Source organism: Eleutherodactylus coqui, chromosome 13 (genome assembly GCF_035609145.1).
Source record: "Eleutherodactylus coqui strain aEleCoq1 chromosome 13, aEleCoq1.hap1, whole genome shotgun sequence".
Lineage (NCBI taxonomy): Eukaryota > Metazoa > Chordata > Amphibia > Anura > Eleutherodactylidae > Eleutherodactylus > Eleutherodactylus coqui.
In genome coordinates, this window is record NC_089849.1 from 91959556 (window position 1) to 92103734 (window position 144179).

The 144179-nt window shown below is 45.2% G+C and overlaps 2 protein-coding genes across 2 annotated transcripts; both read left to right on the plus strand.

Annotated features, from left to right (window-relative positions):
- The first annotated feature begins 30803 nt into the window (after positions 1-30803).
- On the plus strand, positions 30804-88528 carry TEKT3 (tektin 3). The gene is made up of 8 exons (XM_066587751.1): positions 30804-30884; positions 36925-37532; positions 56980-57063; positions 58232-58302; positions 59872-60015; positions 61254-61476; positions 65353-65507; positions 84970-88528. The coding sequence occupies exons 2-8, from the start codon at positions 36954-36956 to the stop codon at positions 85184-85186; spliced, it is 1473 nt and encodes a 490-aa protein (XP_066443848.1). The 5' UTR covers positions 30804-30884; positions 36925-36953; the 3' UTR covers positions 85187-88528.
- A 19615-nt stretch (positions 88529-108143) lies between these two features.
- PMP22 (peripheral myelin protein 22) lies at positions 108144-127512 on the plus strand. Its single transcript, XM_066587671.1, has 5 exons — positions 108144-108296; positions 110285-110384; positions 112218-112314; positions 118719-118859; positions 125867-127512. Exons 2-5 carry the CDS (start codon positions 110307-110309, stop codon positions 126025-126027), a joined length of 477 nt encoding a protein of 158 aa, XP_066443768.1. The 5' UTR covers positions 108144-108296; positions 110285-110306; the 3' UTR covers positions 126028-127512.
- The last annotated feature ends 16667 nt before the right edge of the window (positions 127513-144179 follow it).

The window sequence follows — 144179 nt, forward strand, 5'->3', positions numbered from 1 at the left end:
CCAGTTCTTAACTGTAGAATACTGGTGTAAGGAAATTTAGGGCTTACTGTGGCTTGGCATTACTTCAATCACTCACAGCTACAGCAGCTTCTTCACTCCCGGAGCATCACTCATCCGGCAGAACTCGGGCACATCTCGGGAACAAGCCTCAGCATTCTTCAAGACTATAACCCCAATACTGGCCATGTCTGCTCAACTTGCGCCATTGCTTACAGGGAGGACAGGTTTAGCTCTTCCGCGACATCTACCACAATGCATACATTATCATCAATACTTCCCTGATTGGGACCCCATGCTCTTAGAGCGGCTTCACAAGAGCGTAAGCGCAATACACATGCTGTAATGCAACGTTTTTTGCGTTGTGAATGTTGCACCACCATGAGCAGACCGCGACCGTTCACATCGATGCGGGACACAGCAGCTCCCCGAGTTAAAAGGCTATGAAGACTAAATAATCCCGAATTTTGTGGTTCTCCCCATGAAATTACAGTGTATTGCACAATTACATGCGTATTGGGTAGACTCCTATGGGGCCTGGTGCGCAAATGTGCACTAAAATAGCGCATGCTGTGAAAGTGAGAATTAACCGATTCTTGGGGCACTGCGTGCGCAGATTTGTCGCACATGGATGCATGTGCAAATATGTCCGTGGGAAGCCGCCCTTAAAGCACATCCGGCATGCAAGCTATGCCTCCACTCTCCAATGCGCTATTACTGCTATTACAAAGTAGAAGTCATAAAAGTTATTAAAGAGACAGTAACACAATATCTTTGGCCTAAAACTTCTAATAAATTCCTACAGTATTAAACGGCTTTAATAACACTGGCAATCATCGAGGGGATTAACACTTTCATCTCTGCATGACATGCCCGTGCAAACCCTTTCAAGTCTACTGGGGAATCCGACCTGCTTGTACACCTGGACGTAGGTCATTGCATATGATATTGGGGATCTGCAAAGTTCTAATGCAGAATTAATGCAAACAGGAAGCTGAGACATAAGCTGCTGTTGGCTGAGGTCCTCCCACTGTAAGGGCTCAGTCGCATGGGCGTTTGTACGTGCGTATCAGCGGCGATCCGTACGGATAAACAGACGCACCGCAGATATCCGCACCTGTCAAAAAAAGAACATATGGGTGGCAATGGAGCTGGTCATACGGATTTTCGTCCGCACGCGATGAGGGCGTTTGTGTCTGTTTGCTACATGAAGGCAAAATTATAGCCCATAAACCCCACAAACTATAAGCAGGTCTACAGTGTAAGGACCTCAGCAAACAGCTATTCATATTTCAGCTTCCGGGACGTCTATGATATGGGCAGTAAGATATTGGGGTTTGAAAAAAAAAATTTCAAAAGGAAAATGTAAAAAGATGTAAAATCCCCAATAAGTAGCGGCCCCCCCGGACGCCCTCTTCTGCGCAGTTTATCAAACAAACTCTTTCTTTATCCATAGATACTTCTGGGAGAGCTGGGTGAGTAAACCTCTGCAAGGTCTGGAGAGGCATCTGTTGCGTTGCTATAGAGCATACATGTGGTGCAGGTTATTCAGTATTGCATCGGTCAGTGCCCTGTGGCAGTGAAGGGGTTACCCGGGACAGCGCCTCCGGCAGGCATTATACGTCACGGCCCCCTGCTGCCATGGAGATATCCATCAACAAGTGAAGATTTTTAATGTTTAATTGATGAATGCGGCTGAAACCAAGACAGGTTGCTATTGTCCTGCGCAATGTAACCCGGGACACATAACATCACACACCGAGGTGGCCGCCTGTGGCTTAATGGGTGACCACGGCCAAAGCAATCCAGCCTGAATGTTGATTGAGGGTTTAATGCTGCAATCTGCTCCAGACTCAACCCATCTGCTATTACTAAAGCTCATTCAATGCAGAATGAAAAGTTCTGCAGCTTCCTAATATACACTCAGAGTCAGCACCAATCCCTCTGCTATAAGGAGTAGATATATATATATATATACACACACACACACTCAGTGTCAGCACCAATCCCTCTGCTATAAGGAGTATATATATATATATATATATATATATATATATACATACACACACACTCATTGTCAGCACCAATCCCTCTGCTATAAGGAGTATGTATGTATATATACATATACACTCATTGTCAGTAACATCCCTCCCTTAGAAGTAGTCGAAGAGAATGACACTTTCTCTGTGTGATTGTAACATTAATATAAGTATATGATCACAAGATCAGAGCAAAAAGTGAATTTATTGTGGAGAACTGACCCCTTGAAGGAAGGCTCTGGTACCCTGTTGTACTGCCTCCAGCTTGGATACTAGATGTGATACGGGTGGGCATGGAGGCTCTAGTACCCTGTTGTACTGCCTCCAGCTTGGATACTAGATGTGATACAGGCAGGTATGGAGGCTCTAGTACCCTGTTGTACCACCTCTAGCTTGGATACAAGATGTGATACAGGTGGGCATGGAGGCTCTAGTACCCTGTTGTACCGCCTCCAGCTTGGATACTAGATGTGATACAGGTGGGCATGGAGGCTCTAGTACCCTGTTGTACTGCCTCCAGCTTGGATACTAGATGTGATACAGGCAGGTATGGAGGCTCTAGTACCCTGTTGTACCACCTCTAGCTTGGATACAAGATGTGATACAGGTGGGCATGGAGGCTCTAGTACCCTGTTGTACCATCTCTAGCTTGGATACAAGATGTGATACAGGTGGGCATGGAGGCTCTGGTACCCTGTTGTACTGCCTCCAGCTTGGATACTAGATGTGATACTGGCAGGCATGGAGGCTCTAGTACCCTGTTGTACAGCCTCCAGCTTGGATACAAGATGTGATACGGGCAGGCATGGAGGCTCTAGTACCCTGTTGTACTGCCTCTATCTTGGATATAAGATGTGATACGGGTGGGCATGGAGGCTCTAGTACCCTGTTGTACCTCTTCTAGCTTGGATATAAGATGTTGAATTTGGCATCCCATATGGTCCTATACATGTGCTATTTTCAATAACTCTGGTGACCTGGCAGCCACGGAAGTGTGACAATGTTGTGGGGGCTTCCTGTGACCCCCTTTGTGTTTGTGGCCGAGAATTATCCTGCTGCCTCTTGGAAGCCGCCATGAGAGGAACACATGTGGCTGCAGGATGTCCTGAACATATCGCTGAGCTGTCATTGTCCCTCGTACCACTACTAGGGGGGACCAACTGTCGTATTTGATGGCCCCCCAAACCATCACACCAGCAGTGGGGGCAAAATGCTGCTTCACAGCAAAGGTAGGATTGAAGCGTCAAAACTTAGTGCCAAAACCTAACTCTTGATTCATCATTGAAGACAACCCGGTTCTACTCCGTAGCAGTTCATTTTCATTGTTTCCGACACTGCAAACTGAGGTTACAATGGGTGTCAAAGCCAGTACAAGTAATGGGTATCATAAAACCAGGCGCCCTTCAGCCAATTACTAAGAAATGGTTCTAATAGACACAGGGGTGTACCGATTGTGCCACCTGTCTCTAGTTGACAGATAATGAAACAGTTAGAGCTGCTTGTGCCGTGTTTGTCGGACGATCAAACGATCCTCTCTACTGGTAGTCTGTGGAGGGCATCCTGACCCCACGCACCTTGGGTGTCCTCATGCATCCACTGGTCCCAACACCCCATATCAGTCTCCTCAGAACGGGCCGGTGGGGACAATTCATCGGTTCGACCATCCAGCTTCTCTCATCAAATAATCCGCCCAGAGGTGTAACTTGAAGCTTCTGGGCCCCAATGCAAAATCTGTAACAGGGCCCCCAACTATAATGCTTTATTCATAGTACTGGGCTCCCTATATGGAAGGAGAGAGGCCTTATGGGCCCCCTAAGGCTCCTGGGCCCGGGTGCAACCTCATCCCCTGCATCCCCTATAGTTACGCCCCTGAATCCGCCCCTCTCAGACTCTGGTAACGGGGTGACATCTCTTCTCTGCGTCGTAGAGGCGTCTAGTGGTCAACAAGCTCTACACAAGCGGAAGAAGAGGTCACTACAGACAAGGGGCCTCCGGGAGCCTTTTATAGGCCAAGGAGGAACCAGTTTTAGGGCCTCAGATGACAAGACCGTTGATCTAATCGCACCAAAACTCTATTTATTTGTATATTGACGAGCCTCGTGTGGCGCAGAATGTTAAGGCAGCAGAATAATAATCTTTATTTGTATAGCGCCAACTTATTCCGCAGCGCTTTCAGGCATGGATAAATGCAAAACAATACAACAATTACAATATGAGGTACATTGGGTTAGACACAAATGGGTTGGGGTGGTACAGGAGGTGCAGGGGGTGGGGAACACAGGCAATAGGAAATTTCATGTACAGATCATTTATTAGAAGGCAAATAGGGTGGGACACCATAGGGAGGGCAAGGGGCTAGGTCAGGAGATTTGGTATGCTTCCCTGAAGAGGTGCGTTTTTAAGGCACGTCTGAAATTTCGTGCATTGGGAATTGTCCGGATGCCTTGGGGTAGAGCATTCCAGAGGATGGGTGCTGCTCTGGTGAAGTCCTGTAGGCGAGCATGAGAGGTTCGTATTACAGGGGTGTTTAGTCTGAGTGTGTTAGCCGATCGGAGTGAGCGGGCTGGGTGGTGTACTGACAGGATGGAGGCGATGTATGGTGGCGCAGCGCCATGCAGAGCTTTGTGAGTGAGGTAGAGGAGTTTAAATTTAGTTCTGCAGTGGATGGGCAGCCAATGCAGCGACTGGCATAATGCAGAGGCGTCTGAATAACGACTGGATAGAAAAATGAGCCTAGCTGCTGCATTTAGTATGGATTGGAGCGGAGCGAGTCTAGTGCGGGGGAGGCCAATGAGTAGCGAGTTGCAGTAGTCAAGCCGGGAGTGGATGAGCGCAACCACGAGCGTCTTTAGCGTGTCCGTGGTTAGGAACGGACGTATTTTAGCAATATTTCTGAGGTGAATGTGGCATGTTTGGGCCAGAGATTGGATATGGGGGGCAAAAGAGAGATCAGAGTCCAGTGTGACCCCAAGGCATCGGGCATGCCGTCGGGGGGTTATGATGGTGCCAGACACTGGAATGGAGATGTTGAGGGGAGGTCGGTTAGAAGGCGGAAAGACAAGGCAGAAATGCAGTCCTAAACTCTTGCTCACGACCTGAAGGTTGCCGGTTCAAATGCTGCATGGTTCAGGTAGCCAGCTCAAGGTAATAAATAAATTACTTGAAAGCGCTGTGGAATAAGTTGGCGCTATACAAATAACAAGATTTATTTATTTTTATTAATATCTGCCTGAGATGGAACTGCATGCTGAGATTTACAGCAAAATGACAACTTCTTCTAGGGGAGCGATTGATTTCACTTTGTACTTTGTGGAACATGTAAAGATCTCTGCTTGCTGTGAGCTAGTGTAAACATTCCTACCTACAATCTCATCACAAGTCCTGCATATCAAAGGTGCAGGATTGATGAGAAGAAGGCGCTCTGATACTTTGTAACATTTCCAAGCCTGTGCAGAAAAAGAGCGTGTTGTTTGTTAGAAGTTCCATAATAAGTTACTTGTTCTGTTCGCCGCTACGCTGCTCCCAGATTAAATTTACAAATCACCACAAATTTTCATGGCAATTTGTTTATTCAGCGTGATAATCCGTAGTATTTGCAGAAGGATTATCATACACTCATATGTCCTGGCAGTATGAAACAATGTCATGAGACAATGAGCTGTTGTGTCTATGGGGTGACAGTATCTACAGAGCTGGTGTGTTAATGTCTGCCGAGCCTCTGCATCTAAGGCTGGGTACCCACTGGGCGGATTTCGGGCGAAAATCTCGCAGTTTGGCCGCAGCGAAAAACCACAAGATTTCCGCCGGGAAAGCGCTGCTTCAAAACCTGCGGCACTTAGCCACGGGTTTTGAAGCGGCCTGGCCGCACGCTTTTCCGTTACAGTTGGTGCTCCCATAGAGGAGAGCGCAGCCGCGGCGGAAAAAAATGAACATGCTGCGGCTGTCAAATCCGCGCCACAACGTTGGCTTCTGCCAGCTTTGCCGCGGCAGATTTGCCGTCCCGTGTGGACCAGATTTCTGAGAAATCTCGTCCACATGGCTGGCTAATCCCGACATAAAAATTGTTGGCTCGTTCACTTCTCTATCTACAATGGGGCCTTTGCAACGCAAAACGCAGGAAAATAGAGGAGTCCTACTTTTTTCCGCACACGTAAAATGCGCATATAAATGTACCCAAGAGAATTAACCCATTTAAATCAATTGGCTCTATTCTTATGTTTAGCGTGCAAATATTTCCCGCGCACAAAAACACGTGCATATCCGCCCTTGTGAACAAGCCCTAAGCTTATCACTATGATATTGTCTGTTGAGCTTTCCCACAGGATGAAACTGTTCGTATGACGCTGCGCAAATGTGGATTTTGTTGCTTTTTTTTTTTTCCTACTGTGGAATGCATTCTGCAAAACGTCTTTTGGAATTTCTAGTGTTTTTTTTCCGCCGACTTTAATTACAGAATTACATCTCCTGTCGGTTAGAAATCTGCAGCAACAATTCCACAAAACTCCTTAATTCCGCAGCAGAAAACATTTCCGCTGCGGAGTTTAATCCTAAAGACGCGCAGATTATAACAAGTGTGGAGTTCAAGCCCCATAAGGATAACATTGAGATACAGAAACGTCCTCGTAGACTAATTCCGTCCCGTGTGACAGGTCTCTAAGACTATAATGCGTGATGCTGCTTGCTGATCTGTGTATCTAAGCCGATCATGTGTGATACTGCGCTGAGCTGATATAGTTAATCCCAGGATGTGTGATAACATTTTGCTGAGCTGCTGTATGTAAATGTAAAATGTGTTATACAGTTTGCTGAGCTGGTATATCAGATCTGTCACATGTGATACTTTCTGCTGATCTGGTGTATCTAAACCTGTCATGTGCTCTGTGGCTCATCGGTTCACTATCATGCAATGTTATCATGAAACACTAAGGGCTCATGTCCACGGGCAAAAGAAGAATTAAAATCCGCTGCGGATTTTAACTCTTCTCCTGCCCGCGGATCCGCACCCCATAGGGATGCATTGACCACCCGCGGGGTAGATAAATACCCGCGGATGGTCAATAAAAGTGATTTAAAAAAAAATGGAGCATGAAAAAATCTGGACCATGCTCCATTTTCGTGCGGGTCTCCCGCGGGGACGGCTCCCGCGGGCTTCTATTGAAGCCTATGGAAGCCGTCCGGATCCGCAGGAGACCAAAATCGGAATTTACTCACCGGCTCTGGTTCTTCCCTTCGTCGCGTCTCCATCTTCTCTCCGCCGCGGCCGGATCTTTTTTCTTCGGGCTGGCGCATGCGCATCCGCCGGCCCGAAGAAAGAAGATCCGGCCACGACGCAGAGAAGATGACGCCGCTGCGAAGGGAAGATCCGGAGCGGGCGAGAGGTAAGTTTATTCTTATTTTTATGCCTCATGTCCGCGGGGCAGGAGGGACCCGCTACGGATTCTCCATGGAGAATCCGGAGCGGGCCTGATTTTCCCCGTGGACATGAGGCCTAAAGGTCAGCGTGCTGATGGTATATAAACCCATATACCATTTATTTTTGATTTTTCTTGATATAGTGGCTCATTACTACACTACTAAAGCAAACACCATGGGATTACATTGGGAGGGGTGAAAGTTTTACTGTACGATTTTTCGGAAAAGTAAGATATTTTGCCTAAGCCATCAGACCTTCAACCAAATGTTGATCCATTACTGTATATTACTCTTCTTTCACACTATTTTGGCCATCCAGCGCTGGCTCACCCTTATGGTTCCGTCCAGGTTTGTTTTCTTATTAGGTTTTCTTCATAAAAGACAGAACCAGCGCTGGAGTCACAACACACTATTTGATACCAGACTTATTTAAGACATCGTTAGTATAATACAGTAATAATTACGTACCAGAAGATGTCCAGGTTATACCAGCATGGTCCATATCACTATAACCTAGATGTACAACTTATACCAGCAGAACACATATAATATTATACATGTGATGCCCGGGTTATTCAAACATGCTCCATCACTATATACAAGATGTATAACTTATATAATCTGTGCATATATAATTATATACAGGAGATACCCAGGTTATACCAGCATGGTTCATATCACTATATACAGGGAGATGTATAACTTATACCAGCTGTACTTATATAATTATATACAGGAGATACCCAGGTTATACCAGCACGCTCCATATCACTACATACAGGAGATGTATAACTTATACCATCTGTACATATATAATTATATACGGGAGATACCCAGGTTATACCAGCATGGTGCATATCACTATATACAGGGAGATGCATAACTTATACCAGCTGTACATATATAATTATATACAGGAGATACCGCGGTTATATCAGCATGCTCCATATTACTGCACACAGGGGATGTATAACTTATACCAGCTGTACATATATAATTATATACAGGAGATACCGCGGTTATATCAGCATGCTCCATATTACTGCACACAGGGGATGTATAACTTATACCAGCTGTACATATATAATTATATACAGACAATTTCCAGGTTATACCAGCATGCTCCATATCACTGTATACAGGGAGATGCATAACTGATACCAGCTGTACATATATAATTATATACAAGAGATACCCAGGTTATACCAGCATGCTCCATATCACTATATACAGGATGTATAACTTATACAATCTGTACATATATAATTATATACAGGAGATACCCAGGTTATACCAGCATTCTCCATATCACTATATACAAGACTATATATATATATAGATATAAAACTTATCCCAACTGGTCAGTATCACTATATACAAGAAGATGGCCAACTTATACCAGCTGTACATATAAAATTATATACAGAAGATACCCAGGTTATACCAGCATGGTCCATATCACTATATACAGGAGATGTATAACTTATACCAGCTGTACACATAGTATTATGTATAGATGATACCCAGGTTATACCAGCATGGTCCATATCACTATATACAGGAGATGTATGACTTATACCAACTGTACATATAAAATTATATACAGAAGATACCCAGGTTATACCAACATGATCCATATCACTACATACAGAATGTGTCCAGGTTAAAGCAGCATGGTCCATATCACAATATACAAGATTATATATAACTTATACCAGCTCCATGAAAGCAGGAAGAGAAACTCCACATTCTGCAGGAGAAAGAAGAAGATACAGCAGCCACAGCAGCGCAATGTTACTGTCTGCCATAGACTGAGAGGAGCATAATATACCATTCATGTCTATACCTCCTACATGATATACCATGGACCACTATACCCTACACCCCAGAATCGCCCCTACCCCCTAAATCATTAGCCCCAATCTGCCACCTGTATTGCCCAATCACTATTTTATAATCGGTTTGGCCATACTGATATCTATTTCGCCCTGCCAATAACACTTCTTGAATCCTGAATATATAATTTTATATCAGACATTGCCCACGTTATACCAGCATGCTCTGTATCACCACAAGGAAATATTTATACCTACTGTACATATATAATTACATCTGGGCCGGCTTTAGGGCTGCCACCCACTTGCCTTTTTTTTCATGCGTTATAGTTTGGTTTTTTTTCACGCGTTATAGCTTGCCTTTTTTTCAAGCGATTGTCAATGGGACTTTCTAATGTTAAAAACGCTTTGCAGGTTAGTGTGTTTTTAACATTAGAAAGTCCCATTGACAATCGCTTGAAAAAAAGGCAAGCTATAACGCGTGAAAAAAAACCAAACTATAACGTGTGAAAAAAAAGCAGCAATATAGCATGAAAAAAAGGCAAGCTATAACGCGTGAAAAAAGGCAAGTGTGCAGGAGCCCATATGGCATGAAAAAAAAGTAAGCTATAACGCGTGAAAAAAGGCAAGTGTGCAGGAGCCCATATGGCATGAAAAAAAAGTAAGCTATAACGCGTGAAAAAAAGGCAAGTGGGTGGGAGCCCTTAGGCTTACATGGACGACAGATTCACAGTGGGCCCTCTATTATCTCTGATGTGCTCCCTTAGTAATTTAGAGGTGCCCTGTGCCCCTTGAGTCATTTCTAAGCTCGACTATGACTCAAGTCAATTATAGGCCCTACTGTGCCCCTTAGTAATTATTAAGACCCCATTGTGCCCTCTGAATAATATATGTGCCCCACTGTGCCCTGAGTTACTTATAGCCCCACTGTGCCCCTTAAGTAATTTATAGTCCCCACCAGATAATGTATAACAAACCAGTTGTATGTTAAACATAATCTGTTGTATAACTGTCAAGGATCAAACCTTGGACCTCCTGTGCTCCAGACAGTCTTTCTACTGATCCTATCATTGTCCTGGCTCCTGATCTAGTTCCTGCCTCTCTATCCTGGATGCTAATTAGCACTTTCTATATAAACCTGGCCCTTGATACCGACGTCTGGCTTCCTGCATCATCTTTCTATACTGCATACCGAGACCACCCATTGCTGACTTCGGGGTTTCCATCTGACTACGTTACCCGCCTCATCCTTCTGTACCGAGATGACCCGCTACTGACTCCTGGCTTGTCCCTAATTACCTCTCCAGACCTGTGCAGGTACTACGCCTGTAGCTCCTACTCAGCGCCGGTAAGATGCTACAATAGCTATATACCACAATGACCCCTAGATCACTAGAGGTGTATTAAAATTATTATGAAGAAGGTATAACCCATAATACTTTGATATTTGTAATCTCTTTAAGGCCTCATTCACATGACCGTATGTGTCTTCATGCTGGCCGCAGCGCGGGCGCAAATCGCATCAATGAAGAATAACCGTGATCGACTCCTGAGCTTTATTAGCGTTTTCTCATCTATTCACATGGGTATAATGCGGGACCCAGGCTAGACCCAGGCTAGATGGTACATTTTTAATATCTCCTCCAAGTTGTCCCTAAATAGACCTGAATAATAATTGTTTAGGCCCATGCTAAACAGGCGGTGCAACACAATATTTCCTTTGTTGGGATGTGCTTCAACTTACTGTGTTCTTTAGAGATTCTTGGAGTTGACCTGGAAGGACTTTCTAACATAGTAATAGAATGGATCATCTCTAGCATTCCTAAAGCAAACACATTACCACCCCCTTGGCCTGTATACACTGATACCATGTGGGATTGAGAGAACACAAGCTGAAAACAATTTTCAAAGGTGGTCTGGCATCTAGCAAACAGATGAGGAGGGCCCATTAGCAATGTACCTCCTGCAACAATGACAATACAATCCTACACAAAGCTCTAGATACTCAGTGGTCTGGGCAACACATTGAAGTCCTCTGTAGAACTGCTTACCTCCAGGAAGTGAGAGAAGTAGAGACTATAAGAACTGTTTTTCCTGCCTAAAAAACAAAAGTTTGTCATTCTGGTTTATTTCTATCTGTTATATTAAAAGTTCAATTGCATCAATGTCCGAGTCTGAAAAATATTGGAGCTTTCCATGGTATCTCCAACCCATCACGACCCTTCAGGCTCACTTTGAAACACGCCACTCCATGGAACTGGTTTGGCCGGAGCCAGGCTATAAAACTTGGTTGGTGCTGGCACCCAACTATGTGGACCAGAAGACTATGGTTACTCTGCAAAAGTTGGGCCTTTCACACCCGGAGGAGCCGGTGGTCCATCAGCCAGCATACTAACCTCCTCCAGAGAATAGGTGAGACCCCAGCTCTGTCCTTAGTGTCACTCAACAATTCTATACCTTTTTTGTGGTATACTGATGTATGCCAACCAGATGGAGGCCACGTATGGGCAAAGTTTCATGTACATGCATTAAAGATGGATGAATGTGGATGAGGAAGACAATGACAGGCTGCTGATTTCGGTAACCAGAGACATTGTTGCCTTCTATATTAATCGTCAATCCAGCTATTATATTTGGTTCTGGGAAAAGTGGGAGACAACCAACATGGCTACCATCACAGTCGCCCTCCACCCACTTTCATATCACTAAGCAGATTTGCCCTTCAGGAATCTGTAAAGGTTAGAAGTCTGTCCTTGTAAAAGCGGTAATCGTGTCTATATTAGTTGTCAAACTTTTCTAAAAACTTTTTGTTTTTAGGAAGAGGTGATTAAACCTTTAAGCATACATCGATCAACAAATATTAAGTGCAGACGTTGACTGTCATATGAGACACGTCAGACCGTTTCTTCACAGAAGAGAATATAAATAAGAGCAATAATCATCTTCTGGCATGATACAGTAGTCATTAATGTACAAAGAGAAGCAGGAGGGGGGTACTCTCTGTTCCAAAACAATACTCCCCTTTGAATAATGACACAGTGTTTCATGTCAGAGGGTGGCTTTCAATGAGATGACTTATCCTGTCATTAGATGGATTCAGCCCTTGATAGTGTAGACCAGAATTTCAAAGCTTTTAGATGCTGCTACAAACAGAGACGTAAGACATGACGAATGGGCAGCCAAGAGATAAACTGCAGCAGGAATGGGTGGGGGTGGCGGATGCCTATTACAGAATCTGACTCACAGTGTTCACCAAGGCACCTGGGAAATACTGGCCATAATATAATACATTTCCACATATCTGTCAGTACAGAGTTTTATAGGATAGCTACAAAAATATTAAACTTTGGGTAGGCAAAGTTCGATCAGAGATCAGAGATGCCCTTAACCTCACCGACTGGGACAATGTCCTCAGACATACGATTACAGACAATTAATCGGAAATGTTTAAAAAGATTCTACTTACTTACTGTGAGAGGTTCATACCCTACAGGAATAAAAGGGTAAGGAATAGGAGAAAACCAATGGGGCTCAATAAAAATGGCAATAAACAGCAAAAATAAAGCAATTAAAGGGGTTGTCTCGCGCCAAAACGTGTTTTTTTTTTTTTTTCAATAGGCCCCCCGTTCGGCGCGAGACAAACCCAAAGGATGGGTTAAAAAAAAAAATATATATATTACTTACCCGAATCCCCGCTCTGCGACGACTTCTTTCTTCCTTCTCCAAGATGGCCGCCGGGATCTTCACCCACGATGCACCGCGGGTCTTCTCCCATGGTGCACCGTGGGCTCTGTGCGGTCCATTGCCGATTCCAGCCTCCTGATTGGCTGGAATCGGCACACGTGACGGGGCGGAGCTACGATGACGACGCGGGACCAGCTCTCCGGCACGAGCGGCCCCATTCACAAGGCAGAAGACCGGACTGTGCAAGCGCGTCTAAAAACGCCAGAAGACAGCGAATTTAGACGGATCCATGGCGACGGGGACGCTAGCAACGGAGCAGGTAAGTGAATAACTTCTGTATGGCTCATATTTAATGCACGATGTATATTACAAAGTGCATTAATATGACCATACAGAAGTGTATAACCCCACTTGCTGCCGCGAGACAACCCCTTTAAACCACTAAAACAAAAAGGCAGCGAAGAAGCACTGAAAACCTATAAGGAAAAAAATAAATTACGTAAAAAGAAGAGAAAATCAGCAAAGGTGGAGACAAAAAGACTCATAAGCACGCACAAAACACGCTTCTCTTAGAACCATTGCATTCCCTATGGTGTGCTCACATGTCCGTGTTTTACAGGTGCGTGCCTGTAAACATAGGACATGCGTGCACCATAGGGAATGCACGCATTGTTTTGAGTGGAGCTGCGGCTGCCGCCAGCGGCTTCATTGAAGACAATGGTCTGCCGGCACCCCTAAATTGTTTTTCAGAGAAGAGCTTTAGGCTGCCTGCAGAATTCTCACAGCGGATGCTGTCCCGTGCCCCTGCAGAGGCCTGCGGCTCACCTGCTCCCGGCATCTTCTCTCCGCAAATGCGCAGAGAGGAGCCGGCCCGTCACCGCTGACATTTCTGTGCGGGCCTCTGTGAGACCCGCACAGAAATAGAACATGCCGAGATTTGTTTTACGTGCGTGTTTTCTCATGGACAAATCGTGTCCGTCTGCCTAGGATTGCGTTTTGTAATGCAATCCTATGGTGGCAGCCACGGGCGGAAATTCTGCGGGAAACTTCCCGATGTTGAACAAACATGAAATTTGGCACAAGCATTCTTTAGGTCCTAAATCGGATACGTAAAGGGGTTACAACTAGAGATGAGCGAACGTGTTCTTCCGAGCTTGATATTCGTGCGAATATTAGGGTGTTCGGGATGTTCGTTATTCGTAACGAACACCATGCGTTGTTCCGGTTACTTTCACTTCCTTCCCTGAGACGTTAGCGCGCTTTTTTTGGCCAATTGAAAGACAGGGAAGGCATTACAACTTCCCCCTGTGACGTTCAAGCCCTATACCACCCCCCTGCTGTGAGTGGCTGGGAAGATCAGGTGTCACCCGAACATAAAAGTCGGCCCCTCCCGCGGCTCGCCTCAGATGCCTTGTGAGTTAGATGAGGGACAGTGCTGTTTGTACCGGAGCTGCTGTAGGGAAAGAATTGGTAGTTAGTGTAGGCTTCAAGACCCCCCAAAGGTCCTTATTAGGGCCACTGATAGCTGTGTGTTGGCTGCTGTTAGCAGTGGCAATTTTTTTCTTCTCAAAATCGGCTCTGCAGAGCGTTGCACCCGGCATTAGGGACAGAAGTGCTGCATAGGCAGGGAGAGTGTTAGGAGTGAGTGTAGCCTTCAAGAACCTCAACGGTCCTTTCTAGGGCCATATTTATCCGTGTGCAGTACTGTCCAGGCTGCTGTTAGCTGTGCTGCATTTTTTTTTGCTTCTCAAAATCGCCTCTGCAGAGCATTCCACCCTCCATTGATACTGCAGGGAAAGAATTGTATAGGCAGGGCCACAACACAGTTATTATTCATTGAATATACGCAGTGCTGCCTTTTGCTTGTAAAACAAGTGAAAATAATTCTATTTGTCCTGCCTCTGTCCGTCCTAACGCCGGTGGACACGTGTCGGCTGCGTGTGCAACCTGTAAAAATCATACGCACCCAGCTACGTTTTACTCCTGGCTTCGCCATTTGCTTTCCTTAATTGGGAAAAAAAATACCTGCTCTGCCACAGTTAATAACTCTGCTACCCTCACGTTCTGTGACACATTAGCAGGAAAACAGCACAGTTATTAAACTTCTCATGTTCATAGAATATACGCAGTGCTGCCTTTTGGTGCAAAAAACCGGAAAATAATTCTATTTGTCCTGCCTCTGTCCGTCCTAACGCCGGTGGACACGTGTCGGCTGCGTGTGCAACCTGTAAAAATCATACGTACCCAGCTACGTTTTACTCCTGGCTTCGCCATTTGCTTTCCTTAATTGGGAAAAAAAATACCTGCTCTGCCACAGTTAATAACTCTGCTACCCTCACGTTCTGTGACACATTAGCAGGAAAACAGCACAGTTATTAAACTTCTCATGTTCATAGAATATACGCAGTGCTGCCTTTTGGTGCAAAAAAACGGAAAATAATTCTATTTGTCCTGCCTCTGTCCGTCCTAACGCCGGTGGACACGTGTCGGCTGCGTGTGCAACCTGTAAAAATCATACGCAACCAGCTACGTTTTACTCCTGGCTTCGCCATTTGCTTTCCTTAATTGGGAAAAAAAATACCTGCTCTGCCACAGTTAATAACTCTGCTACCCTCACGTTCTGTGACACATTAGCAGCAAAACAGCACAGTTATTAAACTTAGATTATTCATTCACTAGAGGCAGTGGGGCCTTTCGTTTTCAAAAAAGGGAAAAAATTATATTTGGCCTGCAGTCTTGCGCCAATTTATTAGCTGCCTGTGAAATCAAATCACTGGTAATACAGCATGCTGAGGGGTAGGGGTAGGCCTAGAGGACGTGGACGCGGCCGAGGACGCGGAGGGCCAAGTCAGGGTGTGGGCACAGGCCAAGCTCCTGATCCAGGTGTGTCGCAGCCGACTGCTGCGCGATTAGGAGAGAGGCACGTTTCTGGTGTCCCCACATTCATCGCCCAATTAATGGGTCCACGCGGGAGACGGTTATTAGAAAATGAGCAGTGTGAGCAGGTCCTGTCCTGGATGGCAGAAAGTGCTTCGAGCAACCTATCGTCTACCCGCAGTTCTGCGCCGTCCACTGCTGCCAATCCGAATCCTCTGTCTGCTGCTCCTCCTTCCTCCCAGCCTCCTCACTCCATCACAATAACACCTGCTCAGGAGCGGGAACACTCCCAGGAACTGTTCTCGGGCCCTTGCTTAGATTGGGCAGCAGCGGTTCCTCTCCCACCAGAGGAGTTTATCGTCACTGATGCCCAACCATTCGAAAGTTCCCGGGGTCCGGGGGAAGAGGCTGGGGACTTCCGCCAACTGTCTCAACAACTTTCTGTGGGTGAGGAGGACGATGACGATCAGACACAGTTGTCTTGCAGTGAGGTAGTAGTAAGGGCAGTAAGTCCGAGGGAGCAGCGCACAGAGGATTCGGAGGAAGAGCAGCAGGACGATGAGGTGACTGACCCCACCTGGTGTGCAACGCTTACTCAGGAGGACAGGTCTTCAGAGGGGGAGTCAAGGGCATCAGCAGGGCAGGTTGCAAGAGGCAGTGCGGTGGCCAGGGGTAGAGGCAGGGCCAGACCGAATAATCCACCAAGTGTTTCCCAAAGCGCCCCCTCGTGCCATGCCACCCTGCAGAGGCCGAGGTGCTCTAAGGTCTGGCAGTTTTTCACAGAGACGCCTGACGACCGACGAACAGTGGTGTGCAACCTTTGTCGCGCAAAGCTCAGCCGGGGAGCCAACACCAACAGCCTCACCACCACCACCATGCGCAGACATATGATGGCCAAGCACCCCGCAAGGTGGGACGAAGGCCGTTCAGCGCCTCCGGTTTGCACCCCTGCCTCTCCCCCTGTGCCCCAACCTGCCACTGAGATGCAACCCCCCTCTCAGGACACAGGCACTACCGTCTCCTGGCCTGCACCCACACCCTCACCTCCGCTGTCCTCGGCCCCATCCAGCAGTGTAGTTCAGCGCACCGTCCAGCCGTCGCTTGCGCAACTGTTGGAGCGCAAGCGCAAGTACGCCGCCACGCACCCGCACGCTCAAACGTTAACCGTCCGCATAGCAAAATTCATCAGCCTTGAGATGCTGCCGTATAGGGTTGTGGAAACGGAGTCCTTCAAAAGTATCATGGAGGCGGCGGCCCCGCGCTACTCAGTTCCCAGTCGCCACTACTTTTCCCGATGTGCCGTCCCAGCCCTGCACGACCACGTCTCCCGCAACATTGTACGCGCCCTCACCAACGCGGTTACTGCCACGGTCCACTTAACTACGGACACGTGGACAAGCACAGGCGGCCAGGGCCACTACATCTCCCTGACGGCACATTGGGTGAATTTAGTGGAGGCTGGGACAGAGTCAGAGCCTGGGACCGCTCACGTCCTACCCACCCCCAGAATTGCGGGCCCCAGCTCGGTGGTGGTATCTGCGGAGGTGTATGCTTCCTCCACTAAAGCACCCTCCTCCTCCTCCTCCTCCTCTGTCTCGCAATCAAGATGTGTTAGCAGCAGCATGTCGCCAGCAGTCGGTGTCGCGCGGTGTGGCAGCACAGCGGTGGGCAAGCGTCAGCAGGCCGTGCTGAAACTACTCAGCTTAGGCGATAAGAGGCACACGGCCCACGAACTGCTGCAGGGTCTGACAGAGCAGACCGACCGCTGGCTTGCACCGCTGAGCCTCCAACCGGGCATGGTCGTGTGTGACAACGGCCGTAACCTGGTGGCGGCTCTGCAGCTCGGCAGCCTCACGCACGTGCCATGCCTGGCCCACGTCTTTAATTTGGTGGTTCAGCGGTTTCTGAAAAGCTACCCACGCTTGTCAGACCTGCTCGTAAAAGGCGCGCCGGCTCTGCGCACATTTTCGCAAGTCCCACACGGACGCTGCCACCCTGCGCACCCTGCAACATCACTTTAAGCTGCCAGTGCACCGACTGCTGTGCGACGTGCCCACACGGTGGAACTCTACGCTCCACATGTTGGCCAGGCTCTATGAACAACGTAGAGCTATAGTCGAATACCAACTCCAACATGGGCGGCGCAGTGGGAGTCAGCCTCCTCAATTCCTTTCAGAAGAGTGGGCCTGGTTGGCAGACATCTGCCATGTCCTTGGTAATTTTGAGGAGTCTACCCAGGTGGTGAGCGGCGATGCTACAATCATTAGCGTCACCATTCCTCTGCTATGCATCTTGAGAAATTCCCTGCAAACCATAAAGGCAGCTGCTTTGCGCTCGGAAACGGGGGCGGGGGAAGACAGTATGCCGCTGGATAGTCAGGGCACCCTCCTGTCTATTTCTCAGCGCGTACAGGAGGAGGAGGAGGAGCATGAGGAGGATGAGGAGGAGGGGGAAGAGACAGCTTGGGCCGCTGCTGACGGTACACCGGCTGATTGCCTGTCATCCTTTCAGCGTGTATGGCCTGAGGAGGAGGAGGAGGAGGATCCTGAAAGTGATCTTCCTAGTGAAGACAGCCATGTGTTGCGTACAGGTACCCTGGCACACATGGCTGACTTCATGTTAGGATGCCTTTCTCGTGACCCTCGCGTTGCACGCATTCTGGCCACGACGGATTACTGGGTGTACACACTGCTCGATCCACGGTATAAGGAGAACCTGCCCACTCTGATTCCCGAAGAGGAAAGGGGTTCGAGAGTGTTGCTATACCACAGGACCCTTGCGGACAAGCTGATGGTAAAATTCCCAGCCGACAGCGCTAGTGGCAGAAGGCGCAGTACCGAGGGCAAGGTAGCAGGGGATGTGCGTAGATCGAGCAGCATGTACATCCCAGGCAGTGCAACAGTCTTTAAGGGCCTGGCTAGCTTTATGGCTCCCCACCAAGACTGTGTCACCGCTCCCCAGTCACGGCTGAGTCGGCGGGAGCACTGCAAAAGGATGGTGAGGGAGTACGTAGCGGATCGCACGACCATCCTTGGTGACGCCTCTGCCCCCTACAACTACTGGGTGTCGAAGCTGGACACGTGGCCTGAACTAGCGCTGTATGCCCTGGAGGTGCTTGCTTGTCCTGCGGCTAGCGTCTTGTCGGAGAGGGTGTTTAGTGCGGCTGGGGGAATCATCACAGATAAGCGTAGCCGCTTGTCAACCGACAGTGCCGACAGGCTAACACTCATCAAGATGAACAAAGGCTGGATTTCCCCAGACTTCTGTTCTCCACCAGCGGACAGCAGCGATACGTAAGCAATACGTAGGCTGCACCCGCGGATGGAAGCTACGTTCTCTCTCACCATCCAAAACGGGGACATTTCTGCTTCATGAATCTGTGTCTAATATTCCTCCTCCTCCTCCTGCTCCTCCTCCTGAAACCTCACGTAATCACGCTGAACGGGCAATTTTTCTTAGGGCCACAAGGCTCACTCAAATAATTTTTCTGAACAATTTTTATAAGTTTCAATGCGCTTAAAAGCGTTGGAACTGTAACTTGAACCAATTTTTCGTTACACTGGGCTGCCTCCAGGCCTAGTTACCACTTAAGCCACATTAACCAAAGCGATTAATGGGTTTCACCTGCCCTCTTGGCTGGCCATGGCCAATTTTTGGGATGTACATTAGTACTGTTGATACAGCAATTTTTGTGGGCCCTCGCCTACAGTGTAATCAAATTAATTTTTAGCCCACCTGCATTCCAGCTGACATTACCTCAGCTGTGTTGGGCAATGCAATGGGATATTTTTGTGTACCGCCGGTTGGTTCCAGGGAGCCAGCCATGCTGTAGGTGCACACGGAGTTTTTAACACATCTGTACACTTGTAAAGAACCCCAGTCTGACTGGGGCATGCAGTGTGGGCCGAAGCCCACCTGTATTACGCACGACATTACTACCTCAGCTGTGTTGGGCAATGCAATGGGATATTTCTATGTACCGCCGGTGGCTTCCTGGCACCCACCCAGGCAGTGGGTCCACAGGGAGTTTAACCTACATGTGTCCACTTCTAAAGAACCCCAGTCTGACTGGGGCATGCAGTGTGGGCCGAAGCCCACCTGCATTATGCACGACATTACTACCTCAGCTGTGTTGGGCAATGCAATGGGATATTTTTGTGTACCGCCGGTGGGTTCCAGGGAGCCACCCATGCTGTAGGTGCACACGGAGTTTTTAACACATCTGTACACTTGTAAAGAACCCCAGTCTGACTGGGGCATGCAGTGTGGGCCGAAGCCCACCTGTATTACGCACGACATTACTACCTCAGCTGTGTTGGGCAATGCAATGGGATATTTCTATGTACCGCCGGTGGCTTCCTGGCACCCACCCAGGCAGTGGGTCCACAGGGAGTTTAACCTACATGTGTCCACTTCTAAAGAACCCCAGTCTGACTGGGGCATGCAGTGTGGGCCGAAGCCCACCTGTATTACACACAACATTACTACCTCAGCTGTGTTGGGCAATGCAATGGGATATTTCTATGTACCGCCGGTGGCTTCCTGGCACCCACCCAGGCAGTGGGTCCACAGGGAGTTTAACCTACATGTGTCCACTTCTAAAGAACCCCAGTCTGACTGGGGCATGCAGTGTGGGCCGAAGCCCACCTGTATTACGCACGACATTACTACCTCAGCTGTGTTGGGCAATGCAATGGGATATTTCTATGTACCGCCGGTGGCTTCCTGGCACCCACCCATGCTGTCGGTCCACAGGGACTTCACAATAGGGAGTTGTACCTGCCTGTGTCTATGAATTAAAAAGCCCGGTCTAACTGGGGCATGCAGACACCTTGACAGAATGAATAGTGTGTGGCACATAGGTTCCCCATTGCTATGCCTACGTGTGCAGCTCCTGATGGCGGTGGCACAGGATTCTATTTCTCATTGCTTCTGTACAGCATTGTGGGCTATCGACCCGCCACTTTTAAAGAGGGTCGCTGCCTAGCCGTGCCAACCCTCTGCAGTGTGTGCCTGCGGTTCCTCCTCATGGCAGATGCACTTCTAAATAGACATGAGGGTGGTGTGGCATGAGGGCAGCTGAAGGCTGCGCAGGGACACTTTGGTGTGCGCTGTGGGGGGGAGGGGGGGCGGTTGGTCAGCATGTAACCCAGGAGAAGTGGCAGCGGAGTGTCATCCAGGCAGTGATTGTGCTTTGTTGTAGCTAGTGTGGTGCTTAGCAAAGGTATGCCATGCTAATGAGGGCTTTTCAGAAGTAAAAGTTGTTGGGAGGGGGGGGGGGCGCCACTCTTGCCGGTATTGTGGCTTAATAGTGGGACCTGTGAACTTGAGATGCAGCCCAACATGTAGCCCCTCGCCTGCCCTATCCGTTTCTGTGTCATTCCCATCACTTTCTTGAATTGCCCAGATTTTCACAAATGAAAACCTTAGCGAGCATCGGCGATATACAAAAATACTCTGGTCGCCCATTGACTTCAATGGGGTTCGTTGTTCGAAACGAACCCTCGAGCATCGCGGGAAGTTCGTTCCGAATAACGAGCACCCGAACATTTTGGTGTTCGCTCATCTCTAGTTACAACTCAATTATTCAATGCTAAGTGCAGAAGTAAGTGCACCCCTATGTAATGTAACTTCCCGGAGTTGTACAAGCATGAAATGTGGCACAACAATCTAACTGACCACTAGGTGCATATACTGAAAGGCTGTAAAGTACATAAGGAAGCAGCCATGGACTGCAGAGATTGAGCATGCCTTTAAGGCTAAGAAGGGGCTGCAACCTCCAGTCTGGGGGTAAATGTGAATGAAATGGGTGTTACCTTTAAGGGTAAAACGTCAGGAGAATGGGAGGAATGGCACATTCTGCAGAGGGACATCGGTACATGCAGTCTGAGGAGAATCTAACGCTCCTCTATGTATATACATAGTTTATTCCTCAGCTCCTCTAAAGTAACCACGACGTCATAAAAATTTCAGTGCGAACAACACGTAAACATATGTACCAAATTAACTTAGGTGAAGCTGGGTATATTAGCTAATACACTATATGGACAAAAGTATTTGGACACTGCAGAAAATCATCAAATCTGCATATACTGAGTTTGGCGAATGGTATGCTGGGAAGGGAATGGGTAAAATAAAAAACTGCTCATTTTGTAATAACTATTCATTCATCCGATCGAGCCCTTGTGGGACAAACTGGAGAGATGGGTACGACACCGCCACCCTCACCCATCTTCACAACAATCTCTTCTCACAGCCTGGCACAAGGAATGGCGAGCTTATCCTGCCCAGACTTACAGAGAACTTGTGGAAAGTGTGCCTCGACGTGTTGTCGCTGTAATGCAAGCAAAAGGAGGGCCAACACGTTACTAAATAGAAGAATAAAGCACTTTTTCTGAAAAACATGCAGCGTCCAAATACTTTTGTCCATATAATGTATATCGTGGACAATAGAGATATCTCTCCCATCATCTATTTATACCCAGGACTGTAACAAGGGGCGCTCTAATAACTATGTATAATATATCAGGGGACAATACAGAGATCTCTCCCATCATCTATTTATACCCAGGACTGTAACAAGGGGGCGACCTGATAACTATGTATAGATATATCAGGGGTCAGTACAGAGATCTCTCCCATCATCTATTTATACCCAGGACTGTAACAAGGGGGCGCTCTAATAACTATGTATAGATATATCAGGGGTCAGTACAGAGATCTCTCCCATCATCTATTAGACCCAGGACTGTAACAAGGGCGCGCACTAATAACTATGTATAGATATATCAGGTGACAATACAGAGATCTCTCCCATCATCTATTTATACCCAGGACTGTAACAAGGGGGCGCTCTAATAACTATGTATAATATATCAGGGGACAATACAGAGATCTCTCCCATCATCTATTTATACCCAGGACTGTAACAAGGGGTGCTCTAATAACTATGTATATATATATCAGGGGTCAGTACAGAGATCTCTCCCATCATCTATTTATACCCAGGACTTTAACAAGGGGGCGCTCTAATAACTATCTATAATATATCAGTGGACAATACAGAGATCTTTCCCATCATCTATTATACCCAGGACTGTAACAAGGGGCGCTCTAATAACTATGTATAATATATCAGGGGACAATACAGAGATCTCTCCCATCATCTATTTATACCCAGGACTGTAACAAGGGGGCGCTCTAATAACTATGTATAGATATATCAGGGATCAGTACAGAGATCTTTCCCATCATCTATTATACCCAGGACTGTAACAAGGGGGCGCTCTAATAACTATGTATAGATATATCAGGGGTCAGTACAGAGATCTCTCCCATCATCTATTTATACCCAGGACTGTAACAAGGGGGCGCTCTAATAACTATGTATGGATATATCAGGGGTCAGTACAGAGATCTCTCCCATCACCTATTAGACCCAGGACTGTAACAAGGGCGCGCACTAATAACTATCTATAATATATCAGGGGACAATACAGAGATCTCTCCCATCATCTATTTATACCCAGGACTGTAACAAGGGGGCGCTCTAATAACTATGTATAGATATATCAGGGGACAATGCAGAGATCTCTCCCATCATCTATTATACCCAGGACTGTAATAGATATATCAGGGACAATAGAGATATCTCTCCCATCATCTATTAGACCCAGGAAAGAAGGTTTCTTCACCGACATAGAAGGGTGTTCTTTGCTGTAAGAGCAGTGAGACTGTGGGATTCTCTACCTGAGGACGTGGTGATGGCGAACTTCCTAACAGATTGTAAGAGGGGCCTGGATGCCTTTCTTGAGTGTTACAATCTTACAGGGTATATTACTGATTACTTCAGGCGGGTCGGTGATCCGGGGATTATTCCGATTGCCAGACTGGAGTCGGGAAGGATTATTTTTTCCTAAAATGAGGAGAATTGTCTTCTACCTCATTGTTTGCTTGCTTTTTTGCCTTCCTCTGGATCATCATTGGGGGGTAATAGGCTGAACTAGCTAGACACACTTTTTATCAGCCTTACAAACTATGTTACTATGTATGTTATTAATCCCCTCCTTTATTTACTATTGAAAAACATAACTTTTATTATACTAATTATTAAAACACATAAACTGGGACAAAGTATTAAACCACCAAGCAGTTATCTGCACTGTGTATAGAGCTATGGTAAATCATTGCTATTCCATGTACAGCGGACTGTAAGGCGTCAACATACAGGAGATTCATGTAACTTGGCATTCCACTGACGGAGCACTGTAAATGACTGGCGATACACGGTTCGGAGAGGCGCTTTACTTTATCCCACTTCATGTGTTCTTGTACTCAGTACAACAATGTTATGTTACAATCATGAACAATAGGGTAGATTAATAAGGTATTACTTGTCTTAGAGTAAACAGTGATTCAAACAGTGCTGGTTGTTCTAACCTTAACCAATCCATAGGGTCAAAGTATATGTATATTAAAGGGATCCTGTCACCAGGTTGCTGTCGCCTGACGAGCGGGCAGCGCGAACCCAGGACAGGTACGTACACGGCCCCCATCTATGTCTTATCTTCAAGTGCTGCGGCTTATGCTTCAGAATAAACACACTTTAAAGATTCATGTAGCTTGGAGTCCCGGGGGCAGAGTAGGCTTCTTCCTGCCCGGATTGCCTACAGTGACCGCTCTCTACTTTTTGTCTATTTAGACAGAGCTTTCCCTCCAGGACAGTGTCTCCCAACCTTTACAGCCTTGGGCCATCCCTGGGAAAAACTTTTTACCATGGGCAAGCCCTACCTAAAATAATTAGAAGGCGTGGCTTACACAAGGTATGATTTTACTTTCAATATTCTGGGCACCTGGCGGATTCTAGTGAGCGCAGCGCCGCTGCCGCATCACGTGACCAGCGGAGCTTCGTTCACTAAAGGCCACCAGGTGCCCTGTAAGGAGGTGCAGCTGATGTTGAGTCAAAATCCACGCTGATGGTGCATATTTTGAGTCTGTGTTTTTTGCAGAAATGCTGCGAATTTTGTCAAGGAATTTTCAGCTGTGTAAAATGCACAGCATGTCCACTACGTGTAAACATACCCAAAGGGTGGCTTCAGACAAGCGTGCTTTTGTGCATGCATAGGTGCGCACCTATGTACGTGCAAAAACACGCGTGTATGAAGGTCCGTGCATTGCCTTCAATGAAGTCGCGGCTGCTTTATATATAAGGCCTTTCCTGAAAAACAAGAATTTTAGTGTAAAAAAAAAAAATACTTACCTCTCCACTGCTGCCGTGTCCCCACAGGGATGAAGAACACATCTGCTGTATGCTCCGCGAGGAAAAAGCATTCCCTGCTGCACCTGCCACATCTGTGACAGATGCAGCAAAGGAATTCTTCATCCCTGCAGGGAATAAAGAATTCCCTACAACAGCTGTCACAGAGGACAGCTGCAATAGCGGTCCAGCTGCCGGTATCCGGTAATTGTTTTTCAGGGAAGGGCTTTAAATATAAGCCCTTCCCTGAAAAACAAGAAAAATTGGTGATAAAAATAAAAAAATAAAATACTCACCTTTTTTAGCTGCCAGGGCACAGCTGACTCTTCTCCTGCACCTGCTCTGAGTAGTATTTAGCTTATATTCTCGTCTGAGCAGGCTCGAGGGTGCGGCAGGGAGGAGTGGGGGGGGGGGGGGAGAGTGAGAGAGAGCTCTCTCTCTCCACCCCCCCACTGCCCCCCCCCCCCCCCACAGCCTGCTCAGACAAGAATGCAGTTACTCGGGAAAAGCGATGCTTGCGCAAGTAACTGCCTTATCTGAGCGTGCTCGCTCATCTCTAGTAAGTATTTATTTTTATTTTTTTTACACAAAAATTTTTGTTTTTCGGGGAAGAGCTTATATGTAAAGACCTTCCCTGAAAAACAATTACAGGATGCCGGCAGCTGGATCCCCTACCACAGCTGTCATCTGTGACAGCTGTGGTAGGGAATTCTTAATTCCCCCCAGGGATAAAGAATTCCTTTGCTGCATCAGTCACAGATGTGGCAGATGTAGCAGCAGGGAATTCATTTTCCTCGCGGGGATGAAGGAACATCTGCCGCATGTGACAGATGTGTACTTCATCCCGCAGCTTATATGTAAATCTCTTCCCTGAAAAACAATGCAGGGGAGCCAGCAGACCATTGTCTTCAACGGAGCCGCCGGCAGCAGCCGCAGCTCCATTGAAGACAATGCGTGCATTTCCTATGGTGCACGCATGTCCTATCTTTACAGGCACACACCTGTAAAACACAGACATGTGAGCACACCATAGGGAATGCATTGGGGCTAATAGAAGCGTGTTTTTGTGTTCGCGTATGCACGCACAAAAACATGCTCATCTGAAGCCACCCTAAGACTGGGTCCACACGGGGGTGAGTTGCTACGGAATGTTCACAGCGGACATTCGGCAGCAGATCTGCAGCGGAAAGTCTCTCTCCAAACCCACACCAATTGATGCAGGTTTTATGACAGATTTTTCAGCGGAATTCGTCTTTCTCTCATTGAGAAGCGATGCATTCTGCAGTGGAAACAATGATAAAATTGACATGCTTCAGAATTAAATTCCGCCCTGCATATAATTTTCTGCACAGGTTTAGTGCAGATTTTTTCTGCAAGTTGTGGATGAGATTTTCAAAACCTCATCCACTTTGCTGCAACTATAAAAGCCGCAGAACGTCTGCATGGAGGGTCCATATGGAAAATCCACAGCAGGTGGCGCTACTCTAACCCCTGTGTAGCAACCGGCACTAGCAATTTCAGTCGCAGCTCTCACTGCAATCAATGGAAGCTGTGCTTGCAATTGCAGACTAGGGGAACCATTGATTTCAGTGAGAGCGGCGCCTGCAATTACAAGCACTGGCCACTACACAGGGGTTTTAACAGTGCTGCATGGAAAACCCACTTAATGTTGGCTGAGTGATTCCCAGTCTGGGAGCCACGGCACTCCTAGCAGTTTCTCTTGACACATCAAGGTGCTGCAGCACCCCGGATGGAATCATCGCTCTCGGCAACCTGGGTGGGAGAAGCTGGTGCATCACTGCCCCTGTGCCTTCAAGCTCCATTTGGAATGAATCTTCAAAGTATGTTTATTCTGAAATGCTGCAGCACCTTAGAATAAGGCATACAGGTGCCGTGTACACACCTGTCCTGGGTTCATGCAGCCTGCTCTTCAGGCGACATCAGACTGGTGACAGTATCCCAATTGTAAAAACAGAAACAAATAAGGCTTTACTCAATGATTAGCTAAGGTGTGTAATGGGCCTACGGCAGAGAGGTACCCTCCGTGCCTGATGGTCAAAGGGGTATTATTGTATCTTGACGCCACCGGAAGCTATGGGTTTGACAGGAGGAACGCCCCTGCTACACCCCTAGCTCCTGATAGGGTGAAGGCTTGTAGGTCCTAGCAGCGTGTGGATTGATTTGTGCCGGTCCTGCAGGCTTAAGGTGAGGGTTACTGTTCTTCTTAGGCTTACATTAGTACCTGTAAAGGCTGTAACATGGCATAATGTAAGCCTAAGAAGAACAGTAACCCTCACCCTAAGGCTGCAGGGCCGGTACAAATCAATCCACACGCTGCAGCCAGCAGTGTCAGCGAAGCTGCCATCCCCCATTGCATGTGCAGGGTAACGCCTCCGGGCCGGCTGCTGCCTCTGTGCTGCGTACTGTCAGGCGGCTGTCAGCTCTGTGCCGCCCACCGCCTCTGTGGTCCCTGATGGGCGCTCCCCCGCAGACAGGTCCCAACGTTGCTGCAGTCCGCAGGACGGAACTTCGCCCATGAAGCAGGGTGGGCGCGCGAGCTGGGAGGAAAACCGCTGCACGGAAATTTTGCCTCCCTGCTGCCAACTCCCGCGCTGCACTTCTACAGTGAGGGGGGTTCCATTTTATAGCCCCCCGCCGGGAAGGGGGGTGAGAAGGAAACCCCTAGCTGCTAGAAATCCTCTGCGACTAAACGCTGCGCTTCTACAGTGAGGGGGTTATGCCTTCTGGTCTGCCGCCAGGGAAGCCCCTTGCTGCTGGAAATCCTTAGTGGCCTTCAAGGACATGCAGGCCAACAAGCTCTGCAGCCAATCACATACAGGGGGAATCGCCCCTCTGTCAATCTTGGCTCCACCAGGACTTTCTGGTGGCGTCAAGATACAATAATACCTGTCAAAGGTTGTGGTGTTCATACTGTATGTATGGTCACATCATGGTGTCTTTATATGACCAAACCAATCTTTTGCCTTACACCGTTTGTATGTTCTCCTCCAATATTGGTGTATTGTGATCACACAACGCCTGGGGAAGAAATTACTGTATAAGCTTCCGAAGAACGTGTAGGAGAGCTGAGAGAGATCACTTGACACACTTACTTCCATCTCTCAGGCAACAGAGGCAGGATTTCAAAGTCAAGGGGCTGAAGCATACCTCTTAAATCAATACTGGCCCTTTTTACCAGTATTTTCGGCCACAGCTATGATGGGACCTCCGACTGGAGGTAATGATGCAGATGTGAAACAACCTAAATTACAGATTACAGCTGATTGCTGGGTGTCCCTGAAGTATGCTTGATATCATCTTATCCTCAAGAAAACTGTCAAATAAGCTATGATTGATGAAAGTAGAGAACCCTATCTATCTAATATCTATCTAGATCTAATGTCTATCTATTTATCTGTCTCATATCTATGTCATGTCTATCTGTCTATTTTACTATCTGTCACAGATCTATCAACCAACCATCTAAATATCTCTCTCATATCTATCTAATATCTAACTGTCTGCCTGTCTATCTATCTCGTATCTATCTATCTTATATCTTTATCTGTCTGTCTATCTATCTCATATCTATCTATCTAGCAAATATCTATTTCATGTCTATATCTATCTATCTATCTATCTATCTCATATCTATCTATCCCATATCTATCTATCTATCTATTACATATCAATCTATCTATATATCACATATCTAGCTATCTCGTGTCTATCTACCTATCACATATCTATCTGATCTTATATCTATCTATCTCATATCTACGTATCACTCTCATATCTATCTATATATTTATCTCATATGTATCTATCTGTCTGTTATATATCTATCTATCTCATATCTGTTTCCTATATTTGTATATATCTATCTATATCATATCTATTTATCTGATGTCTATCTATACATTACTTATCTATCTATCTCACGTTTATCTATCTATCTCATATCTACGTATCACTCGCATGTCTATCTGTGTATCTATTTCATATTTGTCTTCTATCTATCTCATATCTATCTGTCACATATCTATCTATCTCATATCTGTTTCCTACCGTATATAATTTTTATATATTAAATTTTGTTCAAAAAGGTTTAACTTTTTTACATGTATAGCTGCCTGGACACAATTAAATTGACTTTTTAAATTAACTATTAGCAGGGCTTAATTTTGGAGTAGGGCTTATATTTCAAGCATCCTCAAAAACCCTGAAAAATCATTTTGCATCCTCAAAAATTCTGGAAAATCATGCTATGTCTTATTTTCAGGATATGTGTTATTTTCAGGGAAACAGGGTATCAATCTATCTGTCTGATATGTATCTATCTGATATCAACCTATCTCATATCTATCTATCTATCTGCCATCTATCTAGCTATCTCATATTTGTTTCCTGTCTAGCTATTTATCTATCTCATATCTATCTCACGTTTATCTATCTATGTCATATCTACGTATCACTCGCATGTCTATCTATTTATCTATCTATCTATCTATGTCTATCTATCTATCTATCTATCTATCTATCTATCTATCTCATATCTATCTATCTGTCTATCTCATATCTATCTATCTATCTGTCTATCTCATATCTATCTATCTTTCTATTTATCTATCTGTCTATCTCATATCTATCTATCTATCTATCTCATATCTATCTATCTCATATCTATCTATCTATCTCATATCTATCTATCTCATATCTATCTATCTCATATCTTTCTATCTATCTCATATCTATCTATCTATCTATCTATCTATCTCATATCTATCTATCTCATATCTTTCTATCTATCCCATATCTATCTATCTATCTATCTATCTCATATCTATCTATCTCATATCTATCTATCTATCTATCTCATATCTTTCTATCTATCTCATATCTATCTATCTATCTATCTATCTATCTATCTATCTATCTATCTATCTATCCCATATCTATCTATCTCATATCTATCTATCATATATCTATCTATCCCATATCTATCTATCTATCTATCTATCTATCCATCTCATATCCACTATCTATTTATCCCATATCTATCTATCTATCTATCTATCTCATATCTATCTATCTCATATCTATCTATCTATCCCATATCTATCTATCTATCTATCTATCTATCTATCTATCTATCTATCTATCTATCTATCTATCTATCTATCCATCTCATATCCACTATCTATTTATCCCATATCTATCTATCTATCTATCTATCTATCTATCTATCTATCTATCTATCTATCTATCTATCTCATATCTATCTATCTCATATCTATCTATCCCATATCTATCTATCCCATATCTATCTATCTATCTATCTATCTATCTATCTATCTATCTATCTATCTATCTATCTATCTATCTATCTATCTGTCTGTCTGTCTATCTCATATCTATCTATTTGTCTTTCTATCTCATATTTCTCTCTCTCCTAGTGCTCTTCTGACTGACATATATAATTAAAGGCCCTCGGACGGCTCCTCCATTGCTGCTCTGTCTTGTTGTCTCTTCACCCCACGTGAAGTTCTCCTTAGAATCTGTTACTAGGCAGTGTGCGTCCATGGTAACCGCTCCCTGCCCCCTCCCTGCCTGCTCCACTGACTGCCATGGCTACAGTCCCGCCCCCGGAGCCGTTCTCGTCCGCTGACTGGTTAGCTAGCCCGTCCATCATGCAGGCGGGATGTCAGCAGGAGCCGGCAGGGAAGGGATGCTTAGTGTGGTGTCAGCGGGAGGAGTAGCCACTGACTGTCTACCTATCTGCAGGTGAGTACCAGGCTGTCCCTGCCACCTGTAGCTTCACTTATATATAACCTACAGCCAGGGTCTTCAGCCTGTAGCTCTCCAGCTGCTGTGGGACTACAACTCCCAGCATGCAGTTTCAGCAGCTCATAGGAGTACCTGGTATATAGTGACACGTCTGCTTCACCAGGTGGAAGTAACACATAGAGTTAAACATAGATTTACGGACATACAACTGCCGGCTACGTATTTATGATCGCCGGCGGCGTTTTTGAACGGCTGTGAAAAATTTACGCCATATTATCGAATAAAAATAGCTAATTAATTGTATTCAGGAAGAGATGGTGGTGGTGCGCCTCGTTCCATCTAAACCTGCGTGCGTCGCATCATCCCGTGTAATCTGTAACATACGGCGAGGGCGCGCTCACATGGCGCCGATTTGTTACGGAGTTGCTATGGCGGAAAAAATCTGCAGTAAGTCAGCACCAAAATGCGCAGCATTCGGTGAAGCTGTTGTCACGGTTACTGGTGCAGATTCGCTGCAGATATCGCCCCTTCAGAGAGAGACGGGAAATCTGCTGCGGACTTGTACCAAAATCTGCATCAAACGGCGCGGGTTTTGGTGCGTAATTGCTGTAGACGTAGCGGCCGTCTCCACACGGGCGTATTTGTGCGCAGAGAACACAATCCATTGATTTCACTGGGTTCGCATTTTGTGCGCACAAAACAGTACATGCCGTATTGTTCTGCGTGTTTGTGCACCAATGGTCCCCATAGAAGTCGAGGCGAGGTGCGCAAATGTGCGCGCAATACGCAAGGAGATGCGAGAAACACTGCGATAGTCTACCGTTACAACCGCGGCGTCTTAGTGTGCGGCAGACAAACCGTAAAATACGCCAATACGCACACAAACATGCATCATTTATTCTGCATAAACGCTGCGCATGCGCCTGTATGAGACTGGTCTTAGGCATACCGGTATGTAGCAGGCCGCTTTACACGGGGAACACGCGGATATTAGAAACAATGATTTCCTATGGCAGCGGTCAGATGGTTTTTGCACATCTAAAATTCCATCATCTGAACGCTCCCGTAGGAAACCATTGGTCTAAGAGCCGCAAGGTTTGTACGCTCAGGATTGTTACAAGCATTTGTTCCCATGTAACAAAGGCCTAAAGCTGATAGCTAATAAAACCAACAATCAAAAGTATCTAGTCATATCTATCTATCTATCTATCTATCTATCTATCTATCTATCTATCTATCTATCTATCTATCTATCTATCTATCTCATATCTATCTATCTATCCCATATCTATCTATCTATCTATCTCATATCTATCTATCTATCTCATATCTATCTCATATCTATCTATCTATCTATATCTATCTATCTCTCTCTCTCATATCTATCTATCTCATATCTATCTATCTATCTATCTATCTATCTATCTATCTCATATCTCTCATATCCATCTATCTCATATCTCTCATATCCATCTATCTATCTATCTATCTATCTCATATCTATCTATATCTATCTACTATCTCTCTGTCTATCTATCTATCTATCTCATATCTATCTATCTAATATCTATCTATCTATCTATCTATCTATCTATCCATCTCATATCTATCTATCTCCTATCTATCTATCCATCTCATATCTATCTATCTATCTATCTATATCTATCTCTCTGTTTATCTCTCTATCTATCTATCTATCCATCTCATATCTATCTATCTATCCATCTATCTACTATCTATCTAATATCTATCCATCTCATATCTATCTATCTATCTCATATCTGTCTCATATCTATCTATCTATCTATCTATCTATCTATCTATCTATCTATCTATCTATCTATCTATCTATCTCATATCTATCTAACTCATATCGGTCTCCTATCTATCTATCTATCTATCTATCTATCTATCTATCTATCTATCTATCTATCTATCTATCTCATATCTGTCTCATATCTATCTATCTATCTCATATCTATCTATCTCATATCTATCTATCTTATATCTATCTATCTATCTATCTATCTATCTATCTATCTATCTATCTATCTATCTATCTATCTCCTATCTATCTATGTATCTCATATCTGTCTCATATCTATCTATCTATCTATCTTATATCTATCTCATATCTATCTATCTATCTATCTATCTCATATCTATCTATCTATCTATCTATCTATCTTATATCTATCTCATATCTATCTATCTATCTATCTATCTATCTCATATCTATCTATCTATCTATCTATCTATCTATCTATCTATCTATCTATCTATCTATCTATCTATCTATCTCATATCTATCTATCTATCTATCTATCTATCTATCTATCTACTTTCTGTCTATCTATTTCATATCCATTCATCCATCCAATATGCTGCGACTTGTAGCTTAACATAGGTCTGGGTGGCAATGGTTAGTTTAGGGGCTCTTTCACACGGGGAGCAACATGGGCAAAAATCATGCGCATAAAAACACGTGTCTATTAGAGCCAATGTTTTCTTATGAGAACGTCCAGATTCCTTCATGTGAACGCGCAGCTCCCCGTGTGAAAGAGCCCCAACACTCCATTCACACGGGGCAGTTCGGTTGCAATATAAAAAGCACCTAAAAGTTCATTTGCAAAATTGCCTGTGTTTTTTGCCACATATTACTACAAACACAGTAATACACATCTGGTTTCTCCAATCAATTTTTGGTGTAGTTTTAATTGCAACTGAACTGCCCCGTGTGGATGAAGCCTTAGCCTGTGGGTTCATCATCCTCATGAAGGGTCCGCAGGTGTGTAGAAGAAGTATAAGTTTGAGTAAGTCTGCCTGTACATGGGCAGATTTTTGCTGTGGGAACCCACGGCGGGCGTCTGCAACGCATATCCGCAGCAAATACTGTGCATAGCGTGCTATGGAAAAACGCTTCTTCCTGCAAACTTATGGAAACCAATTTCGGTTTCCTCAAGCGGAGGGAATCTCGCAGCATACTCTAGCATGCATAGATAGATAGATAGATGCATAGATAGATATGTAGATAAATAGATATGAGATAGATAGATAAGAGATTGATATGACAATAGATAAATACATAGATGGAGAGATATGAGATAGATAGATAAATAGATAGATATGAGATAGATGATTGATATGAAGATAGATAGATAGATATGACAGAGATGTGAGATAGATATGAGATAGATTGATAGATAGATACTGTAGATAGATATGATATAGAGAGATAGATATGAGATAGATAGATAGATAGATATGAGATAGATAGGTAGATACCGTAGATAGATATGATATAGAGAGATAGATATGAGATAGATAGATACCGTAGATAGATATGAGATAGATAGATGTGCTGTCTTCTATTATTACAACCTAGATAGATAGATGATAGATACAAGATAGATAGATAGATATGAGATAGATTGATAGATAGATACCGTAGATAGATATGAGATAGATAGATGTGCTGTCTTCTATTATTACAACCTAGATAGATAGATGATAGATACGAGATAGATAGATAGATAGATAGATAGATAGATATGAGATAGATGATTGATATGACGATAGATAGATAGATAGATAGATGCATAGATAGATATGTAGATAGATAGATGCATAGATAGATATGTAAATAGATGTAGTTGAGATAGATAAATAGATAGATATGAGATAGATAGATAAGAGATTGATATGACGTTAGATAAATACATAGATGGAGAGATATGAGATAGATAGATAAATGGATAGATGATTGATATGATGATAGATAGATATGTAGATAGATAGACATGAGATACATAGATAGATAGGAGACTGATATGACCATAGGTAAATACATAGATGGAGAGATAAGAGATAGATAGATAAATAGATAGATGTGAGATAGGTAGATATGACAGAAATGTGAGATAGATATGAGATAGATTAATAAATAGATACCGTAGATAGATATGATATAGATAGACAGATATGAGATAGATAGATACCGTAGATAGATAGATATGAGATAGATAGATACCGTAGATAGATATGAGATAGATACCGTAGATAGATAGATATGAGGTAGATAGATACCGTAGATAGATAGATATGAGATAGATAGATACAGTAGATAGATAGATAGATAGATAGATAGATATGAGATAGACAGATATGAGATAGATAGATAGATAGATAGGAGATAGATAGATAGATAGATAGACAGCTAGGAGATAGATAGATACCGTAGATAGATAGATAGAAACCGTAGATAGATAGATAGATAGATAGATACCGTAGATAGATATGAGATAGATAGATAGATATGAAATAGAGATAGATAGATAGATAGCTATGAGATAGATAGATAGATAGATAGATACATACCGTAGATAGATATGAGATAGATAGATATGAAATAGAGATAGATAGATCGATAGATATGAGATAGACAGATATGAGAGATAGATAGGAGATAGATAGATAGACAGCTAGGAGATAGATAGATACCGTAGATAGATAGATAGATACCGTAGATAGATATGAGATAGATATGAAATAGAGATAGATAGATAGACAGCTAGGAGATAGATACCGTAGATAGATAGATAGATAGATAGATCGATATGAGATAGATAGATATAAAATAGAGATAGATAGATAGATAGATACCGTAGATAGATATGAGATAGATAGATACCGTAGATAGATAGATATAAGATAGACAGATAGATAGATGATAGATAGATACCGTAGATAGATAGATAGATAGATAGATACTGTAGATAGAAAGATATGAGATAGACAGATAGATAGATAGATATGAGATAGACAGATATGAGATAGATAGATAGGAGATAGATAGACAGCTAGGAGATAGATAGATACCGTAGATAGATATGAGATAGATAGATATGAGATAGATAGTAGATAGATAGATACCGTAGATAGATATGAGATAGATAGATAGATACCGTAGATAGATATGAGATAGATAGAGTAGATAGATAGATATAAGATAGACAGATTGATTGATAGATAGATAGATAGATAGATATGAGATAGATAGATATGAAATAGAGATAGATAGATAGATACCATAGATAGATATGAGATAGACATATAGATAGATAGATAGATAGATATGAGATAGACAGATATGAGATAGATAGATAGATAGATAGGAGATAGATAGATAGATAGACAGCTAGGAGATAGATACGATAGATAGATAGATACCGTAGATAGATATGAGATAGATATGAGATAGATAGGAGATAGATACCGTAGATAGATATCAGATAGATAGATACTGTAGATAGATATCAGATAGATAGATACCGTAGATAGTTATGAGATAGATAGCAGATAGATAGATACGGTAGATAGATATGAGATAGATATGAAATAAAGATAGATAGATAGGAGATAGATAGATACGGTAGATAGATATGAGATAGATAGATAGATAGATAGATAGATAGATATGAAATAGAGATAGACAGATAGATATGAGGTAGATAGATATGAGGTAGATAGATAGATATGAGATAGATAGATACCGTAGATAGATATGAGATAGATAGATAGATACCGTAGATAGATATGAGATGGATGTGCTGTCTTCAATTATTACAACCTCCCCAGTTTTATGAGACAAAATTGAAATGTTTTTGTGAGATGCAAGTCGTGATATAGCTGAGCTCGGAGCGTTTGGCAGAACATTCATCCCCGTGAGTGGCGAATAAATCTGCAGGGAAGCAGAGCTGAAACGTGATCTCATATTGTCATAGAATTGCAGACGATTAATGAGGTAATTGCAGCTATTGCTTACTGTACATGATCTCAGGTCTACTGCTGCCAAGAAAACAACATTGGGCCTCATGTATAAGACTGAAAGCCGTACCGACCAATCAGAATCCAGCTTTTATTTCTCTCTGACTAGTGTCAATTTTGTGAACGCCAACCCAATATTCTATGCAGTGTCAACCTTTCTGGTGATAAACTGTCTGTCTCTCTTGTACCTTTTTTGTTTTTGCTTTTGTAGACAAGAGTATCGACTATCCTCCTGCTTCCATGGAACTCCTAGGCACTACCTTAACATCTACCTATGCTCGTCCAAAACCCACACCGACCAATTTCCTCCCAGCCATATCCACGATGGCATCAAGCTACAAGAATCGGTTTCCTCACTACACTTTAAGCCATAGCTTGACTCTACCATGGAGACCAAGCACATACTACAAGGTGGCATCTACTACACCAACACTAGCTCCCCTCTCCAAGAGCGCCCCGGGTCTTAACCCAGCACAAATTATCTCTTTCCCTGCCAACAGAACAGCACTTTTTACTAGATACACCCCCGATGACTGGCAGAAGTCCAATCTTAACAATTATAGGGAATCTGAATCTTCCAGGCGTAGTGCCGAGCGGTTGCGTATTGACACCAGCCGACTAATCCAAGAGAAAGACCAGAAGACGAGAAAAATCCAGACTGACACCAGTAAAGACTTGGGGGAACGAGTCAATGACATTGCTTTCTGGAAATCCGAGATCAATCATGAAATTGACCAGATGATTGGGGAAACAAATGCGCTTTCTGAGGTCAAGAGACGACTTGAGAGGGCACTAGCCGAAACAGAAGGTCCTCTGCAGGTAACCAGCCCAGTCTATGATACAAATTAGAACATTTTTGATTTTATCAATGTGCCAATTTTTAAGATGTGAAATGAAGTGAGTTGTGAGAGGACGTTTTAGGCCAACACTATTGAAGAGTAGTTCAAAAAGAAGGAATGTTTTCTTGTATCAGTCCCTTCGAAAATTTCAAATTTCTTTTAAAGTTTTAAGACATTGGGCCATAGTAATGAAGCGTTCCTTCCGTATCTCCACTTTATCCCTATGCCTGTGTGGACAGACCATGATGAGACCCATGGTGTGATAACGGCAAGCAATGTTGTAGTTATAAAAACAATCAATGCAGGTCATGGAATACGTCCATGAGATATTCAATCATTCTCTTCTCGAAGGTTGTCAGAGTCCACTAGGCGTCTTTCTTTAAAGACCAATAGATCCTTCATAGGGAAGTCAAGGTGTTTGGTAGCAACTTACTACTTTTTGGACCCTTTTAAACGAGCGAATAAATTATTTAAAGTCCTGTATCTGGTGGGAATCCGGGCAATTATCGTACAGTGTACATGCTGCCCCAACTGAAAGACGAATGAGAATTCTTTCGCTCCTTCATTCGTCCTTCACTTTCTACATGCAGAAGACTGAATGATGGATCGGCCGTGTACATAGATACTTGTTCAGTTATGAATGACTGCTCGTTTACTGGGAATGGAGGTGGGCTGGCCGGAATGATCCCAACCCGCTCCGCCTCCATTCACTAGTGATGATTGTTTTTGTGTAAAAGCACAGCAAAGATTATCGCTGGGACGACCTGGTGAACAACTGCGCCCAACAGGTTGACCCGTGTAAAAGGGCCCTTACCTTCATAGACATTAAAGAAGGTTTCTCACCATAAAATGAATGAAATATCAATAGGATATTCCATTGACCTCTGATTCCCAGAGCCAAATGGTCCATTCTGGTTTTCTCTTATATAAAGCTGTTCTCAATCACTGTATAGCAGTCAAGTGGACTTACATCAGGCAAAAAGTCGAAGGGGACGCCAGGTTGTAGAGGTTGGACCCTCGCCAATCGGTTGCTGACCAAAACCTGGTGGAAATCTCTTGAATACTCATGGCCAGTCAAGGAGACCATAGAAATGACCTGTCCGTGTTGAGAATCTAATGTTGATAGGACAGTCAGACAGCCTTGTGTCTATTGGGTGGGTCAGGGGGTGTAAAGCCAGGACTACTGTTGTGAAAGTTTATTATAGAACTTTTTTTTAAAATTCTCAGCCTTGGTTACCCTTTAATTCTACCTTGACATTCGGAAAGGATATGGACCATGTTGTCCAATTGCACAACTTGTCGCTGAGGATGACCAATTGGTATCTAAAGGTGGCAATATGTAATAGACTACCGTTGGCTGAACCCACTGATTTCAACGAGGCAAGACAAACACCTGATGTTAACTCAGCAGACGTCTGAGGAAAAAGGATTGGGCATGTTGAAGTTCAATATGCCCAATCCTTTGTTCTCAAGGAAGAGAAGAGACCACCAGAAGTGTCAGGCAATGGCTCATAACCCTCTCCCCACTGAAAACACATGCATGCTCAGCAAATCCGAGTGTGCATGTTTATGGTTGGACCAGGAGGAATACAGGGAGTTGCAAAAGTATTCATCCCTCTTGGTGTTTTTCCTGTTTCGCGGCATTACAGCCGGGAATTAAAGTTGATTGTTTGGGAGGTTTGCACTATTTGATTTCAACAACATGACGATTACTTGGAAGCTGCAAAACATTTTTTTGACTGTGACACAAACAGTAATTAAGACAAAGCGCAGAACCTTGAAGTGTAGAAGTATTCACACCCTGAAAGTCAACACTTTATGGAGCCGCCTTTTGCTACAATCACAGATGCCGGTCTCTTGGGGAAGGTCTCCAGTAGACCAGCAGATCTAGATACTGGGGGGTTTAACCCCTTCTTCTAGGTAAAAACTGCCCCAAGTTCTTCAAATTAGGGCTTCTTCAAATGACCATTTTTGTGCACGCAAGAAATACGCACGCAATGTACAGAGAACAGAAGCCATTGATGTCAATGGGTTCGTTCTCATGAGCGTGTTTTGCGCTCACATTTGGTGTGCATGCAAAAAAATTGCTCTATTTTCCTGTGTACCACTGGCCCCATAGATGTTAAGGGGAGGTATGCAAATGTGCACTCAACCTGCGCGCAAATGCATAATACCGCGGGAGAAAAAACACATCTTGACTTCATTAGCCTCTAAATAGCCTTTTAAATCCCAGAAGAGGGGTGCTGCGTGTGAGTGAACTGGTGTGTGCGCAAAAAGTACAGTAGTAGGCGTGCTTCACATGAGCAATGCGCTTTCAAGCAGATCACACCCCGCCAAAAAATCGTGGCAACGCAGCATTGCCGCGATCTAATTCCTTTCGGAATTAGCGTTTTCTCGTCCATTCACACGAGCGCCTCGGTGGTTGGCAGAATGGCTTCTATTTAAGCGGCATGCACATGTGCCTGGCCGGTGACTCCTGCGTACCTGTCCGGATTCTTCATAATCTGTATTGCGGATGTACAGCCGGCGCACATGCGCAGTACAGATAGTGCAGCGTCGTACCTAGGCGATGACGCAGATTCTGTGACCTTTCCGCAATGATGATTGCAGAAGGGCCGCGGGTCGGACGGCTTCCATTGACTTTAATGGAAGTCGTTCGCGCAGAATCCGCGCTGGAATAGAACATGCTGTGATTTTCCCTCCCCGAGCGGAAAATCGCAATAGCTTTTTGTTGGTGGACATGGAAAAGCGATTTTCCATAGTATATTTATAGGGAAGCATTTGCTGCGGACGCCCATTCCAGATTCCGCAATGCAAATACGCCCGTGTGCAGACGGCCTTAGAAGGTAAACGCCCTCCCATTTTTTCAGCCCCCGGAGGAATCTTCGGGAGCTCCTTGCGATTTCCGTCAGACGATCGAACATGGCCTATCTCTTGACGCTGCAAGGAAAAATCACAGCTGAAAATCGCCGTCAATTTAATCCAATACTTTACATAATCGCAATCCTCCGGTGACGTTTGCTCGCAGCTAATAGCAGCGAGAAAACACTTGTCTGAATGAGGTCTTATGTGCGCAAATCTACCTCATCGCACCTCGTTGACTGTGCAGATACGTCTGAGCTTTGGACAGGCCGTTTCAAAACGGACGCAGCCAGTTTTGATCTTTAGGACGTGGAGATTTTTTTCAGTTTTTCATTGTCTCATTCCGAAAGCCATAACTTTTTTCTTTTTTTGATGACGCAGACGTACGAGGGCGTTTGAACGCGTGATGAGTTGCTTTTTTCAATGACACCATTTTGTCGTATACATAACCAATTGACTAGCGTTTATTAAGGCCAAATTCACACAAACGTATGCTGATTTCCACTCACATTTGCGCCATTTTTTTCCCTTTGCGCGTTGAGTGTTTAGGCATGTGGTTGTGTTTTTTACTGTACTTTTTGCGCACGCAAGTTGTGTTCAATTGTACGAGCAAAAAGGCAGGCACCAGTGCCCTCAGCCATGGAAATGGCACAGGAAAATAGAACAAGCTGCGTATGTTTTTGTGTGACAGAATTGTGCACACGCCAAATACACACACGTGTGAATGAGCCCATTGGAATGAACGGGTTCTATTTTCTACATATTGCGCGTGCAAGTTTTTGTGCGCAAATATATTTGTGTGAATTTAGCTTAACTCTTTATTGGTGGGAGCTACATTTTCGCCATACTGTTTAATATATTACACTAGGTGATACCTGTGCGTTGCACAGCGCTATGAGCGCAGGGATCGGGTATTGAAAATTGGGCTTATAAAAAGATTTTATGAATATCAGTCTTGGAATATACAAGGTGGCCACAAAAATGAGCCGAGCGCCGCAGTGTTATGGAAGCTGTGCAAAAGAAAATCTGTGTTGCCCATAGCAACCAATCACAGCGTAGCTTTCATTTCATTTTACCTCAGCAGTATAAGAAATAGCAACCAATCACAGCGCAGCGTTCATGTTACCTCAGCAGTATAATATATAACAACCAATCACAGCACAGCTTTCATGTTACCTCAGCGGTATAATATATAACAACCAATCACAGCGCAGCTTTCATGTTACCTCAGCGGTATAATATATAACAACCAATCACAGCGCAGCTTTCATGTTACCTCAGCAGTATGATATATAACAACCAATCACAGCGCAGCTTTCATGTTACCTCAGCAGTATAATATATAACAACCAATCACAGCGCAGCGTTCATGTTACCTCAGCAGTATAATATATAACAACCAATCACAGCGCAGCTTTCATGTTACCTCAGCGGTATAATATATAACAACCAATCACAGCGCAGCTTTCATGTTACCTCAGCGGTATAATATATAACAACCAATCACAGCGCAGCGTTCATGTTACCTCAGCGGTATAATATAGAACAGCCAATCACAGCGCAGCGTTCATGTTACCTCAGCGGTATAATATATAACAACCAATCACAGCGCAGCTTTCATGTTACCTCAGCGGTATAATATATAACAACCAATCACAGCGCAGCGTTCATGTTACCTCAGCTTTATAATATATAACAACCAATCACAGCGCAGCATTCAGTTTACCTCAGCAGTATAATATATAACAACCAATCACAGCGCAGCGTTCATGTTACCTCAGCGGTATAATATATAACAACCAATCACAGTGCAGCTTTCATGTTACCTCAGCGGTATAATATATAACAACCAATCACAGCGCAGCTTTCATGTTACCTCAGCGGTATAATATATAACAACCAATCACAGCGCAGCTTTCATGTTACCTCAGCAGAAAGAGAAATAACAACCAATCACAGCACAGCTTTCATGTTACCTCAGCAGTATAATATATAACAACCAATCACAGCGCAGCGTTCATGTTACCTCAGCGGTGTAATATATAACAGCCAATCACAGCGCAGCGTTCATGTTACCTCAGCGGTATAATATATAACAACCAATCACAGCGCAGCGTTCATGTTACCTCAGCGGTATAATATATAACAACCAATCACAGCACAGCTTTCATGTTACCTCAGCGGTATAATATATAACAACCAATCACAGCGCAGCGTTCATGTTACCTCAGCGGTATAATATATAACAACCAATCACAGCGCAGCTTTCATGTTACCTCAGCGGTATAATATATAACAACCAATCACAGCGCAGCGTTCATGTTACCTCAGCGGTATAATATATAACAACCAATCACAGCGCAGCTTTCATGTTACCTCAGCGGTATAATATATAACAACCAATCACAGCGCAGCGTTCATGTTACCTCAGCGGTATAAGTGAATTGTGATTGGTTGCTGTTGGCAACATAAATTACAGGGGAAGTCGGTAAGTTTTCAATTTTTAATCCCGCCAGTATTCGTCGGCGGGTACTGAAGAACGTTCACGCAAAACGGACCAGCAGTGAAGAATTGTATCCAACACAAACAGAGTCTGCGTTTCCTATCCAGGGTTCTGTGCGCTCGCTGTGCAGATAACGGCCCCAGGTTTGTGGCTCGCTGTGATTACAAATCTATATCATTTCTTTTCAATGTTTTCCTACTTTTGCACAATAAAAGCATTTTTCATAGAAAACTATTTTCTCACACAGCCATCATTATTGTTGTCCTCGCTGCGGCCGTATGGAGGCTGGTCTTTTGCGGGGTACTTTTGATCGATACTAATTCGAGGTACATAACATATTGGGGTTTTTTTCTTCCATCTTCCATTATGGCGTTGGTTTTGATTGACGTTTTTGTCACTTTGTTCACCGTGAGGCGACATTAGGCGCTCACCGTTATTATCCGTACGATTACAGCGCCACCACAGTCATGGAGATTTTGATTTTTTTTCCTACTTTTGCACAATAAAAGCAACTTTATTTTAAAAAGTTTCTGAATCGTCGTATTCAGATTTGACATTTTTCCAGTGACAGAGCGCTACCAGATCTTATTTGTCAGCTTTGGTTTTTAGGCCGCTTCGGTACAAGCTACACAATCGTATGTATGTGACGTCCGTGCCTTCCGATGTGTTCTTTCACACAAGCGATGTTTTGTAGCCTGCGATATTGCTAGAATGCAAATTTGCGGCATGCTCTATACAGCCACGCTTTGCAATGTTTTGTAGCCCATGCTTCCCTATAGAGCCTTCCTTTCTGTTGCATCGCATCACACGAAAACGCGGTTTTCGTGTGGTGTGAAAAGCCCTAAAATAAGCCCTAACTGTAGTAAAAAATAAAAAAAAGATACATCACCTAACAGCCGCTGCCGCAATGAATTCAATGAATGACTGTGATTGGTTCATTGAGTGCTGGCTCTGATTGGCTATGCCATGGCACTCAAGAACCAATCAGAGCCAGCGCTTCCAGGAAGAATTGCCTGAAGACTGAAAACAAGTGTCGGGGAGTTGCGGAGAAGTGTGGCAGCGGCTGTTAGGTGATGTATCTGTTGTTTTTTTTTTTTTTTATTGCAGCCAGGGCTTATTTTCGTGGTAGGGCTTATATTTCGAGTCCCCTACCCTCCCCAAAAAAATCCTGGCAAAAGAGAACTAAATCACATTTTTTGTAGTGATATCGCGTCGCCCGCGTGAAAGCGGCCTTAAAGGTATTATTATTCGGAGCGCACAACTTTTTGCTTCAATCATATGTCATTTTTTGGAGTTGAGGTGACCCGTACAGTGTTAGAGGGGAGACACACCAGGTGCAGGGAAGAGGGTGGGGTATGCTGTGTGTACATGGGCAACTTACTGTTTGGGGGGCAAGCTGTGTGGGAGGAGATTAGGGATGGATTCACAGGGATGTATTTGCATGCGCAAAATTTATGTGCGCGCAATATGCAGAGAATAGACCTATTGATGTCAATGAGCTTATTCTCATTAGTCTTTTCCGACGGCGACTGCGATTTCCGCTCATGATAAAAAGTAAATTTAAAAAAATCGCAGCATGCTTTATTGCTGATTCCACTCGGATGGAAGCCGTCCGACCTGTGGCCCGTCTGCAATTCACATTACGGAAAGGTTAGGGATTCCGCGTAATCACATAGCGATGACGCGGGAAAAGCAGAGATTTAAAAAAAACATTTGTACTGTGCAGGTATGGCGGCGGCTCACCGTGACCATCCGCAGTACAGATGAGACTAAATGACAGGTACACTCGGATGCCGGATGGCAGGGTCGGAATCCGCTGCGGACTCACGCATGCGGAAACTGAGCCCGGCCTTATGCTACATAGCCATTTAAATCGGGACGTGTTTTTTTTCCTGTGCGCGAAAAACCCTGCGCAAAAAGTACAGTAAAATACGCCGATATGTGCGCAAAAAAGCCTCATTCATAGCGCAAGTATATATGCCCATGTGGAGCCATGGAGGATTTTTCTGTGCGCGTTCCACCTCTAAAACCACAGCAGAAATCCGCAGCTACTTTCTGACGCAGCTTTCCAAATATTTGGCTGCACTCGGATTTTGACCTTCCGGAATTCCTGACGCGGATTCTGCTCAGAAATATGTGGGTTTTTTTGCATGTAAATTAAAAATCTGTGTACACAAAAATCAACGCAGTATAGACTATGGCGCAAATTCCCAATACAGGTAATGGGATGAGTATTCGCCACGGTTTTGACATGATTCCGCGACAGATCTGTGGCGAAAATCTGCTGTGTGAACATCCCCGTTCATACAGGCAGGTAAATCGTTCTCTCATTCGCTCATACATCGTTCAGTCGCCCACATTGTGCACGTAGACGACTAAATGATCGCTGTTCAGCATTCAATCGTTAGCCATGTTTACAACGAACGATTATCGTTCAAATTCACCCGATCCAACTATTTTGTGGACCATAATCGTTCCGTGCAAAAGGACCCTTAGGCTGCCTTTACATGGCTGAGAAAATCGTGCGAGATGGATGCTACTATCCTGAAGTGATGCAACGCGGTTTTAAGACAAAAGCGCCTTGCCTCCACGGGCATATCGCAGGTTGGCGAGCCCGATATCGGGCCGAGTTTCACAGCCCAATATTGCACTCGCCTTACTGGGTGTTTGACGGGGGGTGGACTGTGGGGATTCTTTGCCTAAAAATGACCTTCTCCAGTAGACCAGGCCCCAGCAAAAGGGCCTTTTACATTGGCCGATAATCGTTTTGATTCCTGCGATCCAGCGAGAATCTGAACCATCATCGTTCAGCGTAAGGGCGGCTACTCATGGGCTCCTGCGTTTTTGCACGCACCTCAGTGCAATGTATTTGCACTGTGCATATTGATGTATGTTACTGCAGCATCCAAGGAGCAAGCCCACAGCCAAAGGGATGGCTGGGTGGATGAGAATAACTATGTCACAGCTGCGCTACCATCTTCTTCCCTGGGGGTAGCTCGGGACTAGAGATGAGCGAACCTACTCAACCACGCCCCTTTTTCACCCGAGCGCCGTGATTTTCGAGTACTTCCGTATTCGGGGAAAAGATTCGGGGGGCGCCGTGGGTGAGTGGGGGGTTGCAGCGGGGAGTGGGGGGGAGAGGGAGAGAGAGAGTACCCTGCTGCTACCCCCCGCTCCGCCACGCCGCTCCCCGGCGCCCCCCCCCCCAAATCTTTTCACCCGAGTACGGAAGTACACAAAAATCGCGGTGCTCGATCGAGTAATTACTCGAAACGAGTATATTCGCTCATCTCTACTCGGGACCCGTCCAAGTTACTTCTGGGGGAGGTCACAGGGAAAAGTAACCAGGAGTTACCTTAAAGTTCTCTGTCACTCGTGACGACACTATTCCATCCTCTGTGGTGAATCTTGGTGAAGCAAATAATTTATCCCACACACAGGGAAACTTTCTGGACAAACAGGGAATAGTCGGTAAGGTCTGTTTACTGTAACTTTGGCATAATTACACACATAGAAGGTGGTGTGACAGGGAGGACTTCTCGGGGTAATCCGGACAATCCACAGTCCCAGTTATCTGTGTGATCCCGCTCCCGGCGACTCTTTTTTCTCTCTCCAACACTCTACCAGCCAGCACTTACGCTTCTGGGGCCTTTCTCTCTTAAGCAGCAGTCCTTCTTTCTTTCTCTCAGTGCTTAGTGGTAGCACCAGTATATGCTTCCTCCACACACAGACCGATAAATGTCTGTGGGGGTCGCTCACGAACTTGAAAGCAGAACTTCTTGCACTCGCACTCCTAAACTTTATCTCAGACTCTCTCTTGCATAAACTAGTCTAGCTTGTACTGACTTGCATTCCCCTTGCAAACACATATATATAGCGTGGTCACATGACATACAGCATGATACATTTCTCAGACATAACCCAGACATTAACTCATTCAGTGCTGCAGAGGTGCAATACACATACATAAGACACTGACGAGACAATGGCACGAGACAGACACATAACATTACAGAGGGGCCCCACTAGTTCTGGGCCACTACATTGTTGTACGTTTTGTGCTCACAGTGCATGTTTTTTGCGCATGAGCCACAACCACACCCCAATTTAAATGGCTATTTAGCCTACTGAGTTCCAGGTGACGCATCCGTTATTCCGTTACGTATTGTGCGCAAATTTGCACACCTCTCATAGACTTCCATGGGGACCTTGGGTGCCTAAATGTGCTACAAAGTACAGCAAGCGTGCGTTTTTTCCTCACCCGTGAAATACGCGTGCAAAAAAAACGAATTGTGAACGGACCCATTGAAATTAAAGGAGATGTCCCGCGCCGAAACGGGTTTTTTTTTTTTTAAACCCCCCCCCCGTTCGGCGCGAGACAACCCCGATGCAGGGGTTAAAAAAACCACCCGCACAGCGCTTACCTGAATCCCGGCGGTCCGGTGACTTCAATACTTACCGCTGAAGATGGCCGCCGGGATCCTCCGTCTTCGTGGACCGCAGCTCTTCTGTGCGGTCCACTGCCGATTCCAGCCTCCTGATTGGCTGGAATCGGCACGTGACGGGGCGGAGCTACACGGAGCCGCTCTCTGGCACGAGCGGCTCCATAGAAGACTGCTGAAGACCCGGACTGCGCAAGCGCGGCTAATTTGGCCATCGGAGGCCAAAAATTAGTCGGCTCCATGGGAACGAGGACGCTAGCAACGGAGCAGGTAAGTAAAAAACTTTTTATAACTTCTGTATGGCTCATAATTAATGCACAATGTATATTACAAAGTGCATTAATATGGCCATACAGAAGTGTATAGACCCACTTGCTGCCTCGGGACAACCCCTTTAACATGTTCTATTCTTTGCGTACTGCACATATAAATATGCCTGTGTGAAGCCGCCCTAAATGCACGCCCTGACACCAACGCCATGATTTAAAAGGCTGTGCATCCTAATTAGTACAAGATGTGTTAGATTGAGCAGCATATTGCGCAGTTACGCAGGCATCGGGTGCACATAGAGCATGCTGCATTTACTTTCATGTGCGCAAAAACAAAAAATGAGAATGAGCCCGTTGAAAACAATGGGTACTATTCTCTGTGTGTTACACGCACAAATTTTGGATGCGCAAATACACCCGCAAACACACTAATGTGAGTCCGCCCTTAGGCCTCATTCACATGAGCGTTTTATCGCGGATATTTTGCGTGAAAATCGCGACCATCTAATGGCATTGTCACTGATTCCAGTGTCTTCATTCAGATGGCCAATTTGTAGCCGCGTCAAAACATCGCGGCTGTGATAATAGGACATTGCCGCCGAATACCATTGAAAACTATTGGAAGCATTTGCAAATTTTACCCTCGCTCTCAGCCATTGAAATGGCCAATTACCATAGTTTGATGAGTTCAAAATGTTCACTTTCCCTGTGCAAATGTGGAGGAAAATAGAGAATGCTACAGATTTTTTGGCGCGACAGAATTGCGCATGCATGCGAGTGAACCCATTGAAATCAGTGGGTTCGATTTTTTTTGCATATTTTTGGACAGAAATGTGCGCGTAAAAAATAGTCATATGAATCCGGCCTCTGCCCTGTGTCACATAAACGTATTTGGGCAGTGTTTTGAGCTCGCAAAATTTGCACGTGCAATACACAGTGAATAGAACCTAGTGATTTTGCATATTTTGTGCGCAAAAAAATACGCATTTGCACACAAAAATAGCACATATTGAACTAATTCACTTAATTTCCCATTTCGATGAATGGGAGCACGCTTTCATGTTTTTTTGCATGTGCAAAAAGTGCCGTTAAACATCCATTGTGCAAATACGCAGTGCAAATGCTCCCGTAAATCTGCATATTTTCGTGTGACACTGGCCTAAGGGGGTGAATACTTTCACAAGGCCCTGTAGCTGTCAGTAAAGCAAAGGAATGGCAGCTAATGGAGGTGTATAGCTGCCTTTAGTGCCCAAAATTGGATATTGTATATTGGATTGTTATGTCTGTGAGTCTGTCATCTAATCCGTTGACAAATATAATGTTCCACCTGAGATTAGGAGGATCCAATTAGTCCTTGAAAACCAAGATAAATAAACTATTCTCAATTCATAATGTTGACACAAATCTAATCCTCTACTTGTTGCCAAAGGAACAGGCAATACAAAGTAGAATCAGTGACCTAGTAATTGACTAAACTATCTGACGTGTCCTTAGAGCACTCGTCTAGCCAGTCTTTAACCACGCTATGTAGTAGAGGACTTGTCTAGCCAGAGTCTGGCCATGCCATGCAGTAGAGGACTCATCTAGCCAATCTCTGGCCATGCCATGTAGTAGAAGGCTTATTTAGCCAGTCACTGGCCATGCCATGTAGTAGAGGGCTCGTCTAGCCAGTCACTGGCCATGCCATGTAGTAGAAGGCTTGTTTAGCAAGTCACTGGCCATGCCATGTAGTAGAAGACTCTTCTAGCCATCCTCTGTATATGCCATGTGGTAGAGGACTTGTCTACCCAGTCTCTGACCATGCCATGTAATAGAGGACTCGTCTAACCAGTCACTGGCTGTGCCATGCAGTAGAGGACTCGTCTACCCAGTCTTTTACCATGCCATGTAGTAGAGTACTTGTCTACCCAGTCTCTGACCATGCCATGTAGTAGAGGACTCGTCTACCCAGTCTATGACCATGCTATGTAGTAGAGGACTTGTCTACCCAGTCTCTGAGCATGCCATGTAGTAGAGGAATCGTCTAACCAGTCACTGGCCATGCCATGTAGTCGAGGACTTGTCTACCCCATCTCTTCCCATGCCATGTAGTACCGGACTCGTCTACCCAGTCTATGACCATGCTATGTAGTAGAGGACTCTTCTAGCCAGTGACTGGCCATGCCATGTAGTAGAGGACTCGTCTACCCAGTCTATGACCATGCTATGTAGTAGAGGACTCTACTAGCCAGTGACTGGCCATGCCATGTAGTAGAGAACTTGTCTACCAGTCTCTAACCATGCTATGTAGTAGAGGACTCGTCTAACCAGTCACTGGCTGTGCCATGCAGTAGAGGACTCGTCTATCCAGTTTCTTACCATGCCATGTAGTAGAGTACTCGTCAACCCAGTCTCTGACCATGCCATGTAGTAGAGGACTCGTCTACCCAGTCTATGGCCATGCCATGTAGTAGAGGACTCGTCTAACCAGTCTCTGACCATGCCATGTAGTAGAGGACTCGTCTAACCAGTCACTGGCCATGCCATGTAGTTGAGGACTTGTCTACCCAGTCTATGACCATGCTATGTAGTAGAGGACTCTTCTAGCCAGTGACTGGCCATGCCATGTAGTAGAGGACTCGTCTAACCAGTCACTGGCCGTGCCATGTAGTAGAGGACTCGTCTACCCAGTCTATGACCATGCTATGTAGTAGAGGACTCTTCTAGCCAGTGACTGGCCATGCCATGTAGTAGAGGACTCGTCTACCCAGTCACTGGCCATGCCATGTAGTAGAGGACTCGTCTACCCAGTCTATGACCATGCTATGTAGTAGAGGACTCTTCTAGCCAGTGACTGGCCATGCCATGTAGTAGAGGACTCGTCTACCCAGTCTATGACCATGCTATGTAGTAGAGGACTCTTCTAGCCAGTGACTGGCCATGCCATGTAGTAGAGGACTCTTCTACCCAGTCTCTGACCATGCTATGTAGTAGAGGACTCTTCTAGCCAGTGACTGGCCATGCCATGTAGTAGAGGACTCGTCTACCCAGTCTATGACCATGCTATGTAGTAGAGGACTCTTCTAGCCAGTGACTGGCCATGCCATGTAGTAGAGGACTCGTCTACCCAGTCTCTGACCATGCTATGTAGTAGAGGACTCTTCTAGCCAGTGACTGGCCATGCCATGTAGTAGAGGACTCGTCTACCCACTCTCTGACCATGCTATGTAGTAATGGACTCTTCTAGCCAGTCTCTGGCCATGTCATATAGTAGAGGACTCGTTTACCCAGTCTCTTACCATGCCATGTAGTAGAGAACTCATTTAGCCAGTCTTTGGCAAGGCACGTAGTGATCAATAGCTTCAGGTTCTCTCAAGACTAAAAAGTAAATAATGAGGAAAAAGCTTTGTGATATTCTTACTTTACTAATATAGCAAGATTGTTATTTTCCTGGAATAGTGCCGCAAATCTGTTCTTGGACAGGCAGTTATCGCAGAGCTTCCTGTATGGAAGATACTCAAATTGTGGAGCTCCTCTATAGAAAACACAGATCACATTTTCTTTCAGCTGGAAATCTCTCGACATACATTGTGGTTGGTGACATAGACAATCCTGGACACCTATAACTTATGCACGAGGAAGAGTGCTCCTAAAACTTTCTAGACTTTGTGACTACACTCTATCCCATCACAGACCAGCCTGCTAAACTCTGCCCATTATATAAGCCTTGACATGGCCTGACTGTGCTCATCACAATCCAATCACAGACTAAAGGTCCTTTTACATAGGTTGATTATCAGGCCTGAATGTTTCTCTGAACACTTGTTCACCCAACGATTGGACCACGTAAAGGGACCGGTGATCAGCCAGTGCATAAGTGAATACTTGCTGATCGGCGGTACATCTTCCTATGTGAACAGGGAGATATAAAGTTGACCTATGGGGATGAACGGTCATCTTAGTGATTGTTTGTCCTCATGGGCCAAATCTCGGGTGATGCAAAAGAAAGTTAAACGAGGAGTTCAAAAGGTTTTATAGTATAACAACCCCCTCACACCCCACACATCCCCCACAAGGTTAAACAATTTAATGACTACAGCATGTGTGATTACAAAGGTTAATTATGACAAAGCTGCAGGCTCAGCATCTGGGACCCTGTTAGCAAAACTACAATACGTGTATTTTGTACATCTACTTCTTGCTATGCACATGGCACAGATATTATACATGACACTACTGCATAAAATATACTTCAATGCTTTCACAATACGCACCATAAGAGCTCATTGAAATCAATCATAAATATGTAGGAAACCTGCAAATTTGCTGTGTATTTACGCATAAAATCAATGGGATTGTATTTTTTTTTTTACGTGCATAAGGACGGCTTCACATGGACGTATTTTCACGCATATTACTAAGAGAATGGAACCACTGGTTTCAATGGGTTCATACTCTTCCCCAGTTTTTGCGCATGCATTCCGCACGTATGCAAAAAACACAGGATGCTCTATTTTAGTGCGCATTTACGAACCAAAGGCCCCATAGGAGTCTATGAGGAGTGTGCACTCAATACCTGTGAAATCTTGTGAGGAAAAGAACACATTGGGAACTAATTAGGCCAAATTAACTTTTAGGGACTTATTTACACTAGGGAATTTGCACAGCTAAGTTAACCGCGCAAAAAAACCCACAACTATTAGAACCACTGGTTTCCAATGGAAACATTCAGATTTTAGGTGTGCAAAGAAAAAAAAAATCGCATCTAAAAATTCAGCAACTAAAATTCCCTGCTGCGTGAAAATATAGGTCTTGACCTATCTTTGGTGCGCAAAACGCATAGTGTCCATAGACTCCTATGGGAGCTAGAAAAAAGGGAGGGGGAGGGAGTTCTGCTGCACCGCTAAACCCAGAAGCACTGTGTCCCTGCGGGGATAAAGGGAAGCCATGCAGATGGGGATTCCCTTCATCTCCCCTGGGGTTCCCTTCACCCCTGCGATGAAGGGAACCCCCAGGAAGATGAAGGGAATCTTTGGGGTATCCCTTCATCTCTCCCTCCAGCAGAGCATTTTTTGGCAACATGCCGCTCCCGATCATGTGAATGGGGGATTTTAAAAATCGTCCATTCACGCAATTTTTATGCGTGAGTTTGACACGATTTTTTTTGTGCAGCTAACAGCTGCATGTATTCCACGCCCATGTGAACGCGCCCTAACTTGGGCCCGGCTGTGTCCCGTGCCCTAGTGAAATTGCCCAGCCAGCGTAAATGCAAAGTACAGTAATATGCGCATACGCACGAGTAAAGCCGGCCTTAAAGACCGCCAATAGGAAGACAATGCAAGGCAATAGCGTATTTCAGCCCGTGCATACGCCGCGCATTCGCATTCCGAAATACGGATCAGCCTGTGTGAATGCACCCTACATGCGGGGATATAATGCGGACCAATGCTAATATTTAGGTCATCATGAAAGATTTGATCCACAAACAAGCGAACGCTCGCTGATCGCACAGCCGCCGCAGGTTTACACCGGACAACAATTGGGAATATCTGTCTGATCTGTTGGTTTTCTTCTCCTACAATCACCCTTAAGTCACACAAACATCTTCGTATTCGCCCAAACCTTCTGGTCACACATCCCCAGCCTGGAGCAGTGGGTAAACAGTGTATCCAGGCGCTCCGTAACACACCGCGGGCTGCGCAGGTAACAATAGATGTGCAGGTGCTGGTTGCTACAAACACTGTAACAGTGCGAGCCCGAGAGGTTGTAACTGTATATAGTGTATATGTCAGGAGGCGGTGGAGGTGAGACTGTGTGACAAGTGGCAATGACTGAGCGCTGCACCTGATACGCCGGAGTCCCACAGCGCCAAACGCATTCCATGAGTGGCAGAAACCGAAACCTGTAATTAGCTTCTTCCACCGGACGAAGAGCTCGCAAGCTACTAGACACTCCGGAATAAAGGCCTTTTTGCACGATTATTGTTCAAAAAGCCGCGGCTTTTGAAGCAACGCTTTCTTGGCGTAAATTGCGCGGTTTTTCGCTGTGGCCAAACCCCGAGATTTCCGGCGGGATTCCGCTGTGTGAGAACCCAGCCTGAAAGTAGCGCCACTGCACGCATTTTAGTGCATTTTTCTGTACTTTTCCGCACTGCCGGGGACCGTTCACTTGATTTAAAAGGCTGTGAAGAGTAATTAGTCCCCGGTGTTTTTGATTAGTTCTATGGTACCTTAGGTATGCAAATGCACGCAGAAATACAGCATGTTGTGGGTTTTTTGTGCGCAAAAATGTGAATGAACTAATTAGAAACAATGGGTTCTATTCTTTGCGCAATGAGGCCAGATTCCCACGAGCTTATGCATATTTATGCGCACTTTTTACCTGCATTTTTGTGAGAGGTTTTGCGAATTTGCGCACGCAGGTGTTTTTTTTACTGTACTCTCTGCATGTGAAAATCCTGTGCATTTGTGTGTACTAAAAAAACACAAAGCAATGCTCCCAGCCAATTAGTGTAATATGTTTAATATGTGGACCTAGTACTAACTAACAAACTGGACCAAATAAAGGGGGTGCAGGTTGAGGGGCACTTGGGGAACAGTGACCACAATATAATCAACTTTCAGCTGTCAATCAATAGGAAGCCTTATCAGGGAGTGGCAAAGAAACTAAACTTTAGTAAAGCTAAATTTGATGAGCTTAGAACTACTATCGGTAACATTAATTGGGACAACATCCTCAAAAATATCAGTACAGAGGAAAAATGGGAAAAGTTTAAAAGGATCCTAATCACCTCATGTGAGCAGTTCATTCCCTTTAAATATAAAAGAAACTCAGCTAAAAGGAAACCAATGTGGCTCGACAAGACGGTAAGAGGGACAATAAACGAAAAAAAGAAAGCGTTCAAACCCATGATGTGTGCCGGTTCCAGCCTCCTGATTGGCTGGAATCGGCACGTGACGGGGGCGGAGCTACGCGATGATGCGTACAAGGGGGCGGAGCCAAAATGCCGATGCTGCCGAGCGGAGCCGAAGGGAGAAGAAGGGAGAAGACGGATCTGCGCACGTCTAAAAAGGCAAGAAGACACCGAAATTAGACGGAACCATGGCGACGGGGACGCTAGCAACGGAGCAGGTAAGTGAATAACTTCTGTATGGCTCATATTTAATGCACGATGTATATTACAAAGTGCATTAATATGGCCATACAGAAGTGTATGGACCCACTTGCTGCCGCGAGACAACCCCTTTAAAGAAGATTAAAATCGATAAATCGCCGGGCCCAGATGGATTACACCCAAGGATACTAAGCGAACTAAGTGATGAGTTAGCTAGGCCGCTATACTTAATATTTCTAGACACTATCAAGACCGGTGTTGTACCATTGGATTGGCGCATTGCCAACGTGGTTCCAGTTTATAAAAAGGGGACCAAAAGTGAGCCTGGTAACTACAGGCCGGTAAGTCTCACCTCAGTAACGGGAAAAATTTTCAAGGGGATTCTGAGAGACGCCATCGATGAGCACCTCAAGGAAAACAAGGGAATAACTCCTCACCAGCATGGATTCAGGAAGGGTCGCTCATGTCAGACAAATCTGATCAGTTTCTACGATGAAGTAAGCTCTAAGCTGGACCTGGGAGAGTCTATTGATCTCGTATATCTGGACTTCTCTAAAGCCTTTGACACCGTGCCACATAATAGGCTAATATACAAAATGAGACAGCTTGGATTGGGCGAAAACGTGTGTAATTGGGTTAAAAATTGGCTCAATGATAGAAAGCAGAGGGTGGTAATAAATGGCTCATACTCCGATTGGGCCACAGTCACTAGTGGGGTGCCACAGGGTTCAGTATTGGGCCCCATTCTGTTCAATATATTTATCAACGACCTGATAGAGGGGCTGCACAGCAAAATATCAATATTTGCAGACAATACGAAATTATACAATATAATTAATGCAATGGAGGACAATGTGCGGCTACAAACGGACCGAGATAAGCTGGGGGCTTGGGCAGAAAAATGGCAAATGAGGTTCAATGTTGATAACTGTAAGGTCATGCACATGGGCAGCAAGAATGGATGTTACCAATATTTGCTTAATGGGGTACCGCTAGGGAAAAGTGATATGGAAAAAGACCTGGGGGTACTAGTGGATTATGGATTAAACTGGAGTAACCAATGCCAGTCAGCTGCTGCAAAGGCAAATAAAGTCTTGGGGTGCATTAAAAGAGGTATAGGGGCGAAGGATGAGAACATTATCCTTCCATTATATAAGGCACTTGTCAGGCCCCACATGGAATACTGTGTACAGTTCTGGTCACCGGTGCTCAGGAAAGATGTTACGGTATTAGAGGGGGTTCAAAGGGCAACTAAACTAATACATGGAATGACGGGACTGGAATACCCAGAGAGGCTATCAAAATTGGGACTATTTACTCTAGAAAAAAGAAGGTTAAGAAGCGACCAAATACCCATGTATAAGTACATGAGGGGACAATACAAGGATCTCTCCCAAGATCTGTTTATACCCAGGACTGCAACGGTAACAAGAGGACATCCGCTACGGTTAGAGGAAAGTAGGTTTCATCACCAACACAGAAGGGGGTTCTTTACTGTAAGAGCAGTGAGACTGTGGAACTCTCTGCCTGAGGATGTGGTGATGGCAAAATCCATAGAGGAGTTTAAGAGGGGACTTGATGTCTTTCTGGAGAGGAAGGATATTATAGGCTATAAATCTAAGATTATTTGTTAATCCGGGTTTACAGGCAGGTACGAACTATTAGGGGTTGATCCAGGGAACAGTCTGATTGCCATTAGGGAGTCGGGAAGGAATTTTTTTCCCCAAAAGGGCTAATTGGCTTCTGCTCTTGGGGTTTTTCGCCTTCCTCTGGATCAACAAAACAGGAGGTTAGACAGGCTGGACTAGATGGACATTGTCTTCATTCAGCCTTACCAACTATGTTACTATGTTACTATGTGCTCTTCTCCTGCGCATATGTGCAGGTAAATAGAGCATTCTGTATATTTTTTTGGCGCGACTAAAATGCACACGCAAAATACGCTTATGTGAACGAATCCATCGAAATCAATGAGTTCTATTCTCTGTACATTGCGCAAAACCTGAACGCCAATCACACAAATACGCAGTGCAAATGCGCGCCTAAATGTGCTTACACCGTGTGAAGCCGCCTCAGTCACCCTGTAGCCTGTTGATTATTTCATTTTATTTGGACCCTTTGAAGACCCCCATCCTATGTAAAGTGGGCACATATCTTAGGTGTGCTGCAATATTACAACACGCAATGTTTGCTTTTACCTAAAATGTATGATGGGCCTCAAATGTTCTCACCGTATAACTGTGCTGTGTTGGTGGCAGGTAGTTCAGGAATGCCTGTATCACCGGGAGAAGAGGATGTCCATAGACCTTGTACATGATGATGTGGAGAAACAGTTGCTGCAGGTAAGACCATCTCGCTGACATTACCAAACAGGTTGGCACAACGTTGGCAGTGCCATCCATGGTGGACACGGGTTGACCTAGCATGTTGCACTCAACTTCAGTAGGTCACTTCTCTATTGTAAAGCCATAGCTAGTATTATGCTATAAGATGTGGGTAGAAATGCACCAATATTGTGTCCCAACAAGCTGCTTATGTTGCCTTGTAGTTCGAGTTGAAAGTGGTAATGGAGTCTTGAACATCCAAGGTGTCCCAAATGTATTTGTTGTACATCTGACACCAAGACCAACGTCACCAAATTTTACTATGCTAGTAAAGAACTGACTAGTACGTGTCCCTACATCACCAACCCCCTAAACCTGGAAATGCAAGCTTTCTTCGCTTATTGTAACAATGCAGGACACAAAGACAGAACTGGACTTCACCTATAGCATTTAGCTTTCCCTGGTACTAATGGTGTCTCAAAGCACTCAGATACCCCCAGAACATACACTAGGACTCAATTATGTAACAACAGGACAATTGGAAGAGCAATAATAGGAAGCATGTATCAACACTAGTAGGTAACAAAACTGCAAGAACAAGAACTCCCCAATAGATGACAGGCATAGAGTGGCGATGATAGTCATCTCATAGTACAAATGGATAATGGTGATTGTAGTTGGATAATGGAATGGTTGATGGATGATGTTGAACAGAACAAACTGAAAGTAATTGACCTTAACTTTAGTTGTCCTCCCTAATCTATGCCTACTGCTGTCCCTAACACCAGACACCACTGTCCCTGAATATGCCTCAAGATATCCCTAATGGAAATACTATATGAAACACTCACCCTGACAATCAATGAAAAGGCACTAATATCCAGAGACAAGAAAATCAAAGCAACACATTGCACAAGTCAGAAATATTTAAAGAGAGGCTAACCAATCATGAACTTCGAAATGAGCCTGAGCTGCATAGTGTGGTCAGTAACCCAAACCAATGAACCAGCTATGAGACAGGTGGATAGCAATAAACGGATAGAAGGTGATAAAAGGGCAGGAGCATTCCTGCTGATCTTAAGACTTATCTGAGTAGAAGCCTGATCTCTGATGGTTTGACTTGTTCTACTTTATATCCACCTACTGTTTTCCGTTTGTGATAATATGTGCTTTGTGTTTCATATAGGAAGTGGACTGCATCAAGTCCTGCCAGGAGAGAATGAGAAGGCATCTAGATAAGACAGCAGCACAGCTGGCGTAAGACGTTTTCTGGTCTTTGTATACTTGGTTCTTCAAGCCTTCATAGTACATGCTGTGTGTGTACAGTTATGAAACACAATATCCAATTTCAAAGAATATGCTATAATGTGCCCCAAACTATTTAGGAGGTCAACCTATGACAGCCTTTCAGTTGAGGTACACGGGTGACTGTTGGGCGCATTAGCCTTCGAGAGCCGTCCCACAGAATATGGCCCTGCCCTCATATGCTTTATACCGGAGTGACTGTCATTCAAATGAATGGAGGCGGAGTGGGCAGGGATCATTCTGATCATCTGCCTCCATTCACAGGTGTTTTACAGGAGTCAGACATTGAGTGACTCCTGTTTACATGGGCCAACAGTCACTTGGTTTTTCAGTTCTGCTAAAAACCAAGCAACTCCGACAAATGAGTGGTTTCTTGCCCAATACCCTGTCGGCACCCGCATGTACATGGCACGATTAACACCCGAATTCGCTGTCTCCAGCCACAATAATCGCCCAGTGTAAAGCTACCTTTATTTTCTTGAATGATACAAAATTGCAGATGAGCATACGTGCTTATCAAAAGTCTAGCTCTGGACTCTAGTGAACAAGGAGTCCTAGCGCAGGTTAGAACCTCCAAACATTCTCCCTTTGTCTGTTGTCTGCACAGTACCAAGTCACCTCAACAGACGAGTCATACCCAGTTATCAGGGTTACTTTGCCTTTGAGGATTATCGTTCAAAGCATTCGTTAGATCGAGCGGTTTGCACGATAATTGTGCAGTGTAAACGCATGCAGTGAAAGACCGGTCAGCGATAAATCATTAAACGGATGTTTCATGCAGACCATAAAATTATTGTTGGGCTGCCGCTGCATGACATTGATGATGATGCCTCATGTGCCAGACACCAACTGTGCCCACCAGACCCCATTGACCATTATAGGGGAACAGCAGGTTTCTGTCGTGTTTCTGTCTAAATAGCGCAGCAGGCTACGTTATGTTGGTTGACTCCCTTGAATGGAAACTGCAGGAGGGTTCTATCAGAGCCTCTGACGTGGATGTGAGTGGGGTGTATAGGTCCTCGTACACTGAAGCACTACATCCATGGACCCTTATTTACCTGTAAGTGGCACTCCATGTTGCCTTCATGAGACACGTTATTCTCCTCTAGAAGCAATACCTGCATTATTTGGTAACAGTTGGAAAACCAAGATAAAGTATGGGTTCCATATTACAGACCCATACAATACAGACTGATGGTGAAAGGGTCCTACATCTCCTGACCGCATGGTTACAGGAGCCAATATCACCACCATGGCCTGTAGCCAGCATGGCCAAAGTATAATGTTGCAAACAATCAAGATCTAATGTGGCCATGACAGGACAGCATTGTATAACATCTCCAAAACTATTACAGAGCCCCACGCAAATATTCCCCAATTCTGTATGATGGCATTGTATTGGAGAAGAGGGTTGACATTCTCAGTGGTGACTATTTGGTTGTCACACTCAAGAACTTATGGAATTGTGTTTATTTAATGCAGGAAAGTCTTTTTCTAATAATTGTCTTGATTTGTCTCCAGTTCTAACCGAGCGGCTCAACACGAGCTGGAAAGGGACATCAGTGACAAACAGGCTGCATACCGCATCGATGACAAATGCCAGAACCTCAGGAACAGCTCCGATGGCATCGGCTACTATAGAGCAGTAGAGCACATAGATGCAACGTATGTTAATCTACTTGGAGTTCTAGAATTAGACATTGATTAGGCCCCAGTGGCGATCAATGGCCAAAATGTTGGAACCATCAGCAACCACTGGGTTAAACAGCGCTCGTTCAGTCGTTCTCGGTCACTTATACGGCGAATGTGAACGACTGAACGATTCTCGTTTCAACCAGCCAACAATGTATCTGCTGTATAAACAGGCTGCCCGAGCACATGAGCCAACGATGACGTCACTCGCTCCTTCAAACAAGGATCGGCTTATCTAAAGGGACCCTTAGCTTGTACCGATTTTCAGTTACACTCTTTTCCTCCATCCGTATCTAAAGCTAAACTGCTTTGGTATCGTTAGACCACAGAACAGTGCATTGTGGGAACTCAGGTAAGTTAAACTCTAAGAGCGCATACCGATGGGTGTATGCATGTTACTCATTTTATAACCATACACTCGTCTGGCAGAGACCGCGTATGGCACTGCGCATGCCCGCGTAGCGCACATGCACAGGTATACGCAGTATCACTTCATTTTTTTAAATTCCTCGCTCTGTCTCAGAGTGGGGATTAAGGCAAGATAAGGGGCTGATAGGACTTGTGGTATTCAGAAACTTCTGAAATCGTGGGTTCTACCCAAAACCCGGAAGTTTGTGAGTGCCACTAGTGTTACGTTGAGTAATGCTGAAAGTTTTTTTTGCATACAGCAGCAATCAAAGTGATCTCTTAACTTTTTGGACCACTCTCTGGACTTATTTCTAAGCCCCCTTTTACTTTGGACGATTTAGATGGTTTGCAGGAATCTGAACAATAATCGTTCAGTGTAAATGTCTGCACAATCTGAACTACAAACAATTATTAGTTCGTCATTCAGATCGTGCAGGCATAATAATCAAACAACGATCAGCCTGTGTAAACAGGCAGTCATTCACCTGGGGCGCGCCGGGGTGGAGCCAGGGGAGCTCTCTCTCTCCCCCCTGCTCCCCACCGCAACCCCACGCGCCCCCCGAATCTTTTTGCCCGAGTAGGCAGTTACTCAAAAAAAGTGATACTCGTTCGAGTAATTGCTCTAAACGAGCACGTTCGCTCATCTCTAGAACTGATCATTTTGTCACTGGAGGTCCAGCAATTAACTCTACACATCCTAATCGTTGGTTTCATGATCTTCATATCTAACTGCCTATAACAAACTAGAATGACTCCAAATGATTGTTGTCCCAGACGGCTAACTGAACATTTATGTCCTCCAGTATCTCGGTTCCTGAAACATGGGCCAAGTTCAGCGATGACAACATCTTGAGGTCTCAGAGTGAACGAATGGCTTCTGCCAAGCTCAGGGAAGATGTAGAGAGTCTACTCAACATTACCTCCAACGAGATGTGGAATCAGTTCAACCTCGTGAACATCGCATTTACCACCAGGATCTCTGACACGGCTGATGCCAAGAACAAGCTGCAGAGCCACTTGGTGAAGGTATTACATGAGGCTGTAGAATCAGGGACATATCTATGGGCAACGGTGCCCCGAGCCTCTATACTGCCTGAGGCGAAGGGTAAATTGGTGACCCTCCCCACCACAAAAACCCCCAAGCATTGACAGCACCAATACACAAGATACCCAACACATATTTGAACTATTGAGAAGTGCAATGTGATTTTTTTTCTCACCCATTGCAAATAATGGCTTGTATTTGTATCTGAGTTTTGTGCTTCTCACAACGCACAGGAAACTTGCTCGTTTGAAAGCACCCTTATATTGCCCTCTGTGGTGGCCCCAATGGTAAATATCCAACTTACTTGCCCAATAGTAATAGTAGCCCCAGTAGTAATAGTGACACCCATAGCGGCCCCAGTAGTAATAGTGTCCCCTGTAGTGGCCACAGTAGTAATAGTGTTTCGGGTGGTGACCATAGTACTAATAGCGCCCTCCTATTGGCCTCAGGAGTAATAGTGTTTCGGGTGGTGACCATAGTACTAATAGTGCCCTCCTATTGGCCTCAGGAGTAATAGTGGTCCTCATTAGAGGCCCCAATAGTAATAGTGTCCCCCCGTAGAGGACCTCTAGCCGGGCAACAGCCAGACAAGGATTTAGTTCACTACCACTCTTGTAAATCCGGTCTGGCAGTGGTGGCTGCTGCTGTCCTCACCCCCCCCCCCCCCCATGTGCGTTGTGTGCAGGAACGCAGAAGCTGGCGGGAGAGGTCAGCATTCACAGACTGATTACAGCCGCCACAGCAACGGACTATGAGAGCACGTTAAATGCTTGTCGGGTTGTCTCTGTTTCTATGTGTGGAATGACTTCTTCATTTGGCACAGTGATCAGTTATCTTGGTGCTCTGCAGGACCTAACGATGTAAGAGCCATCAGAAACCCAAGTAGCAGACTCTTAAATAGCTTTTCACTAGAAGGCCTTAGGTGTAACGGCTCACTCACATGGGCATACGTCGCCCACATATTACGTGCATTTTTTTACGCATCTTAGGACTTCTTCAGGTATTTACGTACGCGCTAAAAACAGAGAATAGAACCGATTGATTCAAATGGGCATTTTGCGAGTGCATTTTGCGCGCATGTAAAAAAGTAGGACCTGCTTCATTTTTCTGAGCAGCAAAGGCTCCCACAGAAGTCTATGGCAGGTGTGCAAATACTCAAGGGGAAGCGTGAAACATTGCGCAAAACGCAGGGAAAAGAAGACATCTGGACCTCATTAACTCCACAGAAAGCATGTGTCTAGCGTGAACTAACCATGCGTGCACAAAAAGTACAGTGATATGTGCAGACGCACGCGCAAATCTACCTCTTCAAACTCATTCATGCGCTACGGTGAGCATATCTGCGCATACGCTTGGGTGCTAAAAGCCCATTACATTACATTGGACCGCTCACACCTGCATTTTTATTACGCATGTAAAAATAAAATACAGCATGTCCTATTTTGGTGCCTAAGAGGGCAAAAACACGCGGGCGCATTTGCTAATACACTCACAGCTACAGAGCGTATTGGCACACGCACCAGGTTTTTTTCTTTTTGGACTATTCGAACTTTACTGCGCGCGAGTGTGAGAATAAAAGTGTCAGGATAGGTCCTGCTCTATCTTTCCCGCACGTAGTATTAATGTGTGAGAATGCCCATAGCGGAAACGAAAGAAAGGGTTTTCTTTCGTCCTGTTATGCGGCTGTGAGAATCATGCCAGTCTGTTTAAGCCCTAATACGTACTAAGGGCGGTTCCAGATGGAAAGGTTCTGTACCGATAAGTGTAGTTGCACCTGAAGAAGGCAAATTTCTTCCTCTTCGCTGACCTTAAAACTCCACGCCATAACGCAAAACTTTGAAAAAAAAATGTGAAGATAGGTTCAGCCCGATCATTCCAGCACGTAGTATTCACTACATGTGGAAAAGATAGGGCAAGTCCTATCTTTTCACGGCCGTACAATTAACGGGCGAGAATTGCGCTAGTGAAAACGAAACCACTTAAGTGGATAAATTCATGTTCGTCTAAATAACCCCCAACATAGGCAATGGGAATCCAACATACGCAGCAAATACACATACTACATGCATATCTGCTGTGTATTGCATATTTTATGTGCGTGAAAAGCGCGTGTAACACGCAGGCGACGTACACCCCTGTGAGTCCTAAGACTTCGCTGATGAATGCGATGTGTGTAAATGCCTCACTCTGTCTTTCCTCTTGAAATTTCGTAAGGGCTGAGATATTAGAGAGGCGCAGCCCATGACCAGCGAGCCAAGAAGAGTTACATTCTCAGAACCTTTGGACGGAATTTGTGTGCGTGCCAAGAATGATTCCAAGGGTTTCACAACACTTCAGGCTCCCTGGATGACACCGCCGACGTGTTCATGGAGTTACGTGTCTGCAAGCTGTGGAGGATGCTTCACGCTCCTGCAGCACTGATCCATCCAGAGCAAACGTATAAGGGGCCTGTCCCACGGGACGGGACGCAGCGCAGACGCGGATATTGCCAACCGGTGAACATTATGTTGTGTATTTAATTGCGGAACGTCTTACGGAATTTCTAGTGTTTTTTTACGCAGACATTAATTGCATCTCGGGTACGATAGAACTCCATAACACTTCCGCAAGACGTCCTTAATTCTACAGCCGAACAGTTTGCCGCTGTGGAATTTAATCTTGCGGTTTTGAAGTAAAGACGCACGGATTTAAATATATGCGGAACGCACAATATGTGCGCTGTGAAGAGAGCGCTCTTGCCAGCTATCGCGCATATCCACACATTCTACTATACTTTTCACATCGATGCGGGACACACCCAGGCCGTGATTAAACAGGTTGTGCAGCCCAAATGAGCGTAAAAACGCAGAATGTGAGGGAACCCATTGAAATAAATGGGTTCAATTGTCTGTGTTTTGCGCACACAAGAATGCACAAACAAAATGCAGAAGCCCTTAGGCTAACATCACACAGGGGTGAATATCAGGCCGTGAATCGCATACAATTTTGCAGCGGATGCGAGGCATTTTTATATTAACCCTTTCCAATCCACTGTCTGATGTCTGAAGACATTATGATTTAAGGCTGTACAGCTCCGATGTTGGAAGACGTCCGTCGGGGTTCTCTTACTGTATATTGCCAGCCTCTCTGCTGTCGGAGTCTCTCCAACGTGTCGCCTCATGCAGTACTGGTTTTAGCCAGCAGATAGCGCCATTGTATAACAGCAGAAAAAGAGTAAGCCCCCTAGGAAAACCAGGATACAAATTGGATTGGAAAGGGTTATAACTGCCTCACATCACTTCTGGGAAGTAGTGATCCTCCGCTGCTGTGGAGGACCGCAGAGTGTCTCCCATTGAAAACAATGGGAAACACTTGCCAATCTTCAGACGCTCCTGAGCACTGCACCAGAAGTGATGAGAGGTATTTTTGCCAGAAAAACACCTCGCATTGGCGTGAAAACGCACGCTGGTGAGCACGATGTCAAGCTGACAGCCACCAAGGGGCAGAGAGGTAGCTTCTCCGGCAGCTACCATTGGCTGCCATATGATTCAGCAGCCGACGTATTCCAGCTAGAAAGATAGTTCCAGGACTATTTTTTCTTGATGGCGTAAAATTGCCCGGCCGAAATGCGCCATTTTGGCCGGCCGGGCTCTTTTACGCGGTGGGAAATCCTGCATCTGATTTGATGCATTGGAATCCAATGCATCAGATGGTAGCGTATATTGGGCGGACGTGAAAACGGCGGCCGATATATGCTCGTGTGAAAGAGCCCTCAAGCTGGCACTTGGTAAGCAGACTCCTCCTGTATAAACCTGTCAGTCATGTATTATAATGGATTTCAGTTGTCCTCTTATAGCAAACTCTATAACTTTTTGCAGACTCTCCAAGAAGTCTTTCAGACCGAAATGATCATTGAAACCATTAAAAAGGCAATCAAGGACAAAATGGCTCCCTTGAAAGTAGCGCAGACACGTCTTGATGAACGGACCAGGCGCCCCAATGTGGAACTGTGCCGTGATATCGCCCAAATACGGTAAACTCCTTATATGTATTTTCTTAAAGAGAAACTCCAGTGTAAAACTTATTACTTATCTTGTCCTTATCCTGTACTGATCCTGAGTTGCATCCTATATTATACTCCAGAGCTGCACTCACTATTCTGCTGGTGGAGTCACTGTGTACATACATTACTTATCCTGTACTGATCCTGAGTTGCATCCTATATTATACTCCAGAGCTGCACTCACTATTCTGCTGGTGGAGTCACTGTGTACATACATTACTTATCATGTACTGATCCTGAGTTGCATCCTATATTATAATCCAGAGCTGCACTCACTATTCTGCTGGTGCAGTCACTGTGTACATACATTATTATCCTGTACTGATCCTGAGTTACATCCTGTATTATACTCCAGAGCTGCACTCACTATTCTGCTGGTGGAATCACTGTGCACATACATTACTTATCCTGTACTGACCCTGAGTTACATCCTATATTATACCCCAGAGCTGCACTCACTATTCTGCTGGTGGAGTCACTGTGCACATACATTACTTATCCTGTACTGATCCTGAGTTACATCCTGTATTATACTCCAGAGCTGCACTCACTATTCTGCTGGTGGAATCACTGTGCACATACATTACTTATCCTGTACTGCTCCTGAGTTACATTCTGTTTTTTTACCCCAGAGCTGCACTCACTAGCCTGCTGGTGGAGTCACTGTGTACATACATTACTTATCCTGTACTGCTCCTGAGTTACATCCTGTATTATACTCCAGAGCTGCACTCACTATTCTGCTGGTGGAGGTACTGTGTACATACATTACTTATCTTGTACTGATCCTGAGTTACATCCTGTATTATACTACAGGGCTGCACTCACTATTCTGCTGGTGGAGTCACTGCGTACATACATTACTTATCCTGCACTGATCCTGAGTTACATTCTGTATTATACTGCAGAGCTGCACTCACTATTCTGCTGGTGGAGTCACTGTGTACATACATTACTTATCCTGTACTGATCCTGAGTTACATCCTGTATTATACTCCAGAGCTGCACTCACTATTCTGCTGGTGGACTCACTGAGTACATACATTACTTATCCTGTACTGATCCTGAGTTGCATCCTACATTGTACTCCAGAGCTGCACTCACTATTCTGCTGGTGTAGTCACTGTGTATATACATTACTTATCCTGTACTGATCCTGAGTTGCATCCTATATTATACTGCAGAGCTGCACTCACTATTCTGCTGGTGGAGTCACTGTGTACATGCATTACTTATCCTGTACTGATCCTGAGTTGCATCCTACATTGTACTCCAGAGCTGCACTCACTATTCTGCTGGTGGAGTCACTATGTATATACATTACTTACCCTGTACTGATCCTGAGTTACATCCTGTATTATACCCCAGAGCTGCACTCACTATTCTGCTGGTGGAGTCACTGTGTACATACATTACTTATCCTGTACTGATCCTGAGTTACATCCTGTAGATCTTTTATTATAAAAGTATAAAACATAACAATAAAAGCAAACTGTAACAATAGTAAATAATAACAATACAACCGTATACAGAGATAAGGCCCTTCACCCAGAGTCCAAGGTCCACAAACAAAAGAAAACCCCATGTCTGGACTCCCCTCCCCCCTGCCGCACACTCGCACACACACTCGAAACAAAACACAATATACCTAAAAGAAGAGCATCCAGCTATCCAGAAAATAAAACTAAAACTAAAGCTACAGGTCCAGCCGTACCGCACTGAGACCCCATCATAAACAAAATTAGGCAATAACGTAAACATAACATATATATATACCAATAATTAACTAAATATGAAAATAAAGACCAAGCCAACCGGCATACAAAAATAACTAAAGAAATTGTTTTTCAAATTTTTTTTTTTTTTTTTTTTTGGGCCCCCAGTGCAGCTCGGGGGCCAAGCCTGCTCCACCAGTCCGTGCCCAGAGTTCTAAAGTTCAGGACGTGCCAAGCCACACCGGGGTTTTTTTTTTTTTGTAATATATAAACTGTACAACACTCTGCCTGCCGCAGCCTGGGGGCCATGCCCGCTCCACCAGTCCGTGCCCAGAGTTCAATGTTCGGGACGTGCCAGACTACGGCTCAAGGCGTGAAACCACTCCCCCCAACCCCCCACCCAACCTAACTACCACCCAGAACGTGAATATATACATATAAACATACATTAACCAATATACATGACATACACGATATACATTAACATAACCCGAAAGCCTAAGGTCGGCTCACCTGCAGCCCTACTTCACTCTATCTTGCCCAAATCAAAACAAAAAGCTTTATGGTGTACTCACAGCCCCCCACCGGGATTGGAGATGATAAGCCGGGCACAGATATCATAATGTACTATCCCTTACATTTTCTCCCTATTCTTTCCCTAATTTGCCCTAGACTGTCCATAGTCTGCCCCTCAGTCTGACCCTTCATGGAAAACTGTCCCTGCCCTATCCCTCCTCTCTCCCTATCCTGTCCCTATTCTCTCCCTACTCTGCCCCTAGAAAATTAAGAAGAAAAAAAAATGTCCCTAACGAAATACAAGCCCTCTCCATAGGAGGGAAGTCTTAGATGTGCCCAGCTTCTCATACTCCAAAGAACGCACCTTCACCAGGTCACCCAGGATGTTCCTACAGACCGTATCCATGGGGAGGATTTTCAGCTCCGTCGAGATTAGACACCGTGCACTCCAGATGTGGAACCTGACCACTAGGCTAACTAGAAATAAAGTGCAGCGGTCCCTGCCACCAAGGCCTCTGAACGCTCCATAAGCCCACTCCGCATAGGAGAGGTGTGCCAGCTGAGGCCAGCCTATGGAGACCCCTACCCGTTGGTATACCTCTGTATTAAAGGGGCACTGAAGCAGGAAATGCTCCATGCTTTCCAGCACGTCGCTGCACTCCTGACGGGGGCAACCCCTGTCAATCAGAGGCCTGCTCTTCAAGTTACCCCTTACATACAGTCTCCCGTGAAAGCAGCGCCAAGCCAAGTCCCAAAACTTCAAGGGGACCCGGGTTGAATTCAGTAAACGTAACCCTCCCTCCAGGTCCCGACTTGGGCAGTCCTTGAGCGCCAGGGGCTTCTGGAAATGGGTCAACAGGACTCTTTCGTCGAGGAGCCTCCTTGTCAGAGTCCTGATCTCCCACATCCCCAGACCCCACCGGCGTATCACCTTCAGAACCAAGGTAGCGTAAGCCGGGAGATGTCCGTGCTGCGTGCGAAGGTCCTTCACTCGCCCTCCTGTCTCCCATTCCTGGAAGAAGGGCCGAAACCATCCCCGGCAGGAGTAGACCCACGGAGGAGCCCTCTCTTGCCAGAGGTTGCCTATGTTGATCTTAAAAAAAGTGTTTACAAGAAACACCACGGGGTTGACCATAGACAACCCCCCTAGTCTCCTCGTGCGGTATGTAACATCTCTCCTGATCAGGTTCAACCTGTTCCCCCACAACATTATGAAGAACAGGTTGTAGACCCGGGTCCAGAGAGGTTCTGGCAAAATGCATACGCTGCCCAGGTAGATGAATAATGGGAGCAGGTATGTTTTGATCAGGCTAATTCTTTCCCGAAGGGTCAAAGACCAACCCTTCCACTGGTTTACCTTGTGAGTTGCACCATCCAGCCTGTCCACCCAATTTTGCATGGGGTAATCCCCCTGGCCGAATTTGATGCCAAGTACTTTTGCTGAAGTTTGGGGCACCGGAAGGGTGTCCGGGAGATCAAACGTAGGATCCCCCCTTCCTAACCAGAGACTTTCACACTTATCCCAGTTGACCATAGACCCGGAAGCTTCCGAGTAGCGGTCCACCTCCGACACCACAAACTCCGCCTCCTCTCTCGAGGACACGAAGAGCGTGACATCATCGGCGTATGCCACTGCCCTCAGGGTAGCCTCCGGCACCGCCTGGTCCATCCCGACCCCTGCTATAGGTCCACAATCAACCCTCCTAAGGAAGGGATCTATCGCAAACGCATACAACAGGGGACTTAGAGGACAGCCCTGACGGACGCCGGACCCCACCTCAAACGGGCGGCCAAGCCAACCGTTCACCAGCGGGAAAGTCTCAGCCCCTGCTTACAATGTTCGCAGCCAATCAACAAACCCCACTGGCAGGCCGTATCTCAGAAGGACTGACCAGAGGTACTCGTGATTAACCCGATCAAACGCTTTGGCCTGATCCAAGGACAGCAGGTACCCCTCCCAGTGGCCAGCCCTACCCTGCTCCACTGCCTCCCGGACACCGAGAACAGCGCTAAAGGTGCTACGGCCTGGAACAGAGCAATGCTGGGCCCCCGAGAGGAGCCGGGGTGCAAACTTGACCAGCCGATTAAACAGCACTTTTGCCAGAACCTTCCTGTCCGTATTGAGAAGCGCTATGGGACGCCAGTTCTCAATACGGCTCGAGTCTTTACCTTTTGACAGAATGATCAAGGCCGACCTCCTCATTGACTTTGGCAGAGTGCCCGAGGAAAGACACTCATTGAATACCTCCGTCAAGAGGGGACTCAAGAGGTCCTTGAAGGTCTTATAATACTCGGATGTTAATCCATCCGGACCTGGCGACTTTTTGGGCCGGAGCCCATCAATCGCCAGTCTAACTTCCTCTTCTCTGATCTCTTCTGTCAAAACGCCAAGAGAGGTGTCTACCCCCGGCCCAGGGACAGCTTCAGCCAGGAAAGCCGACATCACTTCCGAATCTAGATCCCTCTTTCCCAAGAGTTGCGAGTAGTAGGATCTGACGACCTCCAGGATCCCTGATCTGGATCGATTCAGGGAGCCCGTGCTGTCAATCTGTCCAGTGACCACTTTACTATTCACTGACATCCTACAGTTTCTGTAAGGGTCGGGCGAGCGGTACTTCCCGAAATCCCTCTCAAAAACCAAGGATGCGTGTCTATCATACTGGCACGTCTTGAGTAAAGATTTCACTCTGGAGATCTCCTCGCGGCTACCTCCAGTCGAAACGAGATGTTCGAGTTTCCTCCTCAGGCCGTTGTACAGGCGGTACCTGTCCAGGCATCTGAGGTTGGAGAGCTCACGGAAGAACCTCGCCGCCCTCCTCTTGAACATCTCCCACCACTCTGACTTACTGCTACAGAGATCCAGTAATGGTACCTGGCTCTGCAGAAAATCCTCAAAGGACTGTCTTATCTCTGCTTACTCCAGGAGTGATGAATTCAGTTTCCACAAACCTCTGCCCATCCGGGGGGTCTCTGCAACATTCAGAGAAAACAATATTAGACAGTGGTCGGAGAATTCCACCTCAACAACGGACACTGGTGAAGAGATGGCTTCCTCCTTCAAATAAAACCTGTCTATTCTAGACCTGCTCTGACCCCTATAAAAGGTGAATCCCTCGTGGCCTGGGGTGTGCCGGATGTGGACATCCACCAGGCGAGCCTCGCTAGCTATACTATTAAGTGCGACGCTGTCAAAAGTCAACCGCCTGTCTCCAGAGCCTCCCCTATCGCGGGCTCTCGTGACTGCATTAAAGTCACCTCCAAAGACAACTTGGCGGCTGGTAAAAAGGTAGGGCTTGATCCTCATAAAGAGACTCTTCCTGTCCTTTTTTGACTGGGGACCATAGATGTTTACAAGTCTCAATTCTTGTCCCTTCATGAGGACATCTAAGATCAGGCACCTTCCCATTTCTAATTCAATTACTCGTCGGCATTCGACCGCTGCGGTAAAAAGTACCGCCACTCCGCTATACGGCTCGGCCGCAAGAGACCAGTAGGAAGGGCCTGACCTCCACTCCCTTTTTGCCTTATGTATGGCTGCCAAATCAGACAGCCTGGTCTCCTGCAAAAATAAAATGTCGGCTTCAACGCGGCCGAGAAAATCAAAGGCCGCAAATCTAGCCGTATCAGACTTAATGCTGGCAACGTTAATTGATGCCAGAGTCAGCGGAGTGGGTGCCGCCATCATGAGTGATTAAATTAGATGGCTTTCTTCCTCACACCCGCTTCTTCGGGGTCGGAGGAAAGCCCCTTGCTTCTTTTTTTGGACACAGATGTGTCCATAGCAGGGGATCCCCCGACCCCATCGTCCTTGTCTCCAGGCTCCAGAGTAGCCCCCTCCCCGGAAGGAACTAAGCCTCCACGAGGAGGAGACTCAGCGCCCCCCGTTGACCCTTTCTTTACCCCAGGCACCTTGCCCTTTGCTTCCCCCTCAGAGGAGGAAGAGATGTCTTGAAGGGCCCGGTACCTATTGGAGAGTCCAACTGGAGGCGAGCAGGCTTCTCCTTCCAGTACTTGGCCCGGGGTGGGAGAAGATCTTGAATCCCCCCTTCGCTTTCTCCTAGTGGCACCTAGCTTACGCCGTTTCTCTAGCCACCTCTTTCCTTCCTCATCCACACTCTCATAGTGGGAGGAATCTGAAGAGTTGGTCTTTCCCTCCTCCCTCTGGATCCTCCTGTCCTCTTCATCCACTTCACTGTCCCTCAAGGCCTCAGCCGCAAAATTTGCTTCAGGAACAGGGGCCACCATTGACCCACCTGCTGTGGGCGCTCCTGTCAGCTCCCTGCTCCGTCTGCGTTTGTCCTGACGCCTCTGCTCAGAAGGCGTCTTTTGCTGGTTCTTCCCTGGCTCCTTAGCTCCTCCACCTCTGCTAGTCCCCTCACCCCCGGAGGCCGCACCATGGCCCCCATCCGTAGGGGCTGAGACCGCATTGGCAAAGGAGCGTGGACAACGACTGAATGGGTGACCGAGATCACCACACAGGTTACACCTAATCTCCACACAGGAGGCGGCTAGATGACCCAGACCCCCACACAGAGCGCACTTCAAGGTCTTACAAGCGGCGCTCAAGTGTGAGGGGTCGCCGCACCTGTGGCAGAGCTTCGGCTGCCCCTGGTAAAAGGCCAGGATACGATCCCTGCCGAGGAAGGCTGCAGATGGTATGTGTGCCACTGAGTTACCTGAACGCTTCAGCTTGACCATAAACGTCCAGGCCCCGGACCAGATGCCGTGCTAATCCCTGTTCTTTCTGGGCATGTCCGTCACCTCTCCATATCGACCGAGCCACGTCATAATATCAAAACAAGAAAGTGACTCGTTACGAGTCAAAACGGTCACCTTCTTGACTTCGTTCTGGCGAGACACCACCTGGATGGCAAAGTCTCGCCAGCCGGGCTCGTTTTTCATCAGCTCGTAATTCCCCCAGAAGAGTTCTAGACCCTCTGGGCGAACGAAACTGATGTCAAACTCAGACGTGCCGAAGGGATGGATCAGGGCAAAGATGTCAACCGCCCTGAAGCCCATCTTCAGTAGAAGCTCCACTACCCTCGCCCTCGGGGGGCATGTATCATTGCCTCTCCAGCGAAGACGGACCACATTCCTACGACCTGCGTCCTGCCCGGGTGTTGGTAGGGACCATACGGTCTCCCCCCTTTGCTCTCGGAAGGCCCCTAAGCCGTGTCTCTCTGTCCAAAGAGACAGGTTCACCTCTCTTCCTCCAACTGTAATTGAACTCTCCCCCTTCCGTAGAGCCCCCAGGAGGCGCTGTTGCAATACGCCCTCTCTAGAGCCTGGAGACAAGGAGGACCCCTCCCCTCCAGCAGCGACACTGGCATAACTCCTACCAGCTGTTGTCGCCGCTGGAGGGGCGACTGGAACCTGTGATGTGCCCTGACTATCCCCAGAACCTGTGCCTATATTTACAGTGGGTGCCCCTGTGCTGAGAACACTAGCTGCAGCCCGTGCCTCCGAGTGCGTCGGAGCATCAGACACGCTGGCCGCACCAGACACATCCACCCCTTTCATACCAAGACCTTTCATACCAAGACCCTCTGGACCAGACTTGGGGTTAGAAGCAGGGTTTGTTTTTGCCTTGGTAGACCTTGGGGGTGGCACTGCTGCCCCATCTTGCGTAGCTGCAACCACCGTAATGACCCCCCCATGGTCAGCACTCTGCGTTCCGGCGCTTTTAGTTTTTTTATTTTTGCCTTTTTCTTTACTTTTGCCAACAGCCTCCACATCACTGGGTGCCTGGGACCTAGACTGGGACCTAGACTGAGGGACTCCTGCAGACCGACCTGTCGCACAGGGGATCCCTGATCCCGACCCCGCAGCACCCTCCGCATCACTGGCCTTACTGGCGCTGGCAGTTCTACCACTGCCATAATCCTTTGCCACCTTGCCTTGTCCTGTGCTGGCCGCCCTGCTGGCTGTTTCTGTCACTGCACTAACTGAAACAGGGACAGAGGACCTGGCCAGTTTAACTCCTTTATCCCTGTTCCCATGTTCAAAACCCACTGCAGAGTCAGAAACCGGGGTTCTCAGGGTGGGGGTGCCCTGATCCGACTTTGCAGCCAAACCAGCGCCCCCCGTCACATACACAAATTTCTCCTGCACCAAATTCTTTTTTTTCCCTTTTTTCGCCTTGATTTTCACATCCTCTTCTAGTAAATCATCACCAAACTTAAGGCCGCTCATATTGGGGGGGGATTCCAACAGCCTTATCTGCTGCATTATTAAAGCGCCCCCATCGCTTTTATCTTCCTCTGGATCTGAATCCCCGGAGGTTAGAGGCAGCGCAACCTGCTCCGGCCGGAGGCTGCTGGTGGTTGTAGTGCCACTCTGGGTCTGCTCTCCTGAGCAGACAGGCTGCTCCCTCAGGCTATCCTCAAAGGCATCCTCGTCAGTACAGTCACCACCGCTGTCTCCATCGCTGGAGTGATCAGCCTTCTTGTGACCACTGTGTCCTGACGCCATTTTGGAAAATCTATCACCGTTAAGTAACTTTTCCCTAAAGGGACCACTTTGCTCTAGAATCCTGTCCCTCTCTTCCTTGCAGCTCTGTATGCAATCTTTACAGTCCTGTATAGTCTTGCTTATTACATCTTTCTTGCCTTTAGCGGCGGTCTGGTCCTTTAGCGACCTGGCCGACCGCAGCTTCTCCTTCTGCAGGAGGATTTCTCTCCCCGCACGCTCATAGTCTGCCATGCTGGTGGCCAGACGGGAGGCCAGCTCTACCACCGACTCCCCTTTCCTGCGATCACTCCACTGCGGCTTACCTCCTTTGCTGAGCGTTTGGCTGCGAGTTTGACTGCGGGTCATCATTTCGCTTCCGGCGCTGTCAGATGCAGCTGCACCAACCTGCTGGGCCATGTCACTGCGCCTGCGACCCGGACCCTCTCTCTTCGCAGCTTTACTAGCTGCTCCGGCTTTCCTGGTTGTTGCTGCTGAAACCACGTATGCCGCCAGCGCCGCTGATGGTGTTGTCGCTGCCTTCTCAGCATTCCCCCCCTCCGACCGAAGCCGGGGGGGGGGGAATTGCGTGACTCCATAGAACAAGAAGCCCAGATGAGTGCACTGATCCTGGGATCCAAAACAGGCTTCCAGCTGGGACTGCAGCCACACCTTGGTTCTCTGAGGAGCTCCAACAAACCACACCTTACTCCAGAGTTGCACTCACTATTCTGCTGGTGGAGTCACTATGTATATACATTACTTACCCTGTACTGATCCTGAGTTACATCCTGTAGATCTTTTATTATAAAAGTGAAAAACATAACAATAAACAGAACATAAATATCGCTCACTTGGCATAAGACATAAACATAAAACCAAAACAAATCATCACTTGTGGTAACTGTACTTTGCCTTACTTCAGCACAAAGGAACAAAAGCAAAAGGTCCATCTGGTCCAAACAATACACACCGCACACTACACCAACCTGCACTCCAAAACTACACTCACTCATCCTCACCAATACATATATACTACATACTACATATAACAATAAACCCACATGTGAGAAACATATCCCTAACTCACAGGATCCAGCCTGAAATCCCCAAAAAAGAAGAAAACGTGACTAATAACCGAAGCAATGATATAATAACAATAATGCAAACAATAACAAAGTAACAATAATAAGAAGAACCCAATACCCTTTTTTTTTTTTTATGCCCACCACCTAAAGAATAAAGCCTTACATAATCCTAAACTAACCCTATACCCAGACCAAACCACCACACACCCCAAACAACCCCCTACGGTGCAGCCTGGGAGCCACGCCTGCATCCCAAGTCCGTGCTCAATGTCTATGTCCAGGACGAGCTGAGCTGCACCGCATACACACACCCTGCCCGCCGCAGCCTGAGGGCCACGCCCGCACCAACAGTCCGTGCCCAGTGTTCATTGTCCGGGACGTGTCAAGCTACGGCTGAGGCATAAATCCCCCCCCCTCCCCCCAATAAACCCCCACCCAACCTATCTAGAACCCCTAACCCTATATACAAAACAAAACATATAACATATCTTATACTACACAACTACAAACCAACACTACATAATAATACCCGAAAGCCTAAGGTTCAGTTACCTGCAGCCGTACATACTTCATCTTTGACCGAAAACAAAAACTCTACTAGTGTCACACTCAGCCCTCCACCAGGACTGGATATGATAAGCCGGGCACCGACCAAATAGAGAAACACTATCCCTATAGTTAATCTGTCCCTACAATGTCCCTACTCCTTCCCTAAAACTTACCCTCAGAGAAACTGTCCCTACCTCTCCCTATTCTGTCCCTACAAAGACCCTAACAATAAGAAGACTGTCCCTAACGAAAGACAAACCCTCTCCATAGGAGAGAGGCCTTAGTCGTGCCCAACCTCTCATAATCCAGAGAGCGCACCTTCACCAGGTCACCCAGGATGTTTCTAGTCACCTCATCCGCGGGGAGGATTTTCTCTTCCGTCGAAACTAGACACCGTGCGTTCCAAATGTGAAACCTGACCACTAGGCTGACTAAGAATAAAGTGCACCGGTCCCTGCCACCAAGGTCCCCGAATGCCCCATAGACCCATTCCGCATACGAGAGGCGTGCCAACCTGGGCCAACCAATGGAGGCTCCCACCCGTTTGTACACCTCTGTATTAAAGGGACACTGAAGCAGGAAATGCTCCATGCTTTCCAGTACGTTGCTGCACTCCTGGCGGGGGAAACCCCTATCCACCAGAGGCCTGCTCTTCAAGTTGCCCCTTACATACAGTCTCCCGTGGAAACAGCGCCAAGTCAAGTCCCAAAACTTCAAGGGGATCCTGTCAGAATTCAATAAACGTAACCCTCCCTCCAGGTCCCGACTTGGGCAGTCCTTGAGCGCCAGGGGCTTCTGGAAATGGGTCAACAGAACCCTCTTATCGAGGAGTTTCCTCGACAGAGTTCTGATCTCCCACATCCCCAGACCCCACCGACGTATCATCTTCAGAGCCACGGTAGCGTAAGCCGGAAGATGCCCGTGCGGCGTGCGAAGATCCTTCACTCGCCCTCCAGTCTCCCATTCCTGGAAGAAAGGCCGAAGCCATCCCCAACAGGAGAATACCCACGGAGGAGCCCTCTCTTGCCAGAGGTTGCCTATATTGATCTTAACAAAGGTGTTTACGAGAAACACCACGGGGTTGACCATAGATAACCCCCCTAGTCTCCTCGTGCGATATGTGACATCTCTCCTAATTAGGTTCAACCTGTTCCCCCACAACATTAGGAAGAACAGGTTGTAGACCCGAGTCCAGAGAGGCTCTGGCAAAATGCATACGCTGCCCAGGTAGATGAATAAAGGGAGCAGGTATGTTTTGATCAGGTTAACCCTTTCCCGAAGGGTCAAAGACCAACCCTTCCACTGGGCCACCTTCTGAGTGGCACCATCGAGCCTGACCACCCAATTTTGCATGGGGTAATCTCCCCGGCCAAATTTGATGCCGAGAACTTTAGCCGAGTCCTGGGGCACTGGAAGGGTGTCTGGGAGACTAAATGTAGGATCTCCCCTTCCTAACCAGAGACTTTCGCACTTATCCCAGTTGATGCCGGACCCAGATGCTTCCGAGTAGCGATCCACCTCTGCCATCACGTACTCTGCCTCCCCCCTCGAGGACACAAAGACGGTGACGTCATCAGCGTACGCTGCCACCCTGAGGGTGGCTTCCGACACCGCCCGATCCATCCCGACCCCCGCCATAGGCCCACCATCAATCATCCTAAGGAAAGGATCAATGGCAAACACGTACAGCAAGGGGCTCAGAGGACAACCCTGACGGACGCCAGACCCAACCTCAAATGGGTGGCCGACCCAACCGTTCACTAGCGGGAAAGTCTCAGCCACCGCGTACAATGTCTTGAGCCAATTGACAAACCCCACTGGCAGGCCATATCTCAGAAGAACAGACCAGAGGTACTCGTGATTAACCCGATCAAACGCTTTGGCCTGATCCAAGGACAGCAGGTACCCCTCCCAGTGACCAGCCCTACCCTGCTCCACTGCCTCCCGGACACCTAGAACAGCACTAAAGGTGCTACGGCCTGGAACAGAGCAATGCTGGGCGCCCGAGAGGAGCCGGGGTGCAAACTTGACCAGCCGATTAAACAGCACTTTTGCCAGAACCTTCCTGTCCGTATTGAGAAGCGCTATGGGACGCCAGTTCTCAATACGGCTCGAGTCTTTACCCTTTGACAGAAGGATCAAAGCCGACCTCCTCATTGACTTTGGGAGAGTGTCCGAGGAAAGACACTCATTGAAAACCTCAGTCAAGAGGGGACTCAAGAGGTCCTTAAAGGTCTTATAGTACTCAGATGTTAAGCCATCCAGTCCTGGCGATTTTTTGAGCGCAAGCCCATCAATCGCCAGTTTAACTTCCTCTATGTTGATCTCCTCTGTCAAAACATTAAGGGAGATGTCATCCCCTGGCTCAGGGACAGCTTCAGCCAGGAAAGCCGATATCACATCTCGATCTAGATCCCTCTTTCTCAAAAGGTGCGAGTAGAAGGATCTGATGACTTCCAGAATCCCTGATCTGGACCTGTTCAGAGATCCCGTACCGTCGATCAGTCCAGTGACAACTTTACGATTCACTGACATCTTGCAGTTTCTGTAAGGGTCAGGTGAGTGGTACTTCCCGAAGTCCCTCTCAAAAACCAAAGATGCGTGCCTATTATACTGGCACCCTTTGAGCAAAGACTTCACTCTGGAGATCTCCTCGCGGCTACCTCCAGTCGAGACGAGATGTTCGAGTTTCCTCCTCAGGCCCTGATAAAGACGGTACTTACTCAGGCTCCTGAGGCTAGAGAGCTGGCGGAAGAACCTCGCAGCCCTGATCTTGAACATCTCCCACCACTCTGACTTACTGCTACAAAGATCCAGTAATGGTACCTGGCTCTGCAGAAAATCCTCAAAGGACTGTCTTATCTCTGCTTCCTCCAGGAGTGATGAATTCAGCCTCCATAAGCCTCTACCCATCCGGGGGGTCTCTGCAACATTCAGGGAAAACAAAATCAGACAGTGGTCGGAGAATTCCACCTCAACAGCAGAAACTGGTGAAGAGATGGCTTCCTCCTTCAAATAAAACCTATCTATTCTAGACCTGCACTCGCCTCTATAATAGGTGAAACCCGCGTGGCCTGGGGTGTGCCGGATGTGGACATCCACCAGGCGAGCTTCGCTAGCTATGCTATTAAGCGCGACGCTATCATAAGTCAGCTTGCCTAGGGAGCCTCCCCTGTCACGGGTCCTCGTGACTGCGTTAAAGTCACCCCCAAAGATCACCTGCCGACTGGTAAAAAGGTACGGCTTGATCCTCATAAAGAGATCTTTGCGGTCCCGCTTGGTTTGGGGACCGTAGATGTTGATTAGCCGAAGCTCTTGTCCCTTCATGAGAACATCCAGGATCAGGCACCTCCCTATTTCTAACTCGATAACCCGTCGGCATTCAACCGCTGCGGTAAAAAGTACCGCCACTCCGCTATATGGCTCGGCCGCAAGAGACCAGTAAGATGGACCAGACCTCCATTCCCTCCTTGCCTTATGCACAGCTGCCAAATTTGGCAGCCTGGTCTCTTGCAAAAACAAAATGTCAGCTTCAACGCGGCCGAGAAAATCAAAGGCCGCAAATCTAGCCATATCAGATTTAATGCTGGCAACATTAATGGATGCCAGCGTCAACGGAGCGGGTGCCGCCATCATTGGTGATTGAGTTAGATGGCTTTCTTCTTCCCACCCCCCTTCTCATCCGGGTCTGAGGATGACCCCTTGCCACGTTTCTTGGACACTGAAAGGTCCATGGCAAGGGGCTCCTCGACCTCGTCCTCCTTGCCACTGGGCTCTGGGCCAGCCCTCCCCCTGGAGGTCACCAAACCCCCATAAGAGGAAGGCTCAGCACCCCCTGTAGGCCCCACGCTTGTCCTGGGGACCTCTCCCTCTGCCTCCTCCGAGGACGAGAGAGCTTGGCACCTGTTGGAGAGCCCAACAAGAGGAGAGTTTGGATTGCCTTCCTGCACCTGGCCCGTTGCAGGGGAAGATTTCCCTTCCCTTTTTTTCATTTTCTTGGAGCCCTGCTTACGCTTTTTCTTTTGCCACTCATCCTTGCCCTCACCCACACTTTCATAGTGGGAAGAATCTGAATAAGTGGCATCCTCTTCCCTTTGGATCCTCCTGACCTCCTCATCCAGCTCCCTGTCCCCTGGAGCCTCAGCCACATGATTTGCGTCCGGAGCAGGGGCCAGCATTGACCCACCTGCCACCTGGGTTTCCACCAGCTCCCTGCCCCTTCCGCGCTTCTCTTGGCGCCTCAGCTTGGCTGCCCCAGCATGTTTGTTCTTCCTTGGCTCCTGGGCTCCATCGCCTCTGCTGGTCCCCTCCCCTGCAGAAGCAACCTCATGGCTCTCCTCCACTGGGGCCCTGACCGCATTGGCGAAAGAGCGCGGACAGCGACTGAATGGGTGACCGAGGTCACCACACAGGTGACACCTAATCTCTGTACAAGATGCCGCAAGATGACCTACCTCGCCACACAGAGCGCACTTGATGATGTTACAGGCTGCACTCAAATGTGTGGGGTCGCCGCACTTGTGACAGAGCTTCGGCTGCCCCTGGTAGAAGGCCAAGATACGATCCCTGCCAAGGAAGGCCGCGGATGGTATGTGGGCCACCGAATTCCCTGAACGCTTAAGTTTCACCATAAACGTCCAGGCTCCGGACCAGATGCCGTGTTCATCCCGGTTCTTATTGGGCATATCCACCACCTCTCCGTACCGACTTATCCAAGTCATGATATCGTAACAAGAGAGGGACTCGTTACGAGTCAAAACGGTCACTCTCTTGACTCCAGTCTGGCGGGTTACCACTTGTGCAGCGAAACTGCGCCAGCCGGGCTCGTCCTTCATCAACTCGTAGTTCCCCCAAAAGAGCTCCAGGCCCTCCGGGCGAGCAAAGCTGATGTCGAACTCAGACGTGCCGTAAGGATGGATCAGGGCATAGATGTCATTTGCCCTGAAACCCATCTTCAGCAGAAGCTCCACCACCTTACTCCTGGATGGGCACGCGTCATTGCCTCTCCACTGAAGACGGGCCACATTCCTACGGCCAATGTCCTGCCCGGTTGTCGGCAGGGACCAAACAGTCTCCCCCCTTTGTTCTCGGAAGGCACCAAGACCATGTCTCTCCACCCAGAGAGACAAATCCACAACTCTGCCCCCTACATTCATCGAGCTCTCCCCCCTCCTCAAGGCCTCCAGGAGGCGCTGTTGCAAAACGCCGTCCCCAGAGCCCAAAGACAAGGAGGACGCATCCCCCCTCCCTCCAGCGGCGACACTGGCATAACTTCTACCAGCTGTTGTCGCCGCTGGAGGGGTGACTGGATCCTGGCCCATCCCCTGACTACTACCCGAAGCCCCACCCTCCCGTACAGCTGATGGCATACCTCCCGGGGGATTGGGGGCATCCGGAGCTCCTGGAGCCTCTGCGGGAGCAGGGGCAGCGGCAGCACCGGCATTTATATCCATCACACCACTAGCACCTTTCTTTCCTTTTGCTGGACCAGGACCTGCTTCACTTTTATTTTTAATATTACACTTTCCAGCGGGCTGAGGCTGGAGACCGACAGAACCAGTCCTAAGTCCCGTATGATTGTCGGTAGGAGCCGTCTCTGCAGCCCTGGCTTCGCCCACTTTCCCACCATTCTGGGACTTGTTGTACTTTTTAGTTGCTTGGATGTTACCGCAATACTATCATGATGTGTGGGAGGATTGACAGGCTTGGCCACCACCCACTGCGCCCCCTCTACACCTGACAGGCGTTTTAGGGAGACAGGAGGGACAGCCAAGCCGCCACTGGTGGAACCTGATGCCAGACTGCCCCCCCCTCCCACTGGGGGGCAGCCGTCAGTGCCAGCACCTCCGGATTGGCCGCGACCCCTCATTCCATCTTTCCCACGGACCTTCTCTGCCTCCTTATCGCCTCCATTCCCACTACTGGCACAAGCAGGAATGGAGTTTTGGGCCGCATTAACCCTCTCTTCCCCAGTCCCCTGCACCGGACCCACTGCAGAGCCCGGGACTAGGGGTATACCAGGGCTAGCACCCCGATCTGACTTTGCAGCCGGACCGGAGTGCTTGGTGACGTACACAAACCTCTCCTGCACGGTGGTCTTCATCTTTTTTTTCTGTTTCTTTTTGCCCGTAGATGTTGTTTCAGGCATGTCGTCACCAAAGTACATATTGTGCATTCTTTCCGGGGACTCCTGCAGCATGATTTGCTGCATGATGAGGGCCCCCTCACCGCTGCTGCTGTCGCTGTCGTCGTCTGCATCCTCGGCATTGGACTCCTCCGATGTGGGGGGCAGGCTAACCTGCTCAGCAGGAATGCTGCTCCCTGCAGTTCCCCTCTGCTGTAGGGACGGCTGCTCCCCTGAACATACAGCCATCCCCTCTTGTGCATCCTCTGACTCATCAGAGCTGCTGTCGCTGCTCATATGCGCCATTCCAGAAAATCTCTCATCATTTAAGAGTTTTTCTTTAAATGGGCCGCTGGCCTGCAGTATCCTGTACCTCTCCTCCTTGTAGTAGTCTACTGCCTCCTTGCAGGATTTAACTCTCTCCGCTGCAGTAATTTTCTTCTTTCCCCGTGGGGCCTGATCCAAATCGCTGAGGGCAGTCTGTAGCTCCCTGCGATATTTCTGGAGCTGCTTTCCGACCTCCTTAAAGTCTTTTAAACTCGCAGCTATCCGAGACGCCATGGCGGTCACAGATTCACCCCTCTTATGCTCTCCCCAGCTGGCACTTGTAGGTGCTTTTGCAGCACTGACCTTGCTCTTGGTTTGGCCTCTGGTCTTCCTGTGCTCCACGTCCTTCCGGGGAGTCTGGGTGACGCTGCCTGTACCCCGGCTAGATCCTCTCCCCTCCTGGGGTTCATTCTTCCCCCCTCCCGACCGGAGCCAGGGGGGGGAAGCACGAGACTCCATGGCAAACAAGCCCAGAAATAGTGCACTGCTCCTGGGATCCAGCAAGAGCTACACCTGCCTCTTGCGACCACACCCTGGAACCAGCAGAGCTCTCAGACACACAACCTTCCTCCAGAGATGCACTCACTATTCTGCTGGTGGAGTCACTGTGTACATACATTACTTATCCTGTACTGATCCTGAGTTACATCCTGTATTATACTCCAGAGCTGCACTCACTATTCTGCTGGTGGAGTCACTGTGTACATGCATTGCTTATCCTGTACCGATCCTGAGCTGCAGCCTACATTGTACTCCAGAGCTGCACTCACTATTCTGCTTGTAATTGTAAACAGTCAGCAATCTTGTTGTCAGAAGCAGCTAGCCAAGCTTCTCAACTGCTGGGATATAGTTGGGCTAGGTTCACATCTGCATTCTGTTCTTTGTTTTTCTGTTCTGCCCACAGAATAAACACATCCTGCAAAATGCCAATGGCTCTTTTTTCTTCTCGTTTCCCTGTAGTTTGCCTCTGTTACACTTGGCTTACGATTTTTTTCATGGAAAAAGGACTGATTTGCAGGAATTTATTTTCCGCCTAAAATAATGGAAACCAAACGGAATGGAGCCGTCCGTTTTTTTCATTTTTTTAAACATTGGTGTCAATGGGAGATGTATACAAAGAGAAACTATTCCGTTTGTATCTGTTTTTGTTTCCATTTAGGGGTGTGTCTACACGGGGCGGAGATGCTGCGGAATGTCTGTAAATTCCGCAACATTCCTGCATCCAAAACAGTCAGAATCCGCAGCTGATGTCAGAAGACACAGCGCTCAGCCTCGAAATCTAGGCTGTCAGCACATTCCTCCACCCTGTATCCGATGGCCTCTAGTGAGCGCCACTGGTCAGGTGATGGCATTACCGCATCACCTGACCAGTGGTGCTGTATTTTGTTTTACCCTTTCAGTTTGCACCACTGTTAATAACGGAGAGTACATGGTGACGTGGCTCTTCCTGCAGTGTCTGGCGGAATTACACTTCCCAGCATTCAAATCACCAAATAAGCTCTGGACAGTCACTGGCCAAGCAGGCACTGCTTCCAGATTTTAGCTCTGAAACCTGCAGAATTGTGAATACAGCTCTGGATGTTTCTATTCACAGACAGCAAACAAGAACAGCAATCTAATTTGCAACTCTATAGCTGCACTCTGGCTTTATTCACACAGTCAGGCCGTATTCACACGTCTGTAAATTTGCAGCTAAATTTCCGTGCTAAACAATTGCGATCATCTGAAGCGTTGGATTCCAATGTATTCATGCAGATGAGCGATTTTTAGCCATGGACAAAAGTTGCACTGAGAATGATGGGACATTGGCGACCGAAAACGGCAAACGATTTTATACTTTGTCTCCACCGGACAGGTGAGTTAAATTCAATTTTCAGGCCTCATGTCCCCGGGAGGAGGGACCCGCTGCGGGATTCTGCATGGAGGATCCGCGTGGGCCTGAATTTCCTAGTGGACATGAGACCTAAGTGCTCCTGCACACTGCCGAGAGCGATATCAGGATGTGATTGACGCCCCGATATCGCTCTTGCAATCTTCCTGCAGCCCTGGATGCGAGGCATTTCTGCAGGGAAACAGCCTCCCATCCCAGCAGGGCTGAGGAATCCCCTGCAGCGCCAGCCCCATTGAATTCAATGGGAGATGCTCATGACCCTCCACCACTGCTGTGACAGCAGTGGCAGAGGACTCCCTGCGGCAAAGATTTTCGAGGGGGAGGGAGGGGGGCTTGAAATAAAAGCCCTACACCCTCACTCCGAAAATAATCCATGAACTATAGAAAAAAATATATATATTAATACATCACCTTGGAAGCGCAGTCATCTCTGGCGCGTCTTCTAGCAGATCCCCGGTACTCTTCTCTTCCTCTCCTTCTCTTCTGGCCGGTAATTTAAAAATCCCCGCCTCTTGAAAGGGCTGCCTCTGATTGGCTGAACGCTGTGACCATTCAGAGGCAGCGCTCAGCTGTCATTTAATGTCTGCTATAAGTGATCAAATTTTGCATTTGGGGCCCAATGCAAAATCACATATATAGCACTGCAGTCCTCTTATATAGCCGAAGACTCTTTAAATTCCTTCAACTTCAAGGTCCGGTGCAACTGCGATCTCTGCACCCCTAAAGCTATGCCACTGCTTCCACTCATCCAATCTTTTTTTCTTTTAATCCTTAGCCTTGTCCAAGAAGTCCATGAAATCAGCGACACCATTCAAGTCTTACAACAACGTCTCCGAGAAGCTGAAGACACCTTACAGATGCTGGTCCACACAAAGGCCAACCTTGAGCATGACTTGTCCATCAAGGCTAACTCTCTGTTCATCGATCAGGAGAAATGCATGGGCATGCGGAAAAGCTTCCCCAGCACCCCTCGACTGGTCGGCTACACATAAAGGGGGAAACAGGACACATACACTACGCCATAGGGCAGTACAGTGCCTTGTGGAAGTATTCACCCCCTTGATGTTTTTCCTGTTTTGTTACATTATAACCAGGAATGTAAAATTGATTTTAATTGGGTATTGTACCAGCTCATTTACATAACATGCCGACCGCTATGCAAAATATTTTTTACTGTTATACAAAAAGTACTTGAAGCAAAAAAAGAGAACTTTAATGTGTATTAGCATTCACCACCTGAAAATCAATACTTTGTGGAGCCGCCTTTTACTGCACTCACAGAGGCCGGTCTCCTGGGGAATATCTCTATTAGCTTAGCGCTTCTAGACTCTGGGATTTTTGCCCATTCTTCCAAGCAAAACTACTCCAACTCCTTGAAGATAGATAGGTTGTGTTGTGCCCAGCAGTCTTCAAGTCATGCTACAGATTCTGAATTGGATTAAGCTCTGCCTCTGGGCTTTGATTAGAAGATTCTTAAGGCCCATTTACACTGAAAGATAATCGCTGAAGCGGCAGTTTGAGTGACAGTTTTGAGCGATCATCTTTGCATAACTCTAAGTAGCTGATTCGCTACTTAAGAGTTAATGCAGGCGGAGCAGGATACCACCGCAACAGCTCAGAGAACAAAGCAGCTGTTTTGTATATGCAAATAGCTGCATTGTTCTCGACGCTTTCAGCTGGTGTCCCGCTGAGATACTAGCTGAAAGAATACTATCACCGCCGGCCGCTGAGAAAATCAGTGTGCGGTGCTGATAACAGTCATCGGTGATTTCTAGCTTGCTAGAAATCACCAATGAACGAATAGTGCACGAAAAGTGCACGATGGCCGTGTCTATAGACGCAATGGATATCGCTCAAAAGATGGCTTTTGAACACATTTTGAGCGATAATCGTTGTGTCTCTATGGGCCTTAAGACATTTCCATGTTTCCTCTTAAACCCCCCTTGTGTAGCTTTATCAATATATTTAGGGCCATTGTCCAGCTGGAAGGTCCCGGTCTCTAATCGGTGGCAGACTGAAGCCGGTTCTCCACCAGACTTGCCCGGTATTTACTGCCACCCATCTTTCCTTCAGTCCTGACCAGTTTTCCATTCCCTATAGATGAGAAGTACCCCACAGCATGATGCTGCCACCACCGGGCTTCACTGTAGGAATGGTGCTCTTGGGGCGATGGAAATGTTGGGTTGGCCAATAAGTTCAGTTTTAGTCTCATCTGCTCAGAGAACCTTCTCCCGTGTGTTTGGGGAGTCTGCTGCATGCTGTTTGCTCACCTCCAGATGTGCCGCATGCTGTTTGCTGACCTCCAGATGTGCCGCATGCTGTTTGCTGACCTCCAGACAAGTTTTCTTATGTTTCTCTTTAAGCGATGACTGTCTTCTGGCGGCTCTTCCATAAAGCCCCACGCTGTAGAGTGTCTGGTTATAGTGTCCAGTGCACAGACACTTCCATCACTGAATCTTTGGCATCCCTTCAGATTTATCATTGGTCTTGTTGAATCTGTGGTTAGTGCCCTCCTTGCCCGATCTGTGGGTTTTGCTGGGCGTCCTTCTCTTGTCAGGGTTGTAACTGCGCCATATTCTTTCCATCGCGTTATAATACATATAATGGCGCTCTGTGGAAAGTTCAGAGTTTTACATATATTTTTTATGACACATCCCTGATCTATACTTCTCCACAACTTTACCTCTGACCTGTTTGAAGGGTTCCTTGGTCTTCATGTTGCTTGCTTAGTAACGCTATCTTTTCTCCTTAGGGCTCATGTCCACGGGCAAAATAAGAATTAAAATCCGCAGCGGATTTTAACTCTTCTCCCGCGCGCGGATCCGCACCCCATAGGGATGCATTGACCACCTGCGGGTAGATAAATACCTGCGGATCGTCAATAAAAGTGATTTTAAAAAAAATGGAGCATGAAAAAATCTGGACCATGCTCCATTTTCATGCGGGTCTCCCGCGGGGACGGCTCCCGTGGGCTTCTATTGAAGCCTATGGAAGCCGTCCGGATCCGCGGGACACAAAAATCAGATTTTACTCACACGCTCCGGTTCTTCTCTTCGCAGCGGCGCCATCTTCTCTCAGTCACAGCCGGATCATTTTGCTTCGGCCCGGCGCATGCGCGGGGCACGTCACCGACGTCATCATGCACATCCGCCGAGCCGAAGAAAGAAGATCCGGCCGCGACGAGAGAAGATGACGCCGCAGCGAAGGAAGTATCCGGAGCGTGTGAGAAGTAAGTTAATTCTGATTTATTCCTATTTTAAGCGCTCATGTCCGCGGGGCAGGAGGGACCCGCTACGGATTCTACATGGAGAATCCGTAGCGGGCCTGATTTTCCCCGTGGACATGAGGCCTTAGGGAGAGCACCTAGACGGTGGGTGAGGAGACTCAAAAGGCCTTTCATGCTCCTTTGGGTAATATGCAAATAAGGAATATGGAATAATACTTCCACAGTGCCACCTATTGGAAGGCAGTGTTCCTTCTTAGTCATTGTTACACGGCTTGTATAAAGAGTCCAACTTTGGTTTGAAGGAATTCTGCCTTCCAACAGGTGGTGCTGTGGAGGTATTATTCCAGCTTTCTTATTTGCCTTCTTATTCGTGAAGCAGACTCAAGCGCCTTTTGGACCAGGTGTATTTATACTGACATCACGCGACAGAATATGTGACACTTTGATTGTACACAGGGGGCCTTATTCAACTAATTATATGACTTCTGAAGTTAATTCGTTGGACCAGACCCTATTTAGGGGGTTTATAGCAAAGTGGGTGAATATATATGCGTTCAATTTTCAATTTTTCTTTTTTTTTTTTTTTTTAAACAAGGCATTTTTGTTCATTCCGCTGTAACAATTTGGACTATATTGTCGGTTCCAGTACATGAAATCTAAATTAACCCTTTCCAATCCACTGTCTGATGTCTAAAAACATTCTGATTGAAGAGCTTCGATGTCGGAAGATATCCGGCAGGGTATTCTTATTGTAGATTACTGGCCGCTCTGTTGTCGGGGGGCCTCTCCAGCATGTCCCATACCGCAGTACTGGCTCTAGCCTCCAGATGGCACCATTGTATAATGGCAGAAAGAGAAAGCCCCCTAGGAAACTCTGAATCTAAAATTGGATTGCAAAGGGTTAAAGATCATTTTAATTTCAGGTCATAATGCAGCCAAGCAGGAAAAACACCAAGGAGGTTGAATACTTTTGCAAGACACTGTAATATAGGATGCTAACGATTGTCACTCTTGGTGTGTGCTGGCTTTTTGTGTGGGGTTTGTTAACACGAGGCCACATAATTTGGTTGTTGTAGAGGTAAATAAAATGGATCTATTGTCCATTTTATCTAAGGTCTGGATAAGTAATGCAATGCATATATGCAAAGACTCCACCAGCTGAATAGTGAGTGCAGCTCTGGAGCACAATGCAGAACCAAGTCAGGATCCAAACAGAAGTATGTACTCAGTGATATAACAAGCACAATATTGAGTAAATTGGGTAGATTTACTTAGGCTGCCTGTCCACGGGCATTGCGGAGCCGCCGCCAGGGAGCAGGAGCCAGCTGACGGATCTGCGCTGTCAGCCTATCTGCTCATGCTGCGATTTGCCGCCCGCAAGCGGAGAATCACTATGATTCTACTCTCGTGGAAAGGGGGGCTGCGCTTTCCATAGCAACGCTATGGAAAGCGTTTACTGCGTTCCCCGCGGCCGGATTATTGCCGTGGGGAATGCAATGCAAAACCGCCCATGGACAGGCAGTCTTAGACCAGAGGTTCATACACCAGAATAAGTAAATTATGTACTCCTACCACAATTGTGCCTCTTCATACTCTTGTTGCATCTGTCCGCATGTCTGTGAACCAGATGAAAGCCTGCGCTGGCACCGAGCTGCTATAGGTTTCTGTCATAATGTTCACCAGGTTTTGGAGTACATTATAGTAAATTTGACAACCATGCACGGCCATAACCCCCTAAAGTTAGGCTCTACCCACCATTTGATAAAAAGAAAAGGTCCTGGCGCAAAAGCTTAAAAAAGACGCAGTTTTGGCAGACGCTCCACAACTGCATTTTAGGATGCTAAAAAATTGGTATTCCAGAGCTCAGTAGATACGCTCCAATGTAATTACCAAATTCACTCAATGAAGATAAATATATAAACTATGACGTGCCTGTTGAAGATGAGCCTACACTGTACGGCTTTTTCAGATGGGCGTCAAAATCACACAGGAGTTAGCTGCGCAAAAAAAATTACAGCTAACTCACAAGAAAATTGTGTAAATTAACAATTTCCCATTATCAAGTCCCGAGCCTAATTAGTGGTGAAATTGCCCATTCACATAATTGGGAGCTGCGTGTCGCTGAAAACGAGCGCTGCTGCTCCAAGAGGGGAGAGAGACAGAGATGAAGAAAAGCCCCATGGCTTTCATCGCTGGGGACTCTCTTCATCTCAATGGGGATGGAGGGTTTCCCCAGCAGCTGAGCTGGAGGAATTCCCCGTGTAGTGGGGAGAGAGATACCGAGATGAAGGGAGTTCTCTGGGATCCCTCTTCATTGCTGGGGACTCACTTCATTTCAGCTCGATACTGGGCATTCCTCTGCAGGGGCGAATAAGCAATTCACCAGCAGCGGGGAGAGAAGAAATTCCCCTGCAGTGGGGACTGAGGGAAACCCCGTAGTGGGTAGAGAGAGGGGGAGGGGCTACTGGGCTTCTCTGTGGGATTCCCAGAGAGGGGGCGGAGAGTGCATGGCTAGAGGGAACCACCCTCTATCCCCACCCCTCTAGCCTTGCCCTCTCTCTGCACTATGGGGAAATCCTCTCTCCCTATCTTCACGGGGAGAGAAGGAGGGAATCCCACATAGAATATATAGGGGTGGGGCTAGAGAGGGGCAGGGCTATAGGGTGGTTCCATTAGCTAATCTTCCTCTCCCTTCCCTGGTTATCCAGCTCCCATAATCTATACAAACTCCTGCGCATCGCGCACCAAAGGTAGGTCAGGTCCTATGTTTTCATGCAGCACAGACTTTAGATGCATGCATTTCAGTAACGCGTCTACTATCTTTCTAGGTGCGTGTTTTTTTGCCCATCTAAAATTCCTTCATCTTAATGTTCCCATAGGAAACCATTGGTTCTAATAGCCGCAGGTTTTTTACGCACAATGTTTGCGTGTGTAGGTCCCCATGTGAATGAGCCCTGAACCATTTGTTTTCCCTGACCCCCTCTCTGATAGAGGTATTCAGGTGATCTGGCCAATAACCAGAGTCTGTGCCAGTATTTGTGGCGTCCTTTAAACAAAGCAAATATTTCAAAGCACTGGAAATTTTTTTGCAGCAGCTGGAGAATTTTTTAGGCATTCTTCAAAATGTTTATCTGCAGATTATTAATGAATAACACAGTTTTTATATCAGTGAAATTGCGGGAATGTTTCGCAAAAATCTTCTATTTGTAGCACAAACATGTAGTGCGTGTCTCCAAGCAACAAGAATTTCATACATTATTAGAGCATTGCTAAAATATTTTATGACTGGCAGGGGCGTATGCACCATAGACACCACCCCTGGGACTGCTGACGGATTCTCACCCAGAAGCACACGACCCTATGCCTACAAGGTATGGGAAGCTGGCATGGGTTTCAACATTAGGTGGATTCGGTGATTAATTGGCGGCCCATGAAGTCAAAGTAGATGTGGTTTCCTACCTGGTGGAGATAATCAGTGGAAGTTCTGGCAAGACAACAGCAAAAATGATGATCATTAAGACACAAGAAAAGATTTTGATCCCTGCTATCAATGGTGGTACTAGTCTCTCAAGTAGCAACATTCTAACGAGAGGAAAACCTTGGTGAAAGAAGTAGGCAATTGAGGAGAAACACCACCAGTTAACTAAGATTGTTAACTTGTTCGGCTTGGTTCACAGCATTGCTCAGTTTTTCCATTGTTCAGCTCCATCCTAGGAGCCAAACAGAAAATCTGGATGTGTCAGATCCGGCATATGCCGGACCTGGATGGCACCGAGTGGACCCCATTGACTATAATAGCGTCCGGTCGGCTTCTAGCATGCAGGCAGAGATTCTTCTGGACAAAACAGCATGCTGTGCTATTTCATGCTGGATCTGTACTGCAAGCCTCGAATAGAAAAATAGATGTTAAGTTTGTGTGGGCAAATAAGCACAGGGCCCACACAAAAGTGCCCAAACAGGGGTTAGGTACCACCAGAACAGTGTCAGGAAACGGACTCAGACTGGACGTACTGGCAAAAGACACAAACAGGAACCGACTGACGACACACACAGGCCATGCATACCTGTACACATAAGCAGATGATAAGCTATTAAAATATTAGGTATTGGTTCGCACATTGGCCAATGAACTTAAGCCGCAAAGCCACGACAAGGCTCCTCGTGTCTTGCGGTCCCTACACTAGCAAGACACATTTACAAGCGAACCCTAAGGGCCATTCCAGCGCAGAAATGGCAAACAAACTCAGCAGAACAAACTGACACAAAACTGACAGAAAGTAAACGTACAAACGGACATGAAACAACAACACTAAACACACTACAAGCTGCAACAGACAATGATACATGACTGCTCACCCAGGACACCAAACAGACACTAACAGGAGCTGGGTATATATGTGAGCAAAGACCCAGGGGATTAGGTAGCAGGAGAACACCACACCTAGCCAGCCCAATATCATTCCACACCTGTGGGCTTGTGCTGCTAGAAAACATAGTACTACAGGTCCCAGCCAGCACAACCAAACAACAGTCTTAATGGTCAACTCTATGTTGGGCTAGGATATTTAAGGAGTTAATGCTCACATCTTTAGTGTTCTAAGATACTAAAGAGTTCAACAAGTACATCCCTGGTGGTCTTGGTTAGTGAAAGGGTTTGTGTCCACATCCTTTGGGGGTCTAGGATGCTAAAGGACTTAGCAAGAACATCCCTGGTGGTCTATAGTGGTGAAGAAGACCAGAAGAATAGCACAGAATATACTCCCCTGTTTTATCACCTCCAGTACTCCGGTCTCCACTCACTTTCCGGTAGTTTTGTAATGAGGCCAGCGGATTCAATGCTGAGACTAGGGATTGGCCGCACTGGTCACACATATAGATGGCACATATCCAATCTACCTAGAGCAGAGACCAGCGTGCTGGAGCTGATGAAACAGGTGAATATAGTCTGTTATTATTTTACAAGTAAAGGCCTATTTAGACACAAAGATGATCGTTCAAAAGATGGCTTTTGAGCGATCATTTTGCATAATCTACTAATTGGTACTAATGCCTATTAGTACTAACAAGTAGTGTGTGAGCCGCTGGGAGCTGAATTTATTGAAAGGACCGCCCGCTGTTCTCTGAATAAATTCTGTTTGTTCTGCCGATGGGGCTGACAGCTGAGACAATGCAATCAGCTGTTATCAGCGGTCCCCGGGCAGAGCACAGCGTGCGGTCCGTCTTATCAACTGTTCTGTGAACAACGGATTTCAAGCCAAACTGAAATCTTTAATTTGGCAGAAACCTGAAAGATGGGCACATTTATACGCAACGATTATCGCTCAAAAGATGGCTTTTGAGTGAATTTTGAGCGATGATTGTTGCATCTAAATGGGCCTTAACTGGGCGTATTCTAACAAATGATGCTCCCTGGACAACCCCTGAATATCCCTAATTGCCCAGCGTAATTAATAGGTAAACTGGTATATCTCTGACAGTCTAGAGTGGGGAATAGATTAATGGTCATATCCTTAGTTGTTTAGGGTAGAGCTGAAGTTACTGACAACATCCTTATTGTCTAATGGGGTTTATATGTAACTCCCAAGTGTTCTCGAGTAGTAAAGGGATAAATCATTAGTGGTCTAAGGTGGTGAAGGTATTACTGGTCAGGGGCCTTGCGAGATGGTAGGGTGCACTTACAGTTGCAATCAAACTGATTCAACCCCAATTGTATATAAGGTTTATTAGTCAAATTTACAAACATTCAGCTGCTTCCATAAAACAAATCAAAGAAGAGCCATTTTAATAGCTCAACACAACTAATAGAACCAGAGGTTTCTCCAGAGTCAACATAAAATGCCACTTTTAAAGACTACTGCAGTTCCAGAATTATTCACCTTCTTCATGACAAGCGTCTTTAATACTTAGTAGGGACCCTTTTGCTATTATGACTTGCTACACACATGATGCATGAGCAGACACTGGCTTCTGACAGCATTCATGAAGAATCTTAGCCTACTCGTCATGGGCAATGGCCTCCGATTCATTAATATTCCAGGGTCTGCATGCTGCAGTCACCTTCTTCAAATTCCACCAAAGATTTTCTATGGGGTTCAAATCAGATGGATGTGACAGCCACTCTAGGATCTTCCTGGACTTCTAAAAACCAAGCCTTGGTGGACTGTGAGGTATACTTGGGATCCTTGTCCTGTTGGAGGGTCCACTGGTGTTCAAGCTTCGGCTTCCTCAAAGAAGGCATGATGTTTTCTCCTAGGATTATCTGATACTTAATAGAATCCTTCTTGCTCTCCATACACTGCAGGCTTCCAGTGTCAATGGAAGCAAAGCTCAGAGCAACACTGAGCCACCACCATGTAGGCAGGTGGTTCTTTCCCGCATATGTTTCATTCTTCTTACTCCAGACAAAACATCTCATCCATAGGCCTGATAAGTTCCAGTATGTTTAACTGTTCCATAGAAAAAAGAATCCCCAGACATCTGTGGCATATTTATATGGTTTTGAGCATATTAAAGCTGGCTTTTCTTGTGGTTTTGGGTCAGTAGAGGGGTACGTGTTGGAGTTCACACAAAGATTTCCAGCGTTTAGTATGTGCCTTCCTGTACAAAGGGAAACCTCAATGCCCGCTGCCACCAAATCTTGCTGCTGGTCTTTTGCAGTCATTAGAGGGTTTCTGACCAGCGGCCTCCTCAGGAATCTGGTGGCAACCTGAGACAGCTTCCTCTTTCTGCCATGTCCAGGTAGTGTAAACAGTTTTCCTTTAACTTTGAACTTGTGAACTACGCTTCCATCTGTACCTTTAGGAACATTCAGTGCCTTTTCTATCTTTTCATGTCCTTTTGCTTGTTTGTGCAAAGCAATGAGATCTCTTCTCTTAATTTTTGGACCTCTCTCTTGCCTTAGAAATAATTCTAACATGCAGGTAAATACATCACAGAAGGGGAAATATAAAAACAATCACAGAAAACGGCCATTACTTACTGACTGAGGAGTGCATATAGATGCATCCTCTCACCATGCAGGTAGCTGACTACCAAATGAGGGAGCTAATTACACCTGTGCGGGACACCGATGAGACAGCCACTCACACTGCTTCTTAATATAGAGGGGGGTACCTGCTTGGTGTATAATCCCACGCAGAGTGGATACAAAGTGGCAGACCATTCTGATACATGTAGTTCACCATGCAGACCAGCAACCTATTAATGACGCTATAATAGTTCGGCGGGTTGCCCTGCACTTCCATCAGGGAACCACATTGGTACTGCCACCCTGGGCTCCCCCTGGAGTCTTAAAGCCACACTGCATGTGAATGATAGATAATAAATGCAAGGCATTGGTTGGATTTTGGCCAAGATACATGAGCCCACTAACCACTTCACGGTTCCTTGCGTTGTAGTGGGTCCCTACACTAATATAAATGCATCACAGAAGGGGAAATAAAAAATTAAAAACAATCACAGAAAACGGCCGTTACTTACTGAGTGAGGAGTGCATATAGATGCATCCTCCTCTCACCATGCAGGTAGCTGACTACCAAATGAGGGAGCTAAATGCTCCTGTGCGGGACACCGATGAGACAGCCACTCACACAGCCTCTTGATATAGAGGGGGGTGGCTGCTTAGCGTATACTCCCACACAGAGTGGATACAAAGTGGCAGACCATTTGGTAGTCAGCTACCTGCATGGTGAGAGGATGCATCTATATGCATTCCTTATTCAGTAAGTAATGGCCGTTTTCTGTGATTCTAACATGCAGGTAAACATCACAGTCAAGAAAGGCCCAGCCAGTCATGGTATTTAATGTGTTTTGTCTCCAGCACACCTGTTGTAACAAACCAAGCCTGTGATTAGTTGCACCAGGTGTGCTTGAGGCAACTTCTGATTTGCAAATATGTGCTGTTATGAGGAATTCTATTCAGGGTGTTGAATAATTAATTCAAAGATTACAGTGGTTTCTGTGATGGATCTGGAGAAACTATTTGTTATATTAGTTGTGTTGAGCCACTTAATATTGTTCTTGTTTGTTTGTTTTTGCAAATAACTGAAATTTTATAAATTTGGCAAATAAACCTAATTTGCAGTGGGGGTTGAATACATTTGAATGCAAATGTAAGTGTACCAGGTCCTTACAACTTTACATGGAGAGCCTCTTTAAACTAGAACACACATATTTCAACTGGATCTTCCCTCACATTAGAACATAAACCATAACTTGGGTTACATTTAGTGCAGATACAGCTGACGCCCACGTGCGAGGTGTTTTACACAGAGATCAAATTCCATAATATTCACCTGCCAAAATCAGATCCAAGGAAGCACTTGCCTTGCATTTGTACTTTACCGAAACTACTCTGCAGGGGCCATTCCCAATAGCTCTCATTGCATACAGAGAAAGGTTAGCCTTATAACTGCAACTACAAATGATGATGAAACATATAAGACTGATAGGAAACCTTGTGACTTACACAAGACATGGCCAAGTCAGAATGTCTAGAATTATCACACAGACCCAGACAAAAGATTTTTTTAAAGGCCTCTTGCAAAACTTTTTCAGCCTTACAGGGCCTCTGTGCCTCTAGACCGGTGCATCTAAACCTACCATGTGTAATGATGTATACTGATCTGCTCTATCTAAGGGCGTGTTTTAGTCCCATTATGGGGCCGTGAAAATCACGGCCGCATAACAGGATGAAACAAAACCATCGATTTCAATAGTTTTGTTTCTACTATCGGGATTCTCACACATTAGTTCTAAGGCAGGACTTATCTTCTCACTTTTTCCAACTAGCGCAGAGTTTGAATAGGCAACCCCCCCCCGGGTGAATGCACTAATTTGCTCCGTAGCGGTGAGCGTATTGGCGCATGCGTCCATGTGTTTTTGCCCTTAGGCTACTTTTAGGGTAGCAGGAAAGGGGAATTCCCTGGCTGAACGGATGAGTGTTATGGTGAAACCGAAAAGTGCCGAATGGACCCCATTGACTATAATGGGGTCCTATCGGTTTCTACTCAGCTGCCCGGCAATTTACTATTCGCGGATGAAAAATCAGAACATGCACCATTTTCCTGTGGATTCCACACAGACAGCTTCCATTAAAATCAGTGAAAGCCGTCCGACCCGCGGCCTGTCTGCGGACAGGCCACGGATTGTGCAGGAAAAGCAGAAGTTTTAAAAAAAAAACCTGTACTGCGCATGTCCGATAGCGAGCTGTGCGAACCATCCGCGGTACAGAAAAGAAGAACTAAATATAGGTACATGTGGATGCCGGCTAAGCACAGGGTCGGATTCAGTTGCGGGCTCCCACATGCATACAGTGTGCATAAGTCTGCACGATACTGTATACTAAACCAGTGTATCTGCAAGTAAGTCTGTGGCGTGATACTGGCTACCGAACCAGAGGATCTAAACCTATCATGTGTTATACTGTCTGCTGAGCTGGTGCATCTAAGACGATTATATTAGTCTACTGAGCCTGAGTAGCTAAGCCTATTATGTGTGATCCTTTCTCATCAGCCAGGGTGTCTAAGCCATCATGTATGATACAGTCTTGTGATTCAGTGTATCTAAGCATATCAGGTGATATAGCCTAAATGGAACACACAGGGCTACATCCCCCATTCTGTCTGGTTACATAATGCCATGTAATTGGTAGGTGTATCCGAGATGGCGGCATAACTTTTTGTTTAGCGGGGGGATTTTTTAGTAGTGAGATGACCATAAATCCTGCTGCCACGTTGGAGCTGCTGGAGAATGAAACACAATTTGGGACACAGATTAGTACCAGAATTCCAGCAGCCCAGCAATAGGGCATCTCAGCTATTAAGGGACTGGCGCTTTTATTTCAGTGAGTGGAAACTATGTGCCATGTGACGGATAAGACCCAGTGAGACTTTTGGCTTCATTCTACTGAACTCTGATACTAAAATGTTGAGGAACACTCATAACATTATGTTAAATGGGATATATAGAATACATACAGACACTCAGCCGTCGGGACCTTAAAAGGAGTACATTTTAGGGGGTTGTAAAAAATTGGCTTGTCAGTTTATAGAGGAAGCATTTATGTGGAATGGATGAAGTACGTCCCATTCTGCTTCACTGTCCTGAACAGCAAGGGGCCTGGAGGAGACCAACTACAAAACGCCTTAAGTATGCCTTTTTACGACTGTCACTGAATAGTTTTAAACCTGCCATTATGCCTTTCTACAGTGCTGAGCGAGAGCATAGCTGACTAATGACAGCTGGGCTCCTGCTCTGACAGTCAGGATTGGAGAAACCTCCGATTCTGATAATTAAACCCCTTAGATGCTGCAATTAACAGAAACCACTGCATGTAAGTTATTTCAGAGGGAAGGTGCTCCCTCTGTAGCCCATCTACTCTTACCTCCCTTATGCAATTGGAAGGTGCCAATGGTTTCCATGTTAGCCGCACACCTAACAATGGTCTCCTGTTCTGCCATGTAAGGAAGCCTATTAGATCCTGCCAGAGTCAGGGTGTAATAGGCTAGCAGTCAGCATACAAGTGGCATAATACACTGCACTTCATAAGCCATATAGTATATTATGCAAGAGATCAAATGATCACATCTTCAAGTCCCCTTGTGGGACTAAGGAATGTTACAAATAATGAGTTAAAAAATCCCAAGTGAAAAAAAAATAACACATTTTCCCTCGCCAAATGATTTTTGACAAAAAATGGACGCAGATGTCCAGCAGGTCATTGCAGCGATAATCGTTCCTGTGCTCTACACAGAAATGAGCGTCGCTCGTGAATTGGGGCAGAGTGATGCAAGGATTGTTCAAACCCACCTGCCCCCATTCACAGTAAACAGGCAGATGATCATAAGTGCACAACTGCCTGTTTACACTGCCGATCCATTCTTCAGTTTTTTGCATGCAGTTTATAGAGGAAACATTCATGTGAAACGGATACAGACAATGGCAGCCGGGCCTACCATGGCCTGTGATCAGTATTGTAAGTGATAATGCATTAGTACTGCAATACATTATCATAGCGATCAGAGCTTTTCTGGTTCAAGTCCCCTACAGGGACATAAAAAAAGTGAAAAGAAAATTAGGAAAAAAATTAGAATTAAAGCCACCACCCACATATTTGGTATTATTGTATCCCTAACGACTAGAGATGAGTGAACGTACTCGTTTTGAGTAATTACTCGATCGAGCACCGCGATTTTCGAGTACTTCACTACTCGGGTGAAAAAGGGGCTGGCTGAGTAGGGTCGCTCGTCTCTACTAACGACCTGTACAATAAACCGAACACACTATTTATCCTGCATGGCAAACATTGTAAAAAAGAACAGACTAAAAATTAGAGCCAAAATGCTTATTTTGTTCATTTTGCCTCTCAAAAAATGCAATATCCAAAAAATCTACGCTAATGTGGTACCAAAAACAAGGCCTCACAGAGCTGCGCCCATGTAAAAATAAAAAAGATATGGGACGTTGAATGCAGCTATTCAAAAAGAATAAAATTTGCAAAAAATAAGAAGGGAAAAAACAAAACAAAAAAAATATATACTTTTGGTATTGTCGTAATCGGACCAACCCAGAAAAAAATGTATCATGTCATTTATGCTGTCTAAAGACAAAGACACAATGCATTATATGTACCCACTGGCGAAACTATAGGGGATGCAGGGGATGCGGTTGCATCTGGGCCAATGAGCATTAGGGGGCCCATAAGGCCTCTCTTCTCCATATAGGTAGCCCAGTACTATGAATAAAGCATTATTGTTGGGCGCCCTTGGGTCCCAGCAGCTTCAAGTTACGCCTCTGGATCCACCCAAAAACCCTGCATCCCCTATAGTCACGCCTCTGCCTGCCACCATTTACCACCATTATCTGTAGAACAAAAAATCCTCTGAAATGTGACATTTATTTTCAGTTACCGTCCAGGGAAGCGCTGGTTACCTCTGGCGGTGCGATATATAGTCACCCATTCATGTAAATATACTGAACTTAACAAAGGAAAAAGTTTGCCCCAAATCTGTGAACTCTTGACTCTCCATAAATTCTGCACTACAGCCTGCGGGCTGAAAAAACGAAGAGAATTAGAAGAAAGCCGACTCTTTAAATGCTATTTATCTCTCCTTCCACCAAAAGACAGTTGTGTTGGAAATATGCGGTTATCTCTCTGCCCTCGCTTTGAAATAACAAACCACTAACGAGTGGAGAAACCACAAGTTTGCAGCTATGTAGGAATCCCTCGGCTGCAGTCATATGAGAAGCATTCGCAGTGCAAAGTGTAATCAACGAGTCATAGGTGAATCACACAAGTAGATGTCATGTGACGTTATGACCACGGTGCTGCATTACCAGGGAATGTTTTGCGCAGCTCCAGGCCCCCTCCCCTACGCCTATAACAGTAAGGCCGGCTTCACATGGGCATATTTGCAAATATTTTGCTCACACGTTTTGAGATATTCTATATTTCAGTGTATTTTTGCACCAAAGGTCCCCATAGAAGTCAACGGGGGGTAGGGTGGGGGGGGGGGGTGCGAATGTGCAGAAGGAGATGCGTGAAACACTGAGTAATTGTGCAGGAAAAGCACACATCCGGAAATCATTAGCTAAATTAGCCATTTCAATCGGTGCGTCTTTGTTTGCCGCGCAGAAGTGAACATTTCTTGCAGGTGCAAAGAGTACGGTAAAATTCGCCAATGCGCGCAATAACAAAATAACGTTCACTCTGCAAAGATGCCACACTCAGGCACATGCAAATACATGCACATGCCCGTGTGTAGCCGGCCTAACGGACAGTAGTTGCCTTGCACAAAGGCATTAAACTGGTTACTCCAATAACGGCCAGCTGACCCATAAACTGTGGAGAGGGGCAAGCTGAACCCGCACGCTACGGACCATGAGCCCTTAGTCAGGCTTTTGCATGTCACCATACATGACACAGGGCTTTCTATATACTCATGCGCTACCATACAGAGGGTAGAATTGACATCTGATTTAGGCCCCCTTCACACGAGCGTAGTGTTTTTGCGGAACGAACAATGCTTTTTTTGCCCACATATCTGCACATTTTACTGTACGTTTTGCCCCCGCAAGGCATATTTGTTTGTGTCTCGGCAAGGATGCACCCATTAAAATGGCTAATTAGTCTAATGAGTTTCAGATGTGTTCTTTTCCCACCAGAATTATGCAGTGTTTCACGCATCTCTTGGCGTATAACACGTTCATTTGCACAACCCCATTGACTTTTATGGGGAGCTTTAGTGTGCAAAGGTGCATGCTCTCTCTGTCTCTCTCTCTCTCTCTCTCTATATATATATATATTTATTTTTTTTTTGCGTGACTGAAATGTGTCCTGAAATACGGAAATGAAAACAAACCCATTGAGCTCAATGGGTTCTAGTCTCTGCATATTGCACATACAAATATGCCTTAGTGAAGCCGGCCTTATGCCAAAATTATAGTGTAAAAAAAAAAAATCACCATTTTAGCGCAAGTACCAATTTTGTGCAAAAATTATAAATATATCAATTATATCAGCACAGGCATAGAAAACATCTGTCTTGATATATTTGCCTCAGACCATGCTTTGACTATGTTGGTTTTGTAATTTTTCTCCTGTCCCTTTTATCCGCTTCCCTTGAGCAAAGCAATAAGCCTTACTCCCCCATAGATATAAATGCTGACTGTACATATGAATGAGGGGTGCAGAGGACCACTGCCTGCAGTTATTGCATATCTATGGCATTTAAAGGGATTGTTTGAGATTGCAAATAGGGGCAGCTTCAATTAAATACTGCAATACCAGACACGGCCTATGGACAAGAGGGGCACTGTTCCTGGGAAATCTTAGACTGCACTGACAAAGTAGCCTCTGAATTCAATACCACTAAGTAGCATCCAAGGTGCCTCTGCAGATCCTAAAGGAAGTGTGCCACCTAATAAGCCGAATCTACTGTACAATGTGGGATGTTGGGAAGAATCCATAGATACCTTTATTTCAGTTCCGTGTGACTGCACCGTGCAGATATTACCATTAATGTGTATCCTGCGCCATAAGTAAATTAGCGTTGGCCAATCCGATGGGACGTCCACCGCGCTCTCCCTCCCACTGCTTGCAAAACTGCCTCTTTCCATCCTTAGGGATGCCACCAGCTCCATGTGCTGCGGATGTCACTTGTTCTGTCATCACTAATGATGGCACGTGTATTGAGTCCTTCTTGGCGAGGACTGACCCCACACGCATGCGCTGCTGTCATTTCGATGCAAGCGCCGTGATAATCCAATATTTTACACCAGATCTCCGCTGGGGGCTTTTAATGGAGTCTCCAGCACAGATGTGAACATGGCCTTATCTGTACTGATACATTGTAACAAACTGTTAGAACACTTTGTGTCTGGACTAAAAACAATGGCAGCAAAACGCCAGCTGTGCAGAATATTAGTCCTCTATACGTGAACAAGAATTCTTCTCTTCACTGACAGCAAGCATAGATCTTGTAAACTGTATGGCAATGAAACTCTAGTAGTAGAAAGTGGGAGAACTTTTAGAATAATCTGTAGTTATATGGCGCCAATATATTCGGCAACACTCTACAAGTCAGAGGGAAGGTAGACAAAATAAGACTTTACATAGAGTATTAAACCAATAGGCGTTTCAAACAATAGCAGTGAGGGTCCCGCTCACAAGAGCTTACAGGCTCGGAGGAACTAGGGGGCGACACAAGAGGTACAAGAGCTTGTTCTGCACAGTGGTCTAGCTATCTTTCAATTAAATGGGTATTATACATACAGCTGTATGAGTCGGTCACCAGACAATAGGGGCATATGTACAGGTATGAAGGACATTCGGATGAATGGAGTGTGGAGGATGCAGTAGTGTAACAGGTGTGGAATATGACTAAATCCATCAACTGAAATGAGCAGTCACTGTTCCCTGAACAAATTATTAGCACAGGACCTTTAGGGAAGCTGTACAGTGATAAATCAAAACAATCTGTATTACTAGTGTAGAGCCTGGGTGATGGTACTCACGATTACACACCACCACAACCTGCATATCGGGACAATGGCTATTGCTCAATCTGCATTCGCTGGTGGGCTCTCTCCCAGTGACAGCTCAGCACTTGGAGTCAGTAATTCCAGCTAATATTTCCTTGGACGATTGCTATATCTCCCGCAGGCACTCGCATTGCAACAGCTGGGGAATGCCACTCCAAGATTCCAAGTCTAAACCGCAACAAAAGTTGCACTCTCTCTCTCTCTCTGGTATAGTAAAAGGCAGCTGTCCACTACCGCTGGGGCAGCTCACTCCTCATAAGGCTCTCTGCAAAAAACTGTTTCAGCTAGGCTGCAGAATCTCACTGATCTTGTAGAAGCAGGGTAAGTGGAGAAGTCAGATTAGGGAGTATGGGGAAAGAGGGAAAAAGTGGAGCATCTCTATTAGATATTCCATGGTGAACTATAGTAATAATAGCGTCTTCATAGAGTCGGTGAGTGATGGTACTGATAGAGGTAGAAAAAGTGCTGCTACCCGGAGAAACGCCACACTGTCAAGAGAAGGGCATAATAGCAAGTGAGAAATTGATGCAAAACACTCTGTTCCACACCAAACAAGTCTTCTTCAGATACACTGGACTGTGCACTACTCTGGCTTGTCAAGAAAACTTTGTAGTATGCTGTGGTTGTGTAAGAAGCTTCTACCTGCGTTGTACCCACTGGTTTTAAAGTCAGGTTCATTTCTTGACTCTGCCATGTCTCTGATAAAAGGAACGTTGGCCCAAGGCCCGATGGGTTTTTTTTGCATTAGTTTCTCACTAGATTCGGGCTAAATGGATGTGTTTTTCAGGGCTCGCTTAAAACGCTGGTAGCCGAATATTAATCTGATGGTCTGGGGTGGCACATTCTGGAGAACAGCGGTGAATTGGGAGGTTTAGATTAAAGGGTATTTTATGGAGGCTTCACATAAGTATATGCACAAATACGCTCGCCGCAGCGCTACGTATTTGAGCATTAACAAGCTTTGAAAATCTACGTAATCTATGTGTGCATAGTACTGCACTTTTTTGTGCACGCAAGGCCAGTTCACATGCATGCGACACACCCATGCCATGGATTTTAAAGCTGCTTAAAGCCTAATGAGCTCCAGATGTATTCTTTCCCCTGTGTTTTGTGCAGTGTCACACCCTACCCCTTGCGTATTTGTGCACCACTATGTGATTTTGCTGCGCAAAACACACGGAAAATAGAGCAGGTCCTACTTTATTTGTGTGCATGAAATGTGTGAGCAAAACGCACTTATTAGAGCCTACCCATTGGGATCAATGGGTTCTATTCTCTGTGTTTAGCATGCACAGACTTTGCATGCGAAATGCTTGTGCAAACAGTCGTGGCTTCTCAGGACAGCATGTCAATAGTTGATCGACAATGCCTGCTGCTCAGAATCTCCACTAATCAGATGATTGAAGAGGCCACGGTACTCGGATGAGCACAGCAGCTTCTTCTAAGACCTGCAACATTATGTTCATCAGTCACATGGCCTGAGAGCAGCTCATTATGATACAAATCAATGACATTGAGCTACAGTACCAGACAGAGCAGCTATACAACACATGGCACAGTATTATGGTAGTTATATTCATGTACATAGGGGGCAGTATTATAGTAGTTATATCCTTGTACATAGGGGGCAGTATTATGGTAGTTATATTCTTGTACATAGGGGGCAGTATTATAGTAGTTATATTCTTGTACATAGGGGGCAGTATTATAGTAGTTATATATTCTTATACATAGGGAGCAGTATTATAGTAGTTATATTCTTGTACATAGGGAGCAGTAGTATAGTAGTTATATTCTTGTACATAGGAGACAGTATTATAGTAGTTATATTCTTGTACACAGGGGGACAGTATTATAGTAGTTATATTCTTGTACATAGGAGGCAGTATTATAGTAGTTATATTCTTGTACATGGGAGGCAGTATTATAGTAGTTATATTCTTGTACATAGGGGGCAATATTATAGTAGTTATATTCTTGTACATAGGGGCAGTATTATAGTAGTTATATTCTTGTACATAGGGGCAGTATTATGGTAGTTATATTCTTTTACAAAGGGGGCAGTAAAATAGTAGTTATATTCTTGTACATAGGGGACAGTATTATAATAGTTATATTCTTGTACATAGGGGGCTGTATTATAGTAGTTATATTCTTGTACATAGGAGGCAGTATTATAGTAGTTATATTCTTGTACATAGGGGCAGTATTATAGTAGTTATATTCTTGTACATAGGGGCAGTATTATAGTAGTTATATTCTTGTACATAGGGGCAGTATTATGGTAGTTATATTCTTTTACAAAGGGGGCAGTAAAATAGTAGTTATATTCTTGTACATAGCTGACAGTATTATAGTAGTTATATTCTAGTACATAGGGGACAGTATTATAATAGTTATATTCTTGTACATAGGGGGCTGTATTATAGTAGTTATATTCTTGTACATAGGAGGCAGTATTATAGTAGTTATATTCTTGTACATAGAGGCAGTATTATAGTAGTTATATTCTTGTACAAAGGGGGCAGTAAAATAGTAGTTATATGCTTGTATATAGGAGCAGTATTATAGTAGTTATATTCTTGTATATAGGGGGCAGTATTATAGTAGTTATATTCTTGTACATAGGAGCAGTATTATAGTAGTTATATTCTTGTACATAGAGGCAGTATTATAGTAGTTATATTCTTGTACAAAGGGGGCAGTAAAATAGTAGTTATATGCTTGTACATAGGGGGCAGTATTATAGTAGTTATATTCTTGTACATAGGGAGCAGTATTATAGTAGTTATATTCTTGTACATAGGAGGCAGTATTATAGTAGTTATATTCTTGTACATAGGAGGCAGTATTATAGTAGTTATATTCTTGTACATAGAGGCAGTATTATAGTAGTTATATTCTTGTACAAAGGGGGCAGTAAAATAGTAGTTATATGCTTGTACATAGGGGGCAGTATTATAGTAGTTATATTCTTGTGCATAGGGGGCTGTATTATAGTAGTTATATTCTTGTACATAGAGGCAGTATTATAGTAGTTATATTCTTGTACAAAGGGGGCAGTATTATAGTAGTTATATTCTTGTACATAGGGAGTAGTATTATAGTAGTTATATTCTTGTACATAGGGGGCAGTATTATAGTAGTTATATTCTTGTACATAGGAGGCAGTATTATAGTAGTTATATTCTTGTACATAGAGGCAGTATTATAGTAGTTATATTCTTGTACATAGGGAGTAGTATTATAGTAGTTATATTCTTGTACATAGGGGGCAGTATTATAGTAGTTATATTCTTGTACATAGGAGGCAGTATTATAGTAGTTATATTCTTGTACATAGAGGCAGTATTATAGTAGTTATATTCTTGTACAAAGGGGGCAATAAAATAGTAGTTATATTCTTGTACATAGGGGGCAGTATTATAGTAGTTATATTCTTGTGCATAGGGGGCTGTATTATAGTAGTTATATTCTTGTACATAGGAGGCAGTATTATAGTAGTTATATTCTTGTACATAGGGGCAGTATTATAGTAGTTATATTCTTGTACAAAGGGGGCAGTAAAATAGTAGTTATATGCTTGTACATAGGGGGCAGTATTATAGTAGTTATATTCTTGTACATAGGGAGCAGTATTATAGTAGTTATATTCTTGTACATAGGAGGCAGTATTATAGTAGTTATATTCTTGTACATATGTGGTAGTATTATTGTAGTTATATTCTTGTATATAGGGGCAGTATTATATTAGTTATATTCTTGTACATAGGAGCCAGTATTATAGTAGTTATATTCTTGTACATAGGGGCAGTATTATAGTAGTTATATTCTTGTACATAGAGGCAGTATTATAGTAGTTATATTCTTGTACATAGGGGGCAGTATTATAGTAGTTATATTCTTGTACATAGGGGGCAGTATTATAGTAGTTATATGCTTGTACATAGGGGGCAGTATTATAGTAGTTATATTCTTGTACATAGGGAGCAGTATTATAGTAGTTATATTCTTGTACATAGGAGGCAGTATTATAGTAGTTATATTCTTGTACATATGTGGTAGTATTATTGTAGTTATATTCTTGTATATAGGGGCAGTATTATATTAGTTATATTCTTGTACATAGGAGGCAGTATTATAGGAGTTATGTTCTTGTACATAGGGGTAATATTATAACAGTTATATTTGTGTGTGTATATATATATATATATGTGGTAGTATTATAGTAGTTACACTCATTGATAAACTAAAAAGGAGGACTTGTCGGAAACTATTGATACTTTCTCTGTGTGATTGTAACATTGATAGAAGTGATTACAACTCCAGAGCAAAGGGAGGCTCTGGAGTGGTACCCTGCGCCACCAAGTCACCTGCAGTCATTCTAGGAGGTGAGTCTGAATAATTGTATTTTTTTTAATCCTAACTGCTCTTAGGGCTGCCTCTCTCGTGGCTTTTAGATTAGGAAGAATAGTAAAAATTTGTGGACATGGAAACGCAACTCATGAAATGGTATTCAATTCGGTAATTTTCCTCAGAAATGACTGTCATAGGTGCGGGATATAGCAAATTTTTCTCCTACTCTAACTACAGTTCTAGAAGATAGTTATGAGAGTTATGAGAGTTGCACCTTCACATCCACAACCTTTTATGATTTCTCCTACTCTAATTGCCCTGCTCCATTACAAATGGTTCAGTATTAGTGGACTGACAGTTCTCAATACTCACAAACACAGTTTCATCAGTGTGCATATTCATCTGTGCGCGAAAACACATGGTGTGTTTGCGCACACAGATACCCAGAGGAGCGGGCAAAATACACTGGCGCTAATGCAATTTGGCCGCGCAAATATGCCATGTGTTTGCACAGTAGAAATGCGCTTATACCCGTGTGAATGAGGCTTTAAGGGCTTATGCAGACTACTGTATGTGGAAAAAAGCTCGCCAAAGTGCATCATGTTTGCGCACGAACAAGGTTGGATGAGGTACATTTGCGTGCATGCCTGTGCATAATACTGTTCTATTTGCGCATGCAGGGACATGCGTGCCACACCATTGGCTTAAAAGGCTATTCACCTATTGAGGTCCAGATGTGTTCTTTTTTTTTGCGTTTTTGCGTAGTGTTTCATGCATCCCCTTGCATATTTACGCACCTTCCATAGACTTACTGTGCAAAATGCCAAAAAATAGAGCAGCTCCTATTTTTCTGCGCGTGCAAAACGCTCTTGTGAGAACGATTCCACTGAAATCAATGGGTTCTATTATGTATTTAATGTGTGGATATTTTGCACTTTGAAATACAGTCGTGTGAAAAAGCCCTAAGTCTGCCAGGGGTACTGCTCTTGCAGAACTAAAAGTCTCAGCATACCTTGCTATGTACAATACCAGTTAGTGGATGTAGAGGCAGGTAGCCTCTTGAATTTCATTCCCGGATGCTGTGGAAGTTCTGGTTGCTGATGAGAGATGTAGTTCCACAACACTCAGTGTCACAGTACTAGAGACCCTGGTGCAGCTTAAACAAGGGCACTTGTGACAAATGTCACATTCCTGGGTGACATCACTCAAGGCAGAATGAGTAAAACCCCTTTTGATGCCAACCCCACTCCCTCCAGTCTTATTTATAGCACAGGCACTGGCTCTCTGGAGTGATGCAGGGGCACACCCAGCACAGCAGCGTCATGGGGCGTCCATCCTGTTAAAGGGAAACTTATATCCTCACCCTACTCACCAGCCAACCTCAAAGAACTCAGTGTGGACACAGAGGACACTTACTGCACCACTGCCTGCAGCTGCTGCACCACAGGGGAGGAGACCACTGACCCTTCAGGCTAACAGTAAGTGCTGCTACCTGCCCTCTACCTACTGTGGATCACTATACAGAGGGAGCAGTCTTCAGTCTGCAAGATATTTGTACCCTGTGGCGCCTGCAAGAAACTGCTTCAGCTCTGCTACATCTGTACTTCTATACTTGATCTACTAAGATGTGTTTGGCAGCTTATGTTTGCCTTGAACCGGCAATCGCTCCATTTGTAGGACTTTAATAGTAAATCTACAGTGTAGCACAGCTGAATGTGTTAGTTAACGGTTCCTTTAAAACCTATCTCCATACCACAAGATAAGTTATCCCGAATGACAAATTCAGCACTGCTACATCTGTTCTTCAGCGTTTGAACAATAGAAGGTTTATGTTGTTGGTGTTATGAGAGTGTTTTGGGGGATTGAACTAAAGTTGCTACATTTGTCAGACTTTGCTTGTGTGTTTATATACAAAGTAGCAGAGTTGGATGTGCTTATTAACTCTTTGGGACCTTTCACACAGGATGGAATATTCTGCAACAGTGTTGCCAAATATGCCCTCCTGTGGAATTTTTAGCCCCACATTACTAAGGTGCAGATTTTCAAATCCTCCTGGCAATTCCACATTACAATCCATACGGATTTTGGTGTGAAATTCAGGGACGGCTGTTGCTTAATATTCCATCCTGTGTGAAAGCTCCCTTTCTACTGTAACTCTTCTGCAGTTCTACTTAACACATTTTGATATCTGATGAGTTACTACAAATTGCAAACTCAGCTAAACTATATCTCTTTACATACTGTATGTATTTAACATATACTTTTACAATATAGAATCCTATGTGGACTATTTCTATGAATCAGTTATGATGATAGCGGTTAATACTGCTTGTATCTGCTGTGATCTGTCTTTCATTGCTGGGAATCCTAATGGCTCCCTGGGTGTTGCCTTGGCTCATCCTATATTGCAGATAGCTGGACTCACACCCATCTCATAGTACTTTCCCATACGGTATTGCCATCCTAGTAGGTTGCAGAATATGACATGTAGGGGTTTGAAATATACTTTTAATGATGTTAATATATAAATTAGTACAGAAATAAATATAATAAGAAAATAAAAAAGGGGACAAACTGTCTTAACGCCTCGTCCCTTTATGTCATTACTATATATATTTTTTTTTTTAACTAATACCATTATGATGATAAGGCCCATTTTGTGGCATAGAAGCTTCAAATTTATTTTATATTCTATAATGTATGCCGTAAAAAAGCTAAATGAACATTTTGGTTACACATTTTTCATAGTGTGGAGTTGTCCTCGAAATGATCAAGTTTCTACCCTAAGGGTCTCTGCAGGAAAACTCTGTATCTTTTCAGGAAACCAGACTGAGCTCAACTTGGATGAAACCTAATTCTCCTATTCTTATTAAACCCATATGTCAGTCACATAAAAAAGTCTCCAGCTTCATGGAAGATCTTGGAAACAGATGTGGAGAAGCTGGAATTCTGGATGTGTGCAAAAAAAAAGTTAACTCTTCAGTTTCCAAGTAGATACAGAATAGTGGCCAGTATGGCTGAAAATTTGCCCTTTTTTAACCCTTTGGACGCTTTTTCAAAAGCTTTCCATCCATGTTTTAGATTTTAGTTTGGTTGTTATTGCAATCATCATTCATTATGAATTTTTTTTATAAAATGGTACATATTTCTCTATGATCAGAGTTATCAGTTGTGTAACATAAGCAGCATGTATATTAAAATTCACTTCTGATCGGAGGGGTGGGGGTGGGGTAAATTTTTACATATATGTCGAGTTTTGGGAGAGAATGTTATTTTCTGCTTAAAATGACCAGTTAAATAGCAATTGTGATAGGAGTGTGAGGCTTTGGCTCTCCCTACTGGACAGCGGGTGTATAGACACAGACTGACACACCCAGACTCTCAGGCTATGAGTTCACTCGGAAAGTTGTTGCTGTAGGGAACAGACTCACGCAGGGTCTAAACCAAAGTTCTTCTCTCCTTTTAGGAATCCTCATACTTGACCGAAAATGCTTGTCCTATTGCTTGGAATCATTATCCTGCATGTTGCCGTCTTGGTCCTGTTGTTCGTCTCTACTATTGTCAGCGTAAGTACTTAAAGTTTTGCTTTAAGCATATGTACCGTTTATGCTCCTACCGTGATGTGTTCAGCTAAATAATGTGACATTTTAGATATTTGGACCTCAAATATACATGTTAACAGATTTTTTGGGGGGGTTTGCAAAGTTTTTGAAAGTTAGAGAAACATTGCATATGTTCACGCGGGGTACAATACCATAAATATATTATTTATAGCCATCTTTGGAAAGAAAAATACAGCACTCATGTTTACTCTGCATAAGCATAGTTGGATAATTGGGTGTAAATAATATATAGGATGCTTCTGTTAAGCAGGGTACAATCTGTTTTCCAGATGTGCTGTTCAAGGCATTTCCGTAGTGTTAATTTCGAGTCTGCAGCTCAGTCTTGGGGGGAAAACAAAAAAAAAAGTATGAATTTTGCACTAGGATTCAAAATTGTGAAATTTGAGACCTGAAATGCGTGTGGTTACGTAGCTGGAGGTTGGTAAAACCTTCCCCCTCCTCTATATACACTGTGAGGCTTGTTAATTGGATTTTGTGTTGAGAGTCGCAGCAACGTTAAAAGCTTCAAACTGCAACAAATAAAAAAGTGAAATACTAAATAGCTAAATAAATAACTAAATAGGTAAATAAATATATTTCCCCTTCCAGCATGGAGGTAAAGAAGATACCTCAAATGATATGAAATAGCGTTATGTGCGAGTGCTAAAAATATATATAGGTATATAAAGGGTCCAGGCTGCTTTATTAGAGCCCTTTATTTGTGTATGCAACTGGCTTGCATGTCTCTCTTAAAGAGGCGATGCCGTTTCCACTTTGCTACATAACTGTTTCTGCCGGTCTGGAGCTTGAAGAGTTAAAGGCCTTCGGGATGGTGCTGACAGAGTGTTTCCTTGCTGGAGTCTTTGGTATTTTAGGGATTACGTACTCCAAAAACATACACATCGACGTACTCTGGTTGGCAGGGAATGTGCGCCTGGTTCATAAACAGCCTCCAGCTCTTTTACCTGTCTGCAGCGGGTATTGTTCTGCCAATTTCTGCTTGTTTACTTTCGGTAATGACAGATTGGGAAAAGGGCAAAGAAAAAGAATTAATGATCGAACTGTTACTTATTCATGGGTTGTTTTAGGATGGGAACAATTAAACTTTTTGGATTTTTGTTTTGCCAAACTAGAAGTTTTGTTGTTTGTTGCAACATAAATAGTTTGTAATGAATCCCGGTTGGCTGCCGCATTACTGTGTCTTGGGGCCTCAAGGTGATTGGTTGGATGGATGATGTAGTACATTTTTTAAATGTATAGAGTACCAGTTAAAGCGGGGGCGGGGCATTATACATCTCTTATACTAATAGGCAAGGACCAATCATCTGGTAGCATATAGAACTGTATTGGAGTGCCACTCGTATTATGTAGGAGTACTGTTGTTGATGGCGTAAAAGGTTTTATATGTTTAAGTAATATTTTTGCTGCAGACTAATGCATAGAAACCCTGGAGGACACACCCACGAGGAACAAACATTTCTGATTTAATAGATCTCTTTTAGGCACGAAGACCATTTCAGCAACGGGAGGTGCAAGAAGTAAGCAAGAAAGACGGCACCGTCTGTTGGTCTTTATAAATGTCGCACCCATGCCTTATGACACACCCCTAATTAGGGACAAATTTTGTAGGTAGTATATACCAGATAAGGGGGTCACGTTTTTTTCCCGTCAGCAACCAAATGGCTATATTTGATCGTAAGACCTCAGAATGAGAGCAGAGTAGTTATGACTATTATAAAAGGCCCTCATATTTGCATTGTTATTTTATTACTTTGGACTTTTTTCTTTCTTCACCAGAGTTGGCTTGTAAGCAATGGCTACTCTGCGGATTTGTGGCAGAATTGCAGCGAAGGAGTCAGCAGTACCTGGAATTGTCTCTCGGCCTCAAACAATGGTGAGTAGGTCCATGACATCGCTTTACAGATGGAGTGTTAGTTATATTATTAATATGAACAATCCAGTAATGCGTGAAAAGTAGGGATGCCAGAGTGTACTACTACAACCATAAATCAATTGGGAGGCTATTTCTGAGCAGTGCTCTTTCAGATGCTAAAATAGGCCGCCTGTTGCTCCCATAAAAATAGTAGTATAGTCCATCGTCTCTTGAATTTCAAATTGGCTGAAAACCCCACAACATATTTGCAGCTCAGTTTAAGGGTGGCTTATGGAAACTCGTTGGCTCAGAACACTCCCTGGTGGTAGAGAAGTAGTAATACAGTTGGGGAACCTACTGTTACCTGTTGATGGCACAACCCAACATCTACAGTATGTAGCATAGCCAATACTCAGGAGCAACATTGCAACAACAAAATCCAACATGTAGATGATTTCTTAAAGTTTATTGAATTCCGCAGCTTGGTGGAAAATGACTTGTGGGTTATTTGGCGGCAGGTCAGGTACGGATTACAATAGATCTACAGACATGGAGACAATAAAGTCCATTGTTCCTCACACAAATATTGAAAATTCATTTCCAGTAGAGATTGCATGTCAACACGTGGTGGCTGGGGGGTATACTGTAAAAGGTTCTTGGGCCAAACCATTCTATCTAGGGGTTCACTAGGCGGAAATAATAAATCCACGAATAGATAGAACTCAATGAAAGTAGAATGTTAATAAGAGAGAGAGCTGAACCAAGGAACAGGTCGGGTTCCGGAATATCATAGGGAGAAACCTTTACATGTAGGGGGTTCTGGAATGCTGTATAGAAGTAGCTGTTGTAGTTGTCTTGGAATTGTATATGGGAATACTGTTTCTTGCAGGGAGTCTTGAAATGCTGTGTGCAGAAATCATAAGGTTTTGGAATGCTAAATGAGATTACAATGTCTGTAGGTGGTATTGGAATGCTATATAGAAGTACTCTTTCATGTAGGGGCTCTGGAATGCTATATAGCAATACTATTTCTCAGACGCGAGCTCCTTCCATACACACATACCGTTACATATAAGGAGTTCTGCACTTTTGTATGGATGCACTATTGTTTTAGGGTGGCTCTGTAGTGTTTCATAAAATGAACTGTGTAATGCTATATAGAAGTACTACTTTATGTAGGGGATCTGGGATACTTTCTGGAAATGCCATTTTTTTATAAAGTAGCTCTGGATTGCTACATGGAAGTATCATTTCATATCGGGGGCCATGCAATGTGCTAACATTAGAGATGAGCGAGCATACTCGCTAAGGGCAATTGCTTAAGCGAGCATTGCCCTTAGCGAGTACCTGCCCGCTCGAGAGAAAAGGTTCGGCTGCCGGCACGGGTGACAGGTGAGTTGCGGCCATGAGCAGGGGGAGCGGGGGGGAAGAGAGGGAGAGAGCGATCTCCCCACTCTCCCCCGCCGCTCCCTGCCCGCCGCTGGCAACCGAACCTTTTCTTCCGAGCGGGCAGGTACTCGCTAAGGGCAATGCTCGCTCGAGCAATTGCCCTTAGCGAGTATGCTCGCTCATCACTAGCTAACATGTCTTATAAATGGTCATATATTGGAGTTTCATTTTACTGGGGCTCTGCAATGCCGTATAGAAGTACCATTATAAGATCATTGTGGAATTCTGTAGACAAATATCATTTATTGCAGCCATGTCCTACAACGCTATATGGAGAAACTCTTTCTTTTGGGGTTTCCATAGACCGCACTTGATATTTTGGGTTAGGTGATGGGTGTACTGTGCTCCAAAAGATTTCTTAAAGTGAATTAGTCTTAAAATACTTGTCCAGGATAAGAAAATTATGGCTACTGTTTTTAGCAACAGTGCCACATCCGTCCATGGGTTGTGTCTGGCATTGCAAATGTATTGAATGAATTGGTTGAGTGGCAATACTGCCCACAAAGAAAGCAGCCATGTTTCCTGGAAAACCGCTTTAAGCAGTGTATATTTCATGGATGAGCACAAGATAACCCCTTTAAAGCCACAATGTATCTCTCGATGGGTTTTACGTGTCATGAGTCACCCCAGTTGCGCATCAGTTCCAGAGTGAATAGCAGCTGGTGGGCACCAATCCATTCACTTCAATCCATTCACTCGGCTATCTCCAGAGGTCTCATTGAAGTGAGTGCAGCGGTTGTGCACTTGCATACCCACCAACTTGTCGAGAGATAACCCCTTTAAAATCCATTGTACCTCTAGTGAGGGGGAATATATCTTATGGAGTACTCACCATGGAGTGACCAAAGGAATAGAGGGTGGATGTACCGCCTGTGCATCTGGTTAATTTCCTAGATGTCTACATGCTAAATTATTTAAGACTGGCATTCCGATTGTTTCCAGATCTCTTGCTGCACCATTAAAGAGACTCTGTCACCTACCATTAGTCCTATGAGCTAAACTTACAGGTTAAAAGTAGGTGACCCACCGAGTCCAAGGATGTATTATACTTACCTTCCCCATCATTCCCCCGGTGTCAGCACAGAAAGCCGCTGCTCAGTGCATTGAGCCGTGCTGCTAAGTAGTCCGCCCATTCAAATTTTACAATGGGTGGACTATTTAGTAGCGGCGCTCAATGCACTGCAGGGTTGGCTGCAACGACAGGGGAGGTAAGTATCATCCCCGGACTCAGCAGGTCACCTACTCTCAGCCCATAAGCTTAGCTGATAGGGCGGCTCAAAATAGGTGACAGAGTCTCTTTGGCATAAACGTTTCATGGTGTATTGGATGTCTCTTACTGTGGCAGGCTGCTGTTATATCGGGGTAGACCGTTGTAAAGAGACAGTTTGCCTTGTAGAACACAAGCTGCTTTCCATGGGATGCCACAGCTAATGTACTTAGGAGAATGTGATTAATAATGCAGGAAGAGATGGGGAATAGCATGAATGTAATTCAGCTTTCAGACAGGCTGGTTCTGTAGATCTACAGGCAAACAGCAATATTAGATAGAATAGCACAAAGTCTGCCTCCGGTAAGTCAGGCTGCACTGAGACAGTGTAAAGGGCAGAGAAGTGACCGGGCGGCCTGGAAATACTCCAGCCATGCTTTCTCTTGCTGCAGTATTAGTTATTACAAGTAACACAGAAGCCGTGTGTTAAGCGGAGCAGAGTGTGGTGCACAACACTTTGTATTTACGTCCTGTCCATTTATACAAGACATGGCCCGGTCCAAAGGCATTAGAGTCACAAGCAGTGAGTACGACTCCCTTCATCACACTTCAATATGAATACAAACCCCAGACTAGACCTCTAAAGTAATGCAGATCTCAGACCAGATCCCCTAAACAAATGTAGATCCCATAAACAAGTGCAGACCTCCTAAACAAATGCAAAGCCCCGCCCAGATCCCCTAGAGAAATACAGACCAAATCCCCTAACCAAATACAAAGCTAGGACCAAATCCCCTAATCCCATATAGACCTCAAACCAGATCCCTTAACCAAATACAGACCCCAGAGCAGATTCCCTAGACAAATACAGACCCCAGACCAGATCCCCTTATCAAATACCGACCCCAGACCAGATCCCCTAGACAAATACCGACCCCAGACCAGATCCCCTAGACAAATACCGACCCCAGACCAGATCCCCTAGACAAATACCGACCCCAGACCAAATCCCCTAACCAAATACAGACCCCAGACCAAATCCCCTAACCAAATACAGACCCCAGACCACATCTCCTAACCAAATACAGACCCCAGACAACATCCCCTAACCAAATACAGACCCCAAACCACATCCCCTAACCAAATACAGACCCCAGGCCAGATCCCCTAACCAAATACAGACCCCAAACCAGATCCCCTAACCAAATAAAGATCCCAGATCAGATCCCCTAAATAAATATAGACCACAAAGCAGATGCCCTAGGCAAATACAAATCCCAGACCAGATCCCCTTACCAAATACAGACCCCAGAGCAGATCCCCTAGACAAATACAAATCCCAGACCAGATCCCCTTACCAAATACAGAGCCCAGGTCAGATCACCTAACCAAATACAGACCCCAAACCCGTTCCCCTAACCCAATCCAGGTCCCAGATTAGATCCCCTAAATAAATACAGACCCCACAGCAGATCTCCTGACAAATACAGACCCCAGACAAGATCCCCTAACCAAATACAGACCCCTGGTCAGATCACCTAACCAAATGCAGACCCCAAACCCGATCCCCTTACCAAATACAGACCCCAGAGCAGATCCCCTAGACAAATACAGACCCCAGAGAAGATCCCTTAACTAAATACAGGCCCTAGACCAGATCCCATAACCAAATACAGACCCCAGATCAGATCCCCTAAATAAATATAGACCCCAAAGCAGATGCCCTAGACAAATACAGACAACAGAGCAGGTCCCCTAGACAAATGCAAATCCCAGACCAGATCCCCTAACCAAATACAGACCCCAGGTCAGATTACCTAACCAAATACAGACCCCAAACTCGATCCCCTAACCCAATCCAGATCCCAGATTAGATCCCCTAACCAAATACAGACCCCAAACAAGATCCCCTAACCAAATACAGACCCCAGACCACATCCCCTAACCAAATACAGACCCCAGACCACATCTCCTAACCAAATACAGACCCCAGACCACATCCCCTAACCAATACAGACCCCAAACCACATCCCCTAACCAAATACAGACCCCAAACCACATCCCCTAATCAAATACAGACCCCAGACCACATCCCCTAATCAAATACAGACCCCAAACCACATCCCCTAATCAAATACAGACCCCAAACCACATCCCCTAATCAAATACAGACCCCAGGCCAGATCCCCTAATCAAATACAGACCCCAGGCCAGATCCCCTAACCAAATACAGACCCCAAACGAGATCCCCTAATCAAATACAGATCCCAGATCAGATCCCCTAAATAAATATAGACCCCAAAGCAGATGCCCTAGACAAATACAGACAACAGAGCAGATCCCCTAGACAAATACAAATCCCAGACCAGATCCCTTAACCAAATACAGACCCCAGCTCAGATTACCTAACCAAATACAGACCCCAAACTCGATCACCTAACCCAATCCAGATCCCAGATTAGATCTCCTAGACAAATACAGACCCCAGGGCAGATCTCCTAGACAAATACAGACTCCAGGGCAGATCTCCTAGACAAATACAAACCCCAGGGCAGATCCCTTAACTAAATATAGACCCCTGACCACATCCCCTAACCAAATACAGACCCCAGACCACATCCCCTAACCAAATACAGACCCCAGACCACATCCCCTAACCAAATACAGACCCCAGACCACATCCCCTAACCAAATACAGACCCCAAACCACATCCCCTAATCAAATATAGACCCCAGACCACAGACCACATCCCCTAACCAAATACAGACCCCAGACCACACCCCCTAACCAAATACAGACCCCAGACCACATCCCCTAACCAAATACAGACCCCAAACCACATCCCCTAATCAAATACAGACCCCAAACCACATCCCCTAATCAAATACAGACCCCAGGCCAGATCCAAAAACCAGATCCCCTGACCAAATACAGATCCCAGATGAGATCCCCTAAATGAATACTGACCCCAGAGCAGATTCCCTAGACAAATATAGACCCCAGACCAGATCATCCAAATGAATACAAACTGCAGATGAGACTGTTTAATAAGTACAGACCTCAGAGCCCCTAAATTTATCCTGCCCTCCAATCAGACTCACTAAATACTAAGTCCAAACCATGGTGCCTGCTCTTCCCTCTTTCTGGAGCCTCCTGGATACTCCAGGCAAGTTGGCAAATATGAATTCTGGACTATCAGGGGTGTCGAATTCATCTGCAACGAGGGCCACATCAGCCTTATGGTTCCCTTCAAAAAGCCCTTCATAAGGACTCCTTCTCAGGGGTGTATTTGTTATGTGCAGAATATGGACTGCGTAAACACCACTGACCTGAAATGGGGAATTCAGACCTGCTTTTTACACACATGAAAAAAATCCACACCTTTCCTATTTTGGTATGCGCATTAAAGCCAATGGAATTGTGTAAACAGGCAGTGACTGTGATACATGTGCATTCACTGTGTGTTTATGCATGAAGGCAGGAGAAATCGATGGGACCAAATATGTTGTGAATACGCACGGTCTCAGTCTCAAAACTCTGCGTACTTCATAAACCAAAACTCTTGTGAATGACCCCTCCTTAAGTACTCCTTACGCCCAATGTCCACGGGGAAATAGAAATAGAGTTACAAAATATGCGCGGGTCTCCCGCGTGTGCGATCTGCGCCCATAGGGAATCATTGATCACCCGCAGGTAATTAAATACCCCAATACTCATTGCTATGTGTGTAGACATTAGAAGTAAGCGTCTTCCATTTTCTTCCCACAGAGTGGCTCCAGTCTGTCCAGGCGATGATGATTCTGTCCATAATCTTCAGCGTCTTGTCGCTGTTTCTATTTTTCTGTCAACTCTTCACTCTTACAAAAGGTGGCCGATTCTACTTGACTGGCATCTTCCAGCTCCTTGCGGGTAAGTGACATCCAAAAAGAGTCTATGATTGAGGGGGGCTTTGGAAATAAGGATCCCTGCGGTCTGAATATGAGCTGCAATAGTGCTGGAATCCATCATAGACACATAATACCGTGTTTCCCTGAAAATAAGACCTACCTCGATAATAATGCCTACCCTGTTTTTTGGGGGTGGAGGTGAGGAAGGCTTGAAATATAAACCCTGCCCCAAATATAAGCCCTAGCTACACTACATGAAAAAAAAGCAATACTCACCTAGTAGACAGCATGCTGGGCTGCGGCGCTGTTGCAGGCTTCCATGAAGTCCTGAATGCCAACAGAGCATTTCTTCCTGGTAGCGGGGCTTGGATACCCCACCTCAAGCAGGCGATTGCTCTGATTGGTTCATCAAGCGCCACGTCGGCCAATCAGAGCTGGTGCTCGATTAACCAATCACAGTCATTTATTAAATGACACCATTGAATGGCTGATATTGGTTAATCGAGCACCGGCCCTAATTGGTTTATGCGGCGCTCGATGAACCAATCAGAGCAATCGCTGGCTGGAGGCGGGGTATTCAAGCCCCGCTACCAGGCAGAAATGCTCTGTTGGCGTTCAGGAGAACACGGCAGCCTGCAGCATCGCCACAGCCCAGCATGAGGGAACTGAACGCCGTCTACTAGGTGAGAAAGTAAGACACTGTGCCTCTTTTGGGGAAAAAATTAATATAAGACAATGTCTTTTTTGGGGGGATACACGGTAGTTTATCTGCAGCATTGCATTCTGGGAGACAAAGCTATTCTTACATGATCCCATGATCCAATACGGCAAGGAATGCCCTTCTCAGACCAACAGGGGGCGATGGGGAAATGTGATGTTCTGAAAACTAGCAAAAAAATCAGCAGCACTCTGAATGCAGCTCTGGATGTAACAGGTGGATAGAGTAACTTAGTACCATTGAGTAAATCATTATTATCTGAACACCACCCTTCCTTTCAGCTGGTGATTTCCCAGGCCATGCCCAGTTACCAGGATGCAAAGGGACAAAACGCTTCACAGTTTATTTATAGGATTGCTGGGTACTGGAATCCATTCATCATTTCATTCAGCAGGGTTGGGTCTCTAAACCCTGGATTATCCACTCTATGGCGCTGCATGCCTGGCCACTGACTCATTCCTCTAAACACTCTCACAGACTAACGTAATAGCCGGGCACCGCTATGTGCTGCATCCCGTAGGAACACAAGCAAACAATTGGCTTTTTTTTTCTCGCTGCAAAAGCTCTATTGTGTTTTCCCGAAAATAAGACAGTGTCTTATATTAATTTTTGTTCAAAAAGGATTAACTTTTTTACATGTATAGCTGCCTGGACACTATTTAAATTGACTTTTTCAATTAACTGTTAGCAGGGCTTAATTTTGGAGTAGGGCTTATATTTCAAGCATCCTCAAAAAGCCTGAAAAATCATTTTGCATCCTCAAAAATTCTGGAAAATCATGTTATGTCTTATTTTCAGGGAAACGGGGTATTAAATAGGTTGCCCAAGACCAGAGGACGCTTGTAGCAATAGCAGCGATTCACAAAGGAGTCATATATATTGTATTACACACAGGCCTTTTTCACATGGGGGTGTATGCACCCATAGAAGTCAATGGCAATGCACAATATACTAGGAGATGTGTGAAACACTGTGTTATTGCACAGGAAAAAGAACACATCTGGAAGTCGTTAAACTAATTAGCTATTTAAATCGTGTTTCGTTTTGTTTTTTTGGGGGGGTTGCCGTGTGCAGATTAATAATATGTCTTGCGCATGCAAAAAGTACAGCAAAATATACCGCTGCATGCGCAAAAAAGCATTGTTCATTCTGCAAGTATGCAGCACTCAAGTGCACGCAAATACACATACACCCGTGGAGGGGGCCATATAGTGGATTTCCATTGCTCAGGTTTCTTTTGGGGCCGGTGATGGGACAGCATTATGTCAGTAGGAGGTGTGCACTATATTAGGTTCCACCGCAGGAGGAACTTTAAATCAGGGTGTCCACAGGAAATAGTCAATGTGGTTCAGGAACGTATACAGGCATGTACAGTCATAATCACAGCACACACGCATATACTTAGCACTGGGTGTATAAAAGTGCTGGCTACAGTGCCCCACATCCGTGCTAGCCACAGTGCCCTATAACAGTGCCAGTACAGAAAAGAGGCCATATGGACTGTATCCCTTTTGGCTCTTGAAAGCAGACAGATTTTCTGTATAGCAGGCACAGCCAACCTCAATGACCATCACAACCTTAAGGTTGAATGTATGCACAACAAATACCAAAAAGGCCAAAAAGTTTGGTATAAGGCGCAACCTTGGACACATAAGAGTACACAACAGTATATTTGCTCATCTTCTCGCTTTATTGTATAACCAGGGTATATACATGTTTTAAGGCTGCCGGACCTCTTCCTCAGTATCTGCTTAAGCACTTAAAGTCCTCTTCAAACATCAGAGCACTACTCTCTGCCACTGATATATGCTCCCAGCAGATACTGGTGAAGAGGGTGGGCAGCCTCGAAACGTGAACATACCTTGATTTTACAATAAATGGAGACGTTAACTGAATACACCGCTGTGTACTCTTATATGTTCCTGAGTTACGCCTTATACCCAATTTTTTGGCCTTTTTGGTATTTGTCACCTATAACCGTGCCAATCAGTGCCCCCTTAATCCATAGTCCTTCATAAGTGTCAAAGCCACATTTCCCTTTAATAGTACCAGCTACTTATCCCATAATAGTGCCACCCGTATGACCATTTAAGAATGCACGCTTCTTCCCCATTAACTCACAAATATATAATAAGGCCACAAACCTACTTAAGCTATATCAACCATCAAAAGACAAGGAATTTATGGCCAAAATTAATTTAAAAGAATACATTAATTAATATCGAATAGAAAATCATATCCCACCATTACACATAAATACAGAACAGGACGACACGCAGACAGGGAGGGGCAAACCTGGTCATAACAGACCCAGAAACCGCAGTAAAATTACTAAATCTATCTATAGCAAAACCTAAAGTTAATAATGAACATAGAGACCTATAATCCTACAAGTCTACGGAACCAATGACAATCAGAAAATGCAAAAATAGACTAATTGACCGGGTTTAACCCTTTCCAATCCACTGTCTGACATCTAAAGACATTATGATTTAAGGATGTACAGCTCCGATGTTGGAAGACGTCTGTTGGGGTTCTCTTACTGTATATTGCCCAGCCTCTCTGCTGTCGGAGCCTATCCAACGTGTCACCTCATGCAGTACTGGCTTTAGCCAGCAGATAGCGCCATTGTATAACGGCAAAAAAGAGTAAGCCCCCTAGGAAAACCAGGATACAGATTGGATTGAAAAGGGTTAATGAACAAGATTGCTCATGCTTATATTGGAGTCCCAGCTCCAGAAATACCAGTCACGAAAAAACGCTCGCCTCAATGCGTGTTTCGCTGTACTTGGCTTCGTCAGGAGTCCTTTCCCAAGCAACTGCCCACTGGCGGCGCTCCACTCCAAATCCAGATCCAGTTGAAATAAGTCTGTACTAATGGGCTAACACCAGGGCCAAATGAATGTCCATACTAGAAGCCAATGACTGGGCTTGTTAACCTCCATCATCCTCCGGGTGATTGACATGAAACTACTACATCCTCTTCAACTGCTGCAGAACCTCTAAGAAGGGTCTTTTCAAATTAAAGAGGTTCTGCAGCTTCTGGAGTGTGGATGAAGACGCAGGTGCATCATGTTAATTACCGCCATCATCCATTGATTGTTGAAAATCAACCAGACATGATGACCTCAGCACTCATGGTTTATACTGTTATTACAGCTTATGGCGAGTCTATAATTACCCTGGCCACATGTCTTAGGTAACATAGTCCCCACCTCACCACCCTCTCAGTGATATTTAGCAGCTTCTGGCTGAGACATGACATAGTTTTGCCCTCCGCTCACACAGTTTCTCTTGTCTTTCTATTTGGGTGGGAGGTTTGGCCAGTGTGGAGCGCGGTGACCTGGCCAGTGAAATGCCCACTTTTTGCCTTTTCATAAACAATGCCCGCATTGAGACTCGCCACCATGAGCAGGAACTGTAGGTGTCTTTTGGATGATTAGACAAAATGGTGAGTGTTGTGGGATATGCAGGGCCAGACAAAGCCTCTTTCACAAATATGTCAAGAATTTTTTTCCTTTTACCATAACCTCTCCCCTAGAAATGGGCGCCGCTCCGTGAGACCAAATGTCCTTCAACCTTTTGAAGGAATGGTGTTTTCAAAAGTTATCACTATGTAAGGAGGATTGTAATTTGCAGCACAGTTCTTCACCAGACCGCAACTATAAAAAAAAAGTTTTCATAGAAAACTCATTGCTGAAATCTTACTTCAATATTGCTAATGCTTGGATTAATCTGCCTCATAATATCTATTCATGTTTTCTCAATACCCCGTTTACTCCTTTACTGATAACATGACCTAATTGATTTGTTGTTCAAGAGGAAATCTTTAAAGCATACCTGTAGTATCATAAGCTTCTATGTGTGTTCATGAGGAGTAACATTCTTTCCAACCTTTATATGACTTGTATCCTGCATTTTTCACCAGTCTTCCTCTCTGCAGACTTTATCTCTAATTCTCAGCTTTCCCTGAGCTGCTGGGTGAAGAGTAGCTCCCATGATGTCTCACATACACTGCATAGAGATCTGCACCCCTATCACTATCTATCATACACTGTTTATCCAAAAACATCAAGCACCTAGAAGAAGTTGTCATTTTGCTGCAAAATCTGGCATGCAGTTACATCTCAGGCAGATATCCAAATGATGAGAGTAGTGGTGTGATGAGATGAACGGTCTAAGGCCTAACATTGGTTCCACCCTTGGCCTATAAGAGGCTCCCGGAGGCTCCTTGTGTGTAGTGACCTCTTCTTCCACTTGTGTAGAGCTTGTCGACGAATTCCCCACCACCTGGGTTGTTCTGAACTGACTATTAGGAGGTGTTGGGACCAGTGGATGCGTGCAGGCACACACGCCTCCTAACAGTTGACTAGGCTGAGAATGCCTTTGACCGGTAGAGAGGATCATCTAATCGTCTGGCAACCATGAGCAGCTCCAACTGTTTCATTGTCCATTACTCAGAGACAGGTGGCAGCATTGTTTCAGGCCACTGTATCTGTTGGAACGATTTTCAGGCGCCCAGTTAAAGGACATTTGGTCTCACAGCGCCCATTACATGTTTTGCTGTTGACATCCACCATCGTCTCGGTTTCACGTGGTGTCATGAATGACGAAACTGGACTCTACGGAGTGGAATCGGGTTGTCTTCAGTGACGAATCCAGGTTTAGTTTGGGCGCTGATGATGGCTGTGTTTCTATCTGGAGACCTCGGGGTGAGCGCCTCAATCCTGCCTTTGCTGTGGAGTTGCACACTGCCCCCTGCTGGTGTGATGGGTCATCGCATACAACAGTCAGTCCCCTCTAGTAGTGGTACAAGGAACAATGACAGCTTAGCAATATGTTCAGGACATCCTGCAGCCACATGTGTTCCTCTCATGGCGGCTTCCAAAAGGCAGCAGGATAATGTTCTGCTGCATACACAAGGGGGTCACAGGAGCCCCCACAACATTGTCACACTTCTGTCGCTGCCCGCTCACCAGTTTTATCACTAATAGAACATGTACGGGACCATCTGGGATGCCAACTTCCACAGCCTATGAGTTTGTATGATCTAGAAGCTCAGTTACAGCAAATGTGGACCAATATGCTGCAGGATAGCATACGGAACCTGTATGCCTCCATGCCCGCTCGTATCACATCTTGTATCCAAGCTAGAGGTGACCCAACATTGTACTGGAACCTCCATTTAAGTGTAGTGTTTTCCACAATAAATTCTCTTTTTGTTCGGACATTGTAATCCCCTACTTACATGAACATTACAATCACATAGAGAAAGTTTTTTGATTCTGACAACTCCTTCTAGGTGCTTGATTTTTTCTTTTTGACAATGAGTGTATATAGAGAAACAGCATGGAGGACATAGTAGAAAGACTGTAAAAACAATAAAACAGTTCCTATTAGCTGCAATATCCAGCTCTCTGTGCGCCTTTCTGCTTCTATCACACTGTTGCTCCTCTATCCTCTTTCCTCCCCATAGACTTCTATGGGTAGCATGTAATCTGATTCATCATTGTATCTGATAATCCCTTTCCTCTCTCAAAATGAATTTTGTTTAGCAGCAGTTGGATGTTTTTAGCAGTATTTCAGAGTGAGTAAACAGTTTAGGAGTAGGAGGTTGATAAGTGGAGAATGAAGCATTTTACTCTGATAAAGTATATTATAAAGTTATTCGCCTCATATTCACCTGTACTGTTGATTTATGCAAAGTTTGTTGAATGCTCAGTGACCATTTAAAGCCTGGACCATTTATAGTCAACAATTTCCGAGAACTGTACATTGAAAGGCCTTTATCAAGCAATGATGGATGCGGGACTATCAGATATATTGCTCTATAAAACCGAAGTAGAAAAGTATATAAATCTCTCTTGTAAGGGAAGAGTAATTTAACCCTTTCCAATCAAATTTGTATCCTGCTTTTCCTAGGGGGCTTACTCTTTTTCTGCTGTTATACAACGGCGCTATCTGCTGGCTAAAGCCAGTACTGCATGAGGATAGGCTCCAACAGCAGAGAGGATGGCAATATACAGTAAGAGAACCCCGATGGTATCTTCCAACATCGGAGCTGTACAGCTTTAAATCATAATTTCTTCAGAGGTCACACAATGGATTGGAAAAGGTTAAAAAGAACTACCCCAAACAGTCTAGTGGTGGAGAGTGCTTAGAATGTTTGTTATAAGGTGTATGAGGTTTACTATGAATTTATTATTTTTTTACATATGAAATACTTAAATGAATTCGATTATTTTCCAAAACAATGCTAATTTTATTTATGATATATGTCCCCTTTAAAACGGTCCTTTGTCTCTCTTCAGGCCTATGCGTGGTTGCTGGAGCTTCCATCTATACTGTTCGACACACAGAATGGAGCAAGGATAATGCCAGCTTTGGATATGCCTACATCCTGGCATGGGTAGCCTTCCCACTTGCCGTCATCAGCGGCATCATCTATGTCATCTTGAGAAAGCGGGAATAATGATTCGCAATTCATCATGACTAGGAAAAGCTCAATATAAAGTCTAGAGGGGATCCTAAAAACAAAAAAATTTAATTGAAACCAAAAATTTCAACCACCCCCCTCCTCACCAAAAAGAGAGAGTATACGGTGAGGGCGGGTTCCTGTGTTAATTGAAGATGTAAATAGTATCTATGGTTTAAAAACCTATTTATAACACTTTTTACATATATGTACATAGTATTGTTTGCTTATTTGACCTGTAGCCTTAAAAAATTTGCTCATGTCTGCTGCAAAATTTTGTCAACAAATTTTTGAGTGGACAGTGAGTGACAAGCCAAAATCATTTCAGTTTGTGTGCCTTATGAGAAGCATACCAACAGTCTTAATCCATATTGGTGACTACCCCTTGGTCGAAGGACAAAAAAAAAGCCATTTGCAAATTTTTACATAAAACAACCAAAACAAAACATGGCTTTCGTGCCAAGTTCAAAATGGCTGACACTAGAACACAAGAGAGAGGTGTTTAAGGAGCAAACAGCCATCTTGATGTTTATTCTCCAGAGCTGTTAAGTGTCCTTTGGGTCTATACATAAAGAGAGAGGATGAGGACCCAACTGGATCTTATCAAGGGGGTGAAAGCCGTAGCCCGGCTATCAGTAAGCCCTAACGGAATGGGCAATGAAGCTGGGCCAGCAACAGGGTCATGTTTTCAATATGCCATTTTACTATTGCACTGAGACAACAGCAAAGTACTGTGGAAAGTATAACTTTTGTGAATAGGACAATCAAAATTTTTGATTTTTTTTTCTTTTTTTTTTTCTTTTTTTAATTTTTGGGGCATTTTGAAAAAAGCAGTAATGCAAGGAAATAAAAAAAATGAGGCATTAAAAGATTCCTAATTTTCCAGCATAGTGATTGCCTTATTGCTTTTTTTACGTTAATGTTTTTTTTTTGCTTTATGGCCTCATTTGAATCGACCCTACACTGCCAGTGGAGCCTGCGACTCTTTGCAGTGCTAGAAAGTTGGAGGGACTTTACCATCCGGACATGTATGCGTGTACCTGTCTCAAAGAAAATGTAGGACGTGAAAAAAAGGACGGTCTATGTATATTTTTATTTTAACCAATGTGCATGTATCATACATATAGAAATATAGCTATAAACTAAGGTAGCCAAAAAAATTTACCAAATTTTACTTTTTTTTTCATCTATAAAACAATAATAGAGAACTTTAGATAATCGACTCCTGACTGAAATTAGAATTAGATTCACACCGTATCATTTTAGTGTAAAAACAAAAAAAACATGGTGCTATGATAATTTTATTTTTTGACCATTCCTTATACTTTAACCTCTGCATTAACTGCTGACCCAGTAACATTTCTAGTTGTTTAGTTTTTTTTCTGTTTTTGTTATTTTTAGAATAAAACCATTGAAACTCTGTCTAGTTCTCTAAATTTGAGGTCTATGTGAATATTTAATAAAAATGGCTGCTTAGACGTCTGCTGAAGTGTTTACTGTGAGCTCTGTCTCTATCATACTTTTGAGAAGTGATATCAGGGTGATTCGGACAGGTGATGTAATACATGGCAACATTTTCTTTTTACCATATTCCCAGTTCATTTATATAGGGAACACTCCCAATTTAAGGCATTTTAATATACACTTCATCGCTTCCCAAAATTAAGACAAACCTCCAGATCAGACCACCAAAATACAGACTAAGACCGGACCTGCTAAATAGATACAGACCTCAAACTAGATGTCTTAAACAAATGTAGGCTCTACACTCCTGTTAGGGAAATTCAACGGTTTCCTGATATGCTGCCGGGCTCCAAATTAAAATGATATGACTGACCGGTCAGGAGGATGCAGAGACACACAGACATGATGCTATGTGGAATGCATTCTGGTTTATTATGTCATACGCTCAATCTTTGTAGGATTTTACAAACCGAGTGGCTTAATGCCAAATACAATTAAAAATACAATTAATATAGTGGTTTAATATATATCATTTTCTTATCAATCCGTCCTTCTCTCTCCAGATGTTAGCCTTGAGATACATCCTGTAAAGCTCTTTAGTAAGTTTTGGCCGGACATATCTTAAGATAAAGACACAGAACAGGAAAGCTCGTGGTGGTCCAATTAATTTCTCCAGCTGGATTAGTCAAGGTGAAATCTAGCAGATTTCTCGGTGAAAGTTCAAAACCATACAGTAAAACTTGAAAACCCTACAAATATAAGCATTATAACAGACAAGCAAAATAGATAGACATCATGGAGTCTTTAGGTCATCTTTTTTGGCCTGTAGCCTTAACACTCCCAAACTAATACAAACCCCAAATTACTCCCCAAAATATCGACAGATCACCTAAACTGATACAGAAAAGATTCCATAAATAAATATAGACCCTCAGATGCCACGTAAACTAAAGACCAATTTACACACAACGATTATCGCTCAGAATGCATTCAAACGATGGCATATGAGCGATAATCATTGCGTGTAAACACTGCCATCGTTCACTCTTTGGCTGAACGATGATTTTATGGTGAGCTTAAAATCCATCCTTCAGCCGAAGAGAAGATAACAGGGACCACTCGCTGTGGTCTGCACTTGAGTTGGAGATTACATTGTATTTTGCCGACAGCCAGTGTGAGAACAGTGGAGCTGTATGCAGAATTCAGACCACATGCTGGGATCTGCAAACAGCTCCGGGAGGCTCCTTTACAAATGAAAATTATAAAGTGCTAATGGACATTAGTGTCCATTAACACTTTATGCAAAATGATCACTAAAACTGTCAATCTTTCAATGATTTGAAAGATTGTTTTTGCGTGTAAATGGGCCTTGTACAGACCTCAGATTAGAACTCCTAAACAATTACAAACCCCAGACTAGACTCCCCAAATAATAAAACCCCCTGCCCAGACACCCTGAGTTAATACAGACTGCGACATAAATACAGACCTAGACCAGATCCTTAAATAGAAGAGACCAAAAGCCAGGCTCACACTGGCAATCGCGATATTGCCCCGAGAAAACGCTGCAAAATTGCGTCTTTGTTGCCATAATTTTTGAGCGTCAGCGCTGGTTTTTCTAGCGTGAAGGACATAGGACGTTCTAATGTTAAAAATGTGTCACACAAAAATCACATGTTCGTGCGTTGTCATGAGATGAAAGGGAGACTCTATAGGGAAACATGGGAGATGAGAGGAAAATTACAAATCGCAGAAAGATAGAGTGTGCCGCAATTTGTTTTCTCGCACCATCGCATCAGTGAGAACATTGCAAATATGAAGGAAACCATTGAAGATCATTGGTTTCATAGTTCTGCGTTTTACTCACTCTCGCATTGCACGAATTTATCGCCCGTGTGAAACAACCATAAAGGTTAAAGCTCCAAACCAGACCCCCAAAATAAACACGCTGGACAACCTAAGCTATTACAGACCCCAAAATAACTACAGACCCTCTGAAATATTACACTGAACCCCCTATAGACCACAAACCAGGAAATACATCGATATGTACTACAGACCACCTAAGCTAATACAGACATCAACATAAATACAGACCCCAGACCAGATCCCTTAAGTAATACAGATTCCAGACCCCCAAAATGAATTAAGACCAGGGGCGTAACTATAGGGGATGCAGGGGATGCGGCTGCACCCGGGCCCAGGAGTCTTAGGGGGCCCATAAGGCCTCTCTTCTCCATATAGGGAGCCCAGTACTATGAGTAAAGCTTTATAGTCGGGGGCCCCATTACAAGTTTTGTATCGGGGTCCGGGAGCTTCAAGTTACGCCTCTGATTAAGACCTTACAGACCTTAAACACCCCAAGTTAATACCCACCCTAAACCAGACCAGGGTCAAACATGCAATTTTTTTTGAAGGAGCAGTTTCCAAATGACTGCAGTGAAGACATACGTTTTAACATACGACCACGCTCAGATCATTGCTGCGGTGATGTAAGAATATCAGCTCCAATTGGCAGTATGTCATTATTCTGTAGCCCATGTGTCAGGTCATCATTGTTCTGTAGCCCCAAGTGTCAATGTATCATTCTCTTGTCACCCCAAGTGTCAGCCTGTCACTGTCCTGCACTCCTATAAGTGTCAGATTGTCCCCCAATATCAGTGTGTGATTGGTCATCCCCTTAAGATAAATGACTTTCAGACCTGAGACTCCGACAGCAGTCAGCTGACAACGGTATTCTGCTTGCATCCTGGATTAGTCACTGGAGCTGAATTAATGAACTTCCGTGTTAAGAGTTTATGATCATTTCAATTTATTCCACTCCTGAAAGTCACTGATCTGTCCCTTCCACCGGTCACATGATTGTCCTGGCTCCCAAGAAAACATCACATACTGCAGCGGAGCAAATGTTAACTCTTTCCAATCGACTGTCTGACGTCTAAAGACATTCTGATTGAAGCCTGTACACCTCTGATGTCGGAAGACGTCCGGCAGGGTATTCTTACTGTAGATTACTGGCCGCTCTGTTGTTGGGGGCCTCACATACCGCAGTACTGGCTCTAATTGGCAGATGGCGCCATTGTATACCCCTAGGACACCCTGAATCCAAAATTGGATTGCAAAGGGTTAATAATACATTCTGCAGATTTTCCCGTTCCAGATTTCGCAATGCAAATCCGCCCGTGCGCAGGAGGCCTTAGAATCTCCGGTTGGAAATTCCGTTGCAGGTTCAGCACAAAATGCATGTAGCGCTTTTTCTTCTGGCTAAAAGCTGGCAGCTGACTAGAAAACAAACTGACCCCATTATAGTCAATAGGGTCCATTCAACGCTATTCGGTTCTGTTATGTCAGACCCGTTCTGCCAGGGGATTCCCCCACCTTGCTCCCCAAACGGAGCAGGAAAACGGAACCCTCAAGAACAGATGAGAAACCATCCTAATAGCATGCCTTGAGCACAACACATATATTTATCATGGGTAGACTAGTCAATAGTGTTGCTCATCGTGATTGGCCGGTGGTTAAAATTGGTCCGATTTTCGCAAAATCGGGTTGGGTCAGCCCGTCCTAATTTTTGGCAAAAATAGACTGTTCATAAAATGTGTCTATCTCTACATCTCTTCGTACATATCTTATATTTCAAACTCTAAGAGAGAAAACAAGAGTTCGCACTATTTACCTTCCACAACGAAAATATGGAATACGGTGTTACTACAAACTACAATAAAGTTACATACAAACAATATCATAAAGTGTCACATCTGACTGCGCTGCACATTAAAGGCACTTATAGCTCAAGCGTTAAATCATACTAATTGATTCTTCTGCTGTGACTCCCCGCAGGAGCGTGTTCGCAAACCACGTGTTTTTGTGCGGGTTCCAGCAGCGAAGAAAGAGCTTGTGGAAGAAGTTAGCGCTTAAAAAGATTAACTTGTTTGCACACATTTTTTGCGCGAGTGAAACTCGCTCCCGTAAAACGTGATGTATAGAACCCATTGATTTCAATGGGTTCGTTCTCATGAGCATGTTTCTCGCACGCAATTCCTGCATGAGAGAAAAGGTAGGACCAGCCCTATCTTTCTCGGTTTTATGCAGCACACTTCCATAGAAGTCTATGGCAGGTTCAAAAAAATCAATAGGAAGGGTGCGACCGGGCGGACAACGCAGGGGAAAGCTGACAGCTGGCCATTATTAGGCTGTAATAGCCATCTTATTCCACGGAAAGGGAGTATCATGTGCGCCTGTGAACTGGGATTGCAAGCGCAAAAATTACAGTACTATGCGCTGACACACAGCCGGATTTTTTAAAATGCTTTGCATAACTGTGAAAACCGCAGGTAGGCAGGCGCGATATCAGGCCGATATCATGCTCGCCCGTATGAATGTGGCCTCACTGTGTGACTTTTACGGAATATCTCCCCGATTTGTCTTTGGCTTTCCCATAATACATAAACCTGTTCAGCAAGCAGCGTGCCATGATGAGGTCACCAAATGTGTCCTCCACGTTGCATGTGATTATAATTGGGGCTATAGCGGCGACTGCCATCCATATCAACTCTATTAATCTGCCACTAGACTACGGGGCGCTGTGCTGCTTGCCGCTATTACAATTGCGCCTGCTGCCCTTGACCTCATTAAATTCATTTACAGTCAGATAATCAGGGCCAGCGCAGCCTCCCCTGCTGCACAACGCAAATTATGTCATGGGCGCTGGTAATTAGGAGAGCCCGCATGTTGGGGCAGTGGGGAGCCTGGAATGCAGCAGAAGAAGAGGGCGATGGGGAAATCTGTCTCGGTCTACAGCCATGGGCTGCAAAGAAATTGGAGGAGTCCTAGAAGAGGCAGGTGCAGGCAATTAACAGCAACATCATCATCAGCAGGCGGCTGCATGTTCATCTTATGGCCGCCTGCAGACGGCCGGGTCAGATCTGGCTGTGAGAATTCTCACAGCTGGACCCGACCCAAGTGTCTGCAGAGAGCAGCGCGGAACTCACCTGCTCCCGCAGCTCCGGCTCTTCCATGTGTGACATTTCTGAATATAGGGCGTGCTGCAGTTTGTTTTCTGCGCGTGATTTTGCACGAAAACTGCGGCCATCTGCATTGTATTGCGTATTGTAATGCAATCCTATGCAGGCGTGTACAGGCGGAAATTCTGCGGGGAATCCCGCTGTGGAATTTGCGCCCGTCTGCAGGCGGCCTATGGCTGCTGACTGCGTTGCTGCTGCAGCAAAATTGAAGTACCCCTGCCAAGCCAGCCCCCCATCCACCTGAGGCTTATATTAAAATTTTGGGTATGTTGGTTTCCCCCTTATTGATTCCTGGCCCTCTAATAAAGTGTAATTGGATGGGGCCAGTATAAGGATATGTTCACATGTAGCGAAATTGGTGCGGATTTTCTGCAGCGGAAAAAGAGAGCAGCACCAGCTTTACAATGATTCCTACCCATTTCTCCAAAACACAAAATTTTCTGAAGCACAAGATACAGCTATACGTCTACAGCTGTTCCTTGGAGTAGCCCCGTGCTTGAGTGTTGTATTCACCTTGCAGAATTTGTCCTCATAAAATGTATGACATTGCTCCTGCGGTCTTCCTTGGTGCAATGTTTGATCTAGGAGAACCTATGTGGGCATTATTTTGTTTTCAGTGACCCCTGTGCTATGATTGGCCCTTACACCACTGTACACTATTTTGACCAATTTTTGGAAGGAGCACATTCTTCCCCAGATCTGTAGCTGCGTTTTTATGCAATTTCGGGGACTTGTACTGCATTGGGGACCTTCTGGAGGGCAAATTAGTGGGCATGATTTATATTCCCTTTAACTTTAATGACAGATGAAATCGACTGTCCTGATTCACAATGATTTTCGTGAAATTGGCTTGACACTGACACAAACCGATGTGTATGTGACAGCTCCCTGTTGTCAGCTGCCAGAGGTAGCCGACAACCTGGAGCTGTCATGGGGGGGCGCAGAATCTCCTTGCTCCCGACTAGCATGAGTAGCTGAGAGCAGGGAGATGTAACTGAGCACCGTTGTATGCGGCTCCCGCTAACATGATTGCTGTTATCCAATGAATCACGGCAATCATGTAAAGTAAAAATAAATGTAAAAAAAAGTTTAACCCCATAGTGACTAAGCCTGCTTGTGCCTTAATGACCAGGCCAAATTTTGGAAATCTGACATGTGTCACTTTAACATTGAATAACTCCGTAAAGGTTTTGCATATCCAAGTGATTCTGACATTGTTTTTTTATCACCATGTTGTACTTCATTTAGGTGGTACAAATAGACCGATAGAATTTGTGTATATTTATTAAAAGCGTCAAAATTGGGAACTTTTTAAGAAAATTTTAATTTTTCACATTTTCAACTGTAATATGTCAAATATGTGCAAACATACTGTACACATTTTTGATGATATATATATTTCCATCTGTTTACTTTTATTCTGGATGCACATTGGAAAAACTTTAGTTTTTTCAACCATTTAGGAAACGTGAAAAATTTCACATTAAGGGCGCCCACCCACTTGCGTTTTTTTACCTGCGTTTGCGTTTTGCGTTTTTCCTGCACAGGCATAGAGATAACATGTGTTCCTGTCCACTGGCGTTTTGCGTTGCGTTGCGTTTTTTAACATAGGAACTGTCAGTTGCATATGTGTCCTTATTTTTCTCCTAATGCACCCATGAAAGTCAATGGAAAAGCTGCGAAAACGCCGCGAAAACGCGGCAAAAAATGCAGCGAAAAATGCGGGAAAAACGCCGCGAAAACGCGGCGTTTTTCACGCACGGAAATCGCAAACGCCAGTGGGTGGGCGCCCTTATTATTAACATTTTGAGGAATATTTGCAAGCCAAGATTGCAATGGCTCATAGTTGTCAGAATGATAGACACCCCCACAAATGACCCCATTTTTAAATATACACCTCTTAATGTACTCCTTGAGCGGGTCAGGTGTATTTTGACCTCACAGTTTCTTTTCAGGAGTTAAAGGAGATGTCCCGCGCCGAAACGGGGTTTTTTTTTTTTTAAACCCCCCCCCCGTTTGGCGCGAGACAACCCCGATGCAGGGGTTAAAAAAACCACCCGCACAGCGCTTACCTGAATCCCGGCGGTCCGGCGTCTTCATACTCACCTGCTGAAGATGGCCGCCGGGATCCTCTGTCTTCATGGACCGCAGGGCTTCTCTGCGGTCCATTGCCGATTCCAGCCTCCTGATTGGCTGGAATCGGCACGTGACGGGGCGGAGCTACACGGAGCTACACGGAGCCCCATAGAGAAGAGGAGAAGACCCGGACTGCGCAAGCGCGGCTAATTTGGCCATCGGAGGGCGAAAATTAGTCGGCACCATGGAGACGAGGACGCCAGCAACGGAGCAGGTAAGTAAAAAACTTTTTATAACTTCTGTATGGCTCATAATTAATGCACAATGTATATTACAAAGTGCATTAATATGGCCATACAGAAGTGTATAGACCCACTTGCTGCCTCGGGACAACCCCTTTAATGCAATTTAGAGGAAAAAAATAAAATTTTAAATTTTTGCAAATATGTCAGACAGGATTTTTATCTATAATGCACATGAAAATGAGGATTTGCACCACAAAATGTATACCCCTCTTTGTCACGTGTTCCGAAACATACCCATTGTGGCCCTAATCATATGTCCATATGCACAACGGGGCCCAAACCGAAAGAAGCAGGCGGTGGTTCTCAGAACCGGCATTTTGCTTGGTGATTTAGGCCCCATTGCCCACTTGTAGAGCCCTTGAGCGGCCAAAACGACAGAGGACCCTAACAAATGACCCCATTTTGAAAACTAGACCCCTTATCAAATTCATCTAGGGTTGTACTGCATATTTTGACCAGACAGTTTTTAAATGAATCTAAGCAAAGCAGAAGGAAAAAATGACGATTTTCATTTTTTTGGTAATTGTGTCATTTTAAAAACAGTTTTTTTGTACAGCACACATATGAATGAAGACTTTTACCCCAAAACGAATACCCCCGTTTGTCCTGTGTTCAGAAACATGCCCATTGTGGCCCCAATCTTATGTCTCGATGCACAACGGGGCCCAAACATTAGGCCTCGGTCACACAGGCGTTTTTTCCTGCGAAAACTGTCATTCAGCTGAGAGCTGCCCCTGATTGGTCCCTGCGCTGAGCCAATCAGAGGCAGCACTCACTCACCCATTCATGAATGGGTGAGTGAGAGCTGCCTCTGATTGGTCAGGGCTGTGACCAATCAGAGGCAGCTCATTCAGCAGGCGGGTATTTTAAAGCCCCGGCTGCTGAATACTACTCACAGCAGTTCAGGAGAACTGACGGCCGGCCGCGGCTGAACTCCGTCTGCCGGGACCAGGTGAGTATATTTTTTTTTTTTGTTTTAACACATTTCTGGATGAATTTCAGGGAAGGGCTTATATTTTTAAGCCCTTCCCAAAAATTCATTGTGCGATCGCCGGCAGCCCATTGCTTTCAATGGAGCCAGCTGTATTGCCGGCTCAATTGAATTCAATGGGCAAACATCATTCTTCTCTGTTACAGCTGTGGCAGAGGAGAATGATTTGTCTACTATATTTTCTCAATGGGGTCGGCGCTGCTGCCGCCGGCCCCATTGAGAGCATGTAGAGAAGAGAACAGGAATCGCAGATCGCAGATAGGTGCGATCTGCGATTTCTGTTCTATAATTTATCGGACGAGCGCATAAAAAGCGCTCATGTGTCCGATAAATGGTTTTCTAAGATCGCAGATCGCATACGCAGGTCACACGGAAAATCGACCGTGTGACCGAGGCCTAAGAGAGCAGCCAGTGGGTTTCAGAACAGAAATTTTGCTTGAAGGCCTTTAAGGCCCCATTGCCCACTTGTAAAGCCATTGAGTGATGTAGAGCCAAAACAATGGCGAACCCCCACAAATGACCGTATTTTGAAAACTAGACCCTTTAACAAATTCATCTAGAGGTGTACTGCTTATTCTGACCCCACAGTTTTTGAATGAATCTAAGCAAAGCACTTCACAGGTTAGACTTAACCTAATTAAAGTAACCTTTATTATTCTAAATCTAAAACCAAGACTTAAGGCCCATTTACACGGAGCGATGACCGCTCCAAAATCAATCAAAAATCGATTGTTCGAGTGATAATTGTTGTGTCTAAACGTGCGCCCATTGTGCACTTTTTGTGCACTGCTAGTTGATCGCTAAATTCAAGCCAGCCTAAAAATCATCATGCAGTCTTATCAGGACCGCACGCCGAGTTCTCCCCGGGTAGTGCTGATAGCATTGTTTCAGCTATTAAACCTGTCGGAGAACGAAGGAGCTGAAAGCAGAGAAGAGCCCTCCAGCTATTCACTGCATTCAGCTGAAGACTTCATTTGCATGCTAATAAGCTATTAAGTAGCTGAGTAACTAATTAATAGTTTATGCTAAATGATCGCTCAAAACTGTCACTCAAACTGTCGTTTGAGCGATTTTTGAGCGATCATCACTCCATGTAAATGGGCCTTTGGGGCTGACAAACATAACAATAGACAAGCAATTATTTGGGGGAATTCAGTAAATAGAGCACTGTCCAGAAGGCCAAGAGTGACCGGCACATAGCGAACAATGGTAACCCCAAAAAATTGACACAATGGTCACACACATAGTGTTAGATGGCGAAAGCTATGCTGCAAAGGTCAACTTTTTGCCAGCAATGCTTTCACCACTCAACTAGAAAAGTCTAGGATTCATAATTTCATGAACCTGGACAAAGGAAAGGGGCTCAATTAATGTAGAGGTTCAAAATATTTTTTAGGTTCGACGCGTTTGCCTGCTCGTAAAAGCAATTACTCAGGAACCAATTTTCCATAAATATGCTGTCCGGAAATCCCGGAAACAGGAGAAATTTTGAGCCAACGTAGGAGATCTAGCTACAAAACTCTGAGGTGCTCTCAAATTAACATGGTTAACACAGCAAGGGTCTACTGGTGTGTGAGGCAATATTTAAATAAAGATAGTCGTAATAAGAGGATCGCTTGTCCAAATGTAACAATACTGTCAGGGTGTAGACCGTATTATCCTCCATGGACTGCATGTCTGAGGTTAGTACTCTCCCTAAAGGTTTGAGATGTTTGTGCTAACCCAGAGCAAATAAATGGGCCAGTAGCTTCTACAAAGAGTGTCCAGCTGATAAATTCTTGCCCTCCGCTGCGACCGTTTATAACTTCTCAATTAGCCTAGAAAGGTAGTTACTAACACTGTCTGACCCGGGGGTACCAGTTACACTACGCTTCTCACAGACTAATGCATAGTGTAGATGGATGATACGTTCAGTAAGTTCCCTGCGCTAGCTTCTAATTTCCTCACAAAAATGAGACTTGCACTCAGACAATGCCTAGATTAGGGCTCTTTCAGAACTAACTGAGTTGCCTGTATTGAACTAAGTGCTAAGGAGCAATGCCCTGCTCAGAGTATGAAATGAGTCAGAGAATAATAAACCAAAGATGTAGAGATATAGCCTCTGGCCCTGATGGTGGACCTGAGGCTCTTGTGTTTTACTATTCTCCAACCTTGGGTGCTAAGAAAAGTCTAAGAATATTCCAACTCACAAGGTTGATGTGGCCCTCACTGAAAATGAGTTTGACACCCCTGCTGTAGATGTAGAGGATGCCCCCTTGTTACAGTCACAGTCTTGAGTATAAATAGATGGGAGAGATCTCTGTACTGACCCCTGATATATCTATACATAGTTATTAGAGCGCCCCCTTGTTACAGTCCTGGGTATAAATAGATGATGGGAGAGATCTCTGTACTGACCCCTGATATATTATACTTAGTTATTAGAGTGCCACCTTGGTACAGTCGTGGGTATAAATAGATGATGGGAGAGATCTCTGTACTGACTCCTGATATATCTATACATAGTTATTAGAGCGCCCCCTTGTTACAGTTCTGGGTATAATAGATGATGGAAGAGATCTCTGTACTGACCCCTGATATATCTATACATAGTTATTAGAACGCCCCCTTGTTACAGTCCTGAGTATAAATAGATGATGGGAGAGATCTCTGTATTGTCCTCTGATATACCTATACATAGTTATTAGAGCGTCCCCTTGTTACAGTCCTGAGTATAAATAGATGATGGGAGAGATCTCTGTATTATCCCCTGATATATCTATACATGGGTATTAGAGCGCCCCCCCCCCCCCCTTGTTACAGTCCTGGGTATAATAGATGATGGGAGAGATCTCTGTATTGTCCCCTGATATATTTATACATCGCTATTAGAGCGCCCCCTTGTTACAGTCCTGGGTATAAATAGATGATGGGAGAGATCTCTGTATTGTCCCCTGATATATCTATACATGGGTATTAGAGCGCCCCCCCCTTGTTACAGTCCTGGGTAGAATAGATGATGGGAGAGATCTCTGTATTATCCCCTGATATATCTATACATGGGTATTAGAGCGCCCCCCCCCCCCCCCCCTTGTTACAGTCCTGGGTATAATAGATGATGGGAGAGATCTCTGTAACTCTATTTTATTAGAAAAATGAAAAACATAACAAAACAAGCCTTTTGGACTAAGCCAAGAAAACAACAGAAATGCCCAAGACAACATAAACAGGTTTGCTTCAAACTGTATCCATCGGACCTCCAGTATGCGCCCACTTCAGACTTCCTTGTAAGCCAGATGTTTTCTGGTTAGGGACCTTTTTTTCGGACTCCAGGTGTTCCTCAGGTATTTACCGTCCATCCGGAAACAGAATAGAAAAGGATACAATTAATAACGAGGTCATACCCCACCAAGACCGATGCTGCACAAAGATGTGTTACAGAAATTGTAGCAGAAGCCACGGCAGAAGCTGCACTGACCCATCTCTCTTACAACTTGAATATATACATCATTATTCATTAGTGATAATTATACTCTCCATAATACAGTTTACCCTATGCAATATATATACACACACGCATTTTTTTAAAATTTTTTTACCCCCTCTTCTTTTCTCCCCCATGTGGCCTAAATATAAACCTAAAAACAAAACCATATCTCAAAAAGAAAACATAACCCAAATACCCGCCTACAGAAATAATGGACAGAAATAAACCTTTTTTTTTTTAAATAATATACATATATTTATATACATACATTTTTTTTAATTAAATTTTTTAATTTTTTTATACTTTCTTCTTCTTAGTTTATACTAATATGACACCTTATACCCTACATACCACACACCTTATACCATTATGAAGCTCAAGTTCAGTGCTTACAAGCCCTCTTTTCTTCCTCTATTTACTAAAACAAAAAGCTATCAAGTGAATACAATAAAATTAGCCCATCACCGGGAAAGGAGACCCCAGGCTAGGGCACTCCAAAAGACCCCTTCATAGGCGAGAGGCCCTGAGTGCACCCAACCTGTTGAACTCCAAAGAACGCACCTTCACCAGGTCACCGAGGATGTCCCTACACACCACATCCACAGGGAGGATTTTTTGACGCGTCGAAACTAAACACTGCGCGTGCCACGTGTAGTACCTAACCACTAGACTAACTAGATATAATGAGCACTTGTCCCGTCCACCCAGATCTCTGAATGCCCCATAGGCCCACTCAGGATAGGAGAGGACAGCCAGCCTAGGCCAACCGATGGAAGCCCCTACCCTTCTATAGACCTCTGTATTAAAGGGACACTGAAGTAAGAAATGCTCCATAGTTTCCACTACAGAGCCACACTCCTCCCGGGGACAGTCCCTCTCCTCCACCTTTCTGTACTTCAAGTTATCCCTCACATACAACTTACCATGGAAGGAGCGCCAGGCCAAATCCCAAAACTTCAATGGGACCCATACTGAATTTAACAAAACTAACCCTACCTCTAGGTCCTGACCTGGGCAGTCCCTGAGGGATTTTGGATTTTGGAAGCGGGTGACCAGAACCCTATTGTCAAGGAACCTCCTTGACAGAGTCCTAATCTCCTCAGCTCCCAAACCCCAGCGACGGATAACCTTCAGAACCGGCGCAACGTAAGCCGGGAGATGTCCATGGGTTGAACGAAAATCTTTCACACGCCCTCCTGTCTCCCATTCCTGGAAGAAAGGCTGAAACCATGCCTTAGAGGAGACTACCCACAAAGGAGCCCTTCCTGTATTCCAGAAGTTTGCTATATTGGTTTTAAGAAAAGTATTCACTAGGAATACCACAGGGTTGACCATACACAACCCCCCTAGTCTCCTTGTGCGGTATGTGACCTCCCGCTTTACTAGGTTTAGTCGGTTCCCCCACAACAGCTGGAAGAACAGACTATAGACCCGTGTCCAGAGAGGCTCTGGCAAGATACATACACTGCCCAAATAGATTAACAACGGGAGCAGGAAAGTCTTGATAAGGCTAACCCTTTCTCTCAGGGACAAAGACCATCCCTTCCACTGGTCAACCTTCTGACTGGCATCTTTCAGTTTACCGTCCCAATTTCTCCCTGGGTAATCACCCTGGCCAAATTGGATGCCTAAAACTTTTGCAAATTCTTGAGGCTCTGGGAGAGTGTCCGGGAGACTGAAATCAGGATCTCCTACCCCCAGCCAGAGACTTTCACACTTGTCCCAATTGACTCGGGACCTAACCACCTCTGACATCACCCATCCAGCCTCCTCCTTGGACGAGACAAAGACAGTGACATCGTCAGCGTAGGCCACCGCCCTAAGTGCAGACTCCGGCCCCTCCAGGCCCATCCCGACCCCCGCCAATGGTCCGCCACTCAACCGCCTTAAAAAGGGGTCAATTGCGAACACATATAGCAATGGGCTCAAAGGACAACCATGGCGGACACCGGACCCCACCCCAAAGGGGCGCCCGACCCAACCGTTCACCAGCGGGAAACTCTCAGCCCCTGCATACAAAACTTTAAGCCAATCAATAAACCCTATTGGTAAACCGTATCTCAGAAGGACTGACCAGAGGTACTCATGGTCAACCCTATCAAAGGCCTTTGCCTGATCCAAGGACAGCAAGAACCATTTCCAATTACCGGCCCTACCCTGTTCCACAGCCTCCCGGACACCCAATACAGCACTGAAAGTACTTCGGCCAGGAACAGAGCAGTGCTGGTCCCCCGAAAGTAGTTTGGGTGCAAAATGCACCAGCCTGTTAAAAATGATCTTTGCAAGAACCTTCCGGTCCATATTGAGAAGTGCTATGGGACGCCAATTCTCAATCCGGGATGGATCTTTACCCTTTGACAAAATGATCAGGGCCGACCTCCTCATTGACTCTGGCAGAATGCCCGAGGATAGACATTCATTAAATATCTCGGTCAACAGGGGAGCCAACAGCTCCTTAAAGGTCTTATAAAATTCAGATGTTAAGCCATCCGGACCTGGCGTTTTCTTGAGCGCAAGCCCATCAAAGGCCAGTCTCACTTCCTCTTCCCTGATCGGTTCCGTCAAAACGTCAAGCGACGACGCCACCCCCCTGCTCAGGGATGGTATCAGCCAGGAAAGCCGACATCTTGACTCGATCTAGATCCTTCCTTGCCAAAAGGTGTGAGTAGAAAGATCTGACAACCTCGAGGATCCCTGAACTGGACTTTTTCAGAGATCCTGTACTATCAACCAGACCTGTTACCAACCTACTATTAACTGACAACTTACAGTTTCTGTAGGGGTCGGGCGAGCGGAATTTCCCGAAATCCCTCTCGAAAACTAAAGATGTGTGCCTATCATACTGACATCCCTTCAGCAAGGCTTTCACCCTGGAGGCCTCCTCACCGCTGCCCCCAGTCGAGACAATTTGCTCGAGTTTCCTCCTCAAAGCTTGATATAAACGGTACTGGGTCAAACTTCTGAGGTTTGAGAGCTCACGGAAATATTTTGCAACCCGTTTCTTGAAGATCTCCCACCACTCTGACTTACTGTTACAAAGGCCCATCAGTGGAAGCTGGCTCTGCAGAAAATCCTCAAAGGACTGTCTTATTTCTTCCTCCTCCAGGAGTGCCGAATTTAACTTCCATAAACCTCTTCCCATCCGAGGGGTTTCTGAAACATTCAGAGAAAACATAATTAAACAGTGATCGGAGAATTCCACCTCCACCATCAGGATTGGTGAGGAGACAGCCTCCTCCTTTAAATAAATCCTATCTATTCTAGATCTACAACTACCTCGATAAAAAGTGAACCCCGTGTCGCCTGTGGTGTGCCGAACGTGGACATTCACCAGGCGAGCCTCACTCACTAGATTATTCAAAGTGACGCTGTCGTAAGCCAACTTGTCTCTGGCACGTCCCCTATCACAGAGCCTCGAGACATTATTGGAGTCTCCGCCAAAGATCACCAGTCGACTCGTAAAAAGAAAGGGCTTGATCCTTATGAAGAGGTCCTTCCTCTCGTTCTTGCTCTGAGGACCATAAATATTTATGAGCCGAAGCTCTTGACCTCTCATAAGGACGTCCAAGACCAAGCACCTCCCCATTTCCACCTCGATTACCCGTCTGCATTCAACCGCTGCGGTTTTAAAAAGAACCGCCACCCCGCTATATGGTTCGGCCGCAAGAGACCAATAGGAGGGCCCATGAGTCCACTCCCTCTTTGCTTTATGGATACTGGCCAGGTCTGTTAGCCTGGTCTCTTGCAAAAACAAAATATCAGCTTCATTCCGGCTGAAAAAATCAAAGGCCATAAAGCGAGCCATATCAGACTTAATGCTAGCGACATTAATGGTCGCCAACGTCAACGGGGTGAGTGCCGCCATCAAGGGTGATCGAGTTGGACAGCTCTCTTCTTTACATTACCCGATTCCCCACCAGAATCCCTACCACCCCTTTTTAAACACTCCGACATATCCATTTCTACAATATTTATATTTTTTACATGATTGTTTATTTCTTTTTGCGAACCCCCCTCCAGATTCGGAGAGGAGCCCTCACCTTTGTCCCGTGGCACTGAGTCTCCCCTAACCCCCGGAGGAACTTGTGGCCCCCCCAGGGGATAGGGGAGCGACGTCCCCCACCGGCACTACTCTATTCCTTGGCTCCCCCACCTCCTCCTCCTCTAATGAGGAGGATTCAGGGTCGCCTCCTTCCAGAGTCTGAAAGCGGTTTGTTAAGATAACCAGAGGGGAGCCGGTTTGGCCCTCCTTTAGCATCTGACCTGGAGGGGGGAGAAGATTTCTTTTTCCCCGTCTTTTTATTCTGTTTATTCTTACGTTTTTCCTTTTGCCATTCCCTACTCTCCTCATCCAAACTGTCTTCTGGATGGGAACTTGATAGGGAACTGGACCTTTCGTCCTCCTCTCTTGCTAGTCTCCTGACCTCTTCCTCCAAATCGCTGCCCCTTATGTCCTCAGAGGTGGTCACTGGCCCTTGGGAAACAGGGACCAGGGTCATCCTACTGGATTCCCCCCCTTCCCCTGCCTCCTTTCGGGACATCTGCTGTCTGTTCTTACTCACTCTTCCACCTTTTTCCATCACCGGACCTCCAGACCCCCTACTTCCGCCCTCCCCCTCTCCAGCTGAGGCCCCGCTGCCCCGGGGTACCCCAGTCGGATTAGGAGCCACATCAGCACGGGCACGCTGAGGACAGCGACTGAAGGGGTGTCCTAGGACACCACACAGGTTGCAGCGAATGTCTGTACACGAGGCGGCATGGTGACCCTCTCCCCCACACAATGTACACATCACTTTGGTACATGCCGCACTGAAATGTGTGGG

Coding starts and splice junctions, on each gene's coding strand:
- TEKT3 (XM_066587751.1), top strand. CDS start 36,954: ATGGAACTCCTAGGCACTACCTTAACATCTACCTATGCTCGTCCAAAA. Junction 58,303..59,871: donor AAGACAGCAGCACAGCTGGC/GTAAGACGTTTT, acceptor ATTTGTCTCCAG/TTCTAACCGAGCGGCTCAAC. Junction 65,508..84,969: donor CGTGATATCGCCCAAATACG/GTAAACTCCTTA, acceptor TTTAATCCTTAG/CCTTGTCCAAGAAGTCCATG.
- PMP22 (XM_066587671.1), top strand. CDS start 110,307: ATGCTTGTCCTATTGCTTGGAATCATTATCCTGCATGTTGCCGTCTTG. Junction 110,385..112,217: donor TCGTCTCTACTATTGTCAGC/GTAAGTACTTAA, acceptor TTTCTTCACCAG/AGTTGGCTTGTAAGCAATGG. Junction 118,860..125,866: donor CATCTTCCAGCTCCTTGCGG/GTAAGTGACATC, acceptor GTCTCTCTTCAG/GCCTATGCGTGGTTGCTGGA.